The 144,179-nt window shown below is 36.5% G+C and overlaps 2 protein-coding genes across 2 annotated transcripts; both read left to right on the top strand.

Moving 5' to 3' along the window:
* Positions 1-27,857: 27,857 nt before the first annotated feature.
* On the top strand, positions 27,858-88,762 carry LOC131875796 (cytochrome P450 711A1-like). The gene is made up of 3 exons (XM_059220472.1): positions 27,858-28,096; positions 49,059-49,211; positions 87,991-88,762. The coding sequence occupies exons 1-3, from the start codon at positions 27,858-27,860 to the stop codon at positions 88,760-88,762; spliced, it is 1,164 nt and encodes a 387-aa protein (XP_059076455.1).
* Positions 88,763-89,052: 290 nt separating this feature from the next.
* Positions 89,053-99,689, top strand: LOC131875795 (cytochrome P450 711A1-like). The gene is made up of 5 exons (XM_059220471.1): positions 89,053-89,066; positions 89,220-89,303; positions 89,563-89,573; positions 99,059-99,299; positions 99,488-99,689. Exons 1-5 carry the CDS (start codon positions 89,053-89,055, stop codon positions 99,687-99,689), a joined length of 552 nt encoding a protein of 183 aa, XP_059076454.1.
* Positions 99,690-144,179: the final 44,490 nt, after the last annotated feature.

Genomic DNA, 144,179 nt, shown 5'->3' with positions numbered 1-144,179 from the left:
AATTTGACAACTCAAGATTTCCATATTGTGAAAGGAAGGTGCATCATTTGTTGCAAATGAAACTACTACAACATTCACCATTCAACATTTTGCATTTCTTTTCTCTCTTCTTTGTGGAGGCACCAACTTTAGGGGATGGGGTGGGTCTATATTATCCTTCACATATGTCACTTGGGATGGAGTTTTGTCCTATGGATTTTCTAGTCTCTACTTCGAGAGGGTACACTCTCTTTATAATTTGGGGTTATTTCATATTTTACATGGATACCTAACTTTGTGACCCATTTCTTCCTACCTCAATTGTACTTAAGGGGGTGTGCCAATGTACCATTTTATTCACCAAGTGGATATGTTTTATCGTAAGTATGATATTGCATTTGTTTGTTTAGTTTACTTAAGTAATTTCTTTTAACTTGAGATAATGACTTGCACATTCTCCTTCTTTCATAGGATTATGTTTTTTTCCTTATCCTCAAAAATTTGGAAACTTGGATAAACAATTCCTTGTCTTTTGGTTTTCTATCTCATCCTCATCTTCATCCTCATGGATTAAAAATCTTGGATATTGAGTGAAGATATTGTGAACTTTTTCATTTTCTCTCTTATGAAATCAACTATGTTATGCTATTTTGATTTTATTATCATTTATATTTAACAATTTAAAAAATGTTATCACTTACTTTAATTTCTAGGTTAATATTTATTTTGTAGATTCTAATAGAATTGAATACCATACCCAAACAATATCTAGTATGAACTAGTTAGTTACAAGCTAGGTTCCAAGCATACTTGGTAACACAATTTTTGAGCTTGTGTTTGTTTATGATTTAACGATTGATGCATCTAGCTTTGCTACACATCTACTTTGAATACAATGAGAGGGTGATTTTGTCTAAGCCAAGAGACCTTGCTATCTAATATCACCCAAGAAAGATATTGATATTTTGCCTTGGAAATATAAGCCTTTTGTAAGTATAATTCAATGAATTGTGATAATAACTTAAAACGAAGTGAATTAAAATTTGATTGAGTTCCCCATTGTATTTTAACAAATCACCTAGGAAGATGTTTGTTCCTAACAATTTCCAATTCTCTTTCCAAAAGGATGAAAAAGAAGAGAAAGGAACTAATTAATGTTGGGACAGAATTTAGAAGACCTATGTTTTGTGTCTGAAAGATACTAGCCTAGAGAGCATGGAAAAAATTTGAAGTCATGGGAGAGAGTTTCAGTTCTATCTCCAGAAATTATGTCCAGCACTCTTGTATTGAATTTTTAAATCCTTCTAAGTTTAAATGTTCATGAGGAAACTCTAAAATTTTAATAAAATACATAAATGAAAACCAATTTTGTTTTCGTCGGAATACTTTTGAAAATCACATCACCTCAGTAATTGAACTATAACAATAAGATTGCATACAAAGTGCAGGTTTGCTATGAAACATGTTGAAAGGGTTAAACTGTTTCAATTAATACAAACACTGGAACTATTAAACAACAATAGCTTGTTGGTAATCAGGATTTTGGACTATACCCACATTTTACACCTTTTCATACAGTTACAAAGAACATAGAAAACATGTACGTGGAACTACAGATTCCAACATATGTAAAAATACAACAATCTAAATAAGAATGGGAAGCATGTGGAGAATGGTTAAGACATGCATAAATAAAAGGAAAACAAAAATCTCTCAATGTGTATCACAAATAAATCAAGGAAAAAAGCTTTTGGGCAGGGGACCAATATGATCATAAAAATTTCAAAACTTCCAAAGTATAGAGCATTTGAGATTTTATAGAGAATGCACTATTTCAGCTTTATTCATGATGAGGCATATTCACAACTTTTGCAGACGCACCATGGTGTTGTTCGTGTTGGCTCTGTTGGACCCTGCAATTAAGATTCAATATACGCACATTATTCAATAAGATTAACTTTGCGACATAATGAAATATTGAAAAGTGTGTTATCTTATTGAGCTTCGCTTTGTTTCGAGAATAGTTTAATATTCTCTACTTAACAGGGCCAACCACATGAAGGTGGAAGTTCATTTGGCCCCTCCCCCTCACCCCTAACATCACTCTAAATTCCCCTTTAACATCTAACATTCATTCATTCTTTCATTCATTCTTTCATCCATTATTAAAATATAACATTCATTCATTATCACATAATGTTCATTAACACATAAAATTCATTAACTTTCATTAACACGCAACATTCATCAATAATCATCAACACATATCATTCATGAACATTCATTAGCACATAATTACATTCATTAACACATAAAAATCAGTCATTATCAAATAAGGTAGATTACAATCATTTCTTTCTTTGTTTTTTTTTTGAAGCTATGTAAAGTCTAAGTGGAGCATCGTCTTCTTCATCATTTCCCCCATCTTCGGATGTTCTACCCTCTTCTCATGCTCTTGATGTATGCCTAGTCCTATACAAAGGACGAGGATGCTGAACCAAAGGGGGGTCCTCTGCAATAACAAAGAATTGGGTTAAATTCAAAACATTTTTTTATTATTGTTACAAGTATTTCATTAATTTAAAGAACACAACTGTTACACTCTTTACCTGATTGGGCCACATCATCTTGCACATCATTTTGTCTAGCCTCAACCTCGACATGCTAAACACCCTCTAGATCCTCTGGAGTGTTGAAATATGAAACGTTACATTAATCAATAAACCAATTGCAATTAAATTTGTTTAAAGGAATAACAGTGGTCCTCTTTACCTGATTGGGGAACATCATGTTCCTAATGTTGTCTACCTGGATCATGCTCCACTTGGTCACCATCAACTACATGCTCTAAAATATTAACAATAAAGGTTACATTAATTGCTACAATAATTTTCAATTTAAGATGTTTAATTGTATTAATAATTACATAAAAAAATTTGAATAACAAATGAATACCTCCACTACTAGGATGCACATCCGGACCTTCATGTATAGGTTCTGTTCCACAATTATCATGCTGCATTCCAATGTCACGCATAGTGTTATCATTGCTTGCTTATTTTAAAAAATTATAGTCACTTTATGTTGAAACTTAAAATCAAATAGATTATTGATTAAGTATTCAATTTGAAATAATTTTCATTTAGCTTATTTACCATTGTGATAGATGCATCAGAATCTCATGTTTGCATGCATTTGTGGCCTGCACACTACAAATCCTAACATATCATGGCAATACACCTCATAGAGAAGACACACCTAGGGCCACATTGCACATAGCAACATGCCTCACAAAGAAGACATGCATAGGGCACATGCCACATAGCAATATGTCTTATGGAAAAATGTGCATGCATGTCACACACCAAAGCTATATGTATACATCATGAGGCACATTCATATGTTATCAAACACAACCTATTGTATCTAACATGAGTTCCTCTCTACATGTGTGCAAATTTTCCAACACTAATCACCACTAAGAAGGAATAATATAAAATGCATCTTCAAATATTTGTGTGTGTGTGTGGAATTGTGTCTTTGAACCCAAATCGCTACCATCAACAACATGTAACCATCACCTACACTATATCAAAACATAAGTATGGTGTGACATCATATCTATTTGCATAATGTCAAAACACATGCAACCATGAAAATCATCATAGCATGACAAAAATCAATCTCCACATGTTGGAACAAAGATATAAATAAGATAATAGGGTAAGAGGAAACCCGTACAAGGAACCACATACCAACAATCGGCAATGCCATCAAGATAAATGTAGGATAGGATACCACTATGAGCCATCCAATGGTCCATTCTATGAGGAGAACTAGGGGATACTATCTTTGAAAGGTGTGGTCAATAGAGATAATCCCTACTAATGCCACAATATGTCACCATAGCTTCTTGAGTTTTCTATTCTTCTACTTAACACCACATTTATTGAGTTCCTCAACAGCGAGGTTGGTTCTCAATAGGATGCACAAACATGTAAACACACAAGCATGGTTTCATCATACTTGTACAACAATACAAATTCTTTTTTCTAGTTAATTACTTAGTGTAAAAATAACTCCATTACATAACATAGGGCAATAATCACCATAAGTTTTCAAATAAACTGCCCAAACATCAATTGGAGTTACCCTTTCTAAGGTACAAACATAATTTATTTATAACTTCAAAATTAAAATAATCACAATACATCCAAATAAGTTCAATAGTGCATGGAAATAGACAACATGATCCATAATTAAACCCATAAATTACCCTAATTAGATATGCTAATAAAATGGTGTCTCAAATAATAGAGATTGTGTTGGACCTATAATAGAGATCTGGACTTTGTTTCATCATACACAAGCATGGTTTCATCATACTTGTATCCAAATACACCATCCATAGATAGGTACTCAGTACCACAATCTCATGGGTACCCTTTTAGCTGAATTTACCCTATATTTAGGTGAATCTACCCTTGTATCATTCCTTGATCTAGTATTTCATTCCACCAATCAATAATTTTTCCATATTCTTGGGAGAATACACTATCCCTTAGGTGAATATGCCATATCCTTAAATGAATCCTCCTTGTCATCATCCTAAATCCTCTTTTTGTTAAGTCTTATCCCTTCATCTTTAGGAAAATCCACCTATCCTTATGTGAATCTACTTTCTCTTAGGTGAATCTATTTCACATAAATCATTTATCTTATCCATCTTTCTTACGCAAATGTTGAATTTTTCCTATCCTTAGATGACTACACTCCCATTTAGGTGAATCTATCTAGTTTTAGTCTCCTTCCATTATTTTGTCCAAATTTGTATCCTCTAGTTTACATGAATCTACTTGTTCTTAGGAAAATCAACCCTATCGTTCTAAGGAAAATTCATCTTGTCATCATCCTTAATCATCTACCTTTCAAGTGTATAGTCCATCCATCCTTGGGAGAATCTAACATATTATTGGGAAAATCCACTCCCTCTTAGGTGAATCCACCTTTTCCACCTTCTCATTAATCTATTATTTGTTCTAAGAAGGACACAAAAGTGGATAGAAAACAATAGAGGAGATAGTACTCAAACAAGTACTAAGGAATTGCATTAGTGACATGTCACAAATGTGAGTTATAGATGTTCCAAATTGATTGATTCTCATGAAGGAACTAAGTTATCTACAATAAATAGCCACCCAAGAAACCCATTTGCTTTAGGCAGACTATCTTCTTAGTAGTAGCTTAATTCTTGAGACACTTGATTTAGATATGATCTTGTAAATGGTGTTAAAAAGAGTAATTAGTCACCAACCAACCACACTCTTCATTTGTATATTTAAGAATTAGTTTGGTCAAACCTTGATTGTAACAAGCATAACCAAATCCTCCATGATAAAGTTAACAACAAATATATTATTGCATAACCAAATCTTTGTGGTGGGTGTGTTCAACAAATATATTATTGTGTGAATTGCTTTTGTCCAAAATGTAGGAACTTGATCTACATATCCATGAAGGCATAAGTAGGTCTCTATACAACACTGTTTTGTTGATGCATATATGTAGTGGTTAGTTGTTTTCTTTTAGTTGTGGATAAACCATTTTGAGTGAATTTCTCTTTTACTTGAGAATTTTGCATTTAGAGAACAACTGGATGACCATTCAACAAGGGGTTTAAACTCTTTGAAATTCACAAATGCTTGAGCTTTTCTTGTCAAGCAATGTACCCACATCTTAAAGACATCAAATTATGAAAGATGATAGTCCCAAATTTGCAAACGACTGTCACAACATAGTGAATAAGGGAAATCCATAGATACATTAATGAGTAGCCCTAGATCAATACAAAGAGAGCACATGCATGCTAAGGGAGCATTGAACAAGCCTTTTTTAGGATAATATAATGGTAGTAAAAGAAATCAATAAAGAGCATAAGTTCATCAAGAACAATTCTTAGCCACAAAGATCTAAGGTAATCATAGAGGAGCTGATAATAAGTGAGTTCAAGAAGACACACTCAAGCCTTCATCACATTCCATAAAAAGAAAATCGTTATTCCATATAATTGGAAGGAAATGATATATTGCAAAGATTAATATGAAGGTCTAAAATAGTAAAAGAGATGAGACTAATCTTTTATTTCTACTTACAACAGTGAATTGGTTGAGATGTACTCATAGACAAAGTGAACGACATGTATGAGAACAACCTCAATAAAGGTAAAAAGGACAATAAATAGTAGTGATAGATGATAATGCATTGAATGTGCCAAGAAAAAGATAGTGGAAGCCATGGAGAAATCACTATCAAAACAAAGCCATTAAATAAAACTATGTTGGTGTAGCTTGAGAAGCACAGTAGAACAATGAAAAAAGAACAATGCTCCTTGTTCGTCGAAAACCTCCATTGGAATTTGACCCCAAATGTATTAGTGGCTCGGTAGGTTCTGTATGATCTTCTTCATCACTCGGTAACTGGACATTATCTTCATTTTCTTTAGCAACTTTCTTGGTAGGACTTCTCGGTTGAACATAAACAAATTCTTCATAGTCTTCTAGTTCTTTGGAATTTTCTTCATCATTTCTTTCTGCAAATTCATCAATTTTGACATTTGCACTTTCTACTATTTTGTTAGATGATTTGATCAGACATTTAAATGCTTTACTTCTAGAAGAATAACCAAGAAATGTTCCTTCTTCACTTTTCTGATCAAATTTTCCATTTTTGTCCTCTTTGTGAACATAGCATCTACTTCCAAAGATTTTAAAGTAACTTACATTAGGTTTCTTGTCATACCAGATCTCATAAGGTGTCTTCATAGTTCCTTTCTTCAATTGAACTCAGTTCAGGGTGTAAACTGCAGTGTTGATTGCTTCTCTCAAAAATGTTTGAGGTACCCTCTTTTCTATCATCAGGGTTCTTGCACAACCCAAAATTGATCTGTTTCTTCTCTTGGCTATCCCATTTTGCTGAGGTTTTCTTGGTACAGATACTTGCCTCTTTATACCATGATCATTGCAGAATAAGTTAAATTCATCAGAAGTGAATTCTCCTCCTCTACCAGATCTAAGACATTTCAGTTGTCTTCCTGTTTCATTTTCAACTCTTGCCTTGTACCATTTAAACATTTGAAAAGCTTTTGATTTCTCTTTTAAAAACATGACTGACATCATTCTTGAGTAATCATCCACAAATAATATGAAATATTTATCACCATAATAACTTTGAACTTTCATAGGGCCACAAAGATCAGTATGTACTAGATCTAAAATTCCTTTAGAAGCGTAGGACTTACTTGTAAAGCTTGATCTTGTCATTTTACCCATCTGGCATCCTCGACACATAGCATTCTCAGGTTTTTCAAGACTCGGTAGACCTCTTACTCGGTGCTTCTTACTTATTTTGATCAAATTATCAAAATTTACATGACAAAACCTTTTATGCCATAACCAGGTATCATCTATCTTTGCATAAAGAAACTTGTTTCTAGTTGAGTCAAGATAAAATGTATTACGTTTTGTTTGTGTCTCGGTAGTAGCTAACTTTCCATGCTTGTCATGAACTTTGACAATTCCTTTCTAAAATTCTATTCAGTATCCTGTATTGTTTAGCTGTGCTACACTCAACAAATTGTATTTCAAACCTTTAACCCAGTATACATCATCACATTTAGCATTGTCAAGAAGTGTTATAGATCCTTTACCTTTCATCGGACATGGTGCATCATTACCAAATCTTACATAGCCTCCATCATAGTCTTCTAGTTTAACAAACTTGTTTTTATCACCTGTCATATGATGTGAGTATCCACTATCTATGATCCAAGAATCATTATTATTTATGTGAGATATTAGGGCTTTTTCTTCATACCTTTCTTCTTTAGATCCATCTTTAATAGCCACATAAACCACTTCCTTAGTATTAGTTTCATCAGATTCATCATCGTTGGATTCCTCATTAGCTACTAGACATGTCTTTCTATCTCTCCTTCTGAAGTCTCGGTGTCCTCTATATTGGTTATCTTTCTGCCTGTTATCTCGGTATTCTCTCTTTTCACTATATTCTTTGTCAGGGCATTTAGAAGCCATATGTCCTATCTTATCACAATTGAAACATTTTAAAGGTAGCTTTCCTTTATACTTACCTTTTCCTATCGATAACCTTCTGGCTAATAATGCTTCAAATTCTTCTTGCTTCTTGATTTCCTCATATAGTTTGTGCACTTTTTCCATGTTCTTGCGAAATATTTCACTTGCTCCACTATGATCTCCTTCAGAGTACTTACTCATTCTGTCATTGTAATCATCAGATTCACCAATATGAAAAGAACTGAATGCAGATTCTAATTTATTTACCGAAGACCCACTATTATCAAAATTACTTAACTCAAATGCATGTAGCTTACCAATAGTAGCATCTAAAGAAACTGGCATGTTAGGTACATACCTCAATTCATTGATTGCAGAGACTTGAATAGCATAGGTTGGTAGAAGGTTTCTCAACAACTTACTTGTTATATCCTTTTCTTCAATAGTTCCACCTGCTCCTTTAATTTGATTGACAATCTCCTTTAGTCTTGTATTGTATTGGGTTATGTACTCACCTTCATTCATTTTCATGGATTCAAGTTGTCCTCTTAGACTATCTACTTTTGCTCTTTGAACATGTTCATCACCTCCATACACAGATATGAGCTTAGTCCACATTGTTTTTGCATCATTACAACCTTCTAGATCATTAAACTCTGAGTCAGTCAATGCTAATTTAATTTCAATCATAGCTTGAATATGTTCTTGCTTTGCCTTTATCTCTTCCAAGGTCATAGGGTTGGTGCTCGGTGCAATATAATCATTCTCCAGATAATATGTTGCATATTCTCCAATTCCTGATAAATGCGGCTTCATCCTTTTCTGCCATGTGGAGAAACTTGACTTGTTCAGCTTCGATGCATCCCTTTTATACATCTTCAGATCTTTTCCTCAAGTACCTTTAAACTTTTTCTTTCAGAGTCCAAAGCTCTGATACTAATTGATAGTTCTGATACTTAATGTAAAGTATAGATGCCAATAGCTAACAAGATGAGAGGGGGGGGGGGGGTGAATCATACAAACTTAAACTTCCATAAAAACAATAGATTCAACCTCGGTAACTTATACTTCAGCAATATAACCAAAACTGCTAAACATGCAAACTCATAAACACATAATCATCATAACACTCACAACACCAGATTTAACGTGGAAACACAAATAGGGAAAAACCACTATGGGATTTCAGACCCACTAAGAAATATACTCTTCTAGAGTATGCTCGGTTAAAAGCAAATCCTATTAAAGATTACAAACACATTGCTAGATGTGACCCGGTTAAGGGATTTCCCTCAGATCTGTTAGGATCTTCACTGTGTTAGAAGTCACCTTGTCAAAGGATTTCAAACATTCATTAAGAATGTTACCTTGCTAGAGGGTTTACATATAAGACTGTTAAGTCCACTCAGTTAAGAGATTTTCTGTCACTTATAAAATAACAGTAATAAAATCTATTTGCAACTTCACATCTAAAATGCTAAAGCAGATTCTTATTTGCTCAAAACAATCTAGTCATAGGACTTATCTTATCCCTCTGCTAGGCTCTCTACAGTGTTATTCGAATAGGTCTTCAAGCTTCTATACTCGGTAATCACTATGTAGTATCCCTGTGCATACACTTGCTCGCATCCATTGTTTATTAAGAATTTGTTATTTATAAATAATTGCTAATTGCTTAATCTCCTTGATCACATTTCCCATGATCAATCTTAGCCATCAGATCTTCAAACTTGACCAAGTTCAATGAATCCTTTCGATCTAAAAACCTTTTACCTTGCTTCGGGACTTGTAGTCCTTTCTTGGAACTTGCACAAGGTTATTGCGGTTCAATCTACACTGTAGATCTTCCTACCGATTTTCCTTTGCCATAGATCCTTAACAAACTTCATGCACAACATACCAATCATTTATACATCTCTAGCTAATCATTGTCCTTCATTAAATAATGCTTTTATCCATCCCATGCACACTGTCATAACTCAGTTGCAACTCTGTAAATACTAAACTTTACTCGGTAGACATTTCGCCTTCATTAACTGATATCGATAACCTTAGGGTTTACCAACTATGTTCCTTAGGGTTTATCAAATAGGTTCTTTGCTCGGTGACTTAGAATAGTATTAACCTTACAATAAATCAATATATGTAGAATATCAAAACATTCTAAACATCATAGTCTCATCATTGTCTAACTCGGTAATAGTTTCCCATTGAATAACTTATTTCTCCCCTTATTCATCACATTCTTTCTGTGTCTTTTACCGACATCTTTATTCTCTTCTAATCAATCTTCTCAAGATATGGCAACATCATACTGAATCAGATAATCAATTCCTTGACATCAATGACAAAATAATGTTATAAAGATAGTTATCATCCTTCTTCAGTTATATCAATAATCTTCAACAACCTTCTCAATATCCTTATTGAATATCAACAATTTCCTGATATTGAAATGCCAACAATATTTCTTACTGTGATGCCAACATAGCTTTCCTTTGGTTCTCAATCTCTTGACACATTCTGATAGTCAGTCCTTCCAACTCATTTCTCAGGTTTTCTTTAGCTTCATTCAATTTTTCAACTTCTTCAACTAGGGCATCCATGTCAGCTTCATCAGAAGATCTATTTTTAGTAAGCTCCATCAGTTTCTCAGCATGTTCTCTTCTCTTGGCCAAAGAAGCTTTATACTTGACTTTGAGTTCATCATAGGCTCTCTCAGTTTGAGTGAGACGATGAGTAAGTTCCCTCACAATGTATTCCCTATATCTCCTTCCAAGTGGTTAGACTTATAGAAAGGTTGGCTCTGATACCAATTGATGAATACTAAGAGGGGGGGTGGTGAATTAGTATACCAAAAAATATTGAACTCAAACTCTTAAACAATTTAGCAGATAACTAGTATAACAGATTCACTAATAAACCGGTTAAGATAAATGTAAACCAAATAGAAAATAAATCATTTACCCACAAAAGCACAATCACCATAACACAAGATATTTTGACATGGAAACCCAAATGGGAAAAAATGCGGTGAGAAGAAACTCACAAGTAACTATCTACAAAATAGAAACGAGACCGGTTAAGGTCATATAGTGTTCTTCACCAGAACAGATCCTATTAGGAATCTAGATCTCTATTAGGAGATAAGTCCTGTTAAAGACTAGCTTGCTAAAGGATTTTAGATCCACAGTTGTGAACCACCTTGTTAGAGGATTTACAAAGGCTTTGCTGGGCCTACCCAGTTAAGGGTTTCGGACTTGTCAAAGATGTGAGTAATCAACAAGTGAGTGATCTAGATACTAGCACAGTATGCTTGGTTAGATCCTTGATAGCTCATTGTTAATGCATTTCAACATTACTTTAGTCTTCAATATCTCCACACTCTAAATCTTCACACAGACCTAATCTTCGCTACAAAGATCGTATATAACCTTCTCATACATCATACATCTCTCATTCATACAATTCCTAGACATGATGTCCTTATAAAGGAAACTAATTTCATGTCGATCCAATAGGATTAAACTACAAGTTCCTAGGTTCAGTGCATCTAGACACATTTGGTAACACGACACAAAATCATTGCCAAAGTGTCGGTAGATGATAACTCATCACAAAAATATCGATTGGTAACTCGTCACAGAGTAATACCGGTTCATACAATATACTGATTACCGATTGTCAAAAATGAAGACTGGAAAATGTTAACTACCGCTTTGTTCCTTTGTACCACTTGAGATCCTTGAACCGCTTGAGGTCTTCATACCGCTTGAGATCTTTAGTCAATTTGTGACTAGTAAACATCTTCTGCAAAACACCGATAGTCTAGAGACTATAATACATAATACCGGTTGGAACAATTATCGGTTGAGCATAACTCATACATAAAGAAAGTGTGTGTCCATCAATTTCAATCAAAACATCATCAAAATGCCAACAGAGTGGGCATACAAAATATTCAGATGCATCCATCACATAGGTAAATATGCTAAATGGAAATTGTTTCAAATTGAATACTTTACCAATAATCTAATTGATGTTGAGTTCCAACATGAAGTGACTATATTTGTTTTAAATAAGAAAGCAATGATAACAATGTGCATGACATTGGAATGCAGCCTGCTAATCGTGAAACACCACCTGTACATGAAGGTCTGGATATGCATCCCAGTAGTGGAGGTATTCATTTTCTATTCAAATTTATTTATGTAGTTATTAATACAATTAAACATCTTAATTTTTAATTAGAGTAGTAATTAATGTAACCTTTTTTGTTAATATTTTAGAGCATGTAGTGCGGTGGTGACCAAGTGGAGCATGATCTGGGTACACAACATCAAGAACGTGATGTTCCCCAATAAGGTAAAGAGGACCATTGTTATTCCTTTAAACAAATATAATTGCAATTGGTGTTCAGCATTAATGCAACCTTTAGTATTTCAACTCCAGAGGATCTAGAGGGTGTTCAACATGTTGATGTTGAGGCTAGAGAAAATGATGTCGCCCCATCAGGTAAAGAGCGCAACAGTTATGTTCTCTAAATTAATGAAATACTTGTAACAATAATAAAAAATGTTTTGAATTTAACCCATTTCTTTGTTATTGCAAAGGACCCCCCTTCGCTTCAATGCCCTCGTCCTCAGTATAGGACTAGTCATACATCAAGATCACGAGAAGAGGGCGGAACAACTACAAAGGGGGGAAATGATGAAGAAACCAATGTTGCACTTAGTATTTTCATAGCTTCAAAGACAAAAACAAAAAAACAAATTATTGTAATCTACCCTATTTGATAATGACTGATTTTCATGTGTTAATGAATGCAATTATGTGTTAATTAATATTGATGAATGTTGCGTGTTAATTAATGTTAATCAATGTTATGTGTTAATGAACATTGTGTGATATTAATGAATGAATGTTATATTTTATTAATGGTAGAAAGAATGAATGAATTAATGTTATAAGATGTTAATGGGGAATTTAGAGTGATGTTAGGGGGGGAGGGGCCAAATGAGCTTCCACCTTAATGTGGTTGGCTCTGTTAAGTAGAGAATATTAAACTATTCTTGAAACCAAGCGAAGCTCAATAAGATAAGACACTTTTCAATATTTCATTATGTTGCACAGTTAATCTTATTGAATAATGTATATTGAATCTTAATTGTAGGGTCCAATAGAGCCAACACAAACAACAACACCACAAGTTGTTGGGTATAATGAACTCTCATATTTTCTTGTATGTACACTAACAGTATGAGTTGCTTCTAGTGTTGATATCCATGGTGAGACTACAAAAGTTATGACTATGCCTCATCCTTGTAAGTTTTTTTATTACTTGTCATTTTCTTTAGCATTTTGTTACTTCATGAATGAGATGTTTTCAGATGTCTATTCCATGAATACCTCTCTCTTGTATGCTTCATGATCAATGTGTCATCAGCATGTCCACTCCATGAGAACCTTTCTCATATATGCTTGTACCTTATGTGTATTTATGTATTACTTCATGGTTTACATGTATGATTCATGACTTGCATGTATTCATATGTATGGTTTGTGCTTTACATAGCTCCTTCATGCGTTATGAGCATTACTTCATGCCTTGCAATCTTCTCAAAATATTGCAAAATCATTCAACAAGAAAAAGAGTAGTAGAGGATACATACCAAAATAAATTAGATCTCCCTCTTTTTCCTCACTTTCTTCCCTATTTTCTTCCTCCCTTCTTTATCACTTCCCTTTTTCTTTATTTTTCCTTGATATGACTAACCTTTTCTCCTTAATGTTCTTCATGAATCCAAAGACTCCTTTACACTCCCCACATTATATCCATGGAAACTACCTCCATAACTTCACTTAGTGTGAAGTAATTATTCTCTTCTACCATGGACTTCATATATCTTTCATATATCCTTTCATATATTACCAGCCATATATATATCAACCTCATTCTAAGACTTTAAATCTACCTCTTCTACCTCATTATGTGACAACAAAATGTGATGATTTAAGAGAAGCTTCAAATCATAATAGCCCTTAGCATTGGTTCAGAAAGAGTCTCATATTATGCCTCCTAGATTGGATGGCTCTAATCCTCATCACACTATTCAACTTTGTCCTCCTCACTGGATTGTTTGCACTCGTGATGATAGAATTGTGAAGATTATATTTCAACAATTTTTCTTTTTTTTTTTTTCTCGCTTCTGATTCAACTCTTTACATGTCCTAAAATTGTATGAGCCTAATAGCTTCTACTCTTGTTGATAGTTTGGTGGCTTTGAATAATGGCTCCTTTGAAGAAGCGTGGTCCTTGTAATTTTGGCCTTCCATGATGTGAAAAAGAGGTTATGTTATGAATAATGGTCCAGATGATTTAGTTATTTCTTATTATGTTGAGTATGAGTAAATTTGGGCTTCCTTGGCTATGGTCACTATTTTGTACTAACTATTGTCATTTAGTGTGATTTGAGCATGGACTTCAAGTAATCAGGAGGGCAGAAACAATCTTCAAGTGTTATGGCGTATGCGGCCTTGACCAAGGGATGAAAGTATCGGGAAAGTACAAGTGATTCATGTGTAGATCAATGTATCATTCACATATTAATTCCTAGGAACATTCTCAAATAAACAAGCAAAGAGGTATGTTGAGTGCATATATACATTTTATGTCGCCATGATATAAGTAAGATATCAAACATGTAACTTAGATTGATTTGCAATTTCATTCATAAATATTAGATCTTCCTTGTGGATTTTTGAATGCATAATGTCTCGTTGATTTCAATATCTTTATTGCATGTACTCTTTTCAGCATGAAACTCCACTCATTGAGGTCTCTTACTAAATGCAAGTCAGTTATCCTATCAATGATGATACATTTTGCATGCATTTTATGGGGAAATCTTATTAATATCTATGGTTGGGTTGTTCATTGTTTTGTGAAAATATATACAAGTAGATTGGAACATTAGAGTTATAAACACCATAAATTGTGTTTGAGATCATTGTTCTAATTGTAACAGTCAACCACCATTGGCCCAAGGCCACACCAACACTGTTGTGAGACCAAGGTTTGTGCATACTAGTGTAAGGGCTACTCTTAGGACATTTCATTACCATTACATATCCACACCTAGTGGGGTTTCCAAACACAATTTGTTTGAGTAGGCAGTATCACTGTTAAAATTGTGATTGTCACAATTGGTACCCTTAGGATAGTCATTAATATTTGGTCTATCACTTTTTTATGGCTTCTAAATGCTTCTATGGGGTGTGCAAGGGTCCCACACATCTCTTCCAACATTCCATCCAAGGCACTTCACTCTCACCTATCTTATATTCCACTTTCTCTATGCTGCTATCCCAGAGGTCTGATACATGAAGAATATCAGACCAATCAATCAAATCTAGCGTGTGTTTGAGAGGTTTTCGAGACCTGCAAGAAAGAGAAATGAAAATACATATTTACAAGAGCCTTTCCAACCAGTGGTGTGAGTTTTTAACAGTGAAAAGGCCAAAAATACATTTTTTCCCCACTGATTGGAAACCCTAGTGAGTGTTTTGATAGTTTTTGGAAAAATAGTAATATCTTCTTCAAATTTAAATAGATCTCAATGCTACAAAAGATGAAATGAATTTAATTCAATTCTCTACCATATCCAATTGACTTCTAATGAAAATATGATGAATTTCATAATTAAAAATAATGACAATTAGACTGAAACATTTTTGTATGAACAAAAATCTCCAACTTCATTTAGTAAAACTTTTAAAATTCAACAAGACAAAATTGGGTGGTGTGACAAAGGCCTATTTATGCCCATCTAAGTGGGTTACAATCTCAAACCACCAAAAACCAACCTCCCACCCAAATTTTAAAAAGTTGTCAGGACAATAATGACAACTATTTACAATTTTTACAATTTTTGCCTAATGGACCTAAAACTTTCCCAATTAGGTCCAAATACATCATAATGGCCTCAAATGGCCTTATTTACATGTAATAACACAATAAAAACTAAAATCTCAAATTTTGACCATTTTGGCCAAACCTAGGTCCCTAGGGTGCTCCTGCACCATCAAACCATGTGAATTAGCAAAAACAAATGTGTTTTGGAAGTTTTAATGAGAGAAGTTATAAATATTTCTACCTCTCAATAAATAAAAAAATACCACAAATCTCATTATTGATAAGAAAGTGTTTAGTGATTCATAGACTTCCCCCAAACCCTTCAACAAATAAATTTAACAATCTCCCCATTGGCCTATCCTCAAGTGACAAACATAATAGACAAGTTGAGAAATCATTCTATACTATGAAATCAAAATGTATACCTTTTGCATTGGTGAGATGTGAAATTGGGCTAGTAAAATGTTTTGCAAAACCATCCCATGTTTTCACCTTTATTATTTTGTGAATTGGAGTTTGGTCTAGGAGGTTAGACAAGTTGTTTTGTAGGTTGTAGTAGTAATAAAGTGCTAGAGGAATTTAGAGAGAAGTATTCTTATGAAAAGAACAAAGAAGAACAAGAACAAATAACTTAGATAAAGTAGATAAAGTTAGAGCCTAACGATCAAGCCTTCCTACCTTTGAAATTTTCTTTATGTTTGAATTTTTTTTATTAATCAATCCTAAAAATATGTATATCTAGAATATATATTTTTCGTAACCTTTGATTCATTAGAATTATTCTATAAGACCTAACTTATAACTTTTTTTCATGTGCTAATTTTACTCTCTTTTCTCAGTGGCATTAAATTTTTTGAAAATCCTATATGTGTTTTCATATCTATGTTTAAGATTCAACCCAAAGGTAAACATTGCTTTGATAACTCCAAATTTATATCTAAGCTCATCCTAAGGTAACATTCTCATAGTCAATCAATAAGATTTCTCTATGTGATTTCAAGTAAGATATTGATCTATATAGTTAATTTTGTGATTGATTTGAGGGATACATCCATTGTCAAACCTTATGAAATTTTGTTCCATATCCTAGATTTTATTTTTTAATTCCCAGTGAGTAATTTTCAATAGTAATAAAGTGGTATATATCCTTATATTTCAATGACAAAAGATCTGTTATTTGAATAAATACATATAAACATAAAACATATTTTTCAAATCTTATCTATTACAATTAAATATATTTAACGATACCATATTATACATACCCCCATTTATATAATGAACAATAAAGACTTCTTTACAGTATTATATATTCATTATAGCTGATAATGCTTACCAAAAAAAACAAATATAAGAGTTTATATGTTGAACCGTTCTTAAATAGATATGGTTGCAAATTGCTTTGATATATTATGTATAATAGATTGCTATAACCGATTTTTTGTGCTATACTCTTGGATCCAATACTCATGATTTTGGATTTTAGATAGCATGCCTCACTAGATTACTTTGGACTATAGGTGTAGATTCATTGTGGTTTATGCTAAAATAATTCAAACAATTGTACATAGTTTATGGGTAACTTCACTTAAGAAACTCATGTCTCATCTCTAAGGGTTGAGAATGTTTCCATCAGATCATGTCCTTTTTGGGTAACGGTCGATCATGTGTTTCATGTTGGTTAGAAAGTTGCAAACCAGAGCAAACAAGGATGTAATCCTGTATTTCATAGTAATGCAACATTTCCAAAGCTATTTCAACATGGAACCAAAAGAATTGGTTTTAGTTAAAAGCTCTATCAAATTTTATTGGCCCTTGTTAATACATTTATAATGATTAGTTGGACGCTCTGGATATTTTGTCATCCTCAATATGGTGAGCTCATCTTTGATTCTTTTCACTTTTAAATGCAATCAACTCCTAAAGAAGTGGGTCATATTATTCGGCAAAGTTGACATCTCCATGGGTGAAGACCTATGCTAGCTTAGAAGTTAACTCTAAGAATATATAAAAGGTTCTCATATAATTTTTGATGCTGCCAATAATATTGGTGTAACAAATACTTGATGGTATCCAAGGGAGAAAGGAAAACAAATTCCAAACATTGCATCTCCCCATTAAAGTCCAATAAATGGTAGGACAATTTGAGGTCATTGATGCATATTTGATCAGTGATATATCACATAATATATTATAACTTCATTTGCCTTCTTTGTGTTAAACATTTAAGGAATTATTTCACTTGCTAAACAAAATTTTGGGCAACCACATTTAGATTGCAGGTGATTTTGCAATCGACAAATTATTTCAATAGGATTCAATTTATGACTAATTTGCACCTTATATAAGTGTTGGAGAACCTTAAAATTAAAATTATATTCACTCTCTGTGTATGAGGATAGTCATGGAGTAGCAATGTATATAAGTGTTGATGATAACACTTGATCTTCTTAGCTAACATCGATTTATAACATTGGTTTATATTGTCAAAACTCATCCTAAGTATGCCATTAGATGGGTCACAGGCTGAAAAGTTAATAATCATGTCTCCAGTGAAGAGGCATTCGCCGAAAAACACCTCCCTTTTGAGTGTGGCAACCAAAAAAATATTAGGCCTTCATGTCTTCTATTTCAGCAACTGTTATAATTGTAAATATTGTCCAAAACATTTTTCTCTTTGCAGCCTTATAATTTCTTTGGCATTCAATGCTTAGAAATCTTGATCTTTCTTTCATCAACTTCCTTGACAGCTCTAGCAAGGGATTTTACCATGGATTGAGGTCTCATAAATGCTCCTCTTTCATGAATGAAGAAATTACCTTGCCTAAAATGCTTCCATTTTGAGTAGAGAAGTTTTGTCCTTCTAGATTACCCTTTTCTTAATAGATATTTGACTAGACGGTGGGGTTTGTATCCAGTATTTTCTCTTTAAATTACTATTTTGTCTAAGCCTTCCTGTTGCTTTCGCTTGAAAAGACGTTGTTTCCACCCTTTGCATGAAGTAATGACATCGAATGAAAAGAAAGAAATATAAAGTTAGAAGACTATAGAAATGAAAGAGAAATATCTATATTATTTTTATTGTTTATTTTTTGAAGAGTATTCACACCATATTTGAATGGATGGTTTTCTTCAAAACTGTTTCCTTAAAATCAATTCAGGATGACTATTGAGCCCTTACAATATTTCATTTTATATATTATATTATATCCAAAACCACTAGAATGTGCTTAAGATGTAATGAAATGTCAATTTAGAATTTCAACTTGGTACATATAAGAGATTATATAATTGGATAAAAGATTTTTAAAAGTATTTTTATCACCTAGCTTGATGAAATTCTATCATTCATGAATATATATGGTTTCACGTACATGGGAACCACTTTAAGAATGTGTCGATTCTATTATCTTATGAACTATTGAAACATTGTTACCAAGTCATCAATTAATCTTCCTTGAAGCTCTTGCCATTTTAATATTTTTAGATTTATATTTGGATAACTTTTTTTTTAAATTTTACTAAACAAGAAAAAAAAAAAAAAGATGTGTACAATTTCTTAACAAAAGAGTATCCTATCCTCATCGTATCAAAATGAACAAAATAAGTTTACTCCCTTTTATAAAGGAAAAGGATGTCAAGGTAAAAGATAAGATAATCTTATTATAGATACTACTATTAAACATTTTAATATTATTGATCACACATAATATAAAATACATAAGAAATTACAACAAAAAATATTTTTTTGATTCCCTTTGTTTCTACCATTATTAGATCTCAAACAAACTTGAGCATAACTTTAGTAGTGTTAGCTAGCACCCTATTATACTACAAATTTCTCTTAGTATCATATCAATTAATTAATATTGGTTTTGTGTCTATTTTGAGAAAATGGCTTTACTATGTTTGGTATGTCTTTCAATTTGGGATCATGATTTCTTATATGTGTCAATTTTAAGTATATTATGGGCCCATAACCCATAGGTCCCAAGATCAATTTCATAACTAGAAAATAAGATATCTAAATGAGTTGAAAATTTTTAGGAGTAAACATGTGGACATGTTGAACTATACAGGGGGAGATATAACCTTTAAAATTTTATTTTTTTAATACCGAAATTTAAATTCAAATACCCTAATTACTTAAACAAAAGAAAGGTTGGAACTATTTTATATCAAGTGTTTTGTGGGTGGTCATAATGTATTTCTGTTTTCTTTTAAGATGCTAGTAACATTATTTTTAGTACTATCTTTACCTATTGTACTTTTCTATTGGACTCGATCAACCCAATAACCTTGTACATGTGATTTATTCTATTAAAGAGGATATTCATGTAGTCTGGAATGCATCATTATTGTCTTTGAATATATGTTGAATACATAATAACGAGTGACTACTTAGTATGAGATATATATACATGTCATTCAATAGGTATATGTCATGTATTGACATAGGATGACACTTTATATGAGATTTTCAATTTGGGATATACTTATAAGAAATATGTGGATATATAGTAGATAAATTCATTTCATGTATATATATATATAGTAGATAAGTTTTGGTAGCTCCCAAGAACAACTATCTTAGAAAAAGTAGATAAAGTCATTTCATCTCCCTGATTGGGTTGCTCTTCTTCCATTGGTGTTGTCCCTTCCTTTTCCAAAAAAATGGCTTTAAAGGCTCTTGTATTTGGGTTAGCTAATTCCCTATCAGCACCATTTTGAATAGGTTTACCAATACTCAGTGGTTCATACAGTCCTCTTCGGAGTTGGACCATCTCAACCATGGTGTGTTTGATCATATTAGCTTGAAACCAATGCGCCTCATTAGCTTGAAACCAATGTGCCTAATATTAGCTTGAAACCTATGCCCCCTATTGGTAGCTGATGGGGATAGAATACCATTCGTTGTACATATCAATGAGGTGTGCTTTACATCTAGATAATAATAAAATTTATTTTATTTTTTTAAATAAATAGCTGTCAGAATTACGACGAAAACTAAACTTTGCACCGATGATGAAATCATCGGACCAACAACATTCTCGTTGGTGCAAAGTTTCTGGTTGTCGTCGCAATTCCAACGCCAACTAAACAAACATGTGACAAGGATGTTGTATGTCCGATGGCACTTCCTTGTCAGACAGTCATTGATGCATATTACTAGACCAATGACCAAACCGTCAAACTAACAACATTCTCGTCAGTGCAAAGTTTCAGGCTACCATCAAAATTTTGACGCACACTAAACAAACATCCGATGAGGATGCTGTATGTCCGACGATATTTTTGACTGGAAGAGCGATCGTGGCCATTGTCGGCAGAGTTCACAGTGTCATCATAATTCCGACATTCAAAGGCATCATCGAAATGTCCAACGATGAGTTTTCAATGACTTCATTTGTCGGCAGTCTAACAAAAAGTAGTCACAATTCTGATGATCGACCATCGGAAATTAGCTCTGAATGTACTAGTGTGGAAGAAAAATGGGAAGTAGTTGAACAAGAAGATCCATTTTTTTAATGGAGCTTGAAGACCAGTATCACCTAACAAGGTGTATGTCTTATTGTTATAAATAAATTTGACTTGCCTATGCAAAGTTGAGGGGACACATTGCATGCTATGAATCCACAGTCTCCCTAATAGAGGGTTATATGTAAAATTACAAGGTATAACATGAATAGGTGTAGATACAGTAACAAGACCTACCTTAACAGGCAAGGTTATGACACCTAAACATTGTTTAGCAATATTATCAAAGCCTCTAATAGAAATAGAAGAAGGTTCGATGAGAGAATGATCCACATTAATATTATCCAATAAGTCCACACCGCAAACATTAAGGCTACATCCATTGTCCACAAGGGTTCTTCTTATAGCACTATCGTTGATAATAATCACAATCATAAGAGGATCATATTGATGTTGAATTTTATGAGAAGGTAAGTCATATTGTGTGAATACAATTTGAGCTTTGGGTTTGTTTATAAGATCAATCAAAGAAGCCACGTTATTAGGTGTCACTGCGGGTGGGACATCTCAGCTTTTCAAAGCATCTTGTAACATCCCATGATAAGCAGGTGAAGTTTGAATCAAATCCCAAATATAAATATTGACAAGAGTGGCTTTAAGTTGTTCAATAAGATCCTACTCCTTACTAAGAATCTATGATATACGAGGTGCTTGTGGAAGAGTAGGTTGAGAGGAGGAAGTGAAGTTGGGGTAACTAGAAGAGGATTGGATTTCCTATTGTTTCTTGTGTTGTAGGTATGAGAAATCATATGATAACTCTCTTTGGTGATTTTATTAGCATACTCATAAGGGCTCTTAGTAGGATAACCTCCTTGCACAATAATAATAGGTTTCTTAGGAGTGCAAAAAGAATCATTAGCATAACCACCTTGAACCACTAAGATAGGCTTACATTGATAACTTTGAGAAGGGCAAGCACCTTGAACTATGAAGAGGGGTTTATTAGGTGTTTCAGTCACATGTATCAAATTGATTGAAGATGGTTTAGGAATATCAAAGGCGTCCTTATGAATTTTAGAAGAATAATAGACAAGATTGTTGGAAGAATTGTTGATACTCTCTCCTTGCACTAAAATTTTATCATGGATAAGATCAATTTTAGGAGATAGACTAGGAGTAGACATTGATGTTTTAGAAGGAATAGTATTAGGAGGAAAGTTCATATCATCCTTTATCATCAAAGGATATACATGGAGAATAGACTCTCTAGAAGAAGGATCAACATTACTCTCTAAAATTTCACCTTTGAGAGGGAGACCTTTGAAAGAGATGTTAACAATCTCTTCTTGAAATAAGGTATCCTTATGAGTAGAACCAAGCTGGGGAAAAGGAGATGCCTTACCTTTAAAGGAAAAATGATTGAGATTCATGGTAGGTGAGATGATATCAAGAGAGTTACTCTCATAGGGTAAAGAATAATCAACACCTTCTTCTAATGGTTCATCCCAAATAGTGAGGTCATTGAAAAAAGTATTAGAAATATCTTGCACAAAGATGTCCTTATTGTTATTGCCAATTTGGTGAGAAGGGAAAACATTGTTCAATAATTCTTCATCCTTAGGAGGGAGAGCATCACTGCATGTGTTTAAATCACCCTCTTGCCTCAAAATGTGTTCAATAGGATCTTTAGGGGAGAGAGCATTAAGGAAATTGATTATGATTTCATCTTCTTTTTCTAAGGCATCTTTATGGGTAAGACAAACTTCAGGGCAAGGAGAAGCATTTCTCATCAATGCATCATCTCTAGTGGGAATTTTGTTGAAGTCAAAAGAGGAAATTCCATTACTAGGAAAAGTAGGTACGATACCATCTTCTTGCATAAAATGATCCTCATGAGGGGAGTACTCTTTAGGAGGGAGATGAACATCTTTCTCCAAAGATTCATGCTTACGAAGGAGATCTTTGGAAGAAGATCTCATAACCTCTTGTTGTACTAACATTCCCCCATTGGTAAGACCAAATTTAGGAGAAGGTAAGTCAATGTCCATCAATACCTTTTCACTTAGAGAGGAATCATGTAAAGAAGGTGTTTATGATATCATCATCTTCCTCTAAAATAGCTAGATGGGAAGGGCACATTTTAGGACAATTGTCTAGATCACTCTTCAAGTCTTCATCCTTAGAGCATGGGAGAGTTTTGAAGGGGTTGGTAACAATTCTTTTAGACACTAAAATGTTGTCATAGATAGGAGGATATTCTTTAGGGGATGCAAAAATTGAAGCAAGGGAAGCTAACCCATTATCACATTTATGAAATGAATGCATCATGACAATAATTTTCCTCTTTCAAATGATAACATATGCAAAATAGAAGGAAATGTTCAATTTTAACCAATGAAATCACTCTAAATTTTGATTTAGAAAATGAAATTAATGAGTGAAATGTGTTCCTAAATCAGCAAATTAAGCTATCCACAAGTTCAATTTTGAATTGAAAAATTAGGGTTTTAACAAAATTTACCTCTAAACTTTTTAAATTTGCAAGGAATTGAATTTGAAATAGAAAAAAACCTTAGATCTGAGAACATAAATCAGAATTAAAGAAGACTAGGTTCACCAATTAGTGGAGGGGGAAAAGTGAGACCGGGTGACTAGTACCTAATCCCACTTTAGCCAACACATTGGGAATGCAAAAGAGTCTAGGGAGATAGCTCTCTTTGGCTACATCTTGTGAGAAAGAGAGAGCCAAGGATTATCTCTTAGGGTTTCTATTCCTCTTGTTGAATATGAAGATAAAATGTGAAAGATTGATCAACTAGACTAGGAGATGAACAATGAAACTTATATGAACTGAAATTGCACAACTTGCAAATCTGGAACTGAGATACTGAAAATAGAGAAGGGGAAGGAATCTAAATGTGCACCTGATGTTGAAAGATGGACCTAACTGAGGAGGACTAGGGTGCCACACCCCTGTCCCTGATGATCTAACAAAGAGCTGCAACCGAAGGGCTGAAATCCTAGGATCCCGAGCTTGCACCCTGTCAAAAATAACTGAATTTGAGGGGGACCAAGGTGTCACGCCCTTGTCCTAGGAAAGACTAGGGTACCACACCTTTTTACCTGATGGATTAGGGCAGATCTGAAGCTTCTGGGTTGTCCTTGTGTCTTTTGCAGATCCATAAGTCCTTCGGGGTACCTGTTTTTGCACTATAACTGAAAAGAGAGGGTTTGGGTGGCTATATAGGGCTTTGCCTTAGTCAAACCCCTGTGTTGGTGATTTCCACCTCCATAAATAGATGATAATATACTGAAAATTTGTGTGCTATAACCTTGTGTGTATGCAAGATCCTAAATGATAAGAAACTAGAGCTACCCTACACTTTGGAGAGTAAACCTTAAATGCATGTAAATGTAAATATAAATGACAATGACAATGCTCAAATAAAATGTTCTAAATGATCTAAAGCATGAATTTAAATGTGCAAATAAGTGTAAAGAAGCTCATACAAAGACAAAAATAACATGAAATCATACCAATCCCCAAGGGAGAGATATTTGCCACTAGATCTCATATTACTCTTCAATGTCTTCAAGGCTCCTAATTTATGATGAATTCTTGATGAAATGTTGTTGAATGTTGTTGAAGACTCCACATAGGCTTCTCTTTCACTACATAGAACACTCCTTCAAAATTGCTCCAACTTGATTGCTCGCTTCTTAGTTTTTCCGTAGGCCTTCAAATAAAGAAGGAGAACTCTTATGTATGAAACCCTAGATCTTAATCTTGTCTTTAGGTCAACTTAGAGATTGAATTTGCCACCAATTTCTTGGGGTTAGGCATTATAATATCATATAATTGTGCTCCCAAAATTTTGAGAAAAAAGTCTGGGGCCATGTGCAAAGTGCACATGGTCCGACCAACTTTTCACCAAATTTTAAAGGTCGTTAGATATGATGATATTAGAGAGAATTCCAAAGTTACAGCTAATTTTGAGATGTTTTGTTATGCGAAATTGGTACTTAAAGGTAAAAATAAGACATAATTAGGGTTTATGATTTAATTATTTATTGGAGGAATAAAATAAAAAGGGGCACACTTAGGGTAAAGGGCCCAATTTTATGATGTATGAAGTGATGAAATATGACTTTAGATTTAATTAAATTAATTAATTAAATGCTTAAAGGGAAATTAAAATGTAAGATGAAAACACACTAAGGCAGGTGCTAAACTAAGCATAAAATTGTGCCACCCTAGCAAGGGTGTACAATTTACGACGCTACAGCTGGATACCATAATTTTTGAGGTTGGGTGATTAATGTGTAATAAATTTATTTAATTTTGATTGATTTATTGATGGAGATTAATATTGTTGATGGGATTCTATCAAAGGAATGATTATATAGGTATAGATGCTATCTTCATTTGAGCTTTGGTTATATCTTGGTAGGTCTCAGTGTTTTTGAGGTTGTGGTGTGGAGATTCATCTTATTCAAGGGTTGTAAGACTCCCCTGTGTCGTGCAACTCTTAGTTCTAGTGTGGGATAGGTCATTTGATATGTAGTATAGGCATCATGGCCATGAAAATCCATTTATTGCATATGTGAGATAGAGTAGAAGACAATAAAAGTTTGGTATTGCAATTAGGGGTCCTTCCGAGTGTAGCGTAGGCTAGGTTAGGGTATTTATGTATGATTAAAAATGAAATATTATAAAAATCTATTTCAAACCATTTGGCGAGTTATCATAAAAAATTTAATTCCTAAACTCTTCTTTGAAGAATGTGGTCAAACTATTTGACAAAATGCATGCCATGCATAATTTGAGAAAAATAGCTTGTTTGTTTTGAAATATTTGGGAGGAGATTTTATAGTGGTAAATTAGAGCCTATGTTGGTATATAATCATGCTTAGGTGCTTAGGTCGTTGTCGAGATATCACCTTTCTTATGTGGCAAGGTAGGAATGTTGGTACATGTAGGATATATATATGTACCTCTTTCCTATGCCATTTTTACCTCGCTCAATACATCTATCTTCATTTTACTTTGCAATTCTCTCTCATTTGTTGATTTTGTTTAACTAATATTGATAATAATTCTCACATGGTATTAGAGCTTATTCTAGTGCAATGGAGATGCAAATAATTTTCAAGCAAGTTTGGTATGGAGATTTAAAGTGTGCGCTGCAAATTTAGTTTGGTTTGTGCAAATTCAACATAGGTCTTCCTTTTTTAAAATGAAATTATTTCAGTTTTAGAAAATATTTGAAAGTTCTATTAAATTTTTCTTTTAGATTTTCATGTGCAATAATTTTTTAAATATTATTATACATATAACAGCTGTGATGTCGCTCTGGTTTGCTTCGCAAGCTAGGGCTCTTGGAGGAGGGCACTCATTTGCCAGAAATCTTCTTGGTTGAGGCATTGCTAGCTAGGAATCTATGGTGAAGGGGGTGGTGCTAGATTTAGGAATGGCGAAGCGCCTAAGCGGTTTCAGAGTGGTGGATTTGGGGCTTTTAGAAACTAGAAGGGTTTTCATATAAATGTTGGTGGTGATTTTGACCGGAGTGGATTAGGGGATGAATCCCATTTTTGGCCCCTCATAGAGAACAAATAGTCAACGAGTGCGAGGAAATGAGGTATTTTGGCTTAGAGGGATCACCATATGATGCAATGTGGTGAGTGCCTCATGGTATGGTAAAATCAGATCCCTCTACTACACCTATGGTTTCTACGACTAAGCTGGTTATTATCAATTTGACAAAGGAGATAGAGAAGGAGGTTGAAAATAATGAAAGGGCTTTTGCTAGTTTAGGGCTTATTAGGCGCTTCAGAGGACTTTGGCCAAGTCTTGGTGATCTCTACAAATTGATTTCAGTTCATTGGAAACCCATTGTGCATGATTGTGTGTTGATTTACCCACATGCTCGAGGGTTTTTCGTTGTGGTTTTCCAAAATGAGGTGGATAGAAATAGAGTCCTTGGTGGTTGTTAATGGTGCTAGGAGGATAGTCATCCATTGATGTTGAAACCTTGGCATCCAACTTTCAATCTTGACTCAAAATATTTTAATCACACCCCTCTTTGGATCAAGTTTCCAAATCTTCCAATGCAGTTTTGGTTTGACTCCTATTTTGAAGTTGTTGGGAACTCCTTAGGTAAGTTTTTAATGGCTGATGAAGGCTCTCTTAATTTTTTCCATACCAAGTTTTCTCATTTATTGGTTGAGTCGGATGTTTCCAAGGATCTCCCTTTGGAGATTTCCATTTCAACTTCAAAGGGTAGTTGGCTTCAGCCTATGGACTATGAAGAGATCCCTTTAAGGTGTAGGAGATGTGTTCAGACTGGACATAATGTTGATTCATGTGATAGGTGCAGGGTGAAGAAACTAGCCTAATGGTGGAAAGAGGGTACCCCGAATTTTACACAGTGGATAAGGAGGAGGCGAATATGATAACCCCCCAAGATCTGGGGGGTTTGATCAAACCAACAAATTTTGAGCAAGGTTTGGCTACTGGCTTGGGTGTTGTGGTGGAAGGTGGTGTTCATTTGGGTTGTAGCTCCAATCACGTTGGAAGTGAGGTTGCACAAAAGATGAGGGATGGCTCTGGTTCTCAGGGGGGTTGTGTCACAGGGTTGGTTGTGATAACTCAATGATAAGCAAATAGTACCAAACTAGTACTGTGAGGGGGGGATGAATCAGTACATACAAAACAACACTATCTTAAACCGATTTGACATCAAGCACTTCAAAATACTGGTAGACAGAGATACCGGTTTGAAACAAAGTGTAACCAATAAAGCTAAGAATGTTTGAGACAAGCATTAACTGGTTACTCACTTAGCTTTTCACTCAACTTGAGCTTACACTACCATTTCACCCTTATGCATAAATAGGTAATCTATCATTAGATCATAATAGCAGCTAGTTCAGCATGTTTTATTGACAGGCATAAAACATAGAACCATCATATGCTTGACAAACAATAGCAAAGCATCACAAGATAAAAACATCACACATGACACACATATTTTTCACGTGGATCCCCAATTGGGAAAAACCACAGTGGGGATGAATACCCACAAGCTTTTTTTGAACTCTTTGGAAGTCTGCTCTGTTAGGAGCCTTGTCCGGTTAGAGACATTACAATAGGTTCTGCTAGGAACCAATCCTGTTAGAGATCACCCGGTTAAGGGATGACTACAATACCCAATTAAGGGTTAAACCCTGTTAAAGGTTACCTTGTTAGAGGATTTCAAGAATTCAATAGCTAAAGGACTTCAAACTCAGTAGCTTAGAGTTACCCTATTAAAGGATTTACAACAAGCTAGTTAAGGCTACCCTGTTAAGGGATTTTCCAACTATTGAGGTGGTTAGAGATCAACAGGTATTACAATGATCTAGTAATAGCACTCAATGCCAATGTAGATCCACTTAAGCTCCTCTTCTCCTTCTACACTTACACTCTACAGGTATCACTTCTCTACTTTTGGTCTGGCAAGAAACATGTATCCTTTCTCTTGGATACTCACACACAACTTTTGCCAACAACCCTAGAAAGAGTCACAACATCAACCTTATAGAAAACACTTAGGTTGGAACCCTAAACCCTAAACCCTAAACCCTAAACCTAATAGGTTAAGGAATTCAAACGGTTCAATCCTGACCGTTGAGCATACTGCGTTAATCTCCATCATTTGTTTTCTGTTGTTTTCATGGCGGTTGATAACCCATCACACGTTATCGCCATTTTACAGTCTTCTCATATTCCTGAGGAAGATAGGAAAGATCTTCTTCATGCACAATCCTTCACGCACACTAGGCTTACGTGGCAACATGATCTTGTTCTTTGCTATCATGCTAACTCATCGCATAAAGTCACCGGTTGAGACACACAGGCTTGAAGCACTTCAACCGGAAACCCTAAAGTCGAGACTACCAACCAATAGTCATAGAGCGCTTCCACGTGCCGGTTCTCATAACCATATGTCAGTTCATCTTGAATAAGCATACCACCAAGCACACCGCTTCACTTTGGCACAAATGTCGGTTCACAGTGTTATACCGGTTCTCACATATGTCGGTTCTCACATATGCCGGTTCACACCTTTGCAACATATTGACATTAATGAAAACATATAATATCATTATGTCCACATACCGGATCTCATAATGCCAACAATCTCCCCCTTTGGCATTGATGGCAATATACAAAGATATCTCTCCACTTCACATCTTCTCCCCCTTTGACAACAATGCCAAAGTGGAGGCACAGGCTATCTTGCTTCATTATGCTGCTCCCCTTGAGGAGTAGCATCCTTCAACACATCAATCCAAAAAATTTTTGACTATGCACTACCTGACTGATGTGGAGCATATGATTTTAGTTCATCTCCTGAAGGGGTAGTACCCCTAATTCACCTCTTAAGTATGTAAATGTAGTCTTTGGGAGAGGCTTGGTGAATATGTCTGCTAACTGCTCCTTACTGGAAACATGCTCCAGTGCAATCTCTTTGTTCTGAACCTTTTCCCTCAATAAATGATACTTAAGCTCAAAGTGCTTGGTTCTAGAATGTAAAACTAGATTCTTGGAGATATTAATTGCACTAGTATTGTCACAAAATATACTTACCGGTTCAGATACTAGAACTTGGAAGCCATTCAATACATGCTTCATCCAAATTGTCTGAGTGTAGTTCATGAAAGTTGCAACATACTCCGCTTCCGCTGTAGACTGAGAGATACAACTCTGATTTTTACTCGTCCATGAGACCAGTCTACCACCAAGGAACAATGCGCCACTAGTTGTGCTCTTTCGGTCATCTACATTACCAACCCAATCAACATCTGTGAACACTTTCAAGTTGAAATCCTTTCTATATGGATACCACAATCCATAGTCAACAGTTCCCTTTAGATACCTAAGAATCCGCTTGACTGCAACCAAGTGGGATTCTCTTGGACTTTTCTAGAACCTTGCAGTAATGCCAACTGCATGTGCAATATCCGGTCTGCTATGCACTACATAATGCAATTTACCAATAATTGATCGGTATTCCTTCTCATCAACCAATGCAGAGTCATCTTATTTGGATAGTTTACAACCGATCACCATTGATGTACCAACCGGTTTGCTATCTTCCATGCCAAAGGTCTTCAACACCTCTTTGACATACTTGGATTGAGTGATAAATATTCCATCTCTCATCTGCTGGATCTATAGTCCAATGAAGAACTTAATCTCCCCTATGAGTGACATCTCAAACTCTTTCTTCATCTCATCTGCAAACTCATGACTCATCTTGTCATCTCCACCAAAGATAATGTCATCAACAAATACCTCACAAATCAAGATCTGATCTCCTTTAGACTTCAAGTAGATATTGCTATCTTCACTTGTTCTCTCAAATCTAATCTTCACAAGATGGGAATGCAGGCATTCATACCATGCTCTAGGTGCTTGCTTTAGACCATATAAGGCTTTATATAGCCTACATACCATGTCACTATCTTCAGATAGGGAAAACCCATCTGGTTGCTCTATATACACCACCTCTTCAAGTACACCATTTAGGAATGTAGATTTTACATCCATTTGATATACTTTGAAGCCTTTAAAAGCTGCATATGCTAGAAGCATACAAAGTCCTTCCAATCTAGCTACAGGAGCAAAGGTTTCACCATAGTCTTCTCCTTCTTCTTGGGCATATCCTTTGCACACTAGTTTGGCTTTGTTTCTAATCACTGTGCCATCCTCATTCAGCTTATTTTTGAAGACCCATTTGGTACCAATGACATTTTTGTGCTTTGGTCTGGGTACCAAGGACCATCTACCATTTTTCTCTATCAGGTCAAGTTCCTCTTCCATTGCCTTGATCCAGTCTTCATCCTTATGTGCCTCTTTGAATGTTTTAGGCTCGAATTCAGAGATCATGCATGAGTTTTCTCTAACTTTTCTTCTTGTAAGGATTCCTGCATCCTTATCTCCTATGATCTGCTTAGGATCATGATTCAGCTTGACATACCGAGGAATGGTCTTGATAGATTCCTCTTGCTTTTCTTCTTCATCCTCATCTCCATCAGTGTCAGCATCTACATCTGTCGGTGTAGGAACACTGTTGCTAGGAGTCGGTTGACTGACAACTGGTTCACTTACCGCTTGCACACTAATAGTTTCCTTAGTTTTCTCAGAGGTTTCATCAACTCTTACATTGATGCTTTCCACAATTCTTTGAGTCCTGTTGTTGAAACACTTGAGAGATTTGGTCTTGGTGGAATATCCTAGGAATATTCCCTCATCACATTTCGCATCAAATTTTCTATGGTGTTTATTCCTCTTGATGTAACATTTTCTACCAAACATTCTAAAGTAGCTAACCACAGGTGTCTTACTGGTCCAATACTCATAAGGCGTTTTATCCTTACCTTTCTTGATGAGTACCCGGTTCATTGTGTAGACTGCAGTGCTCACCGCCTCTCTCCAAAAGGTGTGAGCTACCTTTCCTTGAATCAACATGGTTCTAGCTGCTTCAACCACAGTTCGGTTATTCCTTTCTGCTAGGACATTCTGTTGTGGAGTTCGGGGGGTAGACAATTGCCTCTTGATGCCATGTTCTTCACAGTACTTGTTGAATTCCCGTCCTTGATCAGTTCTCAGGCACTTGATCCTTTTACTGCTTTCCTTCTCCACTAATGCTCTGAAAGCTTTAAACTTTACAAAGGCTTCAGACTTGTCTTTCAAGAATGTAACCCACATCATTCTTGAGCAGTCATAAGTGAGAATCATGAAGTACCTATCACCCTGCACACTCCTAGTTTTCATAGGACCACACAAATCAGTATGCACAAGATCAAGCAAGTTGTCAGCAGTGAAAGATTTACCTTTAAAGGTTGAGGAAGACATTTCCCCCAATTGACACTCTTTGCACAAGGTATTATCTGGTTTTCTTAGCACCGACAACCCTCTAACTACCTTGATCTTACTAGCCTTTACAATGTTATCAAAGTTTACATGGTAGAGTCTCCTATGCCATATCCAGCTATCATCAAATTTAGCCATAAGACATGTACTTATATTTGCATTCAGATGAAATAGGTTACCTTTGGTCTGCATGCCGATGGCCACCAATTCACCATCTTTTCCTTTGATTCTGCAAACTCCATTCTTGAATTCCAAGGTGAGGCCACTGTCATTCAGCTAGGCAACACTCAGAAGGTTGTGTCTGAGACCATCAACCCAATACACATTGTTAGCACTACTCTTTCCATTCAGAGAGATGGACCCTTTGCCTTTGACCATGCATGGTGCAACATTGCCAAAATGAACCACACCACCATCATACTCCTCCAAGGATAGGAACTTGCTCCGGTCACCAGTCGTATGGCAAGAATAGCCACTATCAATGATCCACTCATTGGAATTATCAAACTGAGAGACAGGAGCCTTCCTGTCTGACACTTCTTCTTTGATAGCAACAAACACAATATCTTCATTTTCTTCATCCTCCAATTCTTCATCTGTGACACCTTCATCAACTGCCACTAAACAGTTTCTCCAGTTCCCTTCTTTGAATTTCCTGAACCTTTCTAGTTTGTCCTTGTTATCGCCATTAGGACAGTTTACAACAATATGTCCTATCTGGTTACAAGAAAAACATTTCAAAGGTAGCTTACCTTTGTATTTACCAGTTGCTTTAGGAAGCTTCCTGGCAAGGAGAGCTTCAAATTCCATCAGAATCTCCTCATCATCTATTTCTCTGCTTTGTCTTGGTTCACCATTGGTGCTAGCTTCTTTTCCTTTTTTGGATGGAATAGCAAAAGCTTTAAAAGTTGATTCAGTCTTTTGAACACTGCCATCAAAACTATTTAGCTCATAGACTGTCAACTTTGCTATGATGGAGTCCAAGGATACCTTAGTCTTGTCTACTGATCTCAGCTCCTGAATAATAGCAACCCTTATTGCATAGACCGGCAATAGGGATCTCAGGACTTTGCTTACCACAATGGAATCTTCTATTTTACCACCTGCACTCTTGATATCTCCAACAACGGTTTTGATTCTTATTCCATACTGTTGAATGGTCTCACCTTCAACCATCTGCATATCTTCAAACTTCCCTCTCAGGCTTTCTTCCTTAGCCTGTTGTACATGTTCATCACCGCCATAGATATTTTCAAGAGAATCCCATACCTCTTTGGGATTTACCTTGTCCTGAACATCAATAAACTCAATGTCAGATAAAATACTAATTAGGGCTTCCATGACTTGCCCATTTTCTTGTATCTCTCTCTTTTGGTCATCGGTGAGAGTACCGGTAGGGGCAACATAGACATTCTCAGCATAGCTCTAGTGTTGAGCACCCATGCTTCTGATGAATATCTTCATCCTATCTTTCCATATACCAAAATTTTCTCTATTAAACTTTGGACCTTCCCTCTTCATCATTTGACTGGGATCTTTACCTCAAGCGATTAAGCTTATAACACAGAGGACCTGGAGGACGCTCTGATACCAATTGATAACTCAATGATGAGAAAATAGTACCAAACCGATACTAAGAGGGGGGCGTGAATCAATACATACAAAACAACACTATCTTAAACCGGTTTGACAACAAGCACTTCAAAAGACTGGTAGACAGAGATACCGGTTTGAAATAGAGTGCAACCAGTAAAGCTAAGAATGTCTAAGACAAGCATTAACCAGTTACTCACTTAGCCTTTCACTCAACTTGAGACTACACTACCATTTCACCCGTATGCATAAATAGGTAATCTATCATTAGATCATAATAGCAACTATTTCAACATGTTTTATTGACAGGCATAAAACATAGAACCATCATATGCTTGACAAACAATAGCAAAGCATCACAAGATAAAAACATCACACATGACACACATATTTTTCACATGGAAACCCAACTGGGAAAAACCACGGTGGGGATGAATACCCACAAGCTATTTTTGAACTCTTTGGAAGTCCGCTCTATTAGGAGCCTTGTCCGGTTAGAGACATTACAATAGGTTCTGCTAGGAACCGATCCTGTTAGAGATCACCCAGTTAAGGGATGGCTACAATACCCGATTAAGGGTTAAACCCTGTTAAAGGTTACCTTGTTAGAGGATTTCAAGAATTCAATAGCTAAAGGACTTCAAACTCAGTAGCTTAGAGTTACCCTATTAAAGGATTTATAGCAAGCTGATTAAGGCTACCCTGTTAAGGGATTTTCCAACTGTTGAGGTGGTTAGAGATCAACAAGTATTACAATGATCTAGTAACAACACTCAATGCCAATGTAGATCCACTTAAGCTCCTCTTCTCCTTCTACACTTCCACTCTGCAGGTATCACTTCTCTACTTTTGGTTTGGCAAGAAACATGTATCCTTTCTCTTGGATACTCACACACAACTTTTGCCAACAACCCTAGAAAGAGTCACAACGTTGATCTTATAGAAAATAGTTAGGTCAGAAGCATAAACCCTAAACCCTAAACCTAATAGGTCAAGGAATTCAAATGGTTCAATCCTAACCGTTGAGCATACTGCATTAATCTCCATCATTTGTTTTTTTCCGTTTTCATGGCGACTGATAACCAATCACACGTTATTGTCATTTTACAGTCTTCTCATATTCCCGAGGAAGATAGGCAAGAACTTCTTCATGCACAATCCTTCACGCACACTAGGCTTACTTGGCAACACGATCTTGTTCTTTGCTATCATGCTAACTCATCGCACAAAGTCACTAGTTGAGCCACACAGGCTTGAAGCACTTCAACCAGAAACCCTAAAGTTGAGACTACCAACTGGTAGTCATAGAGCGCTTCCATGTGTCGATTCCCATAACCATATGCCAGTTCATCTTGAACAAGTACACCACCAAGAACACCGCTTCACTTTGGCACAAATGCCGGTTCATAGTGTTATACTAGTTCTCACATATGCTGGTTCACACCTTTGCAACATATTGACATCAATGACAACATATAATGTCATTATGTCCACATATCGGTTCTCACAATGCCAACAGGTTGATGGGTTTCATAGCAATGTCAAGTTATTAAGGGGTTGGATGGTGTGGGGGTTCCAAATTTGAAATTACTAGAGAATGCAAGAGCGAATTGATGGATAGAGGTGAAATAGAAAAAGGATAAGAGGGGAAAGAGGGGGAGTATGTTGGAATCAATGAACATTGAGAGAGGGGAAAATAATTAGTGTTTTACAATTTGCAAACTTATTAATCTGATTCTTAATCCACCAGATGCACAAGAAAGAAAGTGATATTTAGAAACTTAAAGGAAATAACCAAACAACCATAATGCCATATTTTTTACGTGGAAACCCAAAAAGGGAAAAACCACGATGGGATTTGAACCCACAATATTATTATACTATGGCCAGAAGTATGATAATATTACATGAAGGGAATGTACATGCATTCAAGCACACTTCCTAGAGCTCATTGCTCAATTATAAAAGGGCTACAACTCAGAGGAAGGCCCAGTGCCTTACAGGCTAACAAAAATGATTACAATGATGAATGAACTGAAGTAGCATCTAACTATGCCAAAATGTAGTTTTGGTTAGGCTCATATTTTCTCTTGCACCTGATCTATCACTCTGCTTTGTTTTCCTGCTCTGTCACTCACCGGACCACCAAAACCTTCAATCACTTTCACCAAACTTGCAAATTCACTCATACAGACTCTCTTTTCTCATTACCTTCTCTAAAATGATCAACCAAATCAATCTTATATATCCGCACCAACAAAAAGAATCATTAATTATGTCAGCTTCCAAAAAACCGCACAAAACGCAACATAAAACATGTATCACCAAGTCGGCTCAGTCCGTCCACAAATCCAAATGCGGACCAAAACAAGATGATGATAAGCTTTCCATAAGTTGACCCAATCACCTCGAACATGAAATTGATCACCGAAATCAGCATAACAAATCCGCAGCACACGTTACACTAAAATAGCTCTACTCTAACTGAATTACCGGATACCGGACCTCTAACTTGCACACAATTCAACACTAAATACTAGGATCATGAAATAGACTACCTCGGACCTCAAAGCAATTGCCTTAATCACCACAACCAAAATTACAACACCAATGTCAAGATGTGCACTATGATCTCATCCTCTATCGGTTACGGTGTTCCACCATCCAGACTTGTGCCTTACAAACAAAATGACTTTCGATAAACCAAATCCATGTACATTAGATGTGATTTTGGAACTGAGTTTCCATCAATGACAACCCCTAAGCATTAATCATGCACCAATCTTCACCAAAACAATGTCTCTTGCCAACAATCTCCGCCTTTGGCATTGATGGCAACATTGTGAAAAATGAACTGTACACTCAAGACTGCAAAACTTCAAAATTCCAAACTCACTAAGAATGTACAAGGCCCCCCTTAGAAATAGCACCATTTTTTACTCTGCTCTCTCCCCCTTTGACAACAATTCCAAAGATAGGAATCCACCAAAATCTATGTACAGCTACTCATAAAATCTTGAATATGTCTACAAAAATTGTTCTAAGGGACAACAAATGATTATCCCATGCCATATTTTTGTTGTCTATGGCTTGGGTGGAGAAATGGGCTTTTGCACACCAAAGGTAGGTGCAAACTGAGACTATCTAGGCTTGGATTTCTTCAGAGGAGTGGGAACAAGTTTTGATTTCTTGGGCTTTGCCATGTCCTCCTCCCTCAGTTTGTTTTGCTCTCTTTCCATTTGTACAACTTCCTTAGATAAACCCATTTGTTCTGTTAGCTCCTCGACCTGCTTTCTTAGATTTCTCTTTCTTGATAGTCCAATAAACTTCTTGTGTAAATCAAGATCTTTTTCCTTGCAAGTACTGAACCTTTCTTCTTCATTGTCCATCAATTGACTCAATAGGTGTTGAGCATACGCATCAAGAGTGTTCGCATCCACTTCATACCCCATGGGCATGATCCAAACAGTTCTTGGCTCAAGTGCCTCCATGTGACATTGGTCTTTATCAACCATGAAGCAGATGGTTTTTTATATTTCTCAACAATCTCTCTAGGAATCCTCTCTCTACTTTGCATTATTTCTTGAAATGATTTGAAATATCCCCACAAAGCAAATTTCTATGCAAATGTGTCATGCAAACCCTGCAAACCTTCCTTTATTTGAACTGTCATTGGTCTATGATAAGTTCATTGAATCTTCCCAATTCTAGGGATCTCATTCAAGAAATACAGTGCTAAGGAAACAATCAAGGAACCAAATTTGAAGACATGTTTCTTGTCTTGCTTTATCTTCTTCAGATTGCTTAATAAATCACTGAGAAGAACTACACAAAGATCATACCTTTTGTCCTCCTTTAGCATTTGATAAGCTACAAATTAAGCAATGCCATATACAAAATTTTGCCTGCTAGATTGGTACCCTTTATATCCAGTCACCATCGAGGCAAATCTTACATCATGCTCAATGATATCACTGATTGTCATTGACCAACTATCAAATTGGGATCCAGTAGTTCCTTTGTTACCATTGTATTATGAATTTTCCTCAATTTGAGGATCTCACTAGTTGCATTCAAACATGTAATTTCTTGAATGGCTTGCTTGGTGATCTTGTGAGGTTGATCCAACCACATGAACTCATCATAGATTCAACTGATAATGTACCAGACCCATTCGAGTTGATCGAATACTGAGAAATGAATGAATTGGATGAAACCCTTGTTGTGTAATGACTTGTATTCCGACTTCAAATTTCCCATTCCATCCATCATATGCTTGGTATATAGTGATAGCATATCTGCATTTCCAAGCTCTTCGATAAAAAAAAATATAATAAGAAATAAATAAATAATACTTATCTAATTTTATTATTGTGATGTAATATAATATAATAATACTTAGGATGAAACTTAGATTCAAAGTTACATTTATCTCTTACACATAATATAATATGGCTTAGGATTAAATTTCATTTAATATTATCTAATTTTATTATAAAGTAATATTAATATGGCTTAAGGTTAAATTTTGGTTTAAGGTTAACTTTAATTTTAGTATATAGTAATACAATATAATAATTTTAATGTAATTTTTGAACCAACTTAAATTTCTTTTTACACATACGTAGTCAAATATTCTTAAATGTGAAATCAAAGGTTTCTTTCCTTAGATACCTCACAAAGAATTTTGTCAACAATAGCCAAACAAGAATATTAGTTAATCAAGTAGTACTCACAAAATTTGCCCAAAAGCACCAATCTAATAATGTACCATTCAACATACTTTTTACTCATTTTATTAAGGTTTGGTTCATCCTCTTTGCAATACTAAGACATATAAGGGGTAGTCTTCTATTGAACAATGCATACATGTTTATCTAAATTATTAAATTATTTGAAGTAATATTCACCACCATTATCAAATCTCAACAACTTTATTGTCTTACATCTAATTATTTCTCAACCAAAGTCTTCAAAACATAGAGAAAAATATATATTTACAATAAATAAAATATGCTTAGGTGTATCTAGTATAATTATCTATGGATGTAATATACTATTGAGATTTATTAATCCAACCCACATCCATTAGACCAAACAAATCCAAATGAATAAATTTCCTTAGGAAGTAAAAATGTTTCTACTTGCCAAATGCATAACATTCATAGAAATGTTTGAAAAACCTTTTTATCAAAATGACCAAATGTTGGTACCACAAACTACATACATTTTCAAATGTGTTAGTTACATTGATAGAGTTGCAAGATCTTAGATTCAAAGTTACGTTTATCCCTTAAACATAATATATATATGGCTTAGGGTTAAATTTCAGTTTAAGGTTATGTAATTTTATTATAAAGTAATATTATGACTTTTAAGGTTAAATTTTTGTTTAAGGTTATCTGTAGTTTTAGTATAAAGTAATATAATATAATAATTTTAATGTAATGTAATATAATATAGTGTCATTTAGGGTTAAATTTAGATTCACAGTTACGTTTGTAGTAGGGATAAAGCTATAATATAATATAATATAATATACATTAATGTTAATATAATATAACAATAATAATTTTATTTAGGGATCAATAAAAAATACAATTAGGATTAAGGTTAGGTTAGGGTTCAATATAATGTAATATAATAGCATTTAGGGCTAAACTTCGATTCAAAGTTAGGTATGTAGTAGTGATAAGACTACATAATAGAATAAACATTAACATTAATATTATTGTACAATTATAATTTTATTTAGTGATTAATTAGAGATATGGTTAGGGTTAAGGTTAGATTAGGGTTAGGGTTCACATTGTTTGATAAAGATTACAATTAATGTGATGTTGACAATTGCAATTAAGGTTAGGTAAGGTTATGATTTAGGTAGGGTTGGACTATTTGGATTTAATCTAGAAATTTTTATTTATTTTTTAAATAGTGTAAGTTCTGATACTAAAATTAAAGTACAGATGCCAATAGCTAACAAGATGAGAGGGGAGGGGGGGTGAATCATACAAACTTAATCTTCCATAAAATCAACAGATTCAACCTCGGTAACTTATACTTTAGCAATATAACCAAAACTGCTAAACATGCTAACTCATAAACACATAATCATCATAACACATATAACACCAGATTTAATGTGGAAACCCAAATAGGGAAAAACCACTATGGGATTTCAGACCCACTAAGAAATATACTCTTCTACAGTATGCTCGGTTAAAAGCAATTCCTGTTAAAGATTACAAACACATTGCTAGATGTGACCCGGTTAAGGGATTTCCCTCAGATTTGTTAGGATCTTCACTTTGTTAGAAGTGACCTTGTTAAAGGATTTCAAACACTCATTTAGAATGTTACCTTACTAGAGGGTTTACAAATAAGACTGTTAAGTCCACTCAGTTAAGAGATTTCCTGTCACTTACAAAATAATAGTAATAAAAATATATCTACAACTTCACATCTGAAATGTTAAAGTAGATTCTTATTTGCTCAAAACAATCTAGTCATAGGACTTATCTTGTCCCTCTCTTGGTCTCTCTACTCTGTTATTCAAACAGGTCTTCAAGCTTATGTGCTCGGTAATCACTATGTAGCATCCCTGTGCTTACACTTGCCTGCATACATCATTTATCAACAATTCCTTATTTATAAACAATTGCTAACCGCTGAATCTCCTTGATCACATTTCCCATGATCAATCTTAGCCATCAGATCTTCAAACTTGACCAGGTTCAATGTATCCTTCGATCTGAAAACATTTTACCTTGCCTCGGGACTTGCATTCCTTTCTTGGAACTTGCACAAGGTTATTGTGGTTCAATCTGCACTGTAGATCTTCTTGCCAATATTCCTTTACCATAGATCCTTAACAAACTTCATCCACGACATACCAATCATTTATACATCTCCAGCTAATCATTGTCCTTCATTAAATAATGCTTTTATCCATCCAATGCGATCTGTCATAACTTTGTTGCAATTTGGTAAATACTAAACTTTACTCGACAGACATTCCGCCTTCATTAACCGAAACCGATAACCTTAGGGTTTACCAACTAGGTTCCTTAGGGTTTACCGACTAGGTTCATTGTTCAGTGACATAGTATAGTATTAACCTTACAATCAACAACATATGTAGGATATCAAAACAATCTAAACATCATGATCTCATCATTGTCTAACTTGGTAATAGTTGCCCATTGAATAACTTATTCCTCTTTTTTCTTATCACATTCTTTGTGTCTTTTACCGACATCATAATTCTCTTCAAATCAATCTTCTCAAGATATGGCAACATCATACTGAATTAGATAATCAATTTATTGACATCAATGACAAAATAATGTTATAAAGATAGTTATCATCCTTCTTCAGTTATATCAATAATCTCCAACAACCTTCTGAATATCCTTAATGAATTTCAACAATCTCCTGATATTGAAATGCCAACAATCTTTCTTTCTACTAAAATGCCAACAATCTCCCCCTGTGGCATTGATAGCAAAACCAACAATTAAATGGTAATACCAACAAGATATTCAAATTGATTTGGATTTAGATTTCTGTCAGACTTCTCCTATTATCCTTGAGCTATTAAAATCTTCTGAATTCTTCTCCCTTTTTTTCATTAGGCTTCTGAGTTGTTGTCTTGCATTTAGTCTTCTCCCTTTTGCAGTAATCTTCTCCCCCTATCATTAGTCTGTTGTTATCTTCTTCATTTAGGGCTTTACCATTCAGTCAACCATTTAGTCTTCTCCCCCTTTGGCAACAATGCCAAAAAGTAAAAGAACTAAGAGCATGAACTCTTCCTCTATGAAGTGATTTTCCTTGTTGTGCATCATCTCAGTTAGAGCAACTTGTCTTTATTCACTATTTCCTGTACACCTTTAGAAAATCCTTCTAAAGTGCATAAAGCAACATCAATCCACACATAATATTTTGTAGATTCATTGAATTGATGCTTTCACCGAACTTGGTCAGTGAGTGGAAGATAGGGGTAGGACCCCTAACTTGCTTTTGAGATACTCAAAAGTGTCCCTTGGTAGTGGCTTTGTGAAGATGTCTGCTAATTGCTCCTTTGAACTGATATATTCTAGCATAACTTTCTTCTCTTGAACTTCTTCTCTGAGACAATGATACTTTATAGATATATGCTTTGTCTTTGAGTGCATTACTAGATTCTTTGAAATGTTAATGGCACTAGTATTATCACAGAATATAGTTACTGGCTCGGTAACTTTCTCATTTATACCTTCCAACAGTTGTTTGATCCATGCTATATTGGTGCAATTCAATGCTGTAGCAACATATTCAGCTTCTGTTGTTGACTGTGAAATACATCCTTGTTTCTTACTAAGCCAACTCACTAGTCTTTCTCTTAAAATGAAAGCTCCACCACTTGTGCTTTTCCTATCATCAATGTTGCCTGCCCAATCAGCATCAGTATAAGCTTTTAAATCAAAATCATTCCTCTTTTCATATACTAAGCCATAATCTTCAATGCCTCTCAGGTATCTGAAAATTCTCTTGATTGCTATCATATGGGTTTCCTTGGGATATGCAGAAAATCTTGCAACAATACCTACTGCATGTGCTATATCCGGTCTACTGTGCATAACATATTGCAACTTCCTAATCATAGATCAGTAAAGTGTCTCATCAATAGATGTAGATTCATCATTCTTTGATAGTTTACAGTTAGTAGTCATAGGAGTACTTACAGGTTTAGAATCCTCCATTCCAAATTTCTTCAAGATTTCCTTTATGTACTTGGATTGAGTAATGAAAATCTCATCTTTCATTTGCAGTATTTGTAAACCTATAAAATACTTTATCTCACCGATTAATGACATCTCAAATTCTTTGCACATTTCATTACCAAATTTTTTGCATAGAGAGTCATTTCCACAAAATATAATGTCATCAACAAATATGGCTGAGATCAGTATTCCATTGTCCTCATCATTCTTCATGTACATATTATTGTTTTCACTTGTCCTTATAAAACCAATCTTGATTAAGTAAGAGTGCAGTCTTTCATACCATGCTCTAGGTGCTTGTTTCAGACCATATAAAGCTTTGTTTAGTTTACATACCTGATCTTTACTCTTGTCTTCAACAAATCCTTCAGGTTGTTCAATGTAAACTTCTTCTTCTAGTATACCATTCAAAAATGTAGATTTAACATCCATTTGATATACCTTGAAATTTTTGAAAGTAGCATATGCCAACAATGTTCTTACTCCCTCAAGTCTAGCCATAGGTGCAAAGGTCTCACCATAATCTATTCCTTCTTCTTGAGCATAACCTTTGCAAACTAGTCTTGCTTTGTTTCGAATGACCTCACCTTTTTCATTTAACTTGTTTCTGAAAATTGACTTTGTACCGATTACATTTTTGTCCTTTGGTCTTGGGATCAGTGTTGATCAATCTCTTTTGTCATAGCATTACCCAATCTTCACTGTTAAATGCCTCTTTTACTATTCTGGGTTCAAATTTAGATATCAGACATGTGTTTTGTCTCAGTTTGTTCCTTATCATCACTGGATCATCCTTATCTCCTATAATCTGACTTGATGCATGATTTTTTCTGACATATTTGGCTAATATAGGCTCGGTAGTTTCTGTATGATCTTCTTCATCACTCAGTAATTGGACATTATCTTCATTTTCTTCAGCAGCTTTCTTGGTAGGACTTCTCGGTTGAACATAAACAAATTCTTCATAATCTTCTAGTTCTTTGGAATTTCCTTCATCATTTCTTTCTGCAAATTCATCAATTTTCACATATGCACTTTCCACTATTTTGTTAGATGATTTGATCAGACATTTAAATGATTTACTTCTAGAAGAATAACCAAGAAATGTTCCTTCTTCACTTTTCTGATCAAACTTTCCATTTCTGTCATCTTTGTGAACATAGCATCTACTTCCAAAGATTTTAAAATAATTTACATTAGGTTTCTTGTCATACTAGATCTCATATGGTGTCTTCATAGTTCCTTTCTTCAGTTGAATTCGGTTCAGGGTGTAAACTGCAGTGCTGATTGCTTCTCTCTAAAATGTTTGAGGTACCCTCTTTTCTATCATTAGGGTTCTGGGACAATCCACAATTGATCTGTTTCTTCTCTTAGCTATCCCATTTTGCTGAGGTGTTCTCGGTGCAGATACTTGCCTTTTTATAGCATGATCATTGCAAAATAAATTAAATTCATCATAAGTGAATTCTCCTCCTCTATCAGATCTAAGGCATTTCAATTGTCTTCCTGTTTCATATTCAACTCTTGCCTTGTACCATTTAAACATTTGAAAAGCTTCTGATTTTTCTTTTAAAAACATAACTGACATTATCCTTGAGTAATCATCCACAAATAATATGAAATACTTATCACCATAATAACTTTGAACTTTCATGGGACAACAAAGATCAGTGTGTACTAGATCTAAAATTCCTTTAGAAGTGTAGGACTTACTTGTAAAGCTTGATCTTGTCATCTTACCCATCTGACATCCTTTCCACATAGCATTCTCAGTTTTTTCTAGACTCAGTAGACCTCTTACTCGGTGATTCTTACTTATTTTGATTAGATTATCAAAATTTACATGACAAAACCTTTTATGCCATAACTAGGTATCATCTATCTTTGCATAAAGACACTTGTTCCGAGTTGAGTCAAGATGAAATGTATTACCTTTTGTTTGTGTCTTGGTAGTAGCTAACTTTCCATGTTTGTCATGAACTTTGACACATCCTTTCTGAAATTCTATTCAGTATCATGTATTGTTTAGTTGTGTTACACTCAACAAATTATATTTCAAACCTTTAACCCAGTATACATCATCACATTTAGCATTGTCAAGAAGTGTTATAGAGCCTTTAGCTTTCACCGGACATGGTACATCATTACCAAATCTTACATAGCCTCCATCATAGTCTTCTAATTTAACAAACTTGTGTTTATCACTTGTCATATGATGTGAGCATCCACTGTCTATGATCCAAGAATCATTATTGTTTATGTGAGATATTAGGGCTTTTTCTTCATACCTTTCTTCATCAGATCCATCTTTAATAGCCACATAAACAACTTCCTCTATATCAGTTTCATCAGATTTATCATTGTTGGATTCCTCATCAGCTACTAGACATGTATTTCTATCTCTCCTTCTGAAGTCTCGGTGTCCTCTGTATTGGTTGTCTTTTTGCCTGTTATCTCAGTATTCTCTCTTTTCACTAGATTCTTTGTCAGGGCAGTTAGAAGCCATATGTCCTATTTTATGACAATTGAAACATTTCAAAGGTAGCTTTCCTTTATACTTACCTTTTCCTCTCGGTAACCTTCTGGCTAATAATGCTTCAAACTCTTCTTGCTTCTTGATTTCCTCATACAGTTTGTGCACTTCTTCCATGTTCTTGTGAAATCTTTCACTTTCTCCACTGTGATTCCCTTCAGAGTACTTACTCATTCTATCATTGTAATAATCAGATTCACCAATATGAAAAGAACTGAATGTAGATTCTACTTTATTTACCGAAGACCCACTGTTATCAAAATTACTTAACTCAAATGCATGTAGCTTACCAATAGTAGCATCCAAAGAAACTAGCATGTTAGGTACAGACCTCAATTCATTGATTGCAGAGACTCGAATAGCATAAGCTGGTAGAAGGGTTCTCAACAACTTACTTGTTATATCCTTTTCTTCAATAGTTCCACCTGCTCCTTTAATTTGATTGACAGTCTCCTTTAACCTTGTACTGTATTGGGTTATGTTTTCACTGTCATTCATTCTCATGGATTCAAGTTGTCCTCTTAGACTATCTACTTTTTCTCTTTGGACATGTTCATCACTGCCAGACACAGATATGAGCTTAGTCCATATTGCTTTTGCATCATTGCAGCCTTCTAGATCATTAAACTCTGAGTCGGTCAATGCTGATGTTATTTCAATCATAGCTTGAATATGTTTTTGCTTTGCATTTATCTCTTCCAAGGTCATAGGGTTGGTGCTCGGTGCAATGTAATCATTCTCCAAATAATATGTTGCATATTCTCCAATTCCTAATAAATGCAACTTCATCATTTTCTGCCATGTGGAGAAACTTGACTTGTTCAGCTTCGGTGCATCCCTTTTATACATCTTTAGATCTTTGCCTCAAGTACCTTTAAACTTTTTCTTCCGGAGTCCAAAGCTCTGATACCAATTGTAAGTTCTGATACTAAAAATAAAGTACAGATGCCAATAGCTAACAAGATGAGAGGGCGGGGGGTGAATCATACAAACTTAATCTTCCATAAAATCAACAGATTCAACCTCGGTAACTTATGCTTTAGCAATATAACCAAAACTGCTAAACATGCTAACTCATAAACACATAATCATCATAACACATATAACACCAGATTTAACGTGGAGACCCAAATAGGGAAAAACCACTGTGGGATTTTGGACCCACTAAGAAATATACTCTTCTAGAGTATGCTCGGTTAAAAGCAAATCCTGTTAAAGATTACAAACACATTGCTAGATGTGACCTAGTTAAGGGATTTCCCTCAAATCTGTTAGGATCTTCACTTTGTTAGAAGTGGCCTTGTCAAAGGATTTCAAACACTCATTTAGAATGTTACCTTGCTATTTAAGGGTTTACAAATAAGACCGTTAAGTCCACTCAGTTAAGAGATTTCCTGTCACTTACAAAATAACAGTAATAAAAATATATCTGCAACTTCACATCTGAAATGCTAAAGCAGATTCTTATTTGCTCAAAACAATCTAGTCATAGGACTTATCTTGTCCCTCTGCTGGGCTCTCTACTCTGTTATTCAAACAAGTCTTCAAGCTTCTATGCTCGGTAATCACTATGTAGCATCCCTGTGCTTACACTTACCCGCATACATTGTTTATCAACAATTCCTTATTTATAAACAATTGCTAACCGCTGAATCTCCTTGATCACATTTCCCATGATCAATCTTAGCCATCAGATCTTCAAACTTGACCAAGTTCAATGTATCCTTCGATCTGAAAACGTTTTACCTTGCCTCGGGACTTGCATTCCTTTCTTGAAACTTGCACAAGGTTATTGCGGTTCAATCTGCGCTATAGATCTTCTTGTTGATATTCCTTTGCCATAGATCCTTAACAAACTTCATGCATGACATACAATCATTTATACATCTCCAACTAATCATTGTCTTTCATTAAATAATGATTTTATCCATCCAATGGGATTTGTCATAACTCGGTTGCAACTCGGTAAATACTAAACTTTGCTCGGTAGACATTCCACCTTCATTAACCAATATCGATAACCTTGGGGTTTACCGACTAGGCTCATTGCTCGGTGACATAGTATAGTATTAACCTTACAATCAACAACATATGTAGGATATCAAAACAATCTAAACATCATGATCTCATCATTGTCTAACTCGGCAATAGTTGCCCATTGAATAACTTATTCCTCCTCTTTCTTGTCACATTCTTTCTGTGTCTTTTACCGACATCATAATTCTCTTCAAATCAATCTTCTCAAGATATGGCAACATCATACTGAATCAGATAATCAATTTCTTGACATCAATTACAAAATAATGTTATAAAGATAGTTATCATCCTTCTTCAGTTATATCAATAATCTCCAACAACCTTCTCAATATCCTTAATGAATATCTACAATCTCCTGATATTGAAATGCCAACAATCTTTCTTTCTATTGAAATGCCAACAAATAGTATTTAAATGTCGAAACACATCAAAACATAAATTAATAATATTCTTGTCTATGTTAAGATTAGGGTGATGTCATTTATTAATTCAAAGATAAAAATATAATAATAATTAGAATATAATAATAACATATAATAATTTATATAGAAATCAAGTCTAATGAATGACAAGGTCAAAAGGTGATGTGATATATATATATATATAAAATGATGATGATAATATAACATATAATAATTAATGTAGAAATCAAGTCTAATGAATAATGAATTATAAAATCAAATTAATTCATTTATATTATAAATAATTATCATTAATAAATACAATTTTTATATTATTCATAATATATTTTAATATTGACAATCTAAAGAGGGCTGAAGCTATTCTAGTTCCAAAACAGACCTTTCGTACAGTGTGATAGCGACGTGTTAGTCAATTGCAACCATTTATTGCAAAATCGACAATGTAAAGTACACCAAAAATAACTTTTTGTTATACAATAAGAAGTCAACCGGGACTTTTCTCCAATTTTTCTGTTTGAAGCCAGATTAAACACGTCTGAGCATCTGATGCTCTTATTTGTGCGAAAGTATTTTCATTATAAAATTTGTCAATGAGAGTATCTTCAGGTCTGAGGAAACGACTAACCTTCATAATCACATCGGTGCAAACCTAAGAAAAGTTTAACAGTTTGTTAACATCACATTGGATTCCATTCTGAATAATGGACAGATGCTTCCTCAGGGTCGTCCAAAAAAGCTGGATTGCTCGTTCAATAAATTTCTGAGAATTACAGTCTCGAATTATGCCAGCCAGTTCCAGTTTCATAAGTTATCTGAACATGGGCATTCTCACATATTATCTCACAGAGACATTTCTGTGGTTGGGAAATTCATCATGGACTAGTGTGTTTTTAATCTGCGTTGTAGGGGCCTTTACATGACTCTATGTTTATTCAAGAATACCAACATGGAAATTACCCAACATTCTCAGTCCCCCTGAATCATGGCTGTTTGGCTATTTGCCTCTCATTCTCAAGGGTGGGCCTGATGTTTTTATTAGCCCGACTCACAAATATGGTCCAATCTACAGATTAGTTTCTTTCTGATGGTTTAAATCACACATACTAAGCTTTGATTTTTAAGTTTAAAAGTGTTAAACATTCAAAATTGATTGACATTTTCTAGATTTGATATATTGCTTAGTATGTGTGATTAAAGATTGACCAGTCCTTTCTTTTACACCAAAAGAAGGATTTTAGTCACGTCTAGTTTAAGGTCTGGAAGGAAAGGAAATCTAGAAAAAAATGTCTGTTGAAACTGTATGTGTGTGATTATGTATGAAATTTCAGGTTTAACTTTGGAAGGCAACCATTAGTGATAGTGGCAGATGCAGAGTTGTGTAGAGAGGCAGGGATTAAGAAATTCAAATTTCTGTCAAATAGAAGTATTCCCTCACCCATTACTACTTCTCCTCTCCATCAGAAGGGACTATTTTTTACCAGGTATGGACTGAACACCTTTAAGGTTACTGTTTTTCTTTCTATGGTGTCATTGAAACTAATATTCTTTTCTTGCTTGACCGATTTGGGGAAATATAAAAGAATGGGTATTTTTTTTTATCTAAAATTTATAAGTCTCAATGATTATCATAAATGATAGTTTATGTTAATAATTATAGTAATGATTCATTTAGATGTATTAATTGTTAGTTATAAAACATCGGCGATACAAAAATTGTTGGAAATAAATCATATTTGGATCAAAGATAAATTGGTTCTCAAACGGCTGGTAGTTTCACAGTGGAACACTCCAATAGTAAAAGGAATGTCCTAGTTTGGATGATGGATTTTCCTATGATGTTGGGGAAACTACTATTCTTTTCTTGTGTTTCCTTATATTTTTAGGAAGATATCCAGAAATGGGTAATTCTTTTTTCACCTTTAAAGTTCTTTAAGTGTCAACCTAAAAGAAAAGTATTAATTGTTAGTAGTAAAATATTGGTGATATGAAAATTGTTGGAAATAAATAATATGGGGATCAAAGATGAGCTGGTTCTAAAGGGATCAGTAGCTCAGTGATAGAGCACTTGGACAACAAAGAGAAGGTCCTAGATTAGCAAGTGTGATATTAAATATTGATACAACAATACTACATGAATTGTTGAACTCTAATTATGAAATACTCTAATATAACTCTTGAATTGCATAAAAGAGCTTATACAATTAGCACAGTGTGATCAATTTACTCATTGTTTACATAGAGAATCAAAGTTTCCAAGTAGATAATCTGTGTGTTCACCACAACGCACCAATTTTAGAGCAGCAAAATTGCAGTCTTGGAAAAAATTAAAATTTAGAAATCATGAACAAAACTATTAAATTCAATTTGACTTAAACGTCAAATTCTAAATTTTGACTTGTTTATGTGATTCATTTGAAATCACATTCTAAATTTTGACTGGTTTGGTGAGTCGTCTGAAATCACATTCTAAACATTGATTAATTAAAATTTAGAAATCATCAAGAAAACTATTAAATTCAATTTGACTTAAACATCAAATTCTAATTTTTGAGTGGTTTGGTGACTCGTGTGTGTAGACGTATAAATCTGACCACTTTCCTAAGTGAATATTTAATATTAATTTTAACCTCATTCCTCTATTTAATTAAATTCTTTATATTCATCTATTTGATCAAATGAATTACTCAATTTATTTAATTAATTCCCTTTTCTTCCCTTTTAATTAAATTTACATTTAATTAATTAAATTGTTCATTACAAATAAATAAATCTAGTTTATTTATTTAAATTCCCCACTTGTATTTATGCAAGTTGCTTCTATTTTTGTTGAAATAAAGTAATTTATTTTAATTCCCCTCCACCCACTTGTCTCCCTAAACCCTTCTAGATTCTTCTAATCACTTCTAATTTAGCCTAATCCATCTCCTAAATATTGTCACATCCCTAAGAAAAGGGAAGTCACTTCTCAAACCCTCAAAGTCTTCATAACCATTAATGGTTAACTGAACCTTCTTGCACGATTAGAGACTTTATCTCTAACTGAACCCTCATCTAACCCAAGGGTCTCATCAAGTATTCATGGCTTTGACCTTAGTTATCCCTTTAACCCTTGCACAAGAGTTTATCCTTTGGGTAAAAGCTTTATCCAATAGATAACCCTAACCTAACCTTCACCCTTACCTCCTAAGGTAACCATCATGCCTTCTCAAGCATTTAATGCTTCTTACATATCCTCTCAAACAGTCTCTTATTGACAATTGTCACCATTTCATTGGTGAGAATTGTAAACATGGATTGATAGCTTTCAATCCTGGCCCTTGTTAAGATTATTCAATCTTGACCATCCATTGCCCTATTTTTCCTATATATAGAGCTCTCATTCTCTCATTTTGGATATCCAAGTTTCATGCATCTAATATATAATCATTTTACTAAGCATTTAGCTTCTCTTTGATAAAAATCATCTTAATAGCATTTTAGAAGTAATTTTCAATATCATAGTATATCCATGTAAGACTAGTATATCATGTTAGGATAAGTTCACTAATCTTTTATCTTATCATCATCTTTTATGCTAGTTTAAATCATCATAGATTCAATATCATACATATCTAAGAATGAATTCATGCTAAATTAATCAAACATCACTCATTCTTGGAGTTGTCATTCCTAAGTCACTTTTCTCAGTGATCTGAGAACAAAGACATTGACTTGAGGGATCTTGTGAAATAGAGAACAATGGAACACCCCTTGGGAAGTTGAGCTATTCAATATAGCTCCATAACTTGCACCAAGAGTCCCATTGGTGTGTGGATCCTTTTGAAACTGAATTTTGTGTTTATTCTAACCACTTTTTTTGCACACATTTCTGGCACCCACTGTGGGGCAAGACCCCATTAATCTTATTGTTTTTTATGCAGGACCAATATTGCAAGCACACGGAAAAGTTGAGTTAGCGAATTGGACCTTTTCTTTAGCGCATAGAACCCTTCTAGTAGCGCTTCCAGTATATTGTTTAGCGTGTGAGACTCATTCCTTAGCACATTTAGGTTTTTTGTTAGCGCCTAATAGTTTTGGTTGTATTCTATATCATCATAGCGCATTCAGAAAACAAAGTAGTGCATTAGGTAATCATCTTAGCACATACGAAGATTTATGGAGTACATTTGCACTTTTTTGTAGCGCATCTGTGCTGCAATCTAGCGCATAACTGTAACAGGGAAAAACACAAAACAATAACCAAGGAAAAATAATTCTAGGCTTGTGTAAGCCCACATTAGATTCTGGTTTTACTAACTTTCTGCTTGGAGGTAGCTAACTATTTTCTTGCAAGTTTAGATTAAGTTAAGATAGAAATTTTAGTTCTTTTGGCTTTCTAGTTAAAGTAAAAAGAATTCAATTTTCTATAAATTTGGAAAGAATCTCATTTGTCTTTTTGGGTTTAAAATCAACTACATTTTCCTTTGGGCTTAAAAGGAACTTCATTAAAGGATTAAAAAGAATAAAGCAAAATCTTTCATTCCTGCAAGTTAAGAAAAAAATTTCATTTGGGCTCTAAAAAGAACAAACAAATTTCATTTTTGCAAAGGTATAAAGAACTTCACCTTCCTTTGGTGCATAAAAGGATCCATTTTCATTTTTGCAAAGGATAAAAAGAACCTCATATTTATTTTGTGCAAGGCAAAAGTAAATTTTTTTCATTTATCGATTTTACTTTGTTGACCAAAATTTCTTTTACTTAGATAGAAAATCATTGTTATAAAGGGGTAAAAAGAACACCATGCTTTTTTGGAGCAAAATCTCCAAGTAGAAATTATAAAATCACTGATTTGAAGGATAAAAAAGAATTTGTGTGCTTTGTCTCGAAAGTGGAAGGTATATGGTCTCCCCTTACTTGGGTGACCAAAAAGCCAAACCACTCTTTCATGCTTTCTTCATTTCAAGCAGTTAAATCCTTTAGCAGGCTTGCCCTCCCGAGTTGCTCTTAGAGCACAATTTAAATGGTCAGTGAGAGGGGAATGACCTAAGTGGGAAACAACTTTATCACCAAGTGTTCCAACCCACTATAATCAAAACTGGAGCCTCATGAAAGTCCCCTTCAACGATTTTGCTCAGCAATTAGCCTTCCCTCAATATCTTTAAGATACGTAAATCCTTTGTTCTAAAGGTTGGGAAGCCTCCCGAGGGAGTTTATCATTGAAGACAAAATGAAAGCCTGATTAAAAACCTTAGAACTAGAATCTTTGAGCCGAGTCAATATCCAAACATCTTCAATATCATAGTAAAAGGGTGGGGAAGAATCTGCCCCCAAGATCACTCACCATATATCTCCCAAGATAACTACTCAATTGTGAAGCAATTCACTTTGAGTTAATTCCTGACAAAAGACAAAAAAACGGACGCCCCCTAGGGAGTGACAAGGCTGTTTGAGCTGACGAAGTATCGAGACTAGTGGGCTATGATATTATTGATGACCCTTAAATAAAGAGTCTATCTGATTTGTCTTACTTGTTATATAAACCTGTGAAAACATTAGGGATTTGAGCAGAAAACAAAGAAATCAAGGAAGCTTAGCACATAGGAGCAACTTCCTAGCGCGTATCAACCATTCTATAGTGCATATTCACCAAAACTTAGCACTCTCAGTCTTCACTTTAGCACCTAATCAGTTTCAGATTAAGTACACTTTTAGTGGTGCTTTGTGATACCTGCTTAGCGCATTTTAACATCAGCTTAGCGCGTAAGAGGCATATCTTAGCACTTTTAGCCCAAACATTTGTGTTTTTTAGGGACATATCAGCGCGTAACATTTCCAGTCAAAATAATTTCAAACAATCTCATTCAGCGCATAGAAGAGGCAGCCTAGTGCATAGAGAACTTTCTGTGGCGCATCTAGGTCATTAGTTAGCGCATCCAGTCTCTGCTTTAGTGCATGGTAAAAAAACCTAGAAAAACAAAGAGCAAAGCAGGCCTTTCGAGAAAATTTTATCACCAATTGTGAGTACCCTTTTTGGTCCTCTGTCGAAATCAGCAGTCAAAATCCAAACCAAATTATCAGAGAAAACAATTCCAAAATCAAACAAGTATCCTTAGAAAAAAAAATTGAATCTTAAACTAGCTCGAGATAAGACTTCATCCAACCAAAATCAGGCAGTACCATCGCATTGACCAAAGTTTCACTATCTAACGAATCCTATCACAAACAACATACCAAGTTTAATCCTTAAGTTGTCAAGTCAAGTTTTCATATCGGGAGACTTTATCCATATCATTTGACACACTTTGTCATGGAGGCAAATTTAACTAAACCTCTACTTGATGAAGTAAGCTTGATTTTTTTAAACATAGTATCACAATCCAACATCAAAGCAAACCATTGATCATTCGTGTATGACCATTCCTCATATTTTGAGAAGAACAAGTATTCATCACAAAAATAAGTTGAAGAAGAGACAACCTAGTTCTAAGACACTTGCAAAAAGGAATAGGTTTCTCTATATCAATCATCTACTTTTTAAATCACATCGCGTATTCTTGCATCACATGCGATTGTATATTCAAGGCAAATCAAACAATTTTTACAAAGAACCTTTAAGAATAAAAGCTTATGTTCAAAAAGCGGCATTCAACCAACACTTAAATCGTGGAGGAAGAATCAACCCCGCTTTATTCCCACAGTTTTGTATCACTTATAATGAAGCTCGACCTGAACCACCAACCCCTGAGAGAGAAGAAGAAGAAACTCCCTTTATATCAGAAAGTTTTTATTGAGGAACATATTCTATCCACACCACCAGGAGCTTTGATAGAAATAAATGCCCGTTGTCACTCGCTCTCAAAGAAACAAACAAAGCGAATCACAACCAGAGTCACGTATGGGTCATAGATTATCCAACCCTTTTGGGTATATTATCTTGGGAGATACATAGATCACTAAGGAACTTCTCTAAGAATGTCAAGAAAACCCCTCATTTCAAAGGCTCATGTAAAGGCTTATTGAAGAAGACGAGGAAAAATATATACTCATTCTAACTAGCAAAGGAGTTACACTTCCTGAAGATTTCGATACCGAAAACTTAAGGAATGTTAACAACAGAATTTTTAGAACAAGGTCTAGAAATTACGCCTATCAAGATCAACAAAGAGAAGAAGAAACACATGACCCATAAATCATACATGAACAAAATAACACACCCGAACACAACCATGCCCAACCTCGGGATAATCTTAATGAAAGGGAGGAAGCTCTCCCTCGACATACAAATGCACCCATGGTCGCTCTTACACAACAAATTCAAATGTTGTGAAGGCAAATGCATGACATGTAACAAGGGACCACAGTGCGATACTCCTTGGACGAAATATGTCCTTACCCCTTTTGACAGGAGATTAAACATGATACCTTTCCCCTCGAATTCAGATATACCAAAGTATGACAAATACGATGGTAAAAGTGAGCCCCGCGATCATGTTCGAGAATTTTGTATCATAAGCCTAGAGTTTTCTCACAATGACACTTACTTAATGAGGCTATTCCCAAGAAGTTTGGGAGGGAAAACAATGGAGTGGTTGTCTAAACTTACACCTCCCATCAGATCATTTGATGAGTTGGTAAACAAATTTATCACACAATACTCTTATAATATTCAACACGCAATCACCTTGTTGGATGTATGTAACACCAAACAAAAAAACAATGAAACATTCATGGTGTTTCTTTAGCATTGGAGACATTTGGTTTCAAGATATCCTAGAGACGTTCCTGAAAAGGAAAAGATGGAGATCTTTATCGATAATCTAAATAGTGAGATGAGTTATCAACTCAAACTCCAATGCATACCATCTTTTGCCAAGTTGATAGAAAATGGAATTCAAGTAGAGGAAGCCTACATCAAGAAAGGAACATTGAAGTTCTTTAAGGAAGGAACTAACTTATCCAACACTCACTCCTTTAACAATAAAAACAACAATAACACTTTAGACAAATCCAGATTTTGGACAAGAAACAAAAATGTTGTTAATGATAGAGGAGCTGATGCTAATGATATGAAGTCCAAACAACTAGTATTAGCTTTATCAGGTAATCCACAATCTAACAAAAATCAAAAAGGTGTTTGTAGCTAGGAAATTTGGAAATCATCACAAGCAAATATATATACTAATCTAGCTCAATCACAAAAGCTCAAATGTAATGATCAATCCTAAAGACACTCAATAAAGACATGAAAGCAAAACATTCAAAACTAAAGACTAAGCAAACCAAATGTAGATCTAAATGCTTCCTTCATGCAGCTCCATTGTCCTTCTTTCTTCTCCAAATAGCCTTTGTTTGTGGATCTCACCTTCAAGTGCATAAACCTAATGTGAAAGCAAGATTGACATTGGCACAAGAGTACTCGAAGCGTGATTGATTTGACAAAAGTGATTCGAAAAAGTGATTATTAGTTGGGATTGAAGAAACTCATCCAATTTATAGACAAATTGGAGAAAAGATCAAATTAGCATGATTCAATTCAAATGGAAATTGTAAATCAAAAATGACAAATATGACACATTATGACAATTTCTATGCAAAATTTGATTGATTGATAATTTATGACAAAATTATGACACATTTCTATGTCAAAAATTGATTGATTGTCAATTATGACAAATTATGACAAATTGAAATGTCATTCCCATGAAATTAGGAGAAAAATAGGAGGGAATTGAAATTAGGTGAATAAGAAATTGATGAAAAATAGGAATTAGAAATTAGGAATTAGAAATTGATGAAAATTAGTAAATTAGGAATTTAGGTAAATTAATTAATAATTTGTCATTTATTAATTAATTCACAAAAAGAGGAATAATTAGCCAATTAAATGAACATTTAATTGCGATGAGAAGACATAGGATAAATAAGTAATTTATTAATCCTAGAGAGAGAAATGACAAACAGGGTTAAATGATTAAATCATGAAACCCTAAAAGATGAATTAGCAATGCAAGGATGACAATTAGGTCTTGATGAAAGATAATTAATGTCGATTTGATTTGATCATGATTTTGAATTGATAAATGACCAATGATGACAAATGATTTGGTTGATAAATGTGCCAATTGACAAGGAACAATGACTAATTGATCCAAATTGACACAATTGAGACAACAACGATCGATGACAAATCGATCGCAAAATGACAAAATTGACCAGAGGACAAGGATCAATGACAAAATAGATTGCAAGATGACAAGATTGAAAATGACCACGATCGATGACAAGATGACAAGATTGAAAATGACCATGATCGATGACAAATCGATCGCAAGATGACAAGATTGAACATGACAACAATCGATGACAAATCGATCGCAAAACGTCAAGATTGAAAATGATAAGGATTGATGACAAAATAGATTGCAAGACGACAAGATTGAAAATGACCACGATTGATGACAAATTGATCACAAAATGACAAGATCAAACATGACAACGATCGATGACAAATCGATCGCAAAATGACAAGATTGAAAATGATAAGGATTTATGACAAATCGATCACCAGATGATAAGATTGATAAGAGGACAAAACCCTAATTAGGATTGACGATGTACAAAATGATGACAAATGAGCACGCACATTGATGTGACAGGATAAGATCGACCAAAATCATGACTGAAGATTGTTATCGACAAGACCAAATTCGAAGGCAAGATGAATGAAGAATATAGAAGAATGACTCGATGCTCGCAAATGATAAAAACCAAGTGTGAATCATGGGAGAAATGTTAATGCGACGCAAAAACCTAAAATGAGGCAATGCGCAAATGTTAAAGTATGACTTCGCAAGCGTTGACCATTTTTAGGTGTCTACATTTTGCCCCTCTTTGAGACAATGCGATTTTAAGCATTGTTTCAAAGAACAATAATGAAAATGCCCCAGCCAACTGACAATGACATATACATGCCCCCTCGAGGAATTGGCCGGAAACATGCAGAAAAGAGGCCAATTGATCGATAAAAATGATAGGATCGAACGAACTGACAATCAGAGATCGGATGGATGAAGGACAAGCAAATGATGGTGCAAAAGACTGCGACTAGCATAAGATGAAGAGAGTGCACATCCATCTATGCACTGACAAAGATCTATAAATGAGACCAAGAGAGTGAAAATTGCTCATTTGCACTAGCCAAAGAAGAGAAATTGTTGCTCTGGACAAGGACACTTGTAAAGAGATGGTGAACATTCCAATGGCGGATCACCTTGGAGAACATGTATGCACATACAGATGATCGAATGACGCGGGAGTAGCGGTATGTATCTCAAAAACCCATATTTTCAATTTCATGAATTTAACTTGCTTGCGGGACATTACGGGGCCCACAGGGGATGCAGAAACTGACTTCTGCGCTTGTGTAGGGCGAATTCTACACTTGTGTAATGTCTTTTGCACTTGTGTAGGGGTACACAGGTGTAGGTTATGTGACACAGGCCCAGGACTCATTACATAGGCGCAGTTGTGCATTGGCAACTCAATTGTGGTCCGAAACGACATGCAAATGATCCGAAAAGGGGGATAAGGGTAGGATAGGTCAAAATAGATAAGAACACCCTGATTTGGCCATGAAATAAGGAAAGGTAGCTCGTAGGAGCAAACCCAAAAATTGACAAAATATGCCTCAATTGTGATGTAGAGTCGACAGTATCCATTGATCACGTGGGAGAACCGACCAGACTGCTTCATGTTACAACATAGACTCAGGAGCATGGACAGAGATACCTTAGCAGGACTTGGGATATACTATATCACATTCATGCCCGAGATTAGGGCAAACACAGGACTACTTATTGCATTAGCAGAGTGATGGCATTCAGAGACTTCCTCTTTCCATCTGGCGACTGGAGAGGCGACTGTGACACTAGAGGATGTATGGTGCATCCTCCGCATTCCGATACATGGGGAGATGGTAGAGTATGACCCAGTGACAGGGAGAGACGCATTGTGTAGATTATTTGAGTGCGACGCAGATGATCTGGATATCGTTGAGAGGGAGATTGGCTGGGAGAGCATGGCATCAGAGTATGATCGGCGATATGTGGTGATAGCAGTGGTGATAGCATGCCTACTAGCAGGAGACAGACGAGGACACAGATTCCCTATTGGATGGGGAAGAGTCCTAGAGTGGATGGTGACAGAGGGGATAGTGTACGCATGGGGACCATGTGTACTGGCTATGCTATATTTTCAGTTGCATCAGATAGCATATCAGGGAGTTCAGACTTTGAGCTGTGGAGTCACATTGTTATAGGTATGGGCATTTGAGCACATAGCCATATGTCGACCGATTATAGAGAGACAGGTAGTACCACACTGACCATATGTGTATTGCTATGGGGGAGCACTGAGACAGGGTCCTTTCGGATACATATTATATTGGCGACACGAGCTAGATAGACTGAGAGAGTTCACATGGAGGCCATATCTTGATTGCCCGGGATGGTCAGACGATAGTGATGAGCTACCATATTGTAGACAGGAGAGATACCTGATTGGGTGACCAATGAATCACCAGAGAGTGATTGAGATGTACCTGCCAGAGAGAGTCAGATGACAGTTTGGAGAGAGGTAGGATGTACTGAGAGGGACTGCACAATTTGCCCGATCTCACAGAGAGAAGAGTCAGTGGGGGAGGATGATTCAACCACACATAGCATATGCTGACTTCACACAGCTACAACAGAGATAGTGGGATTGGAGGTTAGATGTGGTGGACGCCAAGATGACAGAGGAGTATGAGCGATGGTTTGCACGATGATGACCAGTGCCATTGACAGATCCTGATATTCCAGTACCTAGGAGACAGGAGGACTTCCCACTCGCTGGAGTGGAGGAGGGAGATGAGGATGACAAGGAGGATGAGGGTGGCGATGAGGAGGAGGGGGATGATGAGGATGAGGATGATGAGGGGAATGACAATAATGAGCCAGATTTAGGTGACCAGGAGGCATTGCAGGATATACCCTTAGAGCCAGAGACAGCTAGGATAGAGGAGATGGAGATGTGCAGGGCTACCATAGCGAGTCAGCAAGATCACATTGTGACATTAGAGAGACAGAATGCCATCTTGAGGACAAAGCAGGATTAGTTCAGAGTGGAGATAGCCAGACTCACAGCGGCTCGAGATATAGCAATAGCTCAGGCACAACGAGAAGAATAGAGAGTCACTGAGTTCATTGGGTCGATTAGGGATGCTAGTGCACGTGAGATGGCACAGATGTTGGTAGAGACTGGAGAGGAGATACACCATTGGAGGACACTATATGAGAGTGCAGTTCCACCAGAGCAGAGAGCAGCTTCATATCAGGAATGATCAAGGACAGAGAGCAGGGCACGCTCTCGGAGGTCATTGAGCAGCATGGGGGTGACTGGACCTATGAGACCACCACAGCTAGGACCAGGGGCAGGAGGGACATCATCTCTGAGACAAGGCAGGGATGAGGAGGACAGAGGGAGCACCTAGTGAGAAAGGCACGTGCTTCTTATGACAGACAGGTGACATTATGTAGTGTGATAGTTTATAGTCAGCCTACAGGCCATACTAAGGACAGACAGTCCAATTTTGTACTCTGATATTATTTTGATATATGATATGATATGCATCTATATGAGGGGATGTAATGTGTTATGATTTATGTTATTTTTCCATGTATGGGTGACTTATGCACTATTTATGAACATGTATGGATATATTTTTATATATTTTTGATGCATTGATAATATGGAGTGGATAAAGTGCTTGATATGATAATCGATGTAATGCAAATGTACTAACCAATGAATGCAGGATGCAGCTTATGTGTTTGGAGAAATCAGAGCACTAGATAGAACTGACTATCTGAACTGATGGAAGAAAGGTTAGTAAGAAGAAATGAGACAGAGGACAGTTAGAGACGAAGAAAAACTTGCTTTCAGTAATGCACTTTGTAGGTGAGAACCTTTATTTTAATGTAGCAAAATGGATGTGTAGCATCATGGCATTGAAGGCCAGAGCTGAAATGCAACCCTTTTTGCAAAAGATAGACACATCGTAGACAAACAACAATCACAACAAAAAAAAGAAAGGGACCATGAGCCATCCCGGTCACTCTAAATCACTCAGTGACATCACCGAGCAACATAGGAACATGATCGAAGCCAAAGATAAATCAATAAAAAGATAAGATGCACAAATTCAACCAAGTCAAACAAACATCTTGATCTTCATTGTCAAAAGTTGAAAGTGCTGATAGGACGATCATGCTGTCTGGTTTCAGGACATGTGGTACCCCGTCTAAGACAGGACACAGTCTGGTTTCGAGTATACCACACCCTGTATAAGACCCATGATAGTAGTAAAAAGGACAAATGATTTTGATGCTGATTAATTGATATGACAATTGGGATCAGTTTGAATGTCTGGTTTTGATTGAAAAAGTTCATCTATTAACGCATGATTTCTTTAAAGCACAGTGTATGATTGCGTGTCACTGGATGTATGCTCAGTGATCTGTCGATGCACAAAGGGGATATTTTTTATTTGTTTTTCGAGTTTTTACAATTTTTGTGTTCATTTTTTTAGGACTTTATTTGACTTTGTAGGGATTTTATTTTAGGACATTTTTCATTTTTTGGATTATTTCAGGGCATTTTTCAATTTTTTTATGATTTTGCCCCCAGTGTCTAGCAAGGCAAGGAATATGACAGGTGAATAAATAGGCTTGTTGAAATGTTGGTGGATAGAGGGAAGACAAATGCCTTTTATTATGGAGACAATACGGATGCAATTTCCAAGGGCTATTGTGTGATGGGACAAGAGACTGGATATGGCAATGTAAAGCAGTGACATGGCAGGAGGGACATGTCAAGAGGTTTTTGAAAAATATGTTTTGCATTTCACGTCCTTATGTCAGATCAAGATCAAGGGATGAAACAGAGTGTATGGATAGTGATAAGATATGGATAGGATAAGCAAGACCAAGAATGGATAAGGGACATGGACTGAAGGTCGGGGTAGGCTAAGGGATAGTGGCAAAAAGTTGCAATAAGCTAGGGAATATGGATGAAAGGTTATAATAAGCAAATGGATAAATACCAAAAGCTATGATGGACTAAAAGCTGCAATCAAGTTGCATGATGCTCATGATGATCCTCAACCTTGTTAAGATCAAAGGTGGAAAGGGAAACTGGACATGAGGGACAATAGGATATGAAGGGTAATGACAGGGGTTCGATAGGATAATGGTGCAATGAAGGACAAAAAGATATGATATGATAAAACCTGCCCCCAAGTGTGGTATGCAAGAAGTTCATAGATTACGCATGACACTTATTTGCTAGGTTTTCATCACGATACTTGCCCAAGGCACCTGTTTGCCAGGTTTTCACCAGTGGATGAATTATTTTTGCTTTACTTTTTTCTTTTCTTTTTTTTTTCACTTTTTTTTTTTACTTTTTTTTGGTATTTTGACTTTTTCAATAGAGGATGGACACATGATAGGGGATGGAAGAAGGACTCAAACATCTTTTTTTTTGGGGGATAGTATCCTTTGAAAAAAAATGGACCATGACCTTTAAAAGTATGCTCAAAGACGTTGGTAGGATAAGGACATGGAAAATGAGATGAAACTAAGGCAAGGATTTATGCAAAGGATTGGACCAAAGGGATCGAAGGATGAAAAATATGCATTGGATAATGGATAGGGTATTGGAAGAATTGGGCTTGAGTGGATGGAAATGAAGGTAAGATCAACATTGGCACACACCTTGAGTTGTGATGGACTGATGGAGGAAAGATGGATCTCAAATTGTGAGATTTGGATGGAGGAATAGCTTGGGATTTTGGGACATAAGGGCCCAAAATGGATGAAGAAGGTGATGGAGGAACAAATTTGAGAGGGTTGGATGGAGGAATAGCAACTTTGGATGCCAAGTTGGATGTTTCTTTAGGATTTTGTGCTTCAAGGAGCCACTTAGGGATCCACATGGTTTTTGATTTTTCATGCTTTTGTGGTTCCTTGTAGTGCATTTCTTGCACAAGGGATTTAGGAACCCATATATATTTTGACTTTGCTTTATTTTGCTCAGTGGGCCTTTGTGGCCTTTTGGATTTTTCCTTTTCTTTTTGGATCATATTTTTCTTTGCTTTGACATGTTGATTATATTGGACATGTTGATCCTTGAATACATGTGGATTGCTAGACTTATGACGTTTATACTTGGCATCCAAATTGCTTGGAGGGGGAAAAGAATGCATGGATGGATAGGAATGAAGTGGAGGTCTTTTGCATGGATGAAATTTACTCAAGGATGTGTGCCTTTGCTGACCTTTCATAAAGGACAAAGGGATATAAGGACCTAAGATGGATGGAAGGGATGATGGGGAAGGGATATGTTTGGATTTTGAAGGGATGTTGGATTTAGTAGGGGTACCCATGTCTTGAGGAACTTCACTGAGGGCATGACCCTTAATATTTTCTTTAACATGAAGGGATTCTTGCTTATGGGTGTCTACCCCTTTTCCTTTATGAATATCTTGACTTGTAGGATACTCTTTTCTTTGGGAAGAAGACGTGAGTCCATTATGAGGTGGATATGATATGAGAGAAATAATGAGATCTTGAAGTGGATCGGATTGTACCAAAGTGGAAGAATCCATTATGCATGTCAAGGGTTCATGAACATCTTGCACTGACACATTAGAATCATGAAGGGGATTAGGATCATGAGGGGAACTAGGATCGTGGAGTGGACATGGTTCAATGACAGGCTCTTCAAGAGATGGAATGGGAGAAATAATGGGATCATCAAAAGAAATGCGATCTTGGAGTGTATATGGAGCATTAAGATAAGGAGATGGAGGAACAAAAGGATCTTGTGGAGGATCTGAAGGAATAATTTGATCTTGACAAGGAGGAAGATCATTGGAATCCTCTTTAAAGGTGCTTTGCTCTTGACTTTTAATGGGATCATCGGAAAGGATGGAAGGGATATCTTGATCTTTCTTAGGAAGTGGAATGTCAATGGGATTTGAAAGGACATTTTTTTCATGAAATTGAAGGGGATCGTTTGGGATTGTATGGACTAGGATATCTTGATCTTGCTCGGGGAATGGAGTGTCAATAGGACTTTGGATAAGATGGACAAGAATAGAGGAATCATCGTGAGTGTCTGGGAACATGGGGTCCTGGTCAACAATTGGATGGGATGATAAGGTTTCAGGATCTTGATCTTGATTTTCTTTAGGACTCATTTCTTCATGCTCTAAATTATCCTCTTGACATGAGGTTGGACTTTGGATATGCATGGGGGATTCTGACAAGGAACCAATGTTTTGGCATGAAGGAAATGCACTTTGAACATTTGTGATGGATTCTGGCAAGGAATCAATGCTTGAACATGAGGAAGAGGGACTTCGAATGGGGTCCTCTAAAATAGGTAATGGCAATAAAGTGCATGGTGGCATTGGGTCTTGTATTTCTGAAACATGACAAGGATGTGCATCATGAATTGGATTATCTTGGCAATCAATTATGGATAGCCCTTGGGTAATTGCGTCCTTGGGTGTATTGTTTGATGAGGACAATATGGAAGGTTCTTGGAAAACTTCTAAAGGTGTAGGGATAGATGCCACTGGAGAGTCAATTTGTTTGTGGGGGGATGAGGCATTGCTAGACATAGTTGTATTATCTTGATCTTCCTCAAAGAACTCACTTGGTAGGTTCCTTAAGATCCTTGCAATAAAGCCACCTTTCTTTCGAGGTTTTGACATGGTTGTATCTGGAATTTGAACTTGTTTGGCAAGGAGTTGGTTCTGGTCTGATGTCATGTTTTGATTTTGAACTAGATGTTGATCAAATTGGTTTGACATGTTCAAAATTTGGCTTGGTGTGTGCTGCAACCTTTGTTTTTGAATGTTTGGTTGTGGTTGTTGACATTGATATTCCACCATTGGTTGAACCATTTGTGGACATTTTATGGTTGGTTGGACATATTGTTGAAATTGGACCATTGATTGTGTTGGTTGTAAATGTTGGACCATTGGTTATGTCTATTGGAAATGTTGAACAATTGGTTGTGATGGTTGAAAATCTGATTGATAGTAAACACCTTGTTGTTCTTGTTGTGGAGGAACATAATGTTGAAATTGATGTTGTCTCTTTTCTTGAAATTGTTTCATCATCTCTATTTGTGAGAGGAGAGCTGGTACGTTTGATCGTTCAAGAAGAGATCTTACATCAATTGGCTCAATCTTTGGATTTCGACTTGGAAATTTTTGAAACATTTTGGACATTTGTGATCTATTCTTCTCAATGTTTTTCACTTTTTGTTCCAAAATCTCATTTTCTTGAGCTAGTTTCTCCTCTAGTTTTTGTATTTGGAGACTTGTTTCATCATAAAAAGTTTGATTGATATTGCCTTGTTGTTGGGTTGAATAGAATTGTGATTGCATTGTCGGTTGATATGTCAAACTTTGTTGCATCATTGGTGCTTGGAACCTTGTTTCAATAGACATGTCACTATGCAATGTTTTATTTTTTTTGGAATTTTTCAAGGATAATATATGATATGCAACTAAATGCAAAGTAAATAGATGAAAATGAAATCTATGGCAAGAATGCAATCTATGTTTTTGGTTGTTTTTTCAAGATTTTGACAAACTTTTTGAATGCAATTCTAAGAAATGAGACCCTTAGGAAATTGAAATGATGTCTAGACCTCAAAGGACAAAAGGACCAAGAGACAAAAGGACAAATTGACAATGTCTCACCTATATGCTTGGATACTAAGCTAGGTTTGACAAAATGACATTGATGACAAAAAGACAAAAGTTTGATAAGGTCTAGACTTCTTAACAATGACTTAGGGTTTATCAAAGATTTGGATTACTCAAGTATGACAAAACATAGTTTTGACATTATATGCAAAGGGACAATTACTATGCAAATGACCCTAATATGATATGATAATGACCTAAGCTTGATGAAGAGACCTAGGGTATGCAAATATGAATGTATGACAATGGTATTACTCTAATGCAAGAGGACACATGCAAATGGATGACCCTTATTGATATGAAAAGGAGTATGACCTAGGTGGGACCTAACCTTGGTAGTTGACAATGACTTTGCAAAATGCAAACCTAGGATGAACCTAAATCTAAGTGACATGAATGTTGAGACAAGATTTTGAAAAATGTTTTACAACCATGTTTGAAGGTGTTTTTGAACTTTGTTGAATGAAATACTCTTGTGTTTAACCTTGTTTTTTATCAATTTGTCTTGGGTTTTGAAATAAGATGCAATTCAACTTTTGACAAGCAAAGAAGACAAGATATTTCAACTTAGACTCAAGACAATCATGCTCATTCCCACATTTCTTATGGTAGGCAAGGAAAATAGGTACTTGAGAGGTAGACTCATTATGGGATTCAAGGAGAATACATAGATGCTTGACCCCACGGGCTCCCCTCCATGGCACTCACTTCTTAGGGCAGCCAAGCATCAGTCCCCATGGAAATCTCCCCATGGCGAACTTAGTATCTCTTCCAAGTATCCAAAATTGTCCTTCTCAAGCAACTAGAAGGATTTTGGCCTCTAAATACAAGGTGCTTAATAAGGATTTCTGTTAAGCATTACTCCTTGGTGTCATGCAAGCATGATTGAGACATTAAGCCCACCAAGATACCAAAAAAATGTAGTCGTGCAAGCACAATTTAGACCTTGAGGCCCTACTTAGATGTTGATATGAGAAAGAGTTCAAGGGTCATCACTTCCCAAGTAACTACAATTCCCACGTAACCCTTCCTTCAAATCTTTCGCTCATCAGGTATTTGTTTATAGTGAGTTAGAATGCCAAGGTATTCTAGCCATACACACTTTGGGTCGTTCCCTTCTCACAATTGTCACTTGCTTGCAAAAGCAAATGGTCGGGAAGGCAGGCCCTCTAAAGGTGACACACAATCAAAACAATGAGCATGGTATCGAAGATCTGGATTTCTGATCACCCTAAGAAGGATGAGAGCATACTCTCCTACTCCAATGTCAAACTCAACAATCAAAATGAAGACATGTTCATTCCATCCTACTTAGAAATCATACTAGGTGCCTAAATATTAACTGCAAACACAAAGTTTAGTTGTAATCCAAGGCAACCTGCAAAACACAAGTCAAAAGTTTGATATGCTTAGTCTTTGACTATCGAACCTGCATGTTTCATTTGTTGTCTTTGTCATGCATATGCCAAGGTGCTGCACAGAGAATCAGTACCAAAAACCAAAAAAGCAGAAACAGAATGCAAAACAAAACAATTTTCAAGTAACACACTGCTTTTTTTTTACCTCTATTTCTGGACTTTACATAGGCGCAGAATGCATGACACAGGCACAGAATGCTTGACATAGGCACAAATTGTCCTTGACATAGGCACAGAATGCTTGACACAGGCGCAGGTTGTCTTACACAGGCGCAAAAGTTCCTAGAAAACCCTGCATTACCCTGTTTCTTGGGTTTTTGACCTGCACATCAACTCAAAAGTACTCAAAAGCATGATTAGGGGGTTAGTTCATGTCGGGTTCAGCAATTAATGTAGCTAGGAAATCTGGAAATCATCACAAGCAAATATCAATACTAATCTAGCTCAATCACAAAAACTCAAATGTAATGATCAATCCTAAACACACTCAATAAAGACATGAAAGCAAAACATTCAAAACTAAAGACTAAGCAAACCAAATGTAGATCTGAATGCTTCCTTCATGTGGCTCCATTGTCCTTCTTTCTTCTCCAAATAGCCTTTGTTTGTGGATCTCACCTTCAAGTGCATAAACCTAATGTGAAAGCAAGATTGACATTGGCACAAGAGTACTCGAAGCATGATTGATTTGACAAAAGTGATTCGAAAAAGTGATTATTAGTTGGGATTGGAGAAAGTCATCCAATTTATAGACAAATTGGAGAAAAGATCAAATTAGCATGATTCAATTCAAATGGAAATTGTAAATCAAAAATGACAAATATGACAAATTATGACAATTTCTATGCAAAATTTGATTGATTGATAATTTATGACAAAATTATGACACATTTCTATGTCAAAAATTGATTGATTGTCAATTATGACAAATTATGACAAATTGAAATGTCATTCCCATGAAATTAGGAGAAAAATAGGAGGGAATTGAAATTAGGTGAATTAGAAATTGATGAAAAATAGGAATGAGAAATTAGGAATTAGAAATTGATGGAAATTAGGAAATTAGGAATTTAGGTAAATTAATTAATAATTTGTCATTTATTAATTAATTCACAAAAAGAGGAATAATTAGCCAATTAAATGAACATTTAATTGTGATGAGAAGACATAGGATAAATAAGTAATTTATTAATCCTAGAGAGAGAAATGACAAACAGGGTTAAATGATTAAATCATGAAACCCTAAAAGATGAATTAGCAATGCAAGGATGACAATTAGGTCTTGATGAAAGATAATTAATGTCGATTTGATTTGATCATGATTTTGAATTGATAAATGACCAATGCTGATGAATGATTTGGTTGATAAATGCGCCAATTGACGAGGAACAATGACTAATTGATCCAAATTGACACAATTGAGACAACAACGATCAATGACAAATCGATCGCAAAATGACAAAATTGACCAGAGGACAAGGATCGATGACAAAATAGATTGCAAGATGACAAGATTGAAAATGACCACAATCGATGACAAGATTGAAAATGACCACGATCGATGACAAATCGATCGCAAGATGACAAGATTGAACATGACAACAATCGATGACAAATCGATCACAAAATGTCAAGATTGAAAATGATAAGGATTGATGACAAAATAGATTGCAAGATGACAAGATTGAAAATGACCACGATCGATGACAAATCGATCACAAAATGACAAGATCAAACATGACAACGATCGATGACAAATCGATCGCAAAACGACAAGATTGAAAATGATAAGGATTGATGAAAAATCGATCGCCAGATGATAAGATTGATAAGAGGACAAAACCCTAATTAGGATTGATGATGTCCAAAATGATGACAAATGAGCACGCACATTGATGTGACAAGATAAGATCGACCAAAATCATGACTGAAGATTGTTATCGACAAGACCAAATTCAAAGGCGAGACGAATGAAGAATATAGAAGAATGACTCGATGCTCGCAAATGATAAAAACCAAGTGCGAATCATGGGAGAAATGTTAATGCAACGCAAAAACCTAAAATGAGGCAATGCGCAAATGTTAAAGTATGACTTCGCAAGCGTTGACCATTTTTAGGTGTCTACAGTGTTAATCAAGGCACTAACACTTATCCACAAAATACCAATCAAGGACCTTTAATTTCAAACACCAATAACAATACCCAAGGCAACAACAATAACCAAGGAAACAATTCTAACTGAGGGAATAATACAAACCAGAGAGGTAACACCAACACTTTCCCAAATAAATGCATCTACACACCATTAGGGAAAACCTTAGAATCAGCATTTTGAGAACTCGTGGTGAACAAAATTATCACATTACCAGCCATAAACAACTTTGAACCCCAGGTGAAACCACCTTGGTGGAATGACTTGCATTTTTGTGATTTTCATTGAAATAAAAGACATCACACAAATGATTGCATGAGACTTAAGAACATTGTTCAGGATATGATCGATAGAGGTGATTTAACAGTTGATGGTCTCAAAACAAATGGTGAGCATGATGTCTTTAAAATTCCTCTTCCGAATTACAAGAAGGAAGGAGCTTCATCATTAAATGATACAAGGGGAGCTTGTATAAATCACCTGTACAATAACACCATCAATCACATATCGACAGATGATAATCAAATAAATGTCATAAAAATCAAGGACAAACAAGACCATGCATCAATCGATGTGACAACGAGAGCTAAAAAATACATCTTGAAAGGGCATACATCAACATCAACCACTATCCCCAAGACTCAATATGATTTGGTCAGTCAACTACAGAGAACTCCCACTCAAATATCCATACTCGAGTTACTCAAACTCTCGCCGAAACATAAGGACATCTTAGAACAAGCACTAGTTGAAACAAATGTTCCTCAAGATCTGGACATTGATAAATTCCAAGACATGGTGGCTCATATGATAGAGCCTCATAACATCACCTTTTGTGAACATGATAATGTCTCTTTGAGTCATCCACATAACACTCCGCTTCATATCAAAGTCTTAGTCTATAAACATTGAGTTAAAAGAGTGTTAATAGATGGAGGAGCTGGTCTTAATATCTGTACTTTAAAACTTATCCATGCATTAGGCTTCTCTGAGTAGTCTATTGATCCAAACAAAAATATCACCATCAAGGCCTATGATGATGAAGTAAGGTCATCCAAAGGGACAATGATACTACCTATTCATGTAGGACTGATACAAAGGGACACTATGTGCCAAGCCTTAGACATAGACTTAACATACAATATTCTATTGGTTCATCCTTGGATACATGAAATGCAAGCAGTTCCTTCAACATACCATCAGTGTGTCAAATTCCCATATAATGGACATGAAATTTCCATATCTGCCGATAATAGTCCTTTTCAACATTGCAATGCTATGGGGGCAGCTCAAGACAACTTGGTTCCATACAACAGGGAAGCTCCGGCTTCCTCAGCATTAGATCATCATCAAGAAAAACTCAAGTCTTTATCCATGGACTTCAAAGAAAAGATGAAAATCAAAGAGAAAGGCATGGGAGAATACTCTTTCGAACCCATGTGTCTATCAAAATTGCCAACATTGCCAAAATCTCATGGATAACCTTTGCATCGACACATCAAGCAACACAACCCATCACCAAGTTTGATGGCAAATTTATCCAATTGGGCACACTAGCAAATGAATCAAAAGAGAAAGACATCCTTAGTTGGCTATACAAGGATGAGTAAGAGGTCAGATTTGCTACTCTAGAGGTGGTCATACCAACACAACAATGAGAACTCATTGCAAGAGACACTACACTAAGAAGAAGAAACAACAAGGAAAGAGCGAGAACACCAGGAAAAAGAGAAACGACAAGAGGAACTAGCCATTCAAACGGAAGAAGCATCTTATGAGAAAGTACATCATGTACAAAAACCTATTCAAAACAAGGCAGAGTCACCACCCAAAGACATCGCTTCTCCCCAAGGAGAAACCATTTATGAACAAATACAAAGGGTACAAGCAGACACTGATTCTGAATAACAAAAACTACATGACTGGTATCAATTATCAGAGATCTTTTCTCACCCTACAACATACCTGTCAGCAGCACTAAAAGACTCTGGGACAGTACTTCTGAAACTGATTCTAATGACTATGAATGGAGTAGTTGTTCAAATATTATTGAGGATGTTGAGGAATCTACTATCCATTCACACACACCCCTTTCTCAGGAGGGACAAGGCATAGAGTCTCGATTACTTGAATTCAGACCACAACATATCTACGAGGCTAAGGAAAATGAGAAACAACACTATGAACAAGTCTACACCAAAGATGATACCATCAAAGACCTTGATAATATCATTAACCTAACCAACATCCCAGACAACTTTAATGATACCTCTATCATGACACTTATCGCAGTCGATCTTGACCCACCAAATGACTCTTTACCACTTGTATTTCTTGATCTCATAGACTGGGAAGAACTTGAACACCCTGATAGACCTATTTTCCCAGATGATGAATCCATTGTCTAGTATCTATGTACAAACAACTCAGAAACATTCTCTACCAGCGAACAAAATAATGATATCTACAATCGGGTGAGTGCCAAGTCTCTCAGTCACAAAAATGAAAGAAAAAAAGGATCTAATGCTGAAAACCGGTCAATGGCAACACTAGATCACAAAAAAGTCAAAATAAAGGACGCATCTGAGGGTGAAAACCTTTTCAAGGCACCTAAGGATGGGAGACTTGACACTCTTCCTGAACACTATCAAGAGCAGTCACCCATATTGATTGAGCCAACTCAATCAATAAACATCAGTACAGAAGCAACAACTAAAAACATACACCTAGCAGAATCATTGACAGATGAGGAACAACTAGAGTTTATAAGATTCTTCAAAGAAAAGAAAATCAATTTTGCTTGGTCCTATGTTGATATGCCCGGAATAGATCTAAACCTGATCATGCATCAATTATCCATTGCTCTAGGAGCTAAGCCAATCAAACAGAAATTAAGAAAAATGAATCTTCATGTGGCATTAATGGTCAAAGTTGAACTAAAGAAGTTATTAGACTTCGGATTCATTCAACCTATAGACTATGCTGAATGGATTTCAAACATTGTACTAGTTTCAAAACCGGATGGAAGCATCAAAATATGGACAAATTTTAGAGATGTCAACAAAGCCTGTCGAAAGGATGACTTTCCTTTGCCCATCATTGACATAATTGTAGATCTAACAATAGGCCATGCAATGATATCATTAATGGATGGTTTCTCTAGCTATAATCAAATTAAGATAGCTCCAGAGGATTAAGATAAAACTGTGTTCACCTATCCTTGGGGAATGTATTCTTGGAACATCATACCTTTTGGCTTAAAGAATGTTGCGGCAACTTATCAAAGAGAAATGATGACAATATTTCATGATATGATGCATACCTTCATGGAGGACTATATAGATGATTTACTAGATAGGTCATTCACGTGGGCAGAACATCTAGGCATATTAGATAAAAAAATTCAAAGATTTGACCAATTCCAAGTCAAGCTAAACCCTAAGAAGTGTGTCTTCAGGGTCACATTAGCTAAACTATTAGGCTACATTGTATCTGTAAAAGGCATTGAAGTAGATCCAGTGAAGGCATGAGCCATCATGGAGATGCCACCTCCCAGGAACATTAGTCAACTAAAATCTCTACAAGGATGTCTACAGTCTATCAGGTGATTCATAGCCCAACTAGCAGATAAAAGTCTACCATTCATCATCTTCTACATAAGAACATACCATTCTGATGGGAAGCCAAGTGTGTGGAATCATTCTATCAACTCAAGCAATATCTAATAAATCCACCAGTTCTAGTACCACCAATAGCAGGGAAGCCACTCATTCTCTACATATCAATAATGGAAGTATCATTGGGGGAACTGTTAGCATAAGAAGATCAGGAGGGAAAGGAACGAGTTATATATTACATCAACAAAACATTAAATGGATGAGATAAATTATACATTCATTGAGAAGGCTTGCTTGTTAGACACAATGCACCACTGAGAGGGGGAGGGGGTGAATTAGTGGTTCTCAAACTTTTTCCTTTAGCTATCCTATGTGAGCATACTAGTTAATGGTTCTAACTCAATGCAGACTTGCCGATTAGTGGGGAGACCAACACAGATGAAATCACACACAAGAGGCATCACATAACACTAGCATATACGAGGAAAACCCAATATGGGAAAAAACTCAATGAGCAATGATGCTAGAGTCTGCTGCTCCAATCCAGCCTCACAATGAAAACTGTTACAATTTTTAGGGCACCAACCCCTGACTTTATGGGCTACAAACCAAAGGAGCTACAACCCCTAACTTTACGGCACCTATGCAAGGAGCACCAACCCCTAACTTTATGGGCTACAACCCAAAGGAGCTACAACCCCTGCACCAAGCTATAACTCAGTGTTCACAATATAAACATCAAATATAAAAGTAATTATCTTGATACAAGTGAATCTTGCAACCATTTCATATACCTTACTTTTCTAGTGAGATTACTTCTCTGCTACACTGACTCACTGTTCTGCTACTCTCTTTTGCTGCTTAACTATTGATAAAATCTACCGGTACACCTCTCCTCTTCTTCTTCTCTACTGGATCTCCACCTTACTCTCTACTCTTCACCAGTATAACACTTTGTCGGTTCTCTATCTGCCTTCTCTAGAGCCTCCTTCACTTCTGCTCTGTCGATATGAATACTATCAGTTCTTCTCTCCTACCAATTGAACGCTTCAACCAGGTTCTTCCTCACTCTCACTCACTTCTTAGATGCTCGTTGAGCACTTGGCTGATTTGCTCTTATATGTAGAAGTAATACATTTTGCAGTAGCACAATATTCTTCTATTCACCAACATGTCACTATCTCTTAAGCTTGCATATATATAACCCAAACTTCTCACCAAAAACCAATTCAAACTTGGTGCCTTAGGGTTTTCTCTAGTGATCAGGAAGGCACATCGAATCCAATCAAATCTGATTGGATCATGACTCTAAGATGAATGCCTACACATTTTCGCCAATATCGTGTCTTCCAAAACACACCTTCCTTCTTCAGTAACCTGCAACCAATCTGTTGGCTTTTCTCAGTCAATTGCCATAAATGGCCCAACTATATCCTTTACCTACTTCATTCCGCACAAATGAACTTCCCTAGATCTCAAGCCGCACAACTTTTCAACTCAACCTCGAGCTTTGCACTCAAATGTCAGACCAAACACAACTACTTTACTAATCTCACTTCACCGACCTCTGCATGTTTCATCCACCACTTCATGCAAGTTTTCCTTTTCATCTTTATGTGGCATCATTGTTGGTATCCACCTCATCACATTGTTCTGTTGGTTCAAGCCTAGTCACCAAACACACAAACAACTAGTTTCATCTACCGATAAATAAAAACTACTGACATATAACGCCTTGCCAATAAACCTTCATGCCTACACTAGTTTAATCTTGCTAGTGTAGTACATGAACTGGGCAACAACCGCATTGTTCCACAACAGCTATCAGGAGTAACACATCATGTCTGATCTCTGTTGAACTATCAATGGAACTCCTTAACCGGTCAACACACATTTCTATCTAAAGCATGCTCATTCCCATAGGGTGGGAAGATGTCTACATTTGCACCTTTCTCATAGTACTGATGGACTTACATGCCAGTAAGCACTCTTGACGACACTTTGTCATCAATCTTAACTAGGCACCATCCTCAGTCAGGCCATTCTCCTCTGATTGCATCCTCTGAGCCTTGCTTTCTCCCTGTTTAGCTCTGACCATATCATAACCTATTTGTTAGAGTGACAAAAACATCACTCTTCATCTGTACTAGCATCTCAACATGCCTTTGTTGTTGGTTAATGTATAACCCTGATTTATGTACTTAAGGCATTCCTTTGTTTCACCGATAGATTTGGTGTGGGCACACTCATTGTGAGTCATTGCTTCTCATGATGACTGCATCTTCATCAGGTGGGAGTCCTACTGTCCTGCAACCTTACAACATACCTATGACCTATTCATTCTTCTCCTCCAGTGTTGATGTGATTTAGGTAACATTCTACCTCTTCATCACAAACACCATCCAAGCATCTTGCCCTTCCTGCTTGCCCATCCTTGGTAACCGTAGACTTTCAACATGACACTTATTAGTTGACATCCTTTCCTTTCCAGTGACACATTTTCAGTACCATTTCATCCACACAAGTCAAGTACTAACTTGTGTACCGGTGTCACCAGTGATCACTTTCCTTACCTTACCGGTGTTCTACAACACAAGGTGATGTCCAAGATATCACATCATGTACTCCTTCATAATAGTATTGCACATATATCTCTACTACCAACAGCCATCTCATATTGGTTGACATCAATGACAACACAATGCCAACAATCTCCCCCTTTGGCATTGATGTCAACACATGTAGTATCCAACATACTACATAGTCTTTATTCCCCTTACTATGATCCATGGATTCATACACATGTAGTATGGGGTATACTATAGAATCCTTCTCCCCCTTTGACAACAATGACAAAGGGCACTATCAGGATATTATTTCTCTTTGTATGTACCGATCACTGACATAATTCTTTCTCCCCTTTTGTCTTCATTGGGTGCAACTCCTCCTTTGATACCACTTGTTATCTTGTCAACAAATGTTACATCCTCTCAAGTCATAACACTTGAGATGGGGGTCTTAACCATTAGTTGACACTAATTGAGAATGCAGGTATAATCCTATTTGATAGATCACTCAATTGTAGAAAGACTGATACCAATTGTTAATGTGCCTTCTTTCGGGGAGCATTTCTAACTGGGAAGTTCTTGCCTTTGTTTTCTCCATTTGAGGAGATAAACAAAATGTCATTGTGGGGGACATTCTTGCTGGTGGAGCATTCACTGGCACCACTTCCTAAACCTTCAGTGTCCTTGGCATGCTTTTGTTTCTTCATCATTTTGTCCAAGGCATCACTACTGCCATCAAACTGGATTCTTACCTTGAGCCCATCTTGACACTTCTCAAGGTCATTTCGGAGAATCTCCATTTCTTCAAGTAGCTATTGATATTCTTCATTTTTAATGTCTAGCCTAGATGCTAGATCTTCACACCGACACTCCTTGATGTCTTTAGCCCAAGTCTTCATTTCTGAGATGCTTTTCTCAGATTCTTCAAGGCATCTTGTCAGCCAGTTCTGCTCTATTATGGAATCATTCTTGAATTGCTTGTATTCCCTTCTAACTCTATTGAGTTCTTCAAGTGCATTTTCAATCTCTCCTTCAAGATCAACTTATGCTTCATCTTCTTCTTCTCCTTCACTATCACTCCCAAACACATCTAGCTGATGGGATCTATTTGCCCTCTCACATTCAGATGTGTGCTCCTTATCTTTAGATTCTTGAGCCATGAAGAGGTGGGTTCCTTCTTCATCAATCCTGCAACAACTAGTGGGTCTGCCTTCATCATCTGCACATGTATCTATTGCATTGTTCTTCTCAGTTCCACACACTGATCCAGTAGTGCAGGGTTCATCTCCATAGAGCTTCCTTAGTCTATCTCATAGACTCTTCACAGATTTACATTTATCCACTAGTGAGGAGACATTACCAGTGAGCCCGCTGAAGATAGCCTTCATGGTTTCTTCATTGAAAAAGTAGTTTCTTTCTTCCTCAAATTTGGTGGGAGGATTGGCATTCTTAAGAAGACCATTTACTATAGCTATCCAGACATCATAACCTAGGGAGGACAGAAAGACTTCCATTCTACAACTCCAAATAGCATAGTTTGATCCATCAAACATTGGAGTAGGGATTGACATTAAACAAACCATTGTGTCCTTAAGCCATAAATTAACCAAGCTCGAGAAAGCTCATCTGGCTGGGAACCTGGGCTGTGATACCAATCATTAGACACAATGCACCACTGAGAGGGGGAGGGGGTGAATCGGTGGTTCTCAAACTTTTCCCTTTAGCTATCCTATGTGAGCATACCGGTTAATGGTTCTAACTCAATGCAGACTTGCCAATTAGTGGGGAGACTAATACAGATGCAATCGCACACAAGAGGCATCACATAACACTATCATATACGAGGAAAACCCAATATGGGAAAAACCTCGGTGAGCAATGTTGCTGGAGTCTATTGCTCCAATCCAGTCTCACAATGAAAATTGTTACAATATTTAGTGAACCAGCCCAAGGAGCACCAAACCCTGACTTTATGGGATACAACCCAAAGGAGCTACAACCCCGGACTTTAGGGCACCTACCCAAGGATCACCAACCCCTGACTTTATGGGTTACAACCCAAAGGAGCTACAACGCTTGCACTAAGCTACAACTCAGTGTTCACAATATAAACATCAAATACAAAAGTAGTTATCTTGTTACAAGTGAATCTTGCAACCATTTCATATACCTTACTCTGCTAGTGAGAAACCTTCTCTACTACACTGACTCACTCTTCCGCTGCTCTCTTCTACTACTTAACTGCTGGTAAAATCTATCGGTATACCTATCCTCTTCTTCTTCTCTATTGGATCTCCACCTTAATCTTTGCTCTTCATCGGTATAACAATTTGCTGGTTCTCTACCTGCCTTCTCTGTAGCCTCCTTCACTTCTGCTCTACCGATATGAACAATACCGATTCTTCTCTTGTATTGGTTGAACACTTCAACCAGGTTCTCCCTCACTCTCACTCACTTCTCAAATGCTCATTGAGAACTTGGATAGTTTTCTCTTATATGCAAAAGTAATACACTTCGCAGCAACATAATATTCTTCTATTCACCAGCACGTCACTATCTCTTAGGCTTGCATATTTATAACCCAGATTTCCCGCCAAAAACCAATTCAAACTTGGCACCTTAGGGTTTTCTCTAGTGATCATGAGGCACATCGAATCCAATCAAATCTAATCAGATCATGACTCTAAGATGACTGCCTGCATATTTCTGCCAATATCGTGTCTTCCAAAACACTCCTTCCTTCTTCAGTAACCTATAACCAATCTGTTGGCTTTTCTTAGTTAATTGCCATAAATGGCCCAACTGTCTCCTTCACCTACTTCGATCTGCACAAACAAACTGTCTTGGATCTCAAGTCACACAACTTTGCAACTCAACCTTGAGCTTTGCACTCACCATTAATGTCAAACCAAACACAACTACCTCACCTACCTCACTTTACCGACCTATGCATGTTTCATCCGCCACTTCATGCAAGTTTTCTATTTCATCTTTACATGACATCACTGTCGGTATCCACCTCATCATACTATTTTGTTGGTTCAAGCCTTGTCATCGAACACACAAACAACCGGTTTCATCTACCGATAAACAAACCCTACCAACATATAACACCTTGCAGATAAACCTTCATGCCTACACCAATTTAATCTTGCTGGTGTAGTACATCAACTGGGCAATAATCATGTCGGTCCACAACAACTATCAAGAGTAACACATTGTGTCTTCTCTCTTTTGAACTACCAGTGGAACTCCTTAACCGGTCAACACACATGTCTATCCAAAGCATGCTCATTCCCACAAGGTGGGAAGACGTCTGCATCTGCACCTTTCTCATAGTGCCGGTGGACTTACATACCAGTAAGCACTCTTGATGACACTTTGTCATCAATATTCTCCTCTGATTACTTCAGCTCAGCCTTGCCTTCTCCCTGTTCAGCTCTGACCATATCATAACCTATTTGTCAGAGTGACAAAAACATCACTCTTCATCTGTACTGGCATCTCAACATGCCTTTGTTGTTGGTCAGTGTATAACCCTGATTCATGTACTTAAGGCATTCCTTTGTTTCACTAATAGATCAGGTGTGGGCATACTCATTGTGAGTCATTTATTCTCATGATGACTGCATCTTCATCAGGTGGGAGTCTTGTTGTCCTACTAACTTACAACATACCTATGACCTATTCATTCTTCTCCTCCAATGTTGATGTGATTTAGGTAACATTTTGCCTGTTCATCACAAACACCATCCAAGCATCCTACCCTTCCTGCTTGCCCATCCTTGGTAACCGCAGGCTATCAACACAACACTTATTAGTTGACATCCTTTCCTTATTGGTGACACACTGTGCTAGTACCATTTCATCCACACAAGTCAGGCACTAACTTGTGTACTGGTGTCACCAGTAATCACTTTCCTTACCTTACCAGTGTTCTGCAACACAGGGTGATGTCTGAGATATCACATCATGTACTCCTTCATAACAGTGTTGCAAATATATATCTACTACCAATAGTCATCCCATACCAGTTGACATCAATGACAGCACAATACCAATATTGTTTAGCTATGGTATTCGCCTCTCAAAATTTCCACCATTACATGCTAGCTCACACAATCAATCTAGTAGAAAAAATTGATCCTTTGAAGTATCTACTCAACAAAGCATCTCTTATAGGCTGACTGGCTAAATGGGTCATGATTCTCAGTGAGTTTGATATCCAATACATAGAGTGTCGGGCTATCAAGGGACATGTAATTGAAGATCAATTAGTTGAAGCACCACTACCAAATAAACAATCCATGCAAGTGGAATTTCCAGACATGGATGTCCTTACTATTACACTCAAGCAATGGACCCTGTACTTTGACGATTCCTATACCCAGCATGGATCGGGTGTTGGCATATTTTTCGTCACTCCCAAAGGACACAATATTCCAAGATTGTATAGACTCATGTTTCCATGCACCAACAACATCGCTGAATATGAAACACTGGTAACAAGAATCGAAATAACTATGGAATGGAAAATCACAAAATTGAAAGTCTATGGAGATTCCCAACTGGTCATCAATCAAATCAATGATGAATATCAGACAAAGGATGAAAAGCTACTGCCATACAAAAGAATGGTGGGTGACTTCAAATAGTACTTTGTACACATCACCTTCAAGCAAATACCAAGGTTGGACAACAGAGCGGCCGATGCAATGGCCACCATGGCTTCACTTCTACAAATTCCAGAGCAACAGAATCGTTATGAGTTCCTGGTAGAGCAACTGTTTTCCCCAGCCTATGACAATTCTGCATCCCATGTCATCTATTCTATAACTGGTTCAGACTCCCCTCTATATGGGACAATCTCTAAATATCTTAAAACCAATACCCTACCATTCGACCTATCTCGTAACCAAAAATGCAACTTTATCTGGCAAGCTACTCGTTATACCTTAACTACTGACACACTTTACCGTCGAGGTCTAGATGGTACTCTTCTTCGTTGCCTTGATTGTAACGAATATGACTCTTCTTTACATGATCTTCACAAGGGTATATGTGGCACACATTCAAGTGATCCTACTCTCACTAGAAAACTTCCGAGAATGGGATATTACTGGCCAACAATGGAGATAGACTCTTATCAATTTGCAAAGAAATGTCCTAAGTGCCAAATTCATGGCAATCTTATCCATGCACCAGCATAGGAGTTGCAACCATTTACAACATCTTGGCCTTTCTATCAGTGGGGACTTGATTTAGTAGGGAAAATCCATACTTCCTCTTCAAATGGACACAAGTTCATTATCACTGCAATATAGTATTTCACAAAATGGATTGAAGCAGTCCCAATGACCACAGTAACTCGAAAAAAGATTGCCTCATTTATTCTCAATTATCTCATTTGCAGATATGGCATTCCAAGTTCTATCATCACAGACAATGGGTGTCCCTTTTAAAAATCAGGATGTGTGAGAACTATGTGAGCAATTCAAAATCCAACATCGCTTCTCTACACCTTACTACCCATAGGGGAATGGTCAAGCAGAAGCATCAAATAAAACAATCTTGAAAATCCTAAAGAAAATAGTAAATGAGGCAGGTACGGATTGGCATGTACAACTCAATCTGGCACTCTGAGCATATAGGACTAGGATTTAGATACCTACAGGGGCTACACCATATTCATTGGTGTATGGATCAGAAGAAATTCTACCTCTTGAGATAGAAATTCCCTCACTCAGAGTATCTTTGAAAGGCCGCATACCAGATGAGGAGTATCGGGTAAACAAACTGCATGAACTAGAGCTTCTGGATGAAAAATGACAACATGCCTATGATCATCTCAAAGCATACTAGTAGCGTATGTGCAGAAGCTACAACCACAGAGTCATCCCTAATGTTTTTAAAGTTGGTGATCTTGTACTCAAATAAAATCCCAAAAATCAATAGGATCGAGAAAAGAAGGGGAAGTTTGAACCTAATTGGTTGGATCCCTATGCCATCATATCAGCCTATGGATCAGGTGCCTATCAGCTAACAAATTCATAAGGAGACATTCTCAATGAACCAACCAACAACATCCATCTAAATAAATCCTACACTTGAGTCATCTAATGGACGAAAAAAGTGAAAAATACAAAAAAAAAAAAAAAAATTAAAATAAAAAACAAAAAAGTGCAATAAAAACAAGTGGTGAAAACCTGGCAATAGGTGCTATTTGTGAGAGAACAACTCCTCTATCTATCAGTACTCATATCTTTTACATCCATCCAAAGTCAAAGTTAATGGCCATCACCCAACACTATTCACGCAACATTATCCCAGACATACTTAGCATAGTCATTGTCCTTGATTATCTGAAGATCAGTTCATCATATCCCACCATGGCTTGGTAATCATTATGCATATCCACATCGATAGATATCTATAGCTAGGGGAATCATTCCTCTCAAGTTAATCATTCCAAACAATGAACAACAAGGATCACAACACACTAAGGAAACCCTGTCAACAACTGCTCATTAGGCTAGAAAACAAGACCATTATCCAAATCCAACTTTAACACACACATGATGGATGATTTTTTGAATTATAAGTTTTTTACATCTGGCATGAAGTTTTTACTATTTTGTATCTTAAATTTTTGAATCATTGGATCTCCTAAATTTCTCAACGATGCATCGAGCTAGAGAAAGCAACGAGGGACTCTGATATTTTTTTGGTTTTCTGTCTATGAGGCGATCACTTGTACAATGCAAATTTTTCTTGAGACATGATTGAAAACATATAATTGAAGATATTGTTCCACTTTGTGCATACAAATGATTAACTCTTGTCTGTTTTACGTAAGCAACACTCAGGTCGTCATGGTTCAATTATACCTCGATGCTTGTACCGTCTTGCCATATCAAAATCTATGTAAGTGTTACTCATGTCATTATGGTTCAATTATACCATTATGATTGTATAAACTTCCAACATATCAAAAGCTCAATGATGACAAACAAAAATAGAGCAAAAACAAGTGACTAAATAAGAATGACAATGACAAAATGAAGGTGATCATTTAGTTGCATATCATTTTAAACTTGCATTTAGTTGCATATCATTTTAAACTTGCATTTAGTTTCATATCATTTAAAACTTTCACTTAGTTGGATATCATTTTAAACAAACTTGCATATCATCAAAACACATCAAGATACATCTCACATAATTATCATTATCATACATCTCATTTTCAAGATAATTATCATATCATACATCTCATTTTCAAGATACATCTCAAATCATTATCATGTCATACATCAAAAAAATAAAAATAGCAATGCATCATCATATTCTCATTTCATCATGGCTCATACATCATAATCAAAATCAAAAGTTTTACTATCTAAACATTACATCATCATCATAGAAACATCATATCAATGCATATCATAAGTCATCATCCTTCACACATCACATGTGGATCAGAGAAATTAGTGCCATATATATATATATATATATCTCTCAAAAATGGTTGAAATGTACAAGGGATATCATGTCTATCAAAATACAACAAAATGATCAAAATACAAAAGAGACAAGTCTCTCAAGTATGACTATCTCCTGAGGCTAATGGTCTCCTAGCAGATGTCCCAACTCCTGGATCTCTAGTAGGTGGATCATGTCGGGGAGGTCCCGTAACACCTCTGCTCTTTGTCCCCGTCTGACTATGAGCAAATCGAATGGCTGCATAGCTACAAGCTTTGTGCTCTCTAGGGACCAACTCCTCATATAAATGCCTGTAGTACTCGGCCTCCTTGGTCATGTACCATATCTCTCTTAGTCCTACATCAGGGCACCACCTGTCGCTCTCTCCAATCTCTTAGCAAGCTCCTTTGTCCGACCTGACACTCTCTCTTTGTATCTCGCTCTACCATAATCTGTGTAATCTGGTGCTGCTATGCTAGCACCTGTGCCTGTAACTCCTGCATTGTGACCTGTAAGGCTCTAATCTATGAGTCTTGTTGATGGGTGGATACCCTAATCTGAATGGGTACCTATGTCATGGTCCCACTCATATCTGTCCCTATCAGAGGCGTCGGTGGAGGTAAAACATCAGATCTCCTCTTGTGGGCAAGTCACCTAACATCCTCTATACCACCCACCGCCGCTAACACTGCACCTACCCTACCAGTACCACCAACACTAAGGAGAAGTCCTCCTCCTCTCCCTCCATCACCTCCTCATCTTATATCTCCTCCTTTATCTCTCCCACCATCACCCCCTTGTCCTCCATCTCTCCCTCCATCTCTCCCTCTATCTCTCCCACCTCCTCCTCTATCACCTCCTCCGCCACCTCCTCCATCACCTCCTCCATCATCTCCACCTCCATCTCCTACCTCCTCACCCTCCTCATCTCTCTATCTAACTCCCCCTCACCTCTCTAGCTGCTCATCCTCATCATCATCAAAAGCAAGTAACATCTCTATTGGATCTGATATTCGTGCCACTACATGTACCACAAAGTAGGTAGAGAACTCTGTCATCCTAGCATCAACAATCCCAACTCTATAATCCCAAATCTAGCTTGCCAAGGTCATATACTCCTCTACCAATGCTACACTATCCACTGTGGGCCCCCACTCAGGCACATCCTATCTCCAGTGAGCATATAAACACGCTTTGTTGTCTCCCATATTGCCACTAAGAATGGCTATGTAAAAATTTCTCAATGATAAAAGGCATCTGCCCGATCAAATATCTTGATATATACACATAGGGCATCTCTAGCCCATCCTCAGCCCACACCTCACAATCCATATATAGTATCCAAATGACTGTATCAATATCATCCAATGCTCTCCGTTAGTGCTCTAGTTTTCCTAGCTTACGCTGGACAACTATACATGTATACCCATAAGCATATGCTCGACCAACTGGCCTATCGCTATTTGCAAGTGGTCTTGACACAGGAAAGTGCTCCCAAGCCCACACCTATAGTAATGTCACCCTTGCAGACAAATTGTTGTATCCTAGATACACCACCTAGTGAAGTTCTCTATAAAGGTGGGCTAACATACAAGACCCCCATGCAAACCTATGTCCCTGTGTCACCATATCCTCCAAAACCAATATCCATCCTACAACTAGTCCCTTTGACCTACGATCAGGACACATAAATCCACCAATAAAACCTACTAGTACCGAAGGCAAAGGAGCATAATCCAAATCCACAAACTCCTGCCATGGGATCTCATATCCATAGATCTAATCATCCTGGAAGATGCGACAAAGAGCCTCTATCCCACCCTCCTTAGTCTACTCATATGGCAACAAGGCCCCCATAATAGGAATATGCAAAATGTGATAATAGTCCTCAGGTGTGACTATTATCTCGCCAGTAGCCAAATGGAAGGTGTTCGTGTCACTGTGCCACCTCTCCACCAAAGATGTCAACAAACCCTGGTTAATGATATATCGAGGCATGTCTAGTAAGGATGATAAATTGCATCTCTCAATCACATCCCTATCAGCTTATGACAATCATGGAATCAATGACCACAGTCACGAAAATCGCTCTCATGACTGAAGTACACCAAGTTGTGCCTATAAAACAATAAATCTCCATCATCAGTTCCCACATCTATCTGATATATCCAATCAAAACAAAATCAACTTGAAACAATGAAACATCTCAAGAAAGCATCATATCAAAAATCGAAGACTCATATCTACAATCTGACTCATATCGAGAAATCATGTCGAAGACCCATATCAAAAATCACAGATCCATATCGAAAATCACAAACCCATATCGAAAATCAAAGACATATCAAAAATCTGACTCATCAAGAAGTCATATCAAAGACCCATAACACAAGCATCATATCAAGAAATCATATCAAAAAACCATAACGCAAGCATCATATCGAGAAATCATATCAAAGATCCATAATGCATCACATTAGGAATCATATCGGACATCACGAATCAGAACTCATATCGGACATCAAATTCATATCACAAGGCAAACCATCAATGATCCACATCAAAATAAAATCAAGATCCTCATTCAAACAATCAATAAACTTGGCACTCCATATCAATAGAAAATTTCAACAAACTCCAAAAATCAGACATCATCATAGCAAGAAAAACATTGGCTCATGACCCATCTTGAAACACTCAGCAGGAACCTATCCACCCCTAAGCTATCTACCTCATCTATTCCCCCCGTGACGCATTCTTCCAAGTCTTTTTTACCCATTTTTGGCCCCACACGCCAAAACAGACCTCCTATGCGCTAAGATTCTACCTATGTGCTATCTTTCTTCACCAATGCACTAGACACTTTACTCTACGCGCTAACTCCATCTATGCGCTAACTGGTTTTGCCATTGTGCTACCTTGCTAACCCAAAGCACTAATCTACCTGATGCGCTATCCTTTTCAACCTGAGCACTAACCTATCTACCCTATGCACTAAAAAACTAGACGCGCTATCCTAACATGTCGATGCACTGCAGAATGCAAATTAAACACTAACCTAGCTAGGTTAACCCTACGCACTATTGTTCCTATCATATGTGCTAAAGCTATACCCCTACAACCTAAAACGATAAATTTTCAACTAAAAAATGAAAAACATGATCAAAAAAAGAAAAATCAATCAAAAACGTGGCAAAATGTAGATGACTTACAGGTGGGCCATACATGGTGGGCATTCGATATTGACGATCGCGCTCAAATCGGTGCGAAGCATAGGAAATCGACATTTTCATCAGAGCTCAAGTGTCACAATCACAAGGAGACAAATGTGCAAATGATAAGAATAAAATCACTTTTTACCTTTTTATAGGGTAAAAATCAACCAGATTAGTAAGTAGGGCATGTATTTTCCTCATTTTTCTCACTTTTAGCCTTATCAACATCATTTTCGAGAGATGAATCAATTCAAATACATTCAACATAGTCAAAATAATCAAAACGCAATTAATTCAAAAATGCTCATCAAATCAACAAAATTTTCAAAATCCTTGATCCATCTCTCGAGGGGGCATCATCAATATCGTTAATCAAATTTGGGGCATCATATCAGTATCTTGAAGCATGACATCATATCAATCAAATTTTGACAGCATATCCGACAAATTTTGTTTGAATCAACATGTGCACACATGTCACTTCAAAGAGGGGAAAAATGTAGACGTATAAATCTGACGACTTTCCTAAGTGAATATTGAATATTCATTTTAACCTCATTCCTCTATTTAATTAAATTCTTTATATTAATCTATTTGATTAAATGAATTACTCAATTTATTTAATTAAGTTCACCTAAGCCTTTCATAACCTTTGATTAAATAAATCACTTTATTTAATTAATTCCCCTTTCTTCCCTTTTAATTAAATTTACATTTAATTAAATTGTTCATTGCAAATAAATAAATCTAATTTATTTATTTAAATTCCCCAATTGTATTTATGCAAGTTGCTTCTATTTTTGTTGAAATAAAGTAATTTATTTTAATTCCCCTCCACCCATTTGCCTCCCTAAACCCTTCTAGATTCTTCTAATCACTTCTAATTTAGCCAATCCATCTTCTAAATATTGGCACATCCCTAAGAAAAGGGAAGTCACTTCTCAAACCCTCAAAGTCTTCATAACCATTAATGGTTAACTCAACCTTCTTGCATGATTAGAGACTTTCTCTCTAACTCAACCCTCATCTAACCCAAGGGTCTCATCAAGCATTCATGGCTTTGACCTTAGTTATCCCTTTAACCCTTGCACAAGAGTTTATCCTCTCGGTAAAAGCTTTATCCAATAGATAACCCTAACCTAACCTTAACCCTTACCTCCTAAGATAACCATTATGTCTTCTCAAGCATTTAATGCTTCTTACATCTCCTCTCAAGAAGTCTCTTGTTGACAATTGTCACCATTTCATTGGTGAGAATTGTAAACATGGATTGATAACTTTCAATCCTGGCCCTTGTTAAGATTATCCAATCTTGATCATCCATTGCCCTTTTTTTCCTATAAATAGAGCTCTCATTATCTCATTTTGGATATCCAAGTTTCATGCATCTAATATATAGTCATTTTACTAAGCATTTAGCCTCTCTTTAATAAAAATCATCTTAATAGCATTTAGAAGTAATTTCAAATATCACAACATATCCATGTTAGACTAGTGTATCATGCTAGGATAAGTTCATTAATCCTTTATCTTATCATCATCTTTTATGCTAGCTTAAATCATCATAGATTCAATATCATACATATCTAGGAATGCATTCATGCTAAATTAATCAAACATCACTCATTCTTGGAGTTGTCATTCATAAGTCACTTTTCTTAGTGATCTGAGAGCAAAGACATTGACTTGAGGGATCCTGTGAGATAGAGAACAATGGAACACCCCTTGGGAAGTTGAGCTATTCAATATATATCCATAACTTGCACCAAGAGTCTCATTGGTGTGTAAATCCTTTTGAAACTGAATTTTATGCTTATGCTAACCACATTTCCTGAACACAGGTTGAAATCACATTCTAAACATTGATTAGATTAGTGACTCCTCTGAAATCACACTAACTTCTTCACTAGGAAATAAAATACCTAAACAAATCAAAGCTAACCAAACCTAACTTTAGCACATTATTAAAATAATGGTTTTCAATTTTTTCCTTGCTCTATTGTTCAGGGACTCAAGATGGTCATCAATGCGTGGAACGATCCAACCCCTATACCAACCCAACCAAATAGCCAATCAGGTACCTCTGATGGAACACACAATCTGCATCCTCAAAGACCATCTCTCTACCAAAGATGAAAAAGAAGACATAAATTTCTCAGAGCTCCTCTTGAAAGTCGCTACAAACATCATCAGAGAGGCAGCCTTTGGCGAGAGGTTTGATCTCACACAATCCACTTCAAAATCCACATCCACACATCCAGTACAAGAGGAATTCTCAAAATTTGGGAAGCAACATGTTTATTCCACAACATCTTTGAAAATGGACCTCACTGGAACCTTCAGTACAATAATGGGGATCTTGTTCCCAATTGTACAGGAGCGCTTTCGACAAATCCTTAGTCACATCCCAGGAATAGGGGATTGGAAGGTTGAACAAAACAACTACAAGCTTATAGATAGATTGAATTCCATTGTGGCCAAGAGAAGTATGGATTTGGGGTTGGAATCCAGGACGGGTTTAATTTCCTCAGTGTTGAATGCAAGGGAGTCGAGTAAAGATGTCAGAAATTTGTTTAGCCCAGATTATATAAGCTCTCTCACTTATGAACATTTTTTTGTGGGCTTAGCTACAACTTTGTTTACTTTATCAATGGTGTTATATCTAGTTTCTGCACACCCTTATGTCAAGAAAAAAATGCTTCAAGAAATCGATGCTTTTGGGCCCCTAGGCAGAAATCCCACTGCTGATGACCTTGACAAATTTCCTTATCTTAAGTGAAATGACCTAAATTCTTTGTTTTTCTCTCTCTTTTTTTTTTTAAAGGATAGTAGGTTTTAAATATTATTTTTTTAATAGGTAGGTTTTAAATCTTGTTATTATTCTATTGGTTTCATAGAGGTGATTAAAAACATTCATTCACTTTTCTCAAATTGGAATTTTTATTTTATCTACAGGTCAATTTCTTTCTAATGGTTTAAATCACACACATTAAACTTTGACTTCTAAGCTTAAAAGTGTTAAACACTTAGAATTGACTGACATTTTGTAGACTTAAAATGTTGCGTAGTATGTCTGGTTTAAGGCTGAACAGTTCCTTTCTTTTACAACAAAATGAAGATTTTAGTCATGTCTAGTTTAAGGACAAGTTTTTTTTTTTAAGGAGTTTTTCTGGAAGGAAATCTATAAAAAAATGTTTGTTGAAACTGTATGTGTGTGATTATGTATGAAATTTCAGGTTTAACTCGGGAAGGCAGCCATTAGTGATAGTGGCAGTTGCAGAGTTGTGTAGAGAGGCAGGGATTAAGAAATTCAAATTTCTGTCAAATTGAAGTATTCCCTCACCCATTGCTTCTCGTCCTCTCCAGCAGAAGGGACTGCTTTTTACCAGGTATGGATTGAACACCTTAAGGTAACTGTTTTTCTTTCCATGATGTCATTGAAACTAATATTCTTTTCTTTCTTGACCTATTTGGGGAAATATACAAGAATTGGTATTCTTTTTTATCTAAATTTTAGAATTGTCAATGATTATCATAAATGATAGTTTATTTTAATAATTATAATAATGATTCATTCAGATGTATTAATTGTTTGTTGTAAAATATTGGTGATATGAAAATTGTTAGAAGTCATTTTGGATCGAAGATAAATTAGTTCTGAAGGGGTCAGTAGTTTGATAGTAGAACACTCCAACAGTAAAGGGTAGGTCCTAGTTTCAATGATGGATTTTCCTATGATGTGGGGGATACTACTATTCTTTTCTTTTGTTTCTTGATATTTTTTGGAAGATACATAGAAATTAGTATTCTTTTTTCACCTTTACAGTTCTTTATTTGTCAACCTAAAAGAAAAGTATTAATTTTTAGTTGTAAAATATTGGCGATATGAATTTTTTTAAAAATATGTCATACCGGAAAGATTTCCTGCCATCCCTATCCTTGAAACTTGGTGGAACATAGATTAAATCTAATTTTGTTGCCTTTGATCTCATTGAAACTACTATTCTTTTCTTTTCTTTCTTGAGATTTTTGGGAAATTCAGGAATGAGTATGCATTAAGAGTCAATGATTCACGTAAATCATAATTTATGATAAGAATTGCAATAATGATTTATTGTGAATCACCTACCTAAAAGAGAAGTGTTAACTGTTAATTATGTAATGGTACCGATATAAAAATATATATTATATACAGTTGATGATAGATTGTTGAGTGCAATCTGAAAATTTTGATTAAAATATATATGTCGTTGATTCTCCCAACAATCATTTTAATACTACATGAATTGTGAAAAACTCACCCTTACTATTTGTTGATAATTATGAAATATTCTAATATAACTCTTGAATTGCACAAAAGAGCTTATACAATTTGCACAATGTGATCAATTTACTAATTGTTTACATAGAAAATCAAAGTTTCCAAGTAGATAATTTGTGTGTTCACCACAACACACCAAATTTAGAGCACAAAAATTGCATAGGGTCTTGGAAAAAAATGACATTTAGAAATCACCAACAAAACTATTAAATTCAATTTGACTTAAAAATCAAATTCTACATTTTGACTTGTTTACATGATTCATTTGAAATCACATTCTAAATTTTGACTGATTTGATGACTCGTCTGAAATCACATTCTAAACATTGATTAGTTTAGTGACTCATTAGAAATAACACTGACTTCTTCACTAGAAAATAAACTACCTAAACAAATTAAAACTCAAAATATACCAAATTTAGCAATGGTTTTCAATTTCTTCCTTAGTCTGTTGTGTTGGCTTGATGATGATTGTAATGTATTCATCATATGTTGTCATTGATGAAACACTCAAACACACATATATGATTATATTGAGTACCAGTGTAACTTCAATTGTTTACACTATCAACCGGTATACATAGTGGTTTATCTCTAACCAGTGCTTTGTGATAACCGGTATGTGCATAAGAGACAACCTATGGTTATACTAAGTCAGCACTAAGATGAAGATCAAGATGGAGATCAAGCAGAGATCATGACAAGAGATTCAATGATAATGGTTCATATGTTTTACTCTAACCGATATTTAATTGTTCCAACCAGTATTTGGTAATTTTGTGATGATTCACCACACATCATGATGATTTATCCCACCGACTGCTTGGCAGTAATTTTTGTGATGAGTTATGATCACTTGTCCAGATACACTACACCTAGGAAATTGTGTTATGATTTCTTAAGGCTAACATGAAATCATAAGGTCTATATATTGACATTGCAATGAATTATTTGATATAAGTGAAAGTGTTATGTTATGTGTGAAGGTCAAAAGAGTTAAGTTGCAGAGTATGCAGAAGAGCAGTATTGAGTATGTTTAGAAGGATCTGATCAAAAATGTATTGTTCTACTCAGACAGATCAAACCAATCCTATTATTTTCTAACAATTACAGCAGAGTCAAATCCCCTAACCAGGTAAGCTCTAACAAGCTTCAATGTATAAATCCTCTAACAGGGTGATCCATTAGTTTGGATTGAGAAATCCTCCATCAAGGTTACTCCTAACAGGGTACTACCTTTAATAGGGTATAAGCTTCTAATCAATCTTTGGGATCTCTAACAAGATTCTCTCCTAGCAGAGCACTTTGTAGACCTTAACCGGTCAATTATCTATTACTGCAGATAGTTAACTTGTGAGTTCCATCTCACCGTGGTTTTTACCTATTTGGGTTTTCCATGTACAAACACTTATGTTACAGTGGATGCTTTACTTTTTTTGGATGATGTTATATCATTTGAGATTACATGCATTATGTTTAAAAGTTTTGTTAAGTTCATCTACTGGTTAGTGTTTGAAGTAGTTTTATTTTTGGTGTCACTGATTCACCCCCCCCCCTCTTAGTTATTTTCAAGTCCATCAATTGGTATCAGAGCCTAACTTCTTTGAAGCCTAATCACTTAGAAGGGAGCTTTGAAACCACCATGGGGGACATGAGCTACTTAGAGATGGCTAGAGAGATAGAAGCTAGCAAAAATAAGCTTGAAGCCCTTAGGGTCAAACTGAAAGCTTCACAAGTCAAAAGGAGATAGCTAACTAAATAATTGTTAGAGATATCTAATAATAGTTCTTCAAATGAAGCCAATATTGATGCTTTAGCAGAGGAAGATGAAAATTTAAATGCTGAGAAACTGAATATGAGGAGAGAGCTAGAAGGTCTCACTATTCGCATGAGTCAGGAACTAGAAACCAGAAGAGCTACTGAAGATCTTATCAAGTAAAGAGATCAAGAGATTGTCAAGATCAAGTGGGAAAATGTCACTATGCATGAGCATTTGGTTGTTGAAAGAGAAGAAAAGGAGAACCTACAGCTAAATCTTGAACTTGCATCATCTCTGAGAGAGAACATGTCAAAGCATAATGAAGATCTCACCAAACAACTTACTGAAGCTAATGAGAAATTGGAGAAGTTCAACAGAAGTTCTACCATGCTGGAAGAACACATTCAATTACAAAGGATGAAGGGTGATATCTCTAAACTTGGTTTTCACACATCTGAAAAAGGTGAATCCTCCAATACAAAGAGAAACACTCTTAAGAACAAATATGCTCCTAAGATCAATAAACCTACAAGTAAGAAGGTATTTAAACCTGGTCATACTGCAAATGTTTGTAGAGACAAACCTAACAGAAATGCTAGTTACAATACTAATGCTAGGTATGTATCCAAGAAATTTGAAGGTCATTGCTTCACATGTGGAATGTATGGGCATAGATTTGTTGAGTGCAGCTATGGAGAAAACAATCTTGTACTGCACATGCATCCAAGACCAAATGGTGACCAGATGAGGAATTTTGACAACCAGGTAAACCTGAACTCGCAAAGACTCTACAACAACCGGTTTAGTCCATTTAAGATGGAAAAGGTAACAAATGTTATTTGCACCATCTGTAATAAATTTGGTCATGTGGCTATGAATTACAGAAGAAGAATAGGAAGAGGAAATGTAGGACCTTGGAGATCATATGGTATGGCCTGTTATCACTGTAACAAACTAAGGCACTTAGAAAAATTTTGTAGATCCAGAAATAACAAACTGGTCAATTATTCTAAGGATCAAAAAGGAAAGAAAAAATTTAATGTTGAAGAAATCAGAGAGGAAATGAATCAAATTTGGAAGAAGAAAAGTGATGACTCACATGGAGAAGAAACTGTTCCTTCACCCAGTGAAGAGAACCCTACATCAGTGACTTAAGCCTTTTTAGTATGGCTAAGGGGATCTTAACGATCAAATTATCTCCGAACCCCTTGAGAAAAATGAGTAGTAAAAGAATTTTGAAGCATGAAATTTTGGTAACTTTTTGTCAATATGTTGTCAATCGGTTTTCTCCTTGAGCGATGAAATTAGGGTTTGTAATCCTAACAGGCGAGCATTTAATGCAATAGGTAAAAAGGATAAAAGCGAGTTTTTACTTTGTCATTTTTACCCTAACGCATTCGAGAAAGAAATTGGAGCACTTATTGAGCTGAGAAAGATTGTCTATTGTAATTTGCTGAATTGCTTTGAGATTTGTGTAATCAAGCTGAATTGAAGTTTGTAGAAGATCGAATTGGTGTGCACTTGGGCATTTCAACTGGTAAACAAGGCAATGTGCATGAAACAAGGTATTTCTTTGAACATCCTACTTTGAATCTTGTTCATTTGGAATGGCATCAACTACAAAGACTGTAGAAAGGTTAATGATTACTTCTGAGCCTATGGAAGTTGTAGAGGCAAAACAAATTGTGTCATTTAATGCATTTTCACAAGTTTCGAGTGGAGTTTTGGTCAAAGGTGATTTATCTAGTTATATTGACTGCAAGATAGAAGATCTAGGATCTCTATACATTTATACTTAGTTGAAATCACTTTGTGATGAGAACGGAAAGATTGAAACAAAGTATGCTAGGGTTTTCAAAAAGGGTTTTCATAATGCCACTTACTTTCTTGAAGATTTTGAGGATGAACATATCAGAATCATTTTAAGTCAAGTTCATAGAGAGAACATGTATTTATAGAGAACTCACAAAATAACTAAGGAAGCCATTCAGGCTGTAATTGGTTATTTCTCAACCAGTGAAGTACCTGTTCTAAGATGAATTTCAAAAGACACGGTATTCTCTTTAATCAGTTCTACTTCTGATAAGCACGCCTTTTCTATTAACAATATTAAAGACCCTGTAGTGAAACTAGCAGCAATGGTGATAGGCTACCTAGTATTTTACTCTAGTAGACTTAATAGTGTTCCATCTGCAACAATTCATACAACTCAAAAAATGATTGTTGATAATGCAAATTATGATCTCTGTGAAGCTATCAGAAGGCAATTATTTCAAAATTTGCAATCTATTAAAAAGGACAATGGTCGAAAGTTCAAATATGGTCAGCTATTAGATGAGTTATTCTTCTATTTTTATAACTTTCTATCGGGAATTGGAGACATCGAATGGTCAAAAGACCTACCAATCATTGCACAAATCAAGAACAACATTAAGACTGTAAAGAATACTTTCCCTGCAACTATGAATAAGTATTTTGATGAATTTCATAAAAAGACGAGAATGAGAATGAGATTACCAGAAGATGTGGTAAGGCACTTTGCAAAAGACATAGTCTTTACTGTTACCACTGACTTTTGCTTAATGCAAGCAATTGAGCCAAGAGAAGAAGAGATGGAAAACATGAGTTATGAGGTGTGTATATGGTGAAAATGGATAACAATAATAACAAGATTGAAAGGCTAAATGAATTCAACCACCAAACCCTAGCCTAACAATCAACAAAGATCCACCATAACATATGAAGATTACCTAAGACAATGCAAATCACATGAAATCACAAAGATTATACCATCACATGTCCAATAGGGTTTTGATCTCCATTCTTCCTATGTCCATTGATCTTGCTTGATATATATTTGCTCTCAGATTTTATGTGCACAAGAGCTCAACAAAGAACGGAATGTGGTTGCAAGTAGGATCGTAGTGTAGTCGAGTCTTCAAGATTGTTGATTAGGGTGAGTGATTAGGGTTTGATAATGAAGAAAGCATCTCCTTAAATAGAAGACACAATATGAAATGGAGGGATAAGATTGAGAGGTGTAAAAAGGAGGTCGGCTAGGATTAGAGGGTAGGTAGAGGAAATAATAAAATAATGAAAGGGGTAGGTAGTGTAGGAATTAAGAGATGAATGACATGTGTCATGTGTAGAAAGAGATAATGAATTAATTAAATAAATAAAGATTTATTTAATTAATAGAAGAAGTAGGATAATTAAATAAATTAAAATATTTATTTAATTTAGGAAAAGGATAATTTAAATAAATAAATGTATTTATTTAAATGAGAAATAAGGCTAGAAGAGGATAAATGAATTAATTAAATAAATAAGAATTTATTTAATTAATAGAAGAATTAGGCTTAGATAATTAAATAAATAAAATATTTATTTAATTAGACATGACAATTTTAGGTGTCTACAAGGTGAACTATGACTTACTAGTTGGTTATGCTAATACCCTATTAGCATCTCCTAAAGACAAAAAGAAGGAAAAATTGGACATTGTGGCCATCCAAGTTGCACCATGAAAAACCAATACTGCTCCTGTTACTAATGTGAAAGGAAAGAAAAAGAAAACTGACTCACCTCCAGTGATAAAGACTACAAGGGTGACTTAGAGTGTCCTAACCAAAAAGGAACTGACACCTAAAGTATATACAAAGAAGGAGAATGCACCAAAGAAGAGAAATCAAAAACTTATTCTCCAACCAGAATATGAAGGTTCAGAGATTGAAGAAGAACCTAAGAAGATGAAGGCTACCAGAAGAGTAGCAAAAATAGTTAAGGAAGTGCCAAAGGAAACTGTGCCTATTGGTATAGCATCTTACAAGCCTGAAACCCATTTTGAAAGAACAATGAAGACACTAGGGAGGAATAGGTTTGACTATGTAAAAGAGCATTTTGATTCCTTCACTGAAAATGAGAAAGAGCAAGTAATTCAATGGGTAATCACTCATCTATGTCATTACAATAGATTTCCTCATGATCTAGAAAAGGATATCTCAATTTCTTTGTAGAATATTCTTTTGGATAAATGGGAGGAAGTTGTTAAGTTGGAAAAAGAAATCAATGATGAGATATTTGTACAATATTTTCCCAACTTGTCTAAAGATGAAATTAGTGCTTTGGTTGATAAATATAAAATTCAATTTGCTTTTAAATCAAGGAGACTGAAGTTACTCAGTGGAAAGAGGGCAATTGTTGAAACTGAGACCCGTCAAATTTCCTATGACATCAGACGTATGGTAGAGCTCATCCAATCCTCTAAGAATGAGGAAGATGTTAATTGACCAGAAATGGATGAAGAAGAGACTCTTCAAGCCGATGAATTCTATCCTATCAAGGATGACACCACTATTTTTGTTATTGATGATGTTCAGGACATAGTTGATATATCTCGAGATGTCACTACACCAGATATGGAGCTACCTGAAATTACAGTTTTACAGGTTACCTTAGTTGAGCAATCGGAAACTCAACTAAAAGTGGAAAATCCACCAGAAATAGAACAACTGGAGAAACCCCAATCTCCACTGGTCATTGAAGATACTTAGAAGGAGTCTACTAAAAAAGTTGTCACTCAGTCCTCTGAAAAGGAAACATAGAAGAATACAGAGAACGCAATCATTAAGGTTGTATCCTTTGAACTAGCAAAGCAAAAGAAACTTGATGAGGATGATGATGATTCTTTAAGTATTTCAGGACCTATTGATATGAACAACATGAGTGCATCAAAAATGATGAAGATTGTAAGTGTCATGCAATCTAGAGCACATAAGAAGAGACTGAAAGAGCAAAGGGTTGAAGCTGAAACAATTTAGACTGCAGTAGATATTTTATCTGGTCTACTACTGGAAACATCTACAACACATCTACCTACACCTATTAGCAAACTTGGTCAGTTAGTTACAGATGCATTTGATCAAATCAAGTCACTAGAAGATGCTGCTCAACTCTATGTTGAAAAGAGCCACAAGAAGAAGTATGGAGAAAAACTGGCAAAGTATATTGTTAGTGGAAAAATGGCTTTGTCACATAATAAAGATTTGTTGAGCAATGCTATTGAAACGAGAGGAAAGTTTCTTTCTTCCACCTCAAATGTTTCTTTATTTTATTTTGACATTTCAAAAAGGAAAACAAAAATAGAGCAAGAGCTCGAATGAGTATGCAATGCATATGCTCCTCTTAAGGATTCTATTTTTGCCTTTAACAAATCTATAGATGATTTTCAAAACAGGATGGATATCTATGATATTGAGAAGGAAAAGAGACTTTGATCTCTAAAGGAACTCAAAAGTATGCTCACATCACAAGTAGACATACTTCAGAGAGCCTACTCAAATGTAGAAGCTATCCTTGCAACTCCTGAAACCTGCACACTGGACTCAATGGAATTATTCCATTCACAGCTAATGTCTATATTTGAGTATACTGAGAACATGTTGGAGTCATGGAAAAATGCTTCATCAAAGCTGAAGAAGAGATATAATGTTATTTTCATAAGAATTCCTTATGCCCGAACTTTGATTCAAGTTTTTTCAGTTATTATTGTATATGCTAAACACTTTGATACAAATTTTCTCTCTCTCTCTATATATATTTTGCTTTTTCAATTTGGCATTTTTGTCAAAGGGGGAGTAAAAATATGTATGTGTGTTTTTGAAAATTTTGTATAATGTATGCATTAAGGGGGAGTATGAGTATATGTGTAAATTTGTTGTGTATGCACACTTAGTGGTATGACTGTAAAATTTTCCAAGTGTTGCGATCAATGCCAAAGGGGGAGATTGTTGGCTTGATGATGATTGTAATGTATTCATCATATGTTGTCATTGATGAAACACTCACACACACACACATGATTATATTGACTACCGGTGTAACTTTAATTGTTTACACTTTCAACTGGTATACTTAGTGGTTAATCTCTAACCGGTACTATGTGATAATCAGTATGTGCATAAGAGACAACCTGTGGTTATACTAAGTCAGCACCAAGATGAAGATCAATATGGAGATCAAGTGGAGATCATGACAGGAGATTCAAGCATAATGGTTCATATGTTTTACTCTAACCACTATTTAATTGTTCCAACCAGTATTTGGTAATTTTGTGATGAGTTACCATAGATTGTGATGAGTTATCCCACCGACTACTTGGCAATAATTTTTGTGATGAGTTATAATCACTTGTCCAGATACAGTGCACCTAGGAAATTGTGTTATGATTTCTTAAGGCCAACATGAAATCATAAGGTCTATATATTGACATTGCAGTGAATTATTTGATATAAGTGAAAGTGTTATATTATGTGCAAAGGTCAAAAGAGTTAAGTTGCAGAGTATGTAGAAGAGTAGTGTTGAATATGGTTAGAAGGATCTGATCAAGCAAGTATTGTGCTACTCAGACAGATCAAACCGATCCTGTTTCTTTTTAACAATTACAGTGGAGTCAAATCCCCTAACCGGGTAAGCTCTAACAAGCTTCAATGTATAAATCATCTAATAGGGTGATCCATTAGTTTGGATTTAGAAATACTCCACTGAGGTTACTCCTAACAGGGTATAAGCTTCTAATCAAGATTTGGGATCTCTAGCAAGATTTGCTCCTAGCAGAGAACTTTGTAGACCTTAACCGATTAGTTAACTATTACTGCAGATAGTTAACTTGTGAGTTCCATCTCACCATGGTTTTTACCTATTTGGGTTTTCCACGTACAAACACTTGTGTTATGGTGGATGCTTTACTTTTTGTAGATGTTGTTATATCATTTTGGATTAAAGTTTTGTTAAGTTCATCTACTGGTTAGTGTTTGAAGTAGTTTTATTTTTGGTGTCACTGATTCAACCCTCCCTCTTAGTGATTTTTAAGTCCAACATGTTGTTCAGGGACTCAAGATGGTCATCAATGCATGACATGATCCAACCCCTATACCAAACCAACTGAATAGCCAATCAAGTACCCCTCATGGAACACACAATCTGCATCCTCAAAGACCATCTCTCCACCAAAGTTGAAAAAGAAGACATAAATTTCTTAGAGCTCCTCCTGAAGGTCGCTACAGACATCATTGGAGAGGCAGCCTTTGGTGAGAGGTTTGATCTCACAAAATCCACTTCAAAATCCACATCTGTAGATCCAGTCCAAGAGGAAGTCTCAAAATTTGTGAAGCGAAACGTCTATTCCACAAGTTCTCTAAAAATGGACCTCACTGGCACCTTCAGTATAATCATAGGGTTCTTGTTCTCAATTGTAGAAGAACCCTTTTGATAAATCCTCAGTTGAATCCTAGGAACAGGGGATTGGAAGGTTAAATAGACCAATCACAAGCTTATAGACAGATTGAATGCCATTTTGGTGAAGAGAAGTATGGATTTTGGGTTGGAATCTAGAATAGATTTTCTTTCCTCGGAAATTTGTTTAGCTTAGATTATATAAGCTCTCTCACTTATGAACATCTTTTGGCAAGCTCATCTACAACTTCGTTTACTTTATCAATGGTGTTATATCTACTTTCTGCACACCCTCATCTCAAGAAAAAATTTCTTCAAGAAATCGATGCTTTTGGGGCCCCAGGCAAAAATCCCACTGCTCAAGACCTTCACAAATTTCCTTATCTTTCTTAGGTAAAATGACCTAAATTTTGTGGTTTTCTTTCTCTTTTTTTTAAGGATAGTAGGTTTTCAATCTTGTTTTTTTTAATAGGTAGGTTTTAAATCTTGTTACTATTTTCTTGGTTCCATAGAGATGATTAAAAACATTCATTCATTTTTTTCCAATCCAAATTTTTATTTAATGGTTTTTGAACTTGATTGCATGATCACTTTTTTCATCAACATTTTGGATCATGTTTTATGATCCATCATCAATGTGTAAGCTTGAAAAGAGAAATTGATCAATCTTACTCATCGTGATGATGAATCATTTGGAGTATAATGGGAACTTAATGGAAAAAATGATTATAAAACATTAAATATTTTATCATAGATTGTGGAAATTTCATGTATTTAAAGGGTTTTTGTTTGTACTTTTTCTTTAAAGTATTTTTGTTTTTCAAAATTTAGATATTATATAATTTTAGCATTTATTCAGCATCCTAAAAATATATTTGATCATATTTATTAATTAATTGAAATTCAAAATTGTGTTTATTTTAAATTTTAATTAATAAATATACTCAAATCTATATCCAAAAATATTGAATAGACAACATGATGTAATTAAAAAGTTTTGAGTCCTTCTGCATGGGGGGTTTCAAGATTCAACCTTCTTTGTTATTGGTAGTTAACTAATTTCTCATTAAATTTTGGTCTTCCTCCCTAATTAAGCCATTAAACTTGAAATATGGAAATGTACTAAAATTTTGTTGTCTTAGAAGTAAGTTTGATGAAAATTATCTTTAATTTCTAAGAGAGTTATAATTTATAGCATATATTATTTTGGTTTTGTTGGTGCCTAAAACCACAGATTGGAAAACCAAAGAGTTTCCTAATCCTCAGTTGATCCAATCAGCCTTGGCCAATGAACAAGAATGGTTGAAGACCAAATTCCTCTACACTTTAGGCTCCACTAAACCTAGGTGGGTGTACCTTACACTCTCAAGCACAAAAGAGGTTTGTTCTAAGTGAATTTAAACTATGGGAATCAGTAATTGTAGGGATGGAAAAAGTTTTTCATACAATTATGCTAACATAAGTGTTTTTTATTGAATGCCTTTAAAACTGATAAAATAAGTGTGAATATAGTTGTGTTATGCAAAAGCTTACTGTTAGGACTTTAAGCCATTATGAAAAGAGCAGCACTTACAGAAATTAGAAGATTTATTTCTTTGATAAGGACCTAATACATACAAACTTATTCAACAAAGATTAATAATAGACCCGTGCCTTTATCTAACAGTTAATGAATAACTTTGTAGAGAAGAATTACTATCAACTCAAGAGACAATTATAAGACCATCATTGTGAAGGTTTCATTGTGTTGCATGAACAATAAAAAACCAATTTTACATTCAATGCAACATCATGTGGTGGCACATCACAACAAATCAAAAAGATTTATCAAGAGGACATATGATTCCATCAAACACAAAATTACACATCATGATCTAAAGATAAAAACATGAAATCTTGTATATTAACTTCTGGAATAAGAATGTACACAAAAACTGCACTTACAAATACTCCAATACATTTAGTTTGCACAGAATAAACTCCTCATTCTGATTAGACCTTTCTAAAACATAACACTTGCAGCCCAGCCAGTGACAAAATTCCCTATATGATACAAAAATGACTCATTACATATATGTGAGCCAAAGGATTCGAATGAAAGGACACACCCTTTCATCTTGCCAAACCAAACCTAACTAAAACCTAACACCTAACTTCCTAACTACTAGACAAAAAATATAATAAAAATTCAGTTTTGGTCATCCAATATCATGTCACACTTTTGTATGTGCTCCAAATACTTGTTATCCTTGTGAGTGCTGGTGTTGAATATAGTATCTATGACAACAATCTCCATGGTAACCAGTCTCTCCATCTGCTCACCTATTCATATCCAAAACATTTGCTCGAGCAACATTAAGGGATGTGTTAAGTACATTCTGGCACTCTGCATTCCAAATCTCTTTGTCCTTTAGCTGCTTTGCATCATCCACAATATCTAGTAAACTGTACCTAATAATACCTTTGCAATCTGTAACTTCCACTTTAATGTCCACACCAATCCCTTTATGTTTATTCAACCTTCTCTGGATCTTCTCAACCACTTTCTCATCGACACTCTTATCTTTCAACAATGCCTTCAACATGTTAAAAGTTCTTTTATGAGAAACCATATTATCCAAGGTCTTCTGACAGTTTGTCCAGAATTCTCTGAGAACTTCCAATAAACGTTCAAACTTGTTTGTTAATAAAACACAAGCAACATCTATCCTAGTAGTCCTGATTTGCCTCTTTAACTTAATGTTTTCCCTCATCTGGTCTTCATATTTCTTCTTCCATTGAACACCAGTATCACCTATCTATGGTACTTCATGACCACAACTTCTCAATAGGTCTTCATACAAATTCTTGTATTTTTGACCCTCTTTCACCACCCACTGCATTTGGGCCTTATTCGGTTTTGTAATGTCAATCCCTAAATCTGTGGTGACAATTGAATTAACCTATCACACTTTCAGCTTCATCATGTGCCCAAATTCCTTATCTACATCTATGATCTTGGGTCTTTTATTTGGAGGGTATAGGGCCCAAAACAACATTTCCTCTTCATTTGGATCATACCTTGATCCAATAAAGATATCATCAACACCCTGTATGTCCAATTTTACATCCTTTCTGTCAGAATGCAACAAGTTCTCAAAGATAAAAGAGGCACTTAAGTCCCACCCTGGGAACAAAATGATGCCCGCCTCATTGAGAATTTGTCTCCCTCTTTGTGGTGTCATTGTGGCCACTTTTGCATCAATGTCTTATTTTAATTTTTTAAGCATCTCTGCTTCATTTTCTAGGGTAACATTTGGGATGTTCTCTCTCAAATTTTTCCCTTTGTAATGGTACAAAAATGACTTGAACTCTTTCATCTGCAATGAAAGTTGCATGCTCTTCAAGTCTTACATCTGCATTGGCATTTATTCTCACCATGATTTGCTCCTGGATTTCTTCCACTTCTAATTTAGGTACACGGAGGGTTGATACAACTGCATTCTCATCAGACCCACTCTCAGAATCTCCTTCTTCTCTTAGTTCATGAAGCCTCTACTTCCGCTATTATAATTTTTGTTTCAATTCCTCTAAGAGTGCAGCAGCCTCATCTCATTCCTTATTTACAAATAAATCTTTAGCCTTCATGGGTATATGCAAATACTCTCCCAGCTCCTGGCTCTTTCTGCAATGGTGGATATACCCCTTTGCATCATAATTTTTCTAAGCCTTATGTCGATACAAATTGTACTCCTCTACCAGCTTCTTTTCTATCATCTCATAAGCCTTGGTAGATACAATGGTGAAGTCTCCAAAATGCAAAGTTCCAAGCATAAATACCTGCTTGTGTGCACCACCCAAATGCTTTGCATTTGACATAATAAGTTGCCTAACAATCTCTAAATAGGCAATCCTATCAGGAACTAATGTAGGCAACATATATGGAACACCCTCAAAACCGTAAACCCTGAAAAAGGTGAAATTGTGACATACAAACCAGTCACGCCAATTATGGCTGACCCTGGTGTCTCCAAAAGCATGGGGTCTCAAGAATCTATTAATCTCAGGTGAGATAGACCCATCACATTCCACTCCAAATAATTTGTACAAAGGCTTAACAAAATATTCTTCAAACAACACATAGTGTGATTTGTCAAACCTTGTGTCCCACAGGGATACCCATAATTGAACTGGTTGGTCTTGTCCATATTTTTTCCTGGGAGTCACCCTTAATTTCTCTTGCCACAAACCTTTCATCTGCCCATGAAAAAAAACCATATGCATTAGCAATGTGTAAAATTTAATAGTAGGGTTAGGTTCCGTTTGCAAACTCAAGAACCCTTCATGCAGCTTCTCTGCCATGTAGGTTGCATAATCAAACAACCTTGTCTCATGCATTTGAATATCCGTAGCTAGCAGCAATGGGCCTATCTTTGTGACATCAGGTACTTCTTCCCCGCAGACCTGGCTGCATGCCCAGTATGTGTATTGCAAGTATTGTCTGAATAGAGTAATTTTGAAAGGAGGACCATCTTGCTTTGTGAGTTGTCCTTTCTCCTTCTTATGAATTTCTAACTTCCACATGGTGTGAGCGGTGTCCATTTGGGTATCATAGCTTTGTGATATAGAAACTATTCATGGCCCCTTATGGTTGTCCAAATATCTCCAACCCCATTGTACTTGTCCTCCAAATGATCCTTGTGCAGCAAATAGGTTTTAGACCTCCTCGACTTAGCACTAGATGACTCCATTTGGTTAATCATGTCTTGGTTCAGTTTTCTCTTTTACACACCCTATACAGTCTTCATCTTTTTTGATTTAATAGACTGTGTATCTGAAATATCTGTCTTTCCTTTTCCCTTGTGAACCAGAAGCCTCCATGATTAAATGCTTGAACTTTCAAATTACCCACGCTTCTTGTCTGCAACTTTAATGTTGATGGCTGAAAACACTGTGAATAATTACAGCATGAAAACTCTTTCTTTATGCTGGATATGCAACAACTAGAGTCTCTAACAATCATAAACTCATCAGATTTGCTTTGTGCGGATCCAATCCACTTGATCATGAGCATTAAATAATGGATGTCGTATCAGATATTCCAATGACTAATTGGCGTAATCATACCTGATAATTCAATTACTTGGTGCCACCTATATTTTGCATTCCTTCAATTACTTTTTTGTCTTTCTGATCAGCATAGGTCATTCCGACTAGTCCATTGGATCTCACCCCGGTCGTTTCCCTTTTTTCCTCAAGACTTGGATTATCCTGATGGATCCACCTTTCCTTTCTATTAGTTAGCTTTGCTTTACGTTAGATCAGGGTATGTTTCTTTGATGAAAACTCCTTCTATTTATCCCTCAAGTCGCTCTATCAGGATTCGAAATGAATCACTTAATACTTTATTCAATGGTCCCATGACATCTAAATTCTATTTTTGATCGGTGTAACTTTCCTTGATTGCTTCATCAGGCATCGATGTAGTATATTTTCCTTGTTTCTGATGGTTATAGTTTCCCCGATAGATCCACCCTCTATGGCATTCTGCCCATCGAGCCGCGGCACAAATTTGAAAATCCTACCCGATAAAGTATGTTATCCTGATGAGTCTTTTATTTCAATCTGCACCTTACTCTCCTTATCGGGTTACTTTGGTCTATCGACGTAGTTTTTCTCGATGTGATCTCTTCATGCTAGACTCCCTCATCGGGTATCGGGATGACTCAAAATACAGCTCCCCGATGATGTATGTTATTCCAATGAGTCTTGCTCCCCTTTTTGCTTGGTACTACTCTATCAGAGAAAGTCTCTCTAATATAGTCACCCTTTCTACTTGGTCTATCAGGTATCAGGGTAACATAAATTAAGACCTCCCAATGACCCGATGTCATCGCTACAAATACATCGCTCCATTGGTTGTCAGTAAGAGCTCCACTGATAACCCCATCAGGTATCATGATAACATTTTTTCCTCATTCCCGATAATATATGTTACTCCGATGATTTTGACTTCTTATCATATCATCATCGTAACTCTCCTTGATGGATTTCCACTTAGTCTCACTTCTTCCCACTACTCACGATTTATAAAACACCATGGGCATGAGTTATTCCGATTACCACACTTCATTCTCCTTGGGCGATCTCATCAAAGTAACTTATGCCGATGAGCAAAATTTTGCATTTTTTACAAAAGGAGCCCTTCTCCATGGATGCAACTTTTAATAACCATATTGAAAGGTTTCTCCCACACCATTGACATCGATGAACATGTTCACAACCCTTTGCTATGCTGATCTTCCAAAAGTGCTTCGTCAATGAAACTAATTGTGAAGATGAGAATTACTAGAATACCATCATACTCAACATTTCCCTTGAATATGCCCAAGTGATGTGTTTTCATGAAGACATTGCAACATATCACTTGCACATACAATCCAGCAATAAATGCTCTTATGATGAAACTATATGAAAAAGCATCCATATATAGCACAAATATATTTTGTAAAAATATGTGCTAACAGTGGCTCTTGCTGGGGATGTATGTTCTTTTTAAGGACATAGAAATATCTCAGCTATCTCTGGAAACTAGAAGACCAAAATAGAAAATTGAAAACACATAACAAAAAACAAAAGGAAAACTATATTACTATGATACAAGAAATACTCCCTGATTATCAAGAAAATAAATGCTTGAGGTATTGAGCATGGACTGGAGATTCCAGCACTTCACCATCAGTATCCTGCAAGTAATATGAGTTTTCTCCATTTTTTTCAAGATGATATAGGGTCCTAGTCAAAGTGCATCAAATTTTCCATGTTTTCCTTTGTCTTGGTCCCTAGTATTTCATTTAAGTACCCATTCTCCTTCTTCAAATGTTCTATCACAAGCCTTTTTATCATGTAAAGCCTTAACCATCTATTGCCTCTGAATGTTTATTTCCTAAGCCTCTTTTCTATACTCATCCAACTCAGCTAACTGCATCAACCTATCCTCCATGAAATTTACTTCCTCTAAACACTCCTCTGTAACAAGCTTCTAAACTGGAAGCAAATTATTCAAGGGTAATCTTGCTTCTTTGCCATGTACAAGCTCATATGGGGAAAATCTTGTGGACTTCTTGACTGTTACTCTGTCAGCCTATACTGCTAGGATCAATTTTGAATCCCAAGCTCTTTTCTTATCACCCAACATCCTTTTAATGATCTTCAACAAGTTCTTATTGCTTGATTTTTCTTGTCCATTTCCTTGGGGATGGTAGGGTGATGAATAGGACAAAGTGATGCCATAATTTTCACAAAAATCAAAGAATTCCTTGGATCTGAAACACATCCCATTGTCCACCACAATCTTCCAAGGTACTCCAAATCTAGTTAGAATATGATACTCACCTTCACAGACCATTATGGAAGTCTTATGCAAAAAAATATACTCAATCACATGCCAATGCTAAGGACCAACCAACAAAGAAATTGGATATCCAAAGGCATGTTCAAAATTTGGACACAAGGAAACCCCACATCAAATTTGGGGGCAACACACTAGAACAAACCCATGACATGCCTGTAGAGTATGGTATACATGGACAAAATAGATATTACATTCCTCATCATGACTCTATACCAAGTGGTCGCTATACGCAACATCATTATAGACCTCCTCCATATGAACATGTGTATGATCAATATCATCCATATCTGCAACATGCTCCTCCTCCACCCAGTGCCTCAGGCATGGGGTATGGTCCAAGAAGTCGATCTCCACCTAAGAACAATTTGGAACAGCAAATTAAGGACTTACAAAAGAAAATAGAGGATATAAATACACCAAAACCAGCTTATACAATGAGAGACATATGTCCCTATCCATTTGACAAAAGCATTCCAATGCCTCCATTTCCTACACACTTTTTGACACCTAAGTTTGATATGTACAGAGGAAAAGGGGATCCTAAGGCACATATAAGATAATTTTTCATAGCTTGCATTGAGGTAGCAGTAGAAGAGACATATTTGATGAGATTATTCCCATAGAGCTTAGGTGATCAAGCTATGGAATGGTTCCCCCAACTCCCACCTGGAATTAAGTCATGGGGTGACTTAGCAGAGGCATTTATCCAACATTTATCATACAACATAGAGATAGACATATCAGTCACTACTTTGTGCAACACCTGTTAGGTCTCAAAGACAACTAAGAGGGGGGGGAGGTGGTGAATCAGTTGTCAAATAAATTCAAAACAAAAACAACTTAACCAACTTAATGCTTAATAACAGTAAACCAGTTTATCATGCCGGTAGACAGTTTTAACAGTTAATTGTTATACCATTAAGGATTAGTGCATGAAATATAAAGACAAAGTCATCCACAACACATAACACCAATATTTATACGTGGGAACCCTGTAAGGGGAAAAACCACGATGGGAAACCTTACCCACAATCAGATGATACTACTGCAAATAGTAAGTGTAGACATCTAAAAATGGTCAACGCTTGTGGAGTCATACTTTAACATTTGTGCATTGCCTTATTTTAGGGTTCTTGTGTTGCATTAACATTTCTTCTATGTTGCGCACTTGGTCTTTATCATTTGTGATCATCGAGTCCTTCTTCTACATTCCTCATTTTTCTCGCTTTCGAATTAAGTCTTGTCGATAGCAATCTTCAGTCATGATTTTGGTCGATCTTATCCTGTCGCATCATGGTGCGTGCTCATTTATCATCATTTTTGGACATCATCAATCCTAATCGATGATAGAATTAGGGTTTTGTCCTCTTGTCAATCTTTCAATCATCTTTAGCTTGTTAGTAATCATTTGCGATTATCAACTTGTCAATCTCATCATTTTGCAATCGATTCGTCATCGATCCTTTTCCTTGTCAACCTTGTCATTTTGCGATCGATTCGTCATCGATCCTCTCCTTGTCAATCTTGTCATTTTGTGATCGATTCGTCATCGATCCTTGTCCTTTTCAATCATGTCAATTTGGATCGATTAGTCATTGTTCCTTGTCAATTGGCGCCTATCAATTTGATCTCCTTGTCAATCTTGGTCAATTTGTCATTGATTTTTGTCAACCAATCTCAATCATTTATCAACACTGGTCCTTTGTCAATCAGAATCATGATCGAACCTACATTAATTTCTTGTTGTCTTGACCTAATTCCTTGTTCTCTTATTTCTAGGGTTTTATGATTTGTTCATTTAATCCTTTTCTTCTTCTTTGTGGGTTAAATAAATCTATTTATTTAGTCCTAGGTCTCTTTCATGAATTAATTAATGGATGAAAACCTATTAATTAATTCACCTAATTTCTATTTCATCTTTTTCCTCAATTTTTTAATTTGCTAATTTCTCCTAATTCCTAATTTCTATTTCTCCTATTTTCTTTAATTTTTCTAATATTTCCCCTAATTTCATTCCCTCATTTTCTCCTATGTGTATGCTTCCATTTGTTGCAATCATGGAGGCTATTTTCTCTCTTCCCTTTTGTCATGGGAATAGCAACTTGTCATAATTTGTCATACACCTTGCATAGAAATTGTCATACATTTGTCATAATTTTGCCATTCTTGATTTGAATTTCCTTTCAAATCTCTTCATGCTAATCTTGTCCTCTCTCCAATTTGTCTATAAATTGCATGATTTTCTTCAATGAAAGGGGGATCAATCACATTTTTGAGTAACCTTATGCTGTGAATTTCATCTCTCAACAACTTGCTTTCCACTTGCATTTTGCACTTGTAGGTGAGATCCACATCAAATTTGAAGGTGAAAGAAGAACAATGGAGCCACATGAAGGAGATATCTGCGTCAGTTTGATTTGAATATCTTGTCTTTATGTCTTCATTGATTGGGTTAGGATTGCTTTCATAGCAGCTTTAGGTTTTGTGGTTGTCCTAATTGCTATTGTTTTGATGATTTTCAATTTCCTGATCTATATTTTCTAGTGAACCCAATGTGAACTAACCCCTTAACCATGTTTTGAGTGCTTTTGAGCTGTTTGTAGGTGAAAAACTCAAGAAACAGGGTGACTCAGAGCTTTCTGGACACTTTTGTGCCTGTGTTTGAGTTTTATGCGCCTGTGTTTGAGTTTTATGCGCCTGTGTTTGAGTTTTCTGCGCCTGTGTTTGAGTTTTCTATGCCTATGTTGAAGTTTTATGTGCCTGTGTTGATTGGTTCTGCGCCTTTGATGAGGCATTCTGCACCTGTGCAAGGCCAGAAACAAAGGAGAAATCAGTTGTTTTTACTCACAAATTTGTTTGTTTTCATTGTTTCTTGCATTCTTGTTTTTCTTTGGTACTAATTCTCTGTGCAGCATCTTGGCATTACGTGTGACGAAGACTAAAAATGCAACTACTAACGAATCTTATGCAAGATGCTGTCAAAGACTCTCATTAAAACATCTTGCTTGCGATTTTTAAAGTAGTTGCACATTTTATTTCTTAAAGGTTAATGAACACCACGCATGCTTTGTCTATTTTTAATTTGATTACATGTTTTAACCCTTAGAACTAGGCCTACCTCCCGATTTGCCTGGCACTTCGCACAGGCATTGGTGAGAGGGAATGACCCAAAGTGGTGACGGGCTAAAGCCAAGCTCTTCCAAACCACTCTAAATAACTATGGATGCAACAAAAGTTGTAGACAACAGGTGTTGGAATGGTATTGCGACGATTTATTCACCAGATCAATACCCACCCAAATAGATGCCCTTACTAGAATCTCTTATTTTTAGATGCCAAAATCCTTCTATCTATTGGCTCAGGTGTTGTGATATGCACATGCTGAAGACACCTCTCATGTACTCCTCAGTTAGAGATAGCAAGTTCTTGGGAAGTGATGCCCCTTGAACTTGAAGCTTGGTATGCCCGAGAAGTGAGTAAACTGTAAGGGGGAGCCAATGCTACCAAGCATCTAGCTATCCAGCTGAGTGTTGTATTTTGTGGTTAGAGGATTCAATAGATATTGCCCTTGCCAGCCATAGGATTTGTTGTGAATGTGCTTGATTTTCTTGAGTCAAAGTCAAATAAACATTTTGTCTTCCGTGATTGTCAAAAGTTAAATCAAAAAAAACTTTCAAAAGTGCTCATAATCAACTTGGGTTTTCAAAATCAACAACCTTCAATTCAAAACAAAATCCAAACAAAAGTCCAAATTTGTCCAAGTATTCATCCAACATTTGAACATGGCTTGTCAAGACATTGAATATCTTTGTTTCAAAATTCATGTCACTTTAGGCTAGGTTTTGCATAGTCCAACTTAGGTCCTAGGACATATTGTCATCTCCCTTCATTTTAGTCCTTTGTATTGCAAGCGTCCTCATTTTGCACTTAGGTTCAAAATAATTTCCCTAAGTTTGCATTTCATTGTCATATCCAAGGTAAATTTCCATTTAGGTGACATTCGTGCATTATCCTTGTCATGCTAAAATTAGGTCTTGCCTAGGTTGCATTTTGCATATTCCAAGTCATTGGTCTTCGCATATCCTTATCATTGTATTGTCATCTTGTCTTGGCTTCATCTTATCATATCATATCCTTAGATCATTTTCATGTCATATCCTAAGTCATTGTCATAATCATTGCCTTCTTGCATTTAGTCTCAAAAATTTGGTTTGTCAAACTTGAAAAATCAAAACTTTGGATGATACCCTAAGTTGTTGTTAAGGAGTCTTGACCTTGTCTAAAATTTGTCCTTTCATTAATATCATTTTTTGTCAAACCTAGCTTAGTATCCAAGCATATAGGTGAGACATTGTCAATTTGTCCTATTGTCATTTTGTCCTTTGTCCTTTAAGGTCTTCACTTCATTTCAACTTCCCAAGGTTGAGTCTTTAGGTTTGCATTCCAAAAAGTTTGTCAAAACCTTGAAAAACAACAAAAACATAGGTTACATTCTTGCCATAGATTACATTTTCATCTATTTAGGTTGCATTTAGTTGCATATCATACATCATCCTTTTAAAATCAAAAAAATCCCAAAGATATTGCATTTGCATAGTGACATGCCTATTGAAACAAGGTCAAAATCTAAGAAGATGGGCAAACCAACATATCAACCCATTGACAACGTATCAAACTCACAGTTTCAACCTAGTCAAACATTACAAATTGAAGGTTCGTCAAACACATCATTACCACAATATGGAATGGTTCAACTTGGACCACCTCCATTATATGAGCTAGTGTTTGTACCCATGGAACCAGGATATGGGAGTGTTCCACCAATGCCAAGGGAAAATGCACCTTTTGATTGGAATCAAATGAACCTACAACATGGAATTCAAACTCAAACATTACATGAGGAACAAACTCTTTCACAAGGATTTGGTTCAGATCAAGGCATTCAACAAGAAATAAATCCAAATGTTTTACTATATTCTTCATTAGATTTTGATGCTTTCGATGATGTTGATATGCTCCTTAAAGATCCAAAGTTGACAAAAAGGATGGATAAATTCTTGAACAAGGTCTTTAAGATGTTTCCACAAAAATATCTTGATATGATGAGTAATGTGACCTCCTCAAATGAGCAAACTAATGTGCAAAAACAACAAGGCGGTGATCTGTTAAGTTTCTCTCCACATCTAAATGAAGAAAATGTGCAACAAGAACCTCAACACACGTTGTTGAGTAAGCGTGCTTTACAAACTTTGACAGTGACTATTCCACAAAAGTCAACATTCGAAACAATAAACAATCCATTGTTTAATGCAACACCTTTAACACAAGATCAAATGATGGCCACACAAATGTTGATAGGTGTCCCTCAACAAGAAGTGATTCCTTGAATACCTAAAAGTGGATCCAAATCTAAGATGCAAGAAAGTTTTACGACTGGAATGCCTGATCTTATGAATGTTCAAAACAATTCTACAATGCAACAAAGTTCATATGTCCCATCAAGTTCAATATGTTTGGCAAATACTCAAGTACCCATTATGTAAAATATTGTGACAGATCCTTTGATAGTGGCAACACAAAGAGCCACAAATAGTGGCGTGCACCAAAAACAAGTGTTGCAACATTTGAGGAATGCACAAAAGGCACAATTGAATGCGCAAACAAGAAATGCACAACAACAACAATATCACATTCAACAATAAGTTGTAGTGTCTTCTGCACCATTACAAGTCAATTCAAACTTGCAACCACCACAATGGATTGGACAAACAACACAGCAAGTCAATGCAAGTGCCATACCCCATCTAAAGGAGAAACAACAAAAACCTCCCAAACAAAGTTTTTTGCAAATGATGGGATTTACATCAGGACAACAACAATTGGCACAAAGTCAGCAAATTCTGATTCGTCAGCATCAACAACAACATGTGCCTCAATATGTGCTAGGAAAAACAAGTTATCATACATCACAACCACAACTGATGTCCATGCAATATCAACAACAACCTCAATTGCAATATCAACCAAGGCTACAAATGATGATCCCATCACAAGAAGTACAACAAAAGGGTCAATGTCAAGGCATGGCACAACCACAGCAACAAGAGCTGTATCAAGAACTTTATATGCCAAAGACACCAAAGACAGCAATTTTAGAGCATCAATAGCCAATGGAGAGCATGATGTATCGACAAAGAGTACACCCAAGAATGAATGATGAACTTCCAAAATCTTTGCTATCTGACACAATTGCACAACAGCTTGAGAAGTTGCAATGACAAATCGACGCATTGCAAACCAAAGGGACAAAGAAATTATACACAGATCAAGATTTGTGTCCTAATCCATTTGACAAGAGCTTGTACATGCCTCCCTTTCCTAAGCATTTTGAGGCACCTAATTTTGAGAAATATAAAGGGAAAGGCAATCCAAAAGACCATATTCGAGCATTTTTCACAGCATGTACTGAAGTGAGCTATGAGGAAACATATTTGATGTGCTTATTCACATGAAGTCTCACAGGACAAGCCATGGATTGGTACTCGCACTTGCCAGGGAACATAAAGTCATGGCCGGAATTGGCTCAAAAGTTTATATCCCACTTCGCATTCAACATTGACAATGAAGTGACCATGTCAGATTTATGCAACACAAAGCAAAAGCAAGGCGAACCATTAGTGACTTTCTTACAAAGATGGTGAAGCTTGTACAGTCGTTCTTCCCTAGATATACCTGAAGAACAACAAGTGAACTTATTTATTCAAAATTTGGTCCCAGAAATGATGTATGAGCTCAAATTGAAAAGTCCTAGTACCATTGAGAAGCTCATTAAGAAAGGGATGAACATTGAAAATGCTCTTGTAGCTAAGGGAGTCATTAAGCTCAACAAAGACAGTGACAACACAAACAATTTAGGGGACAAAAATAGATTTTGGTACAAAAACAAGAATGTCACTAATGATGGAGTTGTCGACGCAAGAGCAGTGAATACAAATCAACCCAAGTTCACAATAAAGAAATTGAGTGCTCCTCATATGTCGGCTATGCAACAAAATCAGACACAAGCAAGCAATGTTATTCAACAGCAGCAATACCAATAGTATAATCAACAACAAGGTCAGCAACAAAACCAGCAACGAAAACCTTTCAGATCAAGGGATGGGCCTCCTCGACAGTTTACGCCATTGGGAGAGCCTATTGAATCAGTAATGAAACAATTGATACAAGCAAATTTTATCAAGTTACCCGATGTCAAGGAAGAACCATTGGTAAAGCCGCATTGGTGGAATGATAATGCATATTGTGAATACCATCAGTCAAAAGGACATAAAACCGCATCGTGTTTTCAATTGAAACATATGATTCAAGACTTGTTAGATCAAGGGGTAATTGAGGTAGACCCACCCAACGCGACCTCTAACACTGATCATACAATTTTCAAAACTCCTTTTCTTGATCATGACAAGGGCAAAGCATCTTCTTCAAACTCTACCCAAACAACGAATCTTAATTATGGAAATACTGGTTATAACAATGTCATCAATTATTTTCAAGCGTCAAATGAGTATGTTTCCACCATAAGAATAAAGGGACAAGGTCCTTCTTGCATAGTCACCACTCATCAATCCAAAATAGTCCTAAAAGGAGCTCTTGCAATTCCTCCGAAATCAACTCCTATGAATCAGTATAATCTCCTAGATCATCTGGGAAAGACACCTACACAAATATCAATTCTTGAGTTGTTGAAAATGTCCCCTATGCATCGCGCAGTCCTAAATAAAGCTTTAACTGAGTCCACCATCCCAACAGACATTGATATTGATCAGTTTCAAGCCTGAATTGGACATCTCGCTGTTTCCCAACACGTTTCCTTTTTTGATAATGATATTTCCCCTGATAAGCTCCCTCATAATGATCCTTTACATCTTGAAGTCTTTGTCCATAATTGCAAGATCTGATGAGTCTTGATAGATGGCGGAGCAGGTCTTAACATCTGTACCTTGAGAGTAGTCATTGGTCTTGGTTATACAGAAAATGACATTGACTCTTCCAGAAGAATAACAATCAAAGCATATGATGATGTTGAGCACCCATCTAAAGGGGTAATTTCATTGCCTATTAGAGTAGGTCCAGTGACAGAAAACACTTTCCTACAGGTCCTAGACCTCGATCTCCCTTACAATATGATTCTTGGCCATCCGTGGATCCACGTAATGAAAGCAGTTCCATCTACTTATCATCAGTGTTTAAAATATCCATACAATGGGACTGAGATAACAATCCAGGAGATCATAATCCATTTCAATTTTGTGCTAATCAAAAAGATTCCCTGTAGCAACAAGTCCTAGTCAATAGAGAGGCCCACTCACATAATTATGTGGATCCTAATAAGTTGTTAGATGCTGTCAAAGGAAAATTGAAGATACAGGACCAAGGATGCGGAGAGTATTCAATGGCTCAAACATTCCTCATTGGGAATTTACCAATATCTCCAAAATCACATGGCAAACCACATTTGTTGCAAAAGGAACCTACGACAGTCATTCAATATCAGCGCCCCACAACATTTACAAAATGGGTGGAACTTAAGAAGGAAATTTTGGATGATGATGTAACAGATTGGCTTTATAAGGATCAAACTGATACACCACCTGTCAAATTGCTAGTGGAGTGGTATGGAAAAGGGTTTACTATAATGCAGAAAAAGGGATATGATGGCTGCAGTGGTTTGGGCCCTGACAAGAAAGGAAGACTAGAACCTATTATACCTAAGATGTGACATCCAACTTTAGGGTTAGGTTTTGTACCATTGCAAATTGGAACCTCATCTACCAAAGTGACCACGTGTGGAAAGGGGCATGACTCTGATGATGAAACAACACCTGAGGATACCCAACGTGAAACTGATTCCAATGAATGGGAGTGGAGTTCCTTTTCTTCTAGCTCCTATGCCCTTGAAAATGTTTTCCTTGACCTTGATGATTTTCCCATGGAAGACAAACATGAAATAACTCCCCCTCCCAAAATGTGTCCTAATGCTTGGATAGAGTCATTTTGGGACCCAAGCTCTGAATCAGATACGAGCAGTTCAGACAGTGATACCACGAACATTTTTATCCTTACCATCTCGGCCCTAACTCTCTTTGAAATCGATGATGACATGCCCCTTGTCTATCCACAGCTTATCCAACATGACCAACAAGAACCACTCAAATTGGATTGTTTTCAAAATGATGAAGCCATTACAGAATTCCTTGGACTATGGGAAGGCATACCACGAGGCGATCATAAGGCAGGTTTTGCTATTGATTTAGATTCCACAACATATTTTGGGGAGTCAATTCCATCTTCTAGTCATAAAAATGAAAAAGAAAAAGAAAAAGTAAAAAATCAAAAGAATGGGTCTTTGAGTGAAAACTGTAAGGCACTCTCTGACCATGGAAAAGTAAAAATAAAAGACGTACCTGTGGGTGAAAACCTCTCTGAGGTACCCAAAGGTGGAAGATTGGACATACCCTCATCAAGTTAGGATAAATCAACATTGCTTGTGGAAATGACCGAAGAGATAAATTTGGGTACACCTGACAACCCTAAGGTCATTCACTTCGCTGCTTCTCTATCAAAACAAAAAAAGATAGATTTTGTCAATTTCTTTCTCAAGAAGAAGATCAGTTTTGCATGGTCTTATGTAGATATGCCCGGCCTTGATCCAAAATTAGTCCTTCATCACTTGCCATTAGAACCAGATGCCAAGCCCGTCAAACAAAAACTCAGAAAGATGCATCCCCAAGTGGCTCTCTTAGTCAAAGTAGAACTCAAAAAATTATTAGATGTGGGCTTTATCAAACCAATTGATTATGCAGATTGGATTTCAAATTTGGTACCAGTTAGCAAAGTAACTGGGGGCATCAGAATCTGTACAGATTTTAGGGATCTCAATAAAGCATGCCCTAAAGATGACTTTCCACTGCTGAATATAAACATCATAGTTGCAATGACTGCCGGATATGAGATGCTATCATTGATGGATGGTTTTTTTGGATATAATCAAATTCGCATTGCTCCTAAAGATCAACATAAGACTGTATTCACATGTGCTTGGGGTACCTACTGCTGGAATGTGATGCCCTTTGGCCTTAAAAATGTTGGAGCAACATATCAAAGAGCTATGACAATAATTTTCCATGATTTTATGCATACTTTGATGGAAGACTATGTTGATGACCTATTATGCAAATCCGTCACAAGAGATAGTCATCTAGCCATCCTTGGCCCAATCTTTGATCGAATGGAAATCTACAAGCTCAGACTCAACCCAAAGAAATGTGTCTTTGGTGTCACAGCCAACAAATTATTAGGGTACATTGTTTCTCACATAGGCATAGAAGTAGACCCAAAAAAAGTTAAAGCAATAATGGATATTCCTCCTCCTTCCAATCTCCATCAACTAAGAAGTCTGCAAGGGAAGTTACAGTCAATCCATCAGTTTATAGCTCACTTGGCAAACAAATGTCATCCCTTCCAACATGTATTGCATAAAGGTGTCACTTTTAAATGGACTGAGCAATGTCAATCAACATTTCAAACTCTCAAGGATTATTTGATGTCACCACCTATTCTAATGCCTCCTATAGCAGGGAAGCCATTCATATTGTATATCTCTGCAACTGAAATGACACTGGGAGCTCTCTTAGCCCAACAAGATGAGAAAGGCAAAGAACGGGCTATTTATTATATCAGCCAAACACTAGTGGGATATGAACTGAATTATTCAACTATTGAACGAGCATGTTTAGCAGTGGTATTTACAACACAGAAGCTTCGACACTATATGTTAAATCATTAGACATTGCTAGTTACAAAAATTGATCCCTTGAAATACTTGCTTAGCAGGGCAGCTTTGACAGGTCGCTTGGCAAAGTGGGTTATGATCCTAAGTGAGTTTGATATTGAGTACATTGAGAGAAAAGCAATAAAAGGACAAATCATAGCAGATCAACTTGCAGAGGCACCTATTCATGATGATCATCCAATGTTGACATATTTCCCTGATGAATCAGTATTTTCTCTTACTTCTTCTAAGGAATGGCAATTATACTTTGATGGATCTCACACAAAGTATGGCTCGGGAGCAGGTATATTGTTTGTCACCCCTCAAGGAGATGCTATCCCAAAGTCATATAGGATCACTTTCCATTGCACCAATAATATTATAGAATACGAAGCTTTGGTCACAAGACTCAGAATAGCAATCCAATGGAACATTACACATTTGCAAGTCTATGGAGATTCCCAGTTAGTCATCTGTCAAGTGAATGATGACTATGCAACAAAATATGAAAAGCTTCTTCCCTACAAGCATATGGTGGATTTTTTCAAGACAAAATTTACTGATATCCATTTAAGTCAAGTTCCAAGAATCCAAAACAAGTCAGCAGATGCTATGGTAACTATTACTTCCATGTTAAATATGCCCCACAATAGGGAAAGATGTGAATTTTTGGTCGAACAGTTGTTGTTGCCTTCTTTTAAAATTTTGATAGTAGATGTGATGTGTGTTCTTGTTGGTCCTCATTCCCCATGGTACAATGACATCTATCGGTATTTGAAATCCCAAACCTTACCACCTAACCTTTCCTCTAACCAATGTCGAGACTTCATATGCCAAACTGCCAAATATGTCATCATCGCAAACACCCTTTACCGTCGTTCCTTTGACCACACCCTCCTCAGGTGTTTGGATTCTGACGAAGCACAAATGGCTTTACACAAGGTTCATGATGGTATATGTGGGGGCCATTTCAATGGTCCGAGTCTAGCTAAAAAGTTGGTTCATGCTGGATATTATTGGCCCACCATGGAAAAGGATGCTCATGATTTTGTCAAGAAATACTACAAATGTCAAATACACGGAAATTACATTCATGCGCCAGCTCAAGAACTTCACTCTGTCATATCTTCGTGGCCCTTTTCTCAGTGGGGATTAGATCTTATTGGTAAGATTCACCTGACATCTGCAAACGGGCACAAATTCATCATCACAGCCACAAAATACTTTACAAAATGGATCGAGGCTATCCCTATGACCTATATCACTGGTGTTCAAATTTCAAAGTTTCTACTGAATTATATCATATGTAGATATGTGGTTCCCCTTGCAATAGTCACAGATAATGGTAGTCCATTCAAAAATAAAGATGTCAAGGAACTCTATGAAAAGTTTCGCATCCAACACCGTTTCTCCAGTCCTTACTATCCACAAAGTAATGGTCAAGCCAAAGCATCAAATAAAACCATCATTAAGATCTTGAAAAAGGTTGTCAATGATGTTGGTCGAGATTGGCATGTACAGTTGAATCCAGCACTATGGGCTTATCGCACTTCCATCCGCACACCTACTGGCGCAACACCTTATTCCTTGGTGTATGGTGCGGAAGCCATTTTACCCTTGGAAGTGGAAATTCCCTCTTTGCGTGTTTCCCTGCAACATTTGATTGATGATGAGACACACAAAGTCTCTAGGCTACATCAGCTTGAGATGTTAGATGAGAAACGTCAGACAACCCTGACATATTTGCAAGCATATCAAAACTGTCTCTGTCGCTCTTATAATAAGAAGGTCAAAGGGCGAGACTTCGAAGTGGGAGATTTGGTCCTAAAGGCGAACCCAAAGAATACACAATCTACTGACATCATCAAAGAAAATTTGAGCCTAATTGGGTTGGGCCTTTCATAGATACTGCAGCCTATGGTTCGAGGGCATATCAGCTTGCAACCCCAGATGGTGAACCTCTATCAGATCCTATAAATAGCATGCACCTTCGAAAGTACTGGGCATAGTTTTTCTATCAACAGTTCTTCAATATGATCCTGAAAAAAACAAAAAAAAAATAATAAAAATCAAAAGCTCAAAAATAGAAAAAAATCAAAAAAGTGAAAGAAAAGAAAAGAAAAAGTAAGTAAAGAAAAATAATTGGCCCTCTAGTGAAAACCTGGCAAATAGGTGCTTTGGACAAGTACCATGGTGAAAAACCTGGCAAACAGGTGCCATGTGTAAAAGACTATTGCTTCGTTATCTATCATGATTCCTTGCTGTACTTTCCCCCCCGCAGGTTTATCACGATTATCCTTGCCCTAACCCAATGTTCTGTTCTAGGCCTGTGATTGGTCAACATCATTGTCTTGCATACTCAGGTTTCCAGTCCTTGTGCATATGTTTTGGTCCTGGTCATTGTATATGTCTTTCAAATTTTCATTGGGTGCGCACCCCTTGTCATGATCCATTACTGGAGTTATTGTTGCGTGCGGACTGGAGCTTTCTTATCATATAATGTCCTGAAAAAAAAATCCCTAAAAATCATATAATGTCTTGAAAAAAAAATCCCTAAAAAAAATCAAATAATGTCCTGAAAAAAAAAATCCCTAAAAAGTCAAATAAAGTCCTGAAAAACGAACAAAAAAATTGTAAAAAACTCGAAATTCTTACAAATTGAAAAACATCAAAATCCAAAAACAATTTCAATGGTCCCCTTTGTGCATAGACAGATCACTGAGCATGCACCCAATGATAATCAATCAAACATTGTGCTTTAATGAAATCACACATTAACAGATGAACTATTCGACCAAGCAAGCATTCAACCTGATCACAGTTGTCACATCAATCCAAATAGCATCAACATTACCATTGGTCCTTGTCAACATTATCATGGGTCTTATATAGGGTGTGGTATTCTCGAAACCAGACTGTGTCCTGTCTTCGACGGGGTACCGCATTCCCTAAAACCAGACAACGTGATCATTCTTGTTTTCCACTTTTGACAATGACGATCAGACTATTTGTTTGACTTGGTTGAATTTGTGTGTCTTATCTTTGGCTTTGATCATGTTCCTATGTTGCTCGATGATGTCACTGAGTGATTTAGAGTGACCGGGATGGTTCATGGTCCCTTTCCTTTTTTGTTGTGTTTGCTATTTGTGGAATGTTTGTCACAAACTAGGGAAACTATATCTTTGGGTGTCTGTGATAAGTACAGTCACTTTGTGAATGCCGCACAGACCTCGACCCTTGATGTATGCACCCTAGGATGCTTCACTCATTCCTTGTGTGTGATGTGTCTATCTTTTGCAAAAGGGGTTGCATTCCAACTCTAGCCTTCAATGCCATGACGCTCTGCATCTGCTTTGCTACAATAAATAAAGGTTCTCACCTACTTATGTGCATTTGTGAAAGCAAGTTTTCTTTCATCTCTAACTGTCCTCTTTCTAATTTCTACTTACTAACATTTCTTCCATCATTCTTGGCAGTCCGTTCAGTCTAGTTCTCCAATCTCAAAAAAAAAAAGCTGCATCCTACATTCATTGGTTAGTACATTTGCATTATATCAAGCCCATACAAAGCATTTTATTGGTCAAACTAGAGTCATAAGTGCACAATTGCGCTTGTGCACACTATCTTGTGCTTGTGCAGCATCAAGCTACACCTATGTACCTTACATAGGTGCAGAACATCTCTACACAGGCACAGAATGTGCCCACACAGGCGCAGATCTGCATGTTTCCCTCCCCTGTGGGCCCCACAATGTCCCGCAATCAAGCAAAATTCATGAAATTGAACATATGGGTTTTTGACCTACATACCATTGCTCCCGCATCGTCCGATCATTTGTAGATGTGTACACATTCCCCAAGGTGATCTACCATTGGAATATTCACCATCTCTCTGCAAGGGTCCTTTTTCCCGAACAACAACTCCACTTTGGCCAGTGCAAATGAACTCTTTTCCTTCTCCTTGTCTCCTATATAGATTTTTGTCCGTACCTAGATGGACGTGCATGCTCTCCATCTTATGATGGTCATGGTCTTTTGCGCCTTCCACTGCTTGTCCTTTATGCATCCGACCTTCGATTTTTGATCCGTTCGAACCTATCGTCTTCTGTCATTCTTATTGATCACTTGGCCTCTTTTCTAAATTTTTTCGGCCAATTCCTCGAGGGGGCATGCATATGTCATTGTTATTGTCTGGGGCATTTTCATTATTGTTCTTTGAAACAATGCTTAGAATCGCATCGTCTCAAAGAGGGGCAAAATGTAGACGTCTAAAAATGGTCAATGCTTGTGGAGTCATACTTTAACATTTGCACATTGCCTTATTTTAGGGTTCTTGCATTGCATTAACATTTCTTCTATTTTGTGCACTTGGTCTTTATCATTTGTGAGCATTGAGTCCTTCTTCTGCATTCCTCATTTTTCTCACTTTCGAATTAAGTCTTGTCGATAGCAATCTTCAGTCATGATTTTGGTCGATCTTATCCTGTCGCATAATGGTGTGTGCTCATTTATCATCATTTTTGGACATAGTCAATCCTAATCGATGATAGAATTATGGTTTTGTCCTCTTGTCAATCTTTCAATCATCTTTATCTTGTTAGTAATCATTTGCGATTATCAACTTGTCAATCTCATCATTTTGCAATCGATTCATCATCAATCCTTGTCTTTGTCAGCCTTGTCATTTTGAGATTGATTCGTCATCGATCCTTGTCCTTGTCAATCTTGTCATTTTGTGATCGATTCGTCATCGATCCTTGTCCTTTTCAATCATGTCAATTTGGATCGATTAGTCATTGTTCCTTGTCAATTGGCGCCTATCAATTTGATCTCCTTGTCAATCTTGGTCAATTTGTCATTGATTTTTGTCAACCAATCTCAATCATTTATCAACACTGGTCCTTTGTCAATCAGAATCATGATCGAACCTACATTAATTTCTTGTTGTCTTGACCTAATTCCTTGTTCTCTTATTTCTAGGGTTTTATGATTTGTTCATTTAATCCTTTTCTTCTTCTTTGTGGGTTAAATAAATCTATTTATTTAGTCCTAGGTCTCTTTCATGAATTAATTAATGGATGAAAACCTATTAATTAATTCACCTAATTTCTATTTCATCTTTTTCCTCAATTTTTTAATTTGCTAATTTCTCCTAATTCCTAATTTCTATTTCTCCTATTTTCTTTAATTTTTCTAATATTTCCCCTAATTTCATTCCCTCATTTTCTCCTATGTGTATGCTTCCATTTGTTGCAATCATGGAGGCTATTTTCTCTCTTCCCTTTTGTCATGGGAATAGCAACTTGTCATAATTTGTCATACACCTTGCATAGAAATTGTCATACATTTGTCATAATTTTGCCATTCTTGATTTGAATTTCCTTTCAAATCTCTTCATGCTAATCTTGTCCTCTCTCCAATTTGTCTATAAATTGCATGATTTTCTTCAATGAAAGGGGGATCAATCACATTTTTGAGTAACCTTATGCTGTGAATTTCATCTCTCAACAACTTGCTTTCCACTTGCATTTTGCACTTGTAGGTGAGATCCACATCAAATTTGAAGGTGAAAGAAGAACAATGGAGCCACATGAAGGAGATATCTGCGTCAGTTTGATTTGAATATCTTGTCTTTATGTCTTCATTGATTGGGTTAGGATTGCTTTCATAGCAGCTTTAGGTTTTGTGGTTGTCCTAATTGCTATTGTTTTGATGATTTTCAATTTCCTGATCTATATTTTCTAGTGAACCCAATGTGAACTAACCCCTTAACCATGTTTTGAGTGCTTTTGAGCTGTTTGTAGGTGAAAAACTCAAGAAACAGGGTGACTCAGAGCTTTCTGGACACTTTTGCGCCTGTGTTTGAGTTTTATGCGCCTGTGTTTGAGTTTTATGCGCCTGTGTTTGAGTTTTCTGCGCCTGTGTTTGAGTTTTCTATGCCTATGTTGAAGTTTTATGTGCCTGTGTTGATTGGTTCTGCGCCTTTGATGAGGCATTCTGCACCTGTGCAAGGCCAGAAACAAAGGAGAAATCAGTTGTTTTTACTCACAAATTTGTTTGTTTTCATTGTTTCTTGCATTCTTGTTTTTCTTTGGTACTAATTCTCTGTGCAGCATCTTGGCATTACGTGTGACGAAGACTAAAAATGCAACTACTAACGAATCTTATGCAAGATGCTGTCAAAGACTCTCATTAAAACATCTTGCTTGCGATTTTTAAAGTAGTTGCACATTTTATTTCTTAAAGGTTAATGAACACCACGCATGCTTTGTCTATTTTTAATTTGATTACATGTTTTAACCCTTAGAACTAGGCCTACCTCCCGATTTGCCTGGCACTTCGCACAGGCATTGGTGAGAGGGAATGACCCAAAGTGGTGACGGGCTAAAGCCAAGCTCTTCCAAACCACTCTAAATAACTATGGATGCAACAAAAGTTGTAGACAACAGGTGTTGGAATGGTATTGCGACGATTTATTCACCAGATCAATACCCACCCAAATAGATGCCCTTACTAGAATCTCTTATTTTTAGATGCCAAAATCCTTCTATCTATTGGCTCAGGTGTTGTGATATGCACATGCTGAAGACACCTCTCATGTACTCCTCAGTTAGAGATAGCAAGTTCTTGGGAAGTGATGCCCCTTGAACTTGAAGCTTGGTATGCCCGAGAAGTGAGTAAACTGTAAGGGGGAGCCAATGCTACCAAGCATCTAGCTATCCAGCTGAGTGTTGTATTTTGTGGTTAGAGGATTCAATAGATATTGCCCTTGCCAGCCATAGGATTTGTTGTGAATGTGCTTGATTTTCTTGAGTCAAAGTCAAATAAACATTTTGTCTTCCGTGATTGTCAAAAGTTAAATCAAAAAAAACTTTCAAAAGTGCTCATAATCAACTTGGGTTTTCAAAATCAACAACCTTCAATTCAAAACAAAATCCAAACAAAAGTCCAAATTTGTCCAAGTATTCATCCAACATTTGAACATGGCTTGTCAAGACATTGAATATCTTTGTTTCAAAATTCATGTCACTTTAGGCTAGGTTTTGCATAGTCCAACTTAGGTCCTAGGACATATTGTCATCTCCCTTCATTTTAGTCCTTTGTATTGCAAGCGTCCTCATTTTGCACTTAGGTTCAAAATAATTTCCCTAAGTTTGCATTTCATTGTCATATCCAAGGTAAATTTCCATTTAGGTGACATTCGTGCATTATCCTTGTCATGCTAAAATTAGGTCTTGCCTAGGTTGCATTTTGCATATTCCAAGTCATTGGTCTTCGCATATCCTTATCATTGTATTGTCATCTTGTCTTGGCTTCATCTTATCATATCATATCCTTAGATCATTTTCATGTCATATCCTAAGTCATTGTCATAATCATTGCCTTCTTGCATTTAGTCTCAAAAATTTGGTTTGTCAAACTTGAAAAATCAAAACTTTGGATGATACCCTAAGTTGTTGTTAAGGAGTCTTGACCTTGTCTAAAATTTGTCCTTTCATTAATATCATTTTTTGTCAAACCTAGCTTAGTATCCAAGCATATAGGTGAGACATTGTCAATTTGTCCTATTGTCATTTTGTCCTTTGTCCTTTAAGGTCTTCACTTCATTTCAACTTCCCAAGGTTGAGTCTTTAGGTTTGCATTCCAAAAAGTTTGTCAAAACCTTGAAAAACAACAAAAACATAGGTTACATTCTTGCCATAGATTACATTTTCATCTATTTAGGTTGCATTTAGTTGCATATCATACATCATCCTTTTAAAATCAAAAAAATCCCAAAGATATTGCATTTGCATAGTGACATGCCTATTGAAACAAGGTCAAAATCTAAGAAGATGGGCAAACCAACATATCAACCCATTGACAACGTATCAAACTCACAGTTTCAACCTAGTCAAACATTACAAATTGAAGGTTCGTCAAACACATCATTACCACAATATGGAATGGTTCAACTTGGACCACCTCCATTATATGAGCTAGTGTTTGTACCCATGGAACCAGGATATGGGAGTGTTCCACCAATGCCAAGGGAAAATGCACCTTTTGATTGGAATCAAATGAACCTACAACATGGAATTCAAACTCAAACATTACATGAGGAACAAACTCTTTCACAAGGATTTGGTTCAGATCAAGGCATTCAACAAGAAATAAATCCAAATGTTTTACTATATTCTTCATTAGATTTTGATGCTTTCGATGATGTTGATATGCTCCTTAAAGATCCAAAGTTGACAAAAAGGATGGATAAATTCTTGAACAAGGTCTTTAAGATGTTTCCACAAAAATATCTTGATATGATGAGTAATGTGACCTCCTCAAATGAGCAAACTAATGTGCAAAAACAACAAGGCGGTGATCTGTTAAGTTTCTCTCCACATCTAAATGAAGAAAATGTGCAACAAGAACCTCAACACACGTTGTTGAGTAAGCGTGCTTTACAAACTTTGACAGTGACTATTCCACAAAAGTCAACATTCGAAACAATAAACAATCCATTGTTTAATGCAACACCTTTAACACAAGATCAAATGATGGCCACACAAATGTTGATAGGTGTCCCTCAACAAGAAGTGATTCCTTGAATACCTAAAAGTGGATCCAAATCTAAGATGCAAGAAAGTTTTACGACTGGAATGCCTGATCTTATGAATGTTCAAAACAATTCTACAATGCAACAAAGTTCATATGTCCCATCAAGTTCAATATGTTTGGCAAATACTCAAGTACCCATTATGTAAAATATTGTGACAGATCCTTTGATAGTGGCAACACAAAGAGCCACAAATAGTGGCGTGCACCAAAAACAAGTGTTGCAACATTTGAGGAATGCACAAAAGGCACAATTGAATGCGCAAACAAGAAATGCACAACAACAACAATATCACATTCAACAATAAGTTGTAGTGTCTTCTGCACCATTACAAGTCAATTCAAACTTGCAACCACCACAATGGATTGGACAAACAACACAGCAAGTCAATGCAAGTGCCATACCCCATCTAAAGGAGAAACAACAAAAACCTCCCAAACAAAGTTTTTTGCAAATGATGGGATTTACATCAGGACAACAACAATTGGCACAAAGTCAGCAAATTCTGATTCGTCAGCATCAACAACAACATGTGCCTCAATATGTGCTAGGAAAAACAAGTTATCATACATCACAACCACAACTGATGTCCATGCAATATCAACAACAACCTCAATTGCAATATCAACCAAGGCTACAAATGATGATCCCATCACAAGAAGTACAACAAAAGGGTCAATGTCAAGGCATGGCACAACCACAGCAACAAGAGCTGTATCAAGAACTTTATATGCCAAAGACACCAAAGACAGCAATTTTAGAGCATCAATAGCCAATGGAGAGCATGATGTATCGACAAAGAGTACACCCAAGAATGAATGATGAACTTCCAAAATCTTTGCTATCTGACACAATTGCACAACAGCTTGAGAAGTTGCAATGACAAATCGACGCATTGCAAACCAAAGGGACAAAGAAATTATACACAGATCAAGATTTGTGTCCTAATCCATTTGACAAGAGCTTGTACATGCCTCCCTTTCCTAAGCATTTTGAGGCACCTAATTTTGAGAAATATAAAGGGAAAGGCAATCCAAAAGACCATATTCGAGCATTTTTCACAGCATGTACTGAAGTGAGCTATGAGGAAACATATTTGATGTGCTTATTCACATGAAGTCTCACAGGACAAGCCATGGATTGGTACTCGCACTTGCCAGGGAACATAAAGTCATGGCCGGAATTGGCTCAAAAGTTTATATCCCACTTCGCATTCAACATTGACAATGAAGTGACCATGTCAGATTTATGCAACACAAAGCAAAAGCAAGGCGAACCATTAGTGACTTTCTTACAAAGATGGTGAAGCTTGTACAGTCGTTCTTCCCTAGATATACCTGAAGAACAACAAGTGAACTTATTTATTCAAAATTTGGTCCCAGAAATGATGTATGAGCTCAAATTGAAAAGTCCTAGTACCATTGAGAAGCTCATTAAGAAAGGGATGAACATTGAAAATGCTCTTGTAGCTAAGGGAGTCATTAAGCTCAACAAAGACAGTGACAACACAAACAATTTAGGGGACAAAAATAGATTTTGGTACAAAAACAAGAATGTCACTAATGATGGAGTTGTCGACGCAAGAGCAGTGAATACAAATCAACCCAAGTTCACAATAAAGAAATTGAGTGCTCCTCATATGTCGGCTATGCAACAAAATCAGACACAAGCAAGCAATGTTATTCAACAGCAGCAATACCAATAGTATAATCAACAACAAGGTCAGCAACAAAACCAGCAACGAAAACCTTTCAGATCAAGGGATGGGCCTCCTCGACAGTTTACGCCATTGGGAGAGCCTATTGAATCAGTAATGAAACAATTGATACAAGCAAATTTTATCAAGTTACCCGATGTCAAGGAAGAACCATTGGTAAAGCCGCATTGGTGGAATGATAATGCATATTGTGAATACCATCAGTCAAAAGGACATAAAACCGCATCGTGTTTTCAATTGAAACATATGATTCAAGACTTGTTAGATCAAGGGGTAATTGAGGTAGACCCACCCAACGCGACCTCTAACACTGATCATACAATTTTCAAAACTCCTTTTCTTGATCATGACAAGGGCAAAGCATCTTCTTCAAACTCTACCCAAACAACGAATCTTAATTATGGAAATACTGGTTATAACAATGTCATCAATTATTTTCAAGCGTCAAATGAGTATGTTTCCACCATAAGAATAAAGGGACAAGGTCCTTCTTGCATAGTCACCACTCATCAATCCAAAATAGTCCTAAAAGGAGCTCTTGCAATTCCTCCGAAATCAACTCCTATGAATCAGTATAATCTCCTAGATCATCTGGGAAAGACACCTACACAAATATCAATTCTTGAGTTGTTGAAAATGTCCCCTATGCATCGCGCAGTCCTAAATAAAGCTTTAACTGAGTCCACCATCCCAACAGACATTGATATTGATCAGTTTCAAGCCTGAATTGGACATCTCGCTGTTTCCCAACACGTTTCCTTTTTTGATAATGATATTTCCCCTGATAAGCTCCCTCATAATGATCCTTTACATCTTGAAGTCTTTGTCCATAATTGCAAGATCTGATGAGTCTTGATAGATGGCGGAGCAGGTCTTAACATCTGTACCTTGAGAGTAGTCATTGGTCTTGGTTATACAGAAAATGACATTGACTCTTCCAGAAGAATAACAATCAAAGCATATGATGATGTTGAGCACCCATCTAAAGGGGTAATTTCATTGCCTATTAGAGTAGGTCCAGTGACAGAAAACACTTTCCTACAGGTCCTAGACCTCGATCTCCCTTACAATATGATTCTTGGCCATCCGTGGATCCACGTAATGAAAGCAGTTCCATCTACTTATCATCAGTGTTTAAAATATCCATACAATGGGACTGAGATAACAATCCAGGAGATCATAATCCATTTCAATTTTGTGCTAATCAAAAAGATTCCCTGTAGCAACAAGTCCTAGTCAATAGAGAGGCCCACTCACATAATTATGTGGATCCTAATAAGTTGTTAGATGCTGTCAAAGGAAAATTGAAGATACAGGACCAAGGATGCGGAGAGTATTCAATGGCTCAAACATTCCTCATTGGGAATTTACCAATATCTCCAAAATCACATGGCAAACCACATTTGTTGCAAAAGGAACCTACGACAGTCATTCAATATCAGCGCCCCACAACATTTACAAAATGGGTGGAACTTAAGAAGGAAATTTTGGATGATGATGTAACAGATTGGCTTTATAAGGATCAAACTGATACACCACCTGTCAAATTGCTAGTGGAGTGGTATGGAAAAGGGTTTACTATAATGCAGAAAAAGGGATATGATGGCTGCAGTGGTTTGGGCCCTGACAAGAAAGGAAGACTAGAACCTATTATACCTAAGATGTGACATCCAACTTTAGGGTTAGGTTTTGTACCATTGCAAATTGGAACCTCATCTACCAAAGTGACCACGTGTGGAAAGGGGCATGACTCTGATGATGAAACAACACCTGAGGATACCCAACGTGAAACTGATTCCAATGAATGGGAGTGGAGTTCCTTTTCTTCTAGCTCCTATGCCCTTGAAAATGTTTTCCTTGACCTTGATGATTTTCCCATGGAAGACAAACATGAAATAACTCCCCCTCCCAAAATGTGTCCTAATGCTTGGATAGAGTCATTTTGGGACCCAAGCTCTGAATCAGATACGAGCAGTTCAGACAGTGATACCACGAACATTTTTATCCTTACCATCTCGGCCCTAACTCTCTTTGAAATCGATGATGACATGCCCCTTGTCTATCCACAGCTTATCCAACATGACCAACAAGAACCACTCAAATTGGATTGTTTTCAAAATGATGAAGCCATTACAGAATTCCTTGGACTATGGGAAGGCATACCACGAGGCGATCATAAGGCAGGTTTTGCTATTGATTTAGATTCCACAACATATTTTGGGGAGTCAATTCCATCTTCTAGTCATAAAAATGAAAAAGAAAAAGAAAAAGTAAAAAATCAAAAGAATGGGTCTTTGAGTGAAAACTGTAAGGCACTCTCTGACCATGGAAAAGTAAAAATAAAAGACGTACCTGTGGGTGAAAACCTCTCTGAGGTACCCAAAGGTGGAAGATTGGACATACCCTCATCAAGTTAGGATAAATCAACATTGCTTGTGGAAATGACCGAAGAGATAAATTTGGGTACACCTGACAACCCTAAGGTCATTCACTTCGCTGCTTCTCTATCAAAACAAAAAAAGATAGATTTTGTCAATTTCTTTCTCAAGAAGAAGATCAGTTTTGCATGGTCTTATGTAGATATGCCCGGCCTTGATCCAAAATTAGTCCTTCATCACTTGCCATTAGAACCAGATGCCAAGCCCGTCAAACAAAAACTCAGAAAGATGCATCCCCAAGTGGCTCTCTTAGTCAAAGTAGAACTCAAAAAATTATTAGATGTGGGCTTTATCAAACCAATTGATTATGCAGATTGGATTTCAAATTTGGTACCAGTTAGCAAAGTAACTGGGGGCATCAGAATCTGTACAGATTTTAGGGATCTCAATAAAGCATGCCCTAAAGATGACTTTCCACTGCTGAATATAAACATCATAGTTGACATGACTGCCGGATATGAGATGCTATCATTGATGGATGGTTTTTTTGGATATAATCAAATTCGCATTGCTCCTAAAGATCAACATAAGACTGTATTCACATGTGCTTGGGGTACCTACTGCTGGAATGTGATGCCCTTTGGCCTTAAAAATGTTGGAGCAACATATCAAAGAGCTATGACAATAATTTTCCATGATTTTATGCATACTTTGATGGAAGACTATGTTGATGACCTATTATGCAAATCCGTCACAAGAGATAGTCATCTAGCCATCCTTGGCCCAATCTTTGATCGAATGGAAATCTACAAGCTCAGACTCAACCCAAAGAAATGTGTCTTTGGTGTCACAGCCAACAAATTATTAGGGTACATTGTTTCTCACATAGGCATAGAAGTAGACCCAAAAAAAGTTAAAGCAATAATGGATATTCCTCCTCCTTCCAATCTCCATCAACTAAGAAGTCTGCAAGGGAAGTTACAGTCAATCCATCAGTTTATAGCTCACTTGGCAAACAAATGTCATCCCTTCCAACATGTATTGCATAAAGGTGTCACTTTTAAATGGACTGAGCAATGTCAATCAACATTTCAAACTCTCAAGGATTATTTGATGTCACCACCTATTCTAATGCCTCCTATAGCAGGGAAGCCATTCATATTGTATATCTCTGCAACTGAAATGACACTGGGAGCTCTCTTAGCCCAACAAGATGAGAAAGGCAAAGAACGGGCTATTTATTATATCAGCCAAACACTAGTGGGATATGAACTGAATTATTCAACTATTGAACGAGCATGTTTAGCAGTGGTATTTACAACACAGAAGCTTCGACACTATATGTTAAATCATTAGACATTGCTAGTTACAAAAATTGATCCCTTGAAATACTTGCTTAGCAGGGCAGCTTTGACAGGTCGCTTGGCAAAGTGGGTTATGATCCTAAGTGAGTTTGATATTGAGTACATTGAGAGAAAAGCAATAAAAGGACAAATCATAGCAGATCAACTTGCAGAGGCACCTATTCATGATGATCATCCAATGTTGACATATTTCCCTGATGAATCAGTATTTTCTCTTACTTCTTCTAAGGAATGGCAATTATACTTTGATGGATCTCACACAAAGTATGGCTCGGGAGCAGGTATATTGTTTGTCACCCCTCAAGGAGATGCTATCCCAAAGTCATATAGGATCACTTTCCATTGCACCAATAATATTATAGAATACGAAGCTTTGGTCACAAGACTCAGAATAGCAATCCAATGGAACATTACACATTTGCAAGTCTATGGAGATTCCCAGTTAGTCATCTGTCAAGTGAATGATGACTATGCAACAAAATATGAAAAGCTTCTTCCCTACAAGCATATGGTGGATTTTTTCAAGACAAAATTTACTGATATCCATTTAAGTCAAGTTCCAAGAATCCAAAACAAGTCAGCAGATGCTATGGTAACTATTACTTCCATGTTAAATATGCCCCACAATAGGGAAAGATGTGAATTTTTGGTCGAACAGTTGTTGTTGCCTTCTTTTAAAATTTTGATAGTAGATGTGATGTGTGTTCTTGTTGGTCCTCATTCCCCATGGTACAATGACATCTATCGGTATTTGAAATCCCAAACCTTACCACCTAACCTTTCCTCTAACCAATGTCGAGACTTCATATGCCAAACTGCCAAATATGTCATCATCGCAAACACCCTTTACCGTCGTTCCTTTGACCACACCCTCCTCAGGTGTTTGGATTCTGACGAAGCACAAATGGCTTTACACAAGGTTCATGATGGTATATGTGGGGGCCATTTCAATGGTCCGAGTCTAGCTAAAAAGTTGGTTCATGCTGGATATTATTGGCCCACCATGGAAAAGGATGCTCATGATTTTGTCAAGAAATACTACAAATGTCAAATACACGGAAATTACATTCATGCGCCAGCTCAAGAACTTCACTCTGTCATATCTTCGTGGCCCTTTTCTCAGTGGGGATTAGATCTTATTGGTAAGATTCACCTGACATCTGCAAACGGGCACAAATTCATCATCACAGCCACAAAATACTTTACAAAATGGATCGAGGCTATCCCTATGACCTATATCACTGGTGTTCAAATTTCAAAGTTTCTACTGAATTATATCATATGTAGATATGTGGTTCCCCTTGCAATAGTCACAGATAATGGTAGTCCATTCAAAAATAAAGATGTCAAGGAACTCTATGAAAAGTTTCGCATCCAACACCGTTTCTCCAGTCCTTACTATCCACAAAGTAATGGTCAAGCCAAAGCATCAAATAAAACCATCATTAAGATCTTGAAAAAGGTTGTCAATGATGTTGGTCGAGATTGGCATGTACAGTTGAATCCAGCACTATGGGCTTATCGCACTTCCATCCGCACACCTACTGGCGCAACACCTTATTCCTTGGTGTATGGTGCGGAAGCCATTTTACCCTTGGAAGTGGAAATTCCCTCTTTGCGTGTTTCCCTGCAACATTTGATTGATGATGAGACACACAAAGTCTCTAGGCTACATCAGCTTGAGATGTTAGATGAGAAACGTCAGACAACCCTGACATATTTGCAAGCATATCAAAACTGTCTCTGTCGCTCTTATAATAAGAAGGTCAAAGGGCGAGACTTCGAAGTGGGAGATTTGGTCCTAAAGGCGAACCCAAAGAATACACAATCTACTGACATCATCAAAGGAAAATTTGAGCCTAATTGGGTTGGGCCTTTCATAGATACTGCAGCCTATGGTTCGAGGGCATATCAGCTTGCAACCCCAGATGGTGAACCTCTATCAGATCCTATAAATAGCATGCACCTTCGAAAGTACTGGGCATAGTTTTTCTATCAGCAGTTCTTCAATATGATCCTGAAAAAAACAAAAAAAAAATAATAAAAATCAAAAGCTCAAAAATAGAAAAAAATCAAAAAAGTGAAAGAAAAGAAAAGAAAAAGTAAGTAAAGAAAAATAATTGGCCCTCTAGTGAAAACCTGGCAAATAGGTGCTTTGGACAAGTACCATGGTGAAAAACCTGGCAAACAGGTGCCATGTGTAAAAGACTATTGCTTCGTTATCTATCATGATTCCTTGCTGTACTTTCCCCCCCGCAGGTTTATCACGATTATCCTTGCCCTAACCCAATGTTCTGTTCTAGGCCTGTGATTGGTCAACATCATTGTCTTGCATACTCAGGTTTCCAGTCCTTGTGCATATGTTTTGGTCCTGGTCATTGTATATGTCTTTCAAATTTTCATTGGGTGCGCACCCCTTGTCATGATCCATTACTGGAGTTATTGTTGCGTGCGGACTGGAGCTTTCTTATCATATAATGTCCTGAAAAAAAAATCCCTAAAAATCATATAATGCTTGAAAAAAAAATCCCTAAAAAAAATCAAATAATGTCCTGAAAAAAAAAATCCCTAAAAAGTCAAATAAAGTCCTGAAAAACGAACAAAAAAATTGTAAAAAACTCGAAATTCTTACAAATTGAAAAACATCAAAATCCAAAAACAATTTCAATGGTCCCCTTTGTGCATAGACAGATCACTGAGCATGCACCCAATGATAATCAATCAAACATTGTGCTTTAATGAAATCACACATTAACAGATGAACTATTCGACCAAGCAAGCATTCAACCTGATCACAGTTGTCACATCAATCCAAATAGCATCAACATTACCATTGGTCCTTGTCAACATTATCATGGGTCTTATATAGGGTGTGGTATTCTCGAAACCAGACTGTGTCCTGTCTTCGACGGGGTACCGCATTCCCTAAAACCAGACAACGTGATCATTCTTGTTTTCCACTTTTGACAATGACGATCAGACTATTTGTTTGACTTGGTTGAATTTGTGTGTCTTATCTTTGGCTTTGATCATGTTCCTATGTTGCTCGATGATGTCACTGAGTGATTTAGAGTGACCGGGATGGTTCATGGTCCCTTTCCTTTTTTGTTGTGTTTGCTATTTGTGGAATGTTTGTCACAAACTAGGGAAACTATATCTTTGGGTGTCTGTGATAAGTACAGTCACTTTGTGAATGCCGCACAGACCTCGACCCTTGATGTATGCACCCTAGGATGCTTCACTCATTCCTTGTGTGTGATGTGTCTATCTTTTGCAAAAGGGGTTGCATTCCAACTCTAGCCTTCAATGCCATGACGCTCTGCATCTGCTTTGCTACAATAAATAAAGGTTCTCACCTACTTATGTGCATTTGTGAAAGCAAGTTTTCTTTCATCTCTAACTGTCCTCTTTCTAATTTCTACTTACTAACATTTCTTCCATCATTCTTGGCAGTCCGTTCAGTCTAGTTCTCCAATCTCAAAAAAAAAAAGCTGCATCCTACATTCATTGGTTAGTACATTTGCATTATATCAAGCCCATACAAAGCATTTTATTGGTCAAACTAGAGTCATAAGTGCACAATTGCGCTTGTGCACACTATCTTGTGCTTGTGCAGCATCAAGCTACACCTATGTACCTTACATAGGTGCAGAACATCTCTACACAGGCACAGAATGTGCCCACACAGGCGCAGATCTGCATGTTTCCCTCCCCTGTGGGCCCCACAATGTCCCGCAATCAAGCAAAATTCATGAAATTGAACATATGGGTTTTTGACCTACATACCATTGCTCCCGCATCGTCCGATCATTTGTAGATGTGTACACATTCCCCAAGGTGATCTACCATTGGAATATTCACCATCTCTCTGCAAGGGTCCTTTTTCCCGAACAACAACTCCACTTTGGCCAGTGCAAATGAACTCTTTTCCTTCTCCTTGTCTCCTATATAGATTTTTGTCCGTACCTAGATGGACGTGCATGCTCTCCATCTTATGATGGTCATGGTCTTTTGCGCCTTCCACTGCTTGTCCTTTATGCATCCGACCTTCGATTTTTGATCCGTTCGAACCTATCGTCTTCTGTCATTCTTATTGATCACTTGGCCTCTTTTCTAAATTTTTTCGGCCAATTCCTCGAGGGGGCATGCATATGTCATTGTTATTGTCTGGGGCATTTTCATTATTGTTCTTTGAAACAATGCTTAGAATCGCATCGTCTCAAAGAGGGGCAAAATGTAGACGTCTAAAAATGGTCAATGCTTGTGGAGTCATACTTTAACATTTGCACATTGCCTTATTTTAGGGTTCTTGCATTGCATTAACATTTCTTCTATTTTGTGCACTTGGTCTTTATCATTTGTGAGCATTGAGTCCTTCTTCTGCATTCCTCATTTTTCTCACTTTCGAATTAAGTCTTGTCGATAGCAATCTTCAGTCATGATTTTGGTCGATCTTATCCTGTCGCATAATGGTGTGTGCTCATTTATCATCATTTTTGGACATAGTCAATCCTAATCGATGATAGAATTATGGTTTTGTCCTCTTGTCAATCTTTCAATCATCTTTATCTTGTTAGTAATCATTTGCGATTATCAACTTGTCAATCTCATCATTTTGCAATCGATTCATCATCAATCCTTGTCTTTGTCAGCCTTGTCATTTTGAGATTGATTCGTCATCGATCCTTGTCCTTGTCAATCTTGTCATTTTGTGATCGATTCGTCATCGATCCTTGTCCTTTTCAATCATGTCAATTTGGATCGATTAGTCATTGTTCCTTGTCAATTGGCGCCTATCAATTTGATCTCCTTGTCAATCTTGGTCAATTTGTCATTGATTTTTGTCAACCAATCTCAATCATTTATCAACACTGGTCCTTTGTCAATCAGAATCATGATCGAACCTACATTAATTTCTTGTTGTCTTGACCTAATTCCTTGTTCTCTTATTTCTAGGGTTTTATGATTTGTTCATTTAATCCTTTTCTTCTTCTTTGTGGGTTAAATAAATCTATTTATTTAGTCCTAGGTCTCTTTCATGAATTAATTAATGGATGAAAACCTATTAATTAATTCACCTAATTTCTATTTCATCTTTTTCCTCAATTTTTTAATTTGCTAATTTCTCCTAATTCCTAATTTCTATTTCTCCTATTTTCTTTAATTTTTCTAATATTTCCCCTAATTTCATTCCCTCATTTTCTCCTATGTGTATGCTTCCATTTGTTGCAATCATGGAGGCTATTTTCTCTCTTCCCTTTTGTCATGGGAATAGCAACTTGTCATAATTTGTCATACACCTTGCATAGAAATTGTCATACATTTGTCATAATTTTGCCATTCTTGATTTGAATTTCCTTTCAAATCTCTTCATGCTAATCTTGTCCTCTCTCCAATTTGTCTATAAATTGCATGATTTTCTTCAATGAAAGGGGGATCAATCACATTTTTGAGTAACCTTATGTTGTGAATTTCATCTCTCAACAACTTGCTTTCCACTTGCATTTTGCACTTGTAGGTGAGATCCACATCAAATTTGAAGGTGAAAGAAGAACAATGGAGCCACATGAAGGAGATATCTGCGTCAGTTTGATTTGAATATCTTGTCTTTATGTCTTCATTGATTGGGTTAGGATTGCTTTCATAGCAGCTTTAGGTTTTGTGGTTGTCCTAATTGCTATTGTTTTGATGATTTTCAATTTCCTGATCTATAGTAAGTGTACATAAATGGGGTCTACATATGCAGAAAGGCCAAGCGTCTAGAGCTCACTGCTCAATCACAAAATGGGAGTCACACTGACTACAGTTGGATGGTTAAATCCAATAAGAATGTACTACACAAAATGGTATCTTCATATGTTGGATTCAGTACCGGTGTAGTTCTGATTGTCTTCACAAAAACCCTCCTTCAATATTCAAATGATGTTTGCATGTATAGCTCTGCTTATTCTCGCATATACCTTCACACAACCCTTTTTTGCATTCCTCTATGTGATCTTACAAATAAGATCTTACATTTATACCATAACCTACGACCAATTTTAGTAGGTCGGCTCTACAAGATATTACAATAAAACATTTTACAAAAAATACAATATCCGATGCAATAACTGATTGAACATGGCACCTTAATGCATTTACAACAATAATTAATCATCTCCATAGCATGTCATGCTAATCTGGAAAAGATAAACCTGCCGGTGTAACCCTGGAAAAGGTATATGAAGCAAAATTCTCGTTGAGACGTAGACAATTGATGTAATTGTCCGTTGGATTATGTTTGATTGGTTGATCAATTGATAGTGTGTGTGTGTGCGATGGATGGTTGTGGGGAATCATGGCAGCCCCGTTGAGACTAGGTCATTATGATAAATGCCTGATGTAGTCTAGGATTACCATGATCGATTACCTATTGAGACCCGAAGATACTTGATCAGAGTATCTGTTGATAGTCTAGGTGTGTGGGAGTCGATGTATCTATGTAGACAGAGTAACTGGCTTAATTTTGTGGATGAGTGACGATGGGAAGTGATGAAGGGATTAGGATGATGTTGATGATCAAGATAGGGAGGGTGAGGGGGATTCGATGTTAGATAGAAGATATGGAGGACTAGGACCGAGTCCTATGGAAGAAGATAAGTAAAATAGAGTATGCATTATTATGACTATGTATGCATGATATGCAGCTATTATGAATGTATGGATGGGTGGAATGCAACAAAATGCAATATATACAGATGAGATGAGATGACGATCCATAGTGCTCTATTTTCATCATTGAGCTTTAAAATGTTGTAAGAAAATACAAGCAACTTGACATAAAGATTCAAGATGACCAGAGTATTTCTTACATGGATTTGATATAGCAAGTTAATACAAGCAACTTGATATAATGGATCAAGTTGACCTGAGTATTGCTTGCAGAACAGACAAGGATTATCTAATTTCATGCATGACTTGGATCATCCTCCTTGATCTTAGGCTGATCATATTCTAAGACAAGTGCATACTGTAATAAGAGATAAAACCTTTATCCAGTTTGGATGAGGTAGGAGGAACCAAAGAAAGAGCATTGTACTTGCAAACAAACAGTATATACATAAAGAATAAAGAATATGGATCCTTGGTAATGGTTCATGCTCATATGGTCGAGGTATACGCTGTAGTCAGCAAGCCGTACTAACCTATGACTGTATTTTTGCCTATGATCACGTAGCTTAGTGAACTTCCCACGTAGACACCATTAGTACATGCCCTAGAACTTCATCAGAATAATGCATCGAAGATACACAAACAATGCTATAGGAACCTGATATAAATAACTAGCCCATAAATCAACCAAGTATTTGATAGCGTAAACAGAATTTTCTTGTCAAAGATAATGTCATCTTGTCTTTGTTTTGGTAAGGAAGGATGCATCCTCGTTGAAGACAGTTTTGAGTGTTGATGTTGATTGTGTGGTCGATTGATAAGTGGTCATTTTGTGGAGTATATCACAATGTTTTGTTTGGTATTTGCGCGGATGAGTATGTACAATGTGTTGCCATGTTTTTGATTGATTTTTTATGTTTTCTGATGTTTTTGGATTTTGTTGATTTGATTTCCAATGTTTTTGATATTTTGGTGATTGTTTTGAATGTTTTTGGTATTTTCTTCAGGACAGTTTTGAATGAAGAACTCCACAAATCACAAGTAATGCAGAAATCCACTTGCATCAATAGGTTAAGGGCATTGCCCCCAGTATAGGTAGGACCATGAAAAAGCGGGATGCAAGACACATGAAGTACTATCTCTTTATTACAGATCAATAACCAGCGATGGTTTTGGACAGATGGATGAGAGGATGAAATGAATGTGATCGCAACAAGTCTGAAAGACAATGGAGCCATAGCCTTTATGAGTGGCACCTGTTTGCTAGGTTTTCACCATCGTACTTACCCAAGGTGCCACCGGAGTGGTTGTTCACCGTTTGGATGCATGATTTTTCTTGACTTTTTTGATGTTTTTGTATTTTCTTTAGGACATTTATCTGAATGTTTTGGATTGTTTTTCTGGTATGTATGAGAGCCTGATACTCTATATAGCTTTACGTATAAAACCATTTGAGGTGCATGTTGTTGATCAGATCTGCTAGTGGTTCTCCTTCTGAAGTAGCCAACAGATATGCCCTGGACCCAAATACAGTAGTGATAACATATGGACCCAACCAATTTGATTCAAACTTTCCCTGATGTTCTTTGTTTGGTTGGTTACAAGGATTCTCTCGAAGAACAAGATCACCTACCTCAAATGTATGAGGTCAAACTCAATGATCATAGCTTCTGCTCTTGCGTTGTTGATAGGCTTTGAGGTGGTTGTATGTAGCTTGTCGTTTCTCATCAAGTAGCTCTAAGTCCTAGATGCGTGAGACTCTGTATGCTTCATCATCTATCAGATTATGCAAGGAAACCCGTAGAGATGGTATCTCGACCTCAATAGGTAAAATAACTTCTGCTTCATAGACCAATGAGTAGGGAGTTGCGCCTGTAGGGGTTTGAATACTAGTTCGATATGCCCATAGTGTTGGATTCAATTGAACATGCCAATCACGATCGGCATCATTAACTATCTTCTTGAGAATTCTTAATATGTTTTTATTCGATGCTTCAGCATGACCATTTCCTTGTGGGTAATAGGGGGTGGAAAAGCAGTGTTGGATGTGAAATTTCTCACAAAGTTCACGGATATCTTGATTTTTGAAAGGAAGACCATTATCTGTGATGATGGACATGGGTACACAATACCAGCAGATGATGTAATTGAGGATGAATGAGGCGATCTGCTTGTCGGTGACTTGGGTAAGTGGAACAACTTCGATCCACTTTGTGAAGTATTCGGTGGTGGTAATAATGAATTTATGGCCATTGGATGAAGATGGATGGATTTTACCCACAAGATCAAGACCCCATTGACAAAAAGGCTATGGTGTTGTGATTGGTTGCAATTCTTATGCCAGTGCATGTATTAGGTCGCCATGAACTTGGCATTTCTTGCACTTTCTGACAAAGTAGTATGAGTCTTTTTCCATAGATGGCCAATAGTATCCAGCTCGCATGATCTTCTTGGCTCGTGACAGGCCACTTGAGTGAGTCCCACAAATTCCTTCATGTACCTCTTCCAAGGCCTTTGTTATCTCATCCTGCTCTAAACATAAAAGGAGAGTACCATCAAGACTGCATCGGTATAGGGTTTTGACAATAATGGTATATCGAGCAGTTTGGCGAATGAAGGTTTTACGTTGGTTATTTGATTGGTTAGGAGGAAGGGTGTGATCGTGAAGATAGGTGTAGAACTCATTGTACCATGGGGATTCAGAACTGAAAAGGTGGCATATCATCTCGAATTCGGGGATATCATAAGCGGGAATCCAAAGCTATTCTACCAAGAACTCGTAGTGTGTTAAATTCTGCAGAAGATCTGGGAGAGATGTGATGTTAGCCATAGTGTCAGCAGCTCGATTCTGATCTCTTGGTATCTGCTCAAAGGTGATAGTAGTAAATGATGCCTTTAATTTGTCCACCATGTTTTTGTATGGCATCAGTTTGTCATCCTTGGTCTGATATTCATTAGTTGCTTGTCAAATGACCAGTTGGGAGTCGCCATATACTTGTAGTTCTTGTAATTTCCATTGTATGGCTAGCCTGAGTCCTATGATCAAGGCCTCATACTCTGCTATGTTATTGGTGCATGGAAATGTGAGCCTGTAAGACTTCGGGATGCTATCACCTTGAGGTGTGATAAACAGAATGTCGGCCCCTGAGCCATGCCTAGTGTACGAACCATCAAAGTATAGTTTCCATGGTTGTGCCATTGTGAACATGCATATCTCTTCATCTGGAAAATGGGAAATGAGAGGATGATCGCCTATGAGTGGTGCATCGGCCAATTGATCTGCAATGACTTGTCCTTTGATAACTTTACGGTCTACATACTCGATGTCAAATTCACTTAGAATCATCGCCCATTTGGCCAAGCGGCCTGTCAATGCTGCTTTGATGAGTAAATACTTGAGTGGATCAATCTTTGCAATAAGTTGTACCTTGTGTGTTAACAGATAGTGCCTCAGTTTAGTGGCTGCCAGGATTACTGCTAGGCAAGCTCGCTCAATAGGTGTGTAATTGAGTTCATAGCCCACCAATGTATGAGAAATGTAGTAAACAACACACTCTTTCCCTTTTGCATTATGTTGTGCCAATAGTACACCTAATGCTGTACTTGTTGTCGATATATAGAGTAATAATGGTCTACTTGGATCTAGTGGGATCAACAATGGCATATTCATCAGATAATCTTTAAGCATCTGAAATGCTTGCTGGCATCTGGCATCCCACTGAAAGTAGATGTTCTTATGTAGCAGGTGTGTGAATGGGTGACATTTATCTACCAACTGTGCAATGAATCTTCGGATGGATTGAAGCCGCCCTTGTAATGTCCTTAGCTGACTAATATTCTTTGGTGGTGGCATGTCCATGATTGTTTTGACCTTTGCTGGATCGACCTCAATGCCTTTGCTTGAGACAATGTATCCTAGAAGTTTTTCGGAGGTTACTCCAAAGACACATTTCTTTGGGTTGAGTCGAACATGATATTATTCCAGTCTATCAAAGATTCTCTCTAATATGTCCAAATGACCTTCTCTTGTGAGTGATTTTGCCAGTAAGTCATCAACATAATCTTCCATTATGGTATGCATCATATCATGAAAGATAGTAGTCATTGCTCGTTGATAGGTCGCTCCTGCATTCTTTAGACCAAAAGGCATTACATTCCAGCAGTATGTGTCCCATGGACATGTGAAGGTCATCTTATGTTGATCCTCGGGTGCGATCTTTATCTGATTGTATCCTGAAAAGCCATCCATGAGTGAAAGCGTGGCATGTCCTACTGTCAAGTCTACTATGATGTCGATATTTGGTAGGGGGAAGTCATCCTTAGGACATGCCTTGTTTAGATCTCTAAAATTGATACAAATGTGGATGCCCCCTTTTGGTTTTCTGACAGGAACAATGTTGGATATCCAATCCGCATAATCAATGGGTCTAATGAAACCAACGTCTAGGAGTTTTTTAAGTTCTTCTTTGACTAGGACTGCAATCTGAGGATGCATCTTACGAAGCTTCTGCTTGACAGGTTTGTCTCCTTCTACTATTGTGAGGTGGTGCATGACTAAATCCGGATCAAGTCCAGGCATGTCTGCATATGACCATGCAAAATTGATCTAGCATTTCTGGAAGAATTCAACAAACTTGGGTTGTTCCTCTGGAGTTAGAAGAGATGCCAGATGTATGAGGTGAGGAGTTTCAGGAGTCCCCACATTGTATTCTTTGGTTTCTTCAATTAGAATCGTTGATCATTCTTGTTGTGTACTACAGGGAAGGATGTCAAACCCTTCATCCTCAGGTGCCTCAGAGAGGTTTTCACCGTTGGATACGCTCTTTTTTTTTACTTTTGTTGAATCAAACAGTGCCACAGTGTGGTTTTCACTGGAAGATCCATGTTTTATTGTTATATTTTTGCAGCCAAAAGGTTTGGCATCCACCCCAAAGTATGCTGCGCTATTAAGTTCTATGGCGAATCCAACTTTGTGATCCTCGCTTGGTAGGTTATCCCTTAATTCCAAAAAGTCAATGATGGCCTCATCATTTTGGAAGTGGTCAAGACATGGGGGATTTGGTTGGTTCCATTCAATGAGTTCAGGATGGATAATGGGCATTACTTCATTGATTAGGTTAAGTTTGTTAGATGTATCAGTGAGGGTTAAGATGTTACGGTGAAGGTTATTGATGGTACTCTCCCTATCTGAATCAGGCGTAGTATGTGACGTAGGGTTTGTGGAAGAAGTTTCCAGCTTAGGAACCCAAGAGGTCTTTATCTGTCCTTCTCCGTAAACATGGATGCCTTTGCGAGGTGGAGGTAGTGATGTGTCTTCCTCATCTAAAGTATTAAGATGGATGGAATCAAACTCCCATTCATGTGAGTCGGTCTCTGAATCACTTTCGAGCATCCGATTACTATACCATACTAGGATGTCCTTTGTGTTAAACACTGTAGGTGTGATCGGTTGATGTACCTTTGTAGATGAAATGATCGGTGTTGCAGGAAGGATGATGGGGATCAATGAATCCGATACAAGGAGTATCAATAGTGTTGACTCTATTGCTTCTGTTGGAACCGCTAGTGTTGTAGATGCTGTTGCGGGTTCTGATATAGTTGTTGCTGCTAATGGTGCTATTGATGTTATTGCTACTGCCAATGGGATTACTGGTTTGATTGGTGGGAGGATTGGCATCGGTGATGGTTGTGTTGGGATTCTGAGCCTCGGTGGGGCAGTTGCGATAGTGTTTGATGCTGCTTTGATAATGAAAGGTGTCCTCTTTGCAATAGGCTGATATAGTGGTTTGCCGGGTTTTCCTTTGAATTTAAGCTTAGGAAAGATCTCCTTTTCAAAGCCTAGGCCTGCATTATCTTTGGGCTTTAATTCCGGCAGCAGTGGTTCATGTCTTCATTGTTTGCAAGATCCCAAAGCACTCTGACCATCATAACCCATTCTTTGCATAATGAGGAGG

This window comes from Cryptomeria japonica, chromosome 5 (genome assembly GCF_030272615.1).
Source record: "Cryptomeria japonica chromosome 5, Sugi_1.0, whole genome shotgun sequence".
NCBI classification, from domain to species: Eukaryota; Viridiplantae; Streptophyta; class Pinopsida; order Cupressales; family Cupressaceae; genus Cryptomeria; species Cryptomeria japonica.
Note: the sequence above shows the minus strand (reverse complement) of the source record. Positions and strands in the feature narration are given on the sequence as shown.

Bases quoted from the DNA above. Each gene is read 5' to 3' on its own strand.
- LOC131875795 (XM_059220471.1), top strand. The intron at 99,300-99,487 runs GTTCTTGTTCTC...AAATTTGTTTAG, and splicing joins ACCTTCAGTATAATCATAGG to CTTAGATTATATAAGCTCTC.
- LOC131875796 (XM_059220472.1), top strand. From the start codon at position 27,858: ATGGTGGAAAGAGGGTACCCCGAATTTTACACAGTGGATAAGGAGGAG. The intron at 28,097-49,058 runs GTTGGTTGTGAT...ATGAAATTTCAG, and splicing joins CAGGGGGGTTGTGTCACAGG to GTTTAACTTTGGAAGGCAAC. The intron at 49,212-87,990 runs GTATGGACTGAA...TCTATTGTTCAG, and splicing joins AAGGGACTATTTTTTACCAG to GGACTCAAGATGGTCATCAA.